At 31.8% G+C, this 144,179-nt stretch overlaps 8 protein-coding genes, 1 long non-coding RNA gene and 1 pseudogene across 15 annotated transcripts in view; 3 read left to right on the top strand and 7 right to left on the bottom strand.

Moving 5' to 3' along the window:
* LOC130809020 (uncharacterized) overlaps nucleotides 1-2,660 on the bottom strand; it is a 9,890-nt gene extending 7,230 nt beyond the window's left edge. The window contains exons 1-6 of one of the 5 annotated variants that reach the window (XR_009040763.1): nucleotides 2,279-2,660; nucleotides 2,025-2,192; nucleotides 1,819-1,935; nucleotides 1,480-1,572; nucleotides 1,258-1,364; nucleotides 706-916 (exon numbers count right to left, since the gene is read on the bottom strand). Coding sequence is in view for 2 of the 5 variants with exons in the window: in XM_057674617.1 (XP_057530600.1) it covers nucleotides 771-916; nucleotides 1,258-1,364; nucleotides 1,480-1,572; nucleotides 1,819-1,935; nucleotides 2,025-2,192; nucleotides 2,279-2,370 (723 nt within the window). In the remaining 3 variants the exon portion in view is untranslated. Of the gene's footprint in view, nucleotides 1-640; nucleotides 917-1,257; nucleotides 1,365-1,479; nucleotides 1,573-1,818; nucleotides 1,936-2,024; nucleotides 2,193-2,278 lie in introns of those variants that run through there. The other 4 variants (XR_009040762.1, XM_057674617.1, XR_009040764.1 and 1 more) reach the window with 4 other exon arrangements.
* Nucleotides 2,661-7,631: 4,971 nt separating this feature from the next.
* Nucleotides 7,632-13,175, top strand: LOC130808688 (protein NEOXANTHIN-DEFICIENT 1). 3 transcript variants are annotated; one of them, XM_057674142.1, is made up of 11 exons: nucleotides 7,632-7,904; nucleotides 8,282-8,414; nucleotides 9,081-9,164; nucleotides 9,281-9,344; nucleotides 10,012-10,058; nucleotides 10,707-10,761; nucleotides 10,890-10,928; nucleotides 11,212-11,383; nucleotides 11,806-11,869; nucleotides 12,048-12,104; nucleotides 12,345-13,175. In XM_057674142.1, the coding sequence occupies exons 2-11, from the start codon at nucleotides 8,347-8,349 to the stop codon at nucleotides 12,577-12,579; spliced, it is 885 nt and encodes a 294-aa protein (XP_057530125.1). In that variant the 5' UTR covers nucleotides 7,632-7,904; nucleotides 8,282-8,346; the 3' UTR covers nucleotides 12,580-13,175. The 3 variants fall into 3 exon arrangements, with proteins under 3 accessions (XP_057530125.1, XP_057530126.1, XP_057530124.1); XM_057674143.1 differs by having other exon boundaries at nucleotides 7,633-7,904; nucleotides 8,196-8,414; nucleotides 12,345-13,174; XM_057674141.1 differs by having other exon boundaries at nucleotides 7,633-8,414; nucleotides 12,345-13,174.
* Nucleotides 12,798-22,373, bottom strand: LOC130808687 (serine carboxypeptidase-like 45; annotated as a pseudogene).
* A 2,202-nt stretch (nucleotides 22,374-24,575) lies between these two features.
* Nucleotides 24,576-42,059, bottom strand: LOC130808685 (coiled-coil domain-containing protein SCD2). The gene is made up of 17 exons (XM_057674140.1): nucleotides 41,271-42,059; nucleotides 40,895-41,157; nucleotides 38,798-38,873; nucleotides 38,640-38,681; nucleotides 38,478-38,540; nucleotides 35,287-35,336; nucleotides 35,168-35,195; nucleotides 34,858-34,932; nucleotides 34,640-34,750; nucleotides 34,497-34,557; nucleotides 29,934-30,050; nucleotides 29,682-29,803; nucleotides 29,505-29,574; nucleotides 28,654-28,695; nucleotides 27,663-27,703; nucleotides 26,851-26,977; nucleotides 24,576-24,941 (listed from the first exon to the last, which is right to left on the bottom strand). Exons 1-17 carry the CDS (start codon nucleotides 41,688-41,690, stop codon nucleotides 24,859-24,861), a joined length of 1,791 nt encoding a protein of 596 aa, XP_057530123.1. The 5' UTR covers nucleotides 41,691-42,059; the 3' UTR covers nucleotides 24,576-24,858.
* A 9,390-nt stretch (nucleotides 42,060-51,449) lies between these two features.
* On the bottom strand, nucleotides 51,450-58,646 carry LOC130807842 (RNA polymerase II C-terminal domain phosphatase-like 3). Its single transcript, XM_057673201.1, has 12 exons — nucleotides 57,560-58,646; nucleotides 57,343-57,475; nucleotides 57,202-57,257; nucleotides 57,024-57,084; nucleotides 55,549-56,937; nucleotides 54,344-54,940; nucleotides 54,105-54,251; nucleotides 53,742-54,010; nucleotides 53,517-53,628; nucleotides 52,956-53,213; nucleotides 52,752-52,798; nucleotides 51,450-52,657 (listed from the first exon to the last, which is right to left on the bottom strand). The coding sequence occupies exons 1-12, from the start codon at nucleotides 58,231-58,233 to the stop codon at nucleotides 52,594-52,596; spliced, it is 3,807 nt and encodes a 1,268-aa protein (XP_057529184.1). The 5' UTR covers nucleotides 58,234-58,646; the 3' UTR covers nucleotides 51,450-52,593.
* A 2,000-nt stretch (nucleotides 58,647-60,646) lies between these two features.
* On the bottom strand, nucleotides 60,647-69,289 carry LOC130807943 (uncharacterized). Its single transcript, XM_057673351.1, has 14 exons — nucleotides 68,911-69,289; nucleotides 68,750-68,807; nucleotides 68,274-68,387; nucleotides 66,284-66,381; nucleotides 65,740-65,823; nucleotides 65,477-65,610; nucleotides 64,013-64,085; nucleotides 63,895-63,940; nucleotides 63,633-63,742; nucleotides 63,449-63,556; nucleotides 63,295-63,354; nucleotides 62,579-62,640; nucleotides 61,271-61,586; nucleotides 60,647-60,959 (listed from the first exon to the last, which is right to left on the bottom strand). The coding sequence occupies exons 1-14, from the start codon at nucleotides 69,007-69,009 to the stop codon at nucleotides 60,750-60,752; spliced, it is 1,572 nt and encodes a 523-aa protein (XP_057529334.1). The 5' UTR covers nucleotides 69,010-69,289; the 3' UTR covers nucleotides 60,647-60,749.
* Nucleotides 69,290-74,123: 4,834 nt separating this feature from the next.
* On the top strand, nucleotides 74,124-76,944 carry LOC130808916 (transcription factor bHLH74-like). Its single transcript, XM_057674480.1, has 6 exons — nucleotides 74,124-74,482; nucleotides 75,064-75,264; nucleotides 75,409-75,474; nucleotides 75,600-75,668; nucleotides 75,888-75,971; nucleotides 76,437-76,944. Exons 1-6 carry the CDS (start codon nucleotides 74,210-74,212, stop codon nucleotides 76,599-76,601), a joined length of 858 nt encoding a protein of 285 aa, XP_057530463.1. The 5' UTR covers nucleotides 74,124-74,209; the 3' UTR covers nucleotides 76,602-76,944.
* Nucleotides 76,945-77,313: 369 nt separating this feature from the next.
* LOC130808917 (uncharacterized) lies at nucleotides 77,314-79,539 on the bottom strand. Its single transcript, XR_009040749.1, has 4 exons — nucleotides 79,267-79,539; nucleotides 78,398-78,444; nucleotides 78,210-78,286; nucleotides 77,314-77,799 (listed from the first exon to the last, which is right to left on the bottom strand). It is a non-coding gene; the product is annotated as an uncharacterized LOC130808917 (long non-coding RNA).
* A 13,808-nt stretch (nucleotides 79,540-93,347) lies between these two features.
* LOC130808805 (uncharacterized) lies at nucleotides 93,348-97,194 on the top strand. The gene has a single exon (XM_057674313.1). It carries the CDS (start codon nucleotides 93,710-93,712, stop codon nucleotides 94,625-94,627), a length of 918 nt encoding a protein of 305 aa, XP_057530296.1. The 5' UTR covers nucleotides 93,348-93,709; the 3' UTR covers nucleotides 94,628-97,194.
* A 5,729-nt stretch (nucleotides 97,195-102,923) lies between these two features.
* Nucleotides 102,924-122,827, bottom strand: LOC130808866 (protein LAX PANICLE 2-like). The gene is made up of 4 exons (XM_057674400.1): nucleotides 121,307-122,827; nucleotides 121,065-121,115; nucleotides 120,617-120,689; nucleotides 102,924-103,387 (listed from the first exon to the last, which is right to left on the bottom strand). Exons 1-4 carry the CDS (start codon nucleotides 122,284-122,286, stop codon nucleotides 103,205-103,207), a joined length of 1,287 nt encoding a protein of 428 aa, XP_057530383.1. The 5' UTR covers nucleotides 122,287-122,827; the 3' UTR covers nucleotides 102,924-103,204.
* Between the last annotated feature and the right edge of the window lie 21,352 nt (nucleotides 122,828-144,179).

The raw sequence follows: 144,179 nt of genomic DNA, 5'->3' as shown, positions 1-144,179 counted from the left end.
AATCACGTGGCCAATATATTTAAATAATTAGTCGATCATCATCATACCCGATATATCACGCTCAAGTGAAATTGCAGTTTTATGTGTATCAAATTCTCTGATTAAAAACCGTCCATCTGGACTCCAGTGATTAGCTCGTCCCGAGGCTTTTTTATCTCAATAGTTTTTGAAGGTGATCTGAGCGACTTCTTGTAAATTATCTGCCTTGTTTAAGCTCAAATATTGCAAGTTGTCCTCCATGGATGGACACTCACGTCGACGTCTTAAGCATTAATAAAACTATACTAAATTTAAGGGAAGAACGACATAGAAGAGCTGAAAGTGATAATCTAGCTAATATATTGATTCGTTCCTTCTTAAGATGTACTACTAAAACTAGCTCTATACAAACTATAAAATTAATAGTGTCAATGTCAAAAACTTAATCTCAAAAGATTGGGGCCAGCAACATGAACCGATTGATCAGTTCCAGACCAGTAATCATTAATTGTCAATTCTAAGTTAGGATAAAGGAGGAGGATGAGTAGTAGTTTGTGACAACCAGCTCAGTAAAACCTAGTCACATCTCATTACAGTTACACAACATATAGAAAATACATCGAAGAAAACGGATAATGGGAGAGTCATGGAGCATTCTAGCTAATCACAACAACATAATGCAGCTAAATTGAAGTAATAATTAAGAATATAATTTCATATACTTGCCTCATTTACAGGGCTACAAGTTGGAAAGCCACCCAAAATGTTAGATTTACCGAGCATCAGAGATATCACAAATGAGCATCATCTTCTACAATTCCCTCCAAAACCAGGTACTGAAGAGCTATAGAGTACTTTGCACTCATTTTTCTGCTATCACTCCCTGCTGCGTGCACCCTGTGCTTCAGATAAAACGAGCCTGATCCCTGACTTTCACCTTCAAACAAAAGCATGATTTGCAATCCTAATATTAGACTCATATTGTCTATTTTCCATTGAGACAAAATCATAATGGAATATAATAAAACACTCATTCAATCACTTGCATTTCTTTCTCATGAAAGTTGTTAATGCTATTTGCTATTGGTGATCAATCGAAAAATCCTCTATTTATTAGATAAGGTAGAGTACCGACTCTTTGAATCCTGCCTAAGAAGAAGCCGGGTAGTCATTTCATAGGTAATGGATTGTTGTTCTTATACTGGATTTATTCTCTTGGAATCACATATATAGATAAAATTTGATAATTGATGACTTCCATATTATCTAAACACCAACCTTGGATGGTAAAAATAGACGAAACCCATCTCTTGTAAAGAAAAAGGAGCCTCGGAGAATCGCCATGGTGCGTATCAGACAGCAAAAGTTGACAAGATGCTGTTTTACTAGTCAATTCAAGTGTTGCAACAATACAGTTTGTGAGTCCATTATTTGAAGTAAGCCAGTACAGTAATTAATAAAAAACTGAAAAGGAATACTAGTAATCAGCAAAGAACTAACTTGGCATGAAAAATAGCACTATGTGACAGGGCTAAAACTCGAACCATGGCTAAGTCCCTTCCACGAGGATTATTATACCTCTGTTGACACTTGCTTAATTCATCCAGTTTCAAACAAGATCAGTACTAAATTACCAGCACGCAATTCATCGGAAATACTTAACCCTCGTATTTTGTAGTATGAGTCCAATCAAATAAAATTAGGTTATGACTATGTTTTTTTTTTTTATTTTGTTAAGAAATGCAACACATGTTGTTTGATAAAAGGTAACTAACAACTATAAAATATCAGAGCTAGTAAAATACATGAACCATTTATTTCTTCAAAAATAAAATATACCTATCAAGAAAAAAGTCACCAAAATCATCAATAATAACAGCAAGAGGAAAAGGATTAAGAAGATGAAAGGCAGAAAAGTATTTCTTAAGGCCTTCGTCATCATAATCATCTAAGTACCTGCAAATCAACCATAAAAATATATGCAAAATGAGGCAAATTTTCAATTGCGAGAGTAACAAATCAGAGAACAGGAATAGGTAACAAACTTGATTTGAATTCGTTCAAAAATAGGAGATGAATCATCAATTCCCTGAGAAAGGAATGGAGGTTTGGTTTGAAAACGACGTCGGTTGCAGATGAAGACTACGTATCCCTGTGACTCTGATTGAACTACGACATTGAAGGCGAATTGAAATAGCAGTGACGTTTTCCCGCTGGACAATTAAAAATTACTTACATTTTACACTGATGAAATAGGAGTGAAAATAATTATACCATTGGTTTAGAGAAGAAAGAGTACCAAGATGGAGGACCAGAAAGAAGCGTAATTAGAGCATCATTGACAATAGAATTGGAAGGAGTACTACCGCCATTGAAGAACCTCTTCACCATTTTTGTGCAACCTCGACCAATTGGATTTCGGAGGTATAGCCGTAATCCATATTAGTCGAGAATGAGATACGGGCACGGTTCGGCAACTGCCAATTTACAACAATTAGTAATGGTAACAAGTAGGCCGTATACGGTCCGGGCCGGGTTCTAATAGAAACGGGCCGGACTGGGTCAGGCTTACAAAATTAAAACTGGACTTTAGATGGGCTGGGCTCATCAAACCCATCCCTCCGACCCATATATCTTATATCTACAAAATTTCTAGGACAAAGTTATATTTACATTTCACAATTCATAATCACTAATATTTTTGATAGTTCCTCAAATGCTTCTTCACTTTATTTTATATAATAAATTCCACATATAGAGTCAAATTTAACCAAATTTACATTAATATATTTTAAATTTTAAATATTTATGAAAACTCATATTGAAATTTCTCTCTCCATATATTTAATATATCAAAATTAACGCTCAAAACGAGTGGAGTAAAAAGTACTTTAATGGAACTTGATAATAATCAATTTGCTACTTACAAGTTTCTATGGATCTGTGTGCATTTTAATAAATAAGCGTTAATTCTTTCGTTTCTTTGAATATGCAATAGTCAATACCTATTTTTTTAACAAGCATTAAAAATTATAAGGCTAAATAAATTGTGAGAATATAACTAAAAGTGAAAAAAATATGTAAAAATCTAAAAAAAAAAATTAAAATAAAAATATTAACAAAGTCATAAGAATAAAGTGACTAGTATAGGATGAGTATCTCGAATGTGCTTTTATGGGGTCCGTTGTTCAAGGAACCTTCCTGCACATTGAGTTTAGGACTCCAAAAGCTAGTGGTTTAGGAGTATTCAATAAAGTGAGTAGTGTAGTATTATCAAATGGAAGCACTTCTAGACTAGTTCCAGTATTGTCTAAAACCAAGTGCTCATATGACCACCATGTCTCCTTAGAGTCAATAATAGTATACTCAACTCCTCTTTATTTCAATACTTTTTAAAGATAATGAAAGTAATTATATATTATGCAAATGCTAATTAAATACTTCTACATTTCTATGTGTTTGATAAAGCATACAGATACAATGTATCTTGTAAGGTAATTTTATAATGATTTAATTTTCAGAGAGAACCATCACAATTATGTAATCTTAATCGTTTATAAATTTTTTGATAAAATCAGAGCCATTAGAATTTTTTATTGATTAAAGTATGATTAAAATGCTAATAATTATAAAAAATAACAAATGGAATATATTTATTGACATAAATTAGTAAAGTTTTAAACTTAATGTTAAAGTCAATCACTATAAGAAGTACCACATTACCATTTTTTGTGAAACTCAACCTCCTAATTTTTGTGTGAATTTGATGCATAATATTGATTATAATAGATCTAAATTTATTTTCTCAATTTAAAGTTCGGTTTTAAAACGTTCACTTACTTTTAAATTGAAGCTCCTCATGTTTCTTTTATTTTATTAAAACAAAAGAAATTGTTGTGATTAGTGTGACTTGAGTGCACATTTGATGAGGTGTATTCATGTATGACCTTTGGGATGGAATCCCATGAATGTGTTAATGTGGATGTATTAAGTTAAGTTTTGATGATTGATTTATGATGGTGATTAAGTATGGATTAATAAGGTAATGAAGTGTGAGAGTTATGGGACTAAATGAAGAAGTGGAAAGGTTGATTCAAGATGCTCTACTAGGCAAGTCGAGCAATACTGTCAGAAGCCTCTGAAGAGCCGCTCGACCGACCGAGCAGACAGAATGCAACCAGAAACTTCCTGAAGTCCACTCGACCAGGCCGCTCGACCGAGCGAGCCTCTGCTTTGGTCGAGCGAAGTCTCTAATACTCTAGAATGTTGATTTTGACTCTTCATATACTTAGGGATGTTTCATTATCATTTAATCATAGCTTTAATGTACTTAATGTTACTTAGTATGATCTCTCCTATAAATAGAGAGCTCTCATTCACTTTGTAATTGGTGAAAACATCCACAAAATACACCCCAAGCCAAACACTAGCCTATATCTCTTCTCTATTGTAATTCTCCATATTTGAGAGTTCTTTGAACTCCTTTTGATAATATAAGAGATACTACACGCCGGAGGACGTAGCCTTAGTTGGGTGAACCTCGTTAAATCTTTGTGTCATTTTATTGCTTTATTTTTCTCCTACAGACATCGATATTATTGATAGCGTAATTTGTTTGTCACAAAACCTCATACACTCGATCTTGGCAATATTGGAGTTTGAAACACTTTGTTCGAACTCTAATACACCGTCGTTTTCAGAAATAATTTATAGTTTGAGAATATGACTAGAAAATAAGAAGATAGAAAATAACACTACTATGTTAAACAAGATCAAAAGAAAGAATAAGTACGAATGAAATTAGAAGGAAGAAAATATGAAATAAAGTTAAAATAAAAATATAACAAAATTAAAGAGATAATAATTTCAAATAAAAATGTCACAAATTGGACAGTTCTCTCTGTTTAATTAGTCTTTAATTAATAGAATTATTCATTCTTAGTATACTAACTCGATAATGCCTGTGCAAAATACGGCTTTATTAAATTTTTTGACATATTTATATAAACAAAAAAATTAAACATTTACGACCTTATGTTTTATCCCTTCTCAAAATATCATATACTCTTTTAATAAAATACATTCTAAAGATTTTATAAAGAATTGAAAAAAATTAAATAAAATGATGTGACCTTAAAAATAAAAAATCAATCAATATATTATAGTCATAAATAGAATAAAAAAAAGTCAAAGATATAAACATTAACCATAATAATAATGACATAATTAATAAGTTTTAGAGGAAAAATTTTATTAAGAAAGTGACACGTAAATAATTTTAAAAAAATAATTTACCACTGTTTTGTTTTAGTAATAGTCATAGTTATCAGAATCCCGATTCTGATCTATGATTCTACGATCTTACGATCCAAAATTAGGCGATCGATCCGGATCGTAGGTAGGATCTTAATACAGTAGAATCGTGCGATCCTACTTAGTTCAAGAATTTAGGTGGTGAAATCATAACACGATTCAACGATCCTACAATCTGAAGCTCCGATCTTACATGGGTAATTTCATTTGTAAAACATTTTTATACAATACAGATTTCACTTAAGTATAAATACATATATTTAAAATAATTATATCAATACCTAAATAAAATTCAAGTTTTTCTTGATTTATAGTTTAAAAATGATTATTAAAAGTATTTTTTTTTATCAAAACTTAATAGATTAAGTCAAATAAGTTTTTATTTACACCTTAAAACTTAAAAAGAGAACAAATATGAATGATAATCAGTAATCCAAAGCACATTAATGCATATTTGTAGGATCACACGATCCGATTCTTCCGATTTCGATCCTACCCCTCGACGATCCTAGGTAGAATCCCGACCTTAATAACCTTAGTAATAGTTATAGATAGATTATAAGTTGTGCATCAAAAGCATACTAAGCACTATGACCAATAGAAAGACCTATATGTGGATATGAAGAAGCTGCTTTTAATTAGTGTGATTGTTGATTCGAGGACATCCGTATCCTATCCATGTGTAATTAGCACGCATAATTAAAATAAATAATAATACATACAAGTGTAATAAGTATAAACAAACAAACAAGTGACGCAATTAGATAAAGCATAATAGACCAATTAATGATTTGGCGTAATGTCGCTTAACCAAACAAAACCCTAATATTATCAGTTGGCGCCGAAATAAAAATGGTGATCTGCTAGTGTTTGTGCAATTTTTGAGATGTTTAGTAAATGATTGTTAATTGGCAAAGTTAATTACTACTGTTAGAATATATAACATATCTTGGGGCCTTAACCATTAGCTTAAGCTTTTGGTTGAGTTGGTTCCTTGACATGGTATCAGAAGCCAACATGAGAGGTCACGAGTTTGAATCTCAACCACCCCTCATTTCGAATATTCAGCGTCTATGTGCATCCACACTTCTAGCCCAATGGGGTCTCGTGTGAGGGGGCATGTTAGAATATATAACATATCTTGGGGCCTCAACCATCAGCTTAAGCTTTTGGTTGAGTTGGTTCCTTGACAACTACTACTAGTTATCAATAAAAAATAAGTTAATTATCCAAAAGCTAATAAAAAATATCCTAAAATAATTTTTATTTTGATTATCAATCATTTAATAACACATTCTTTATTCATAAAAAAAAAGTTCTTTATTTATTTGAGTAACAAGTTTAAATCTTAATTATGAAACAAGGTCTTGAAGACTTTATTAGTCCTCAGAATAAGAATATCATTATCCAAAGTCTTGAAGAGAGTATTAAGTGAAGACTAACCAATCATGTGGAGTTATATGATAACAAGAGTCTTATATGGAGTCTATAAAATTGAAGATTTTAGTTACTATTCAAGTGTGCTCTTTATAAATTGTTAATAATAAATTAATATATGTTTGATCCACTTAAAATAAATTCATCTATTATTTATTTTTAAATAAACCTACTTATTAAGTATGTTTGCTAAGAATAAACCGAACTATTGTTTATAATAATCTTTAAAACTTCTTTGTAAGTCAAGAATTAAAAATAAACAATAGTTGAGTTTAGTTTCAGCTATTATACCGAATATGTGAATTTATTAAAATAAACAATAATTGTGTTTATTTTTAGTAGATCGAGTAAAGATTAATTTTTTTTGTAATTTTCCCTTATAAATTGAGTCAAAATCATATTAATATTAATACACTTGTAAATTCAGAGTATGAAGTGAGTATGCAAATAAAATGTAAAATTACAAAAAAATCGTATATGAGTCTAAATAATGAACTATAGATAAAAATTGGTAAAAATCTAATATGATAAAATTTAAAGATTGAAATTTGAGTTTAACAATATTGATGCTCTAATAGTAAAGAACTCCCTCCATCCCATTGAATTTGCATTAATTTTGTTTTTTTGGTCCATTCTACTTAATTTGCACCATTTTTATTTTTGGACAAATGCTCACCACTTTCTTTTAATCTCGTCCATATATTTTAACTATATTTTAATTTCATCTACACAATTCATTCTTGTTTTTCGGTTACTATCACTTTCTTAAAAATAACTCGACTTCTTTTTAATGCAAGGAAAAAAAACAGGGTAGTATATCCACATGACATATTGAAGAAAGCAAGAGCGGACCAATGAAGCAGTGATAATAATATTAGAGATATCCTCATCAGATAACAATAATTCTCATAATCTTAATACTCCTAGAAGATAAATTATAAAAAGGAAATACCACGTATCTGACCCTTCATTCCAATCTCAGTTCAGCTGTGCTCATGTCACTCTTCACTCTACCCTTTTAATTTCTAGTTTCTCTTCAACTCTTTCTACCATTTTTCCTGTTTCTTCTCTACCCAACCAAATCTTACTGGAATTAGCATCTACCCATCTTAGAAAAATGCCCAATTAAGTAATTAACCCATTTCATCAGTCTTCTATCTGATTCGAATTTCGAGGTACTACTATTCTATTCTTGTAATTCTTTTATTTCTTTCTTCATTTATGGTCAACAATTTACTCACATTTCACATTCATCTCATATATTTTTGTAGTTCCTACTTTTCACATTAGAAACTTCTAGATTCAGTTCATTCTTTCAGTTTTTACTGTTCACCGCCGCAATTCTTTTCATATTAATTATTAACCAACTTGCTACTATTTTATACTTATCAACAAATCTAGCTAATTATTAAAGTTTCCATTTTTGAATACTTCAAAGCTACCCATTTGGTTTTGTTTATGGTAAGGTTGGAGAATCTCCGAAATTTAATACTACAATAGAGGGAAAACCTTCGAGACCAATTCGATCCTCCATTTGGGTTTTAATTTTCAGGGAAATTAACGATCTCTATAAAAGCAATTCAAATAGGATTTGATTCTTTAGTCGGTTGAGTAAAAATGGAAGTTGCGGCAGAAACAAAAACCACTACAGGTTATGGAAAACCTCCTTGGAGGTTCACAGGCAGGCTAGTTTCTTCAACTTTTTTTTTCGTTTTTCTTTGGTTCATATAGCGCACTCTATTTTTTTTGATTGAAATCAAAGTGTTTGGCAAACGACTAATAGTTAGTAGCAGATAAAGTGGCTAATTTAATCAGCTGATTTTATTAATTGGTGAGCTAATTTTAAATCACTACTGTGAGCAGCTTGTTCAATAACATTAATTGTATCAATATGTTGTTCAACCAGCTAGTTTAACAAACGTTAGTATTGGCTTATTTAATTACTCAATCCTTTATTTGTACCAAAATAAGCTAAAGGGTTGTTTGGTTCATAGTTTTTTGCTTAGCTTTTTGTTTGGTTTTTAACTTTTGGCTTGTTGGTTGGTCAAACGGCCAAAAACAATGTTTGATTGCCAAAAAATGCTACTCGAGTTATTTTTTTCTGTTGGTTTTTGGCTTGTCGACTCTTTTTTTCTCTAATAAACAACCAAAAACTGATACCTAAATTTATCAAATATCTTCATTCAATTAGCTTAAAAACCAACAAAAATAATCAACATTTCCAACTGGTCAAACAAGCCACGAATTACCAAACATCCTAAAATTATAAATTATTCAATAAGCTATTAGCAATTTTGGCAAACACCCACAATTGTTTTAATTAAAAGTTTGTGTGGGTTTATGTTTTACAGGGCAGTGTATCAATTACATCTAGTTAAATCTGAAGTGGCTCGAGCACTTATTCCTAAAGACTTCAGATTAGTTGAAGCTTTTGGGTATTTCTCATTTTTTTCTGTTTAATTATTTTTGATGCATGAACATAAATTTCTTTCTATTCCTTGCTAAATTCTATCACTGTAGGAAATAACAAAGTATTGATTGGAAAATACAGATATACACTTGGTGGGTTCTTTTTAGCTAACTATGATCATAGCCCTGCTGGAGTCTTTGACGAGGTTCCTTCTTTTCTTTTTTCAATTTCACCTTCTTGCTTACTCAAATTCTAGTTTACTTATCCATACCCTTACAAATAGTACATAAACTTGGATTAAACAAAACTTTTGAGATTTGTAAATAAAATGGTATTTTTTCAATTACAAAGATAAGTCTATGTGCCATTAGATTAAAATAATTGATTCATATACATAAAAAGTAGAATATATATATTTTCTCCGTTCATTATACTTGCTACTGATAGTGATATTTTTCCGTACAACATGTCATTATTTTAGAACCAAAGAAGTTATATATACATGTGATTTGCAAATTGATATTTTTATCTACTCCTAACTCTTATTTTTTATATTATCTTTACATTACACAAAATGGTTGTAAAATGTTTTTAGTATAAGCAATTTTTTTAATTTTTATTACATAGTAAACCGGTGAAAAAAATTATGTGAGATTTAAATTTATAATCTTTTATAAAAAATGATACTTATTTTTCAACCGAAATAAAACTGATTCTTAATTTAATCGGTTTAAGATTAGATAGTTAGCAGAAAAATAGTGAAAAGATGCCACCTAGACAAGTTTGTGCATATTTAAAAACTAGTCCGTTTGGAAAAGTGCACTTAACGTGGTACTGTGTTGATTTTTTTTGTCCTTGTTGGCTTCTTCTAGTTAGTGGTGATTGCGGGTATTGTTTGGAATCCACCGACATCTTGCGCGTATGTTCTTCCCACCCAACTTTTTTTCTGGTTTATCTTTACTTTTTCTTGTTCTTTTAACTAATCAAACCAAAACAAAAGAAAAGAAGATACTAAGGAGTTGTTGGTTATTACATAACAACTTTAAGCTACCCAATAACACTTCCAAGTCATTATTGAGCTTTTGAATATATATTGAGTCTACAATCATCGGCTTAAACAAGAGAATATAGCATATTTAGAAGTTATAATTATAAACTTAAGCTGATGGTTATAGCCATATAATATGTATATATTCTACCATATTCATAAAATGTTGGCATTTGTGATTACAGTCTGGCGGAATATTCATAAAGTATGTGAATACAATTGCTTTGATCATCTTTAGTGTTCTTAGCAATGAAAAATTGGTTGAAAGAAAAAAAAATATAATCGAGAGTAAATTATAGAGTATATATATATATTATATTTTAAAGTTTTAATCATTGATTGAGTTGGTTCCTTAATATGGTATCAGACGTCAATGCTTGTCACAGATTATAATCACATTCACAAGTGAAAATTTAGTTCGGGCTTGAACCATCAACTTAAGATTTTTGGTTGAATGTGAATCAGTGTGCTTTGAATTTGAGGCTCTCAATCATTCTATTGTGGATTTTTCTTAAACAGATGGGCGTCTAAGGTTCTTGTGAACAGCAACGAGGCATGTTTCCATGGACGAAGGGTAAGAGACTAAGAGTTAGCCCATCTTGATATCAAGAATACACCTTGTTGTTTCAACGAGTGTGATTGTTACGATATTTGTCGTTTCATTTATGGGTGCTGTTGATCTCATTATGTTCAACTTTGTAGGAAGTCGGGCTTCCAAGCCATGTCGCACGGTTCACCAAGGTGACTTCAACTAAAACTTCAGTCTTGTGTTTTCGAAAACCGACAAAAGTTAATTGCTGCATATCCTTCCTGGATAGCCCATTCAAGCTGCTGGCTGCTGGGCAGTGTTTTGAATTGGTTCAGAATGTAATTAGCTGTGGATTCTGTGTTTTCGAGTGATGTTCGGGAGCCTAATAAACAGTAGGAAACGAGACACCAACCTAGGAGATATAAACTCGATGATGATTTCTAGTTTTAAATCTATGAGTGTTATCTTATATAACTCCCGTTCTGTCCAGAGCAGAGACTCGCAGCAGATACAGGACGCAGGGAAAGCAGAGTTAATCGCTTCCTGAACATGATTGGTTTCGGTCCAGCCACAGCTGGTTTGAGATTTCGTATGGATACCCAAGTGACTAAAATAACTGTGCCCACACCTGTAACTGAGGAATTCAGTATCAATCTTTTGAGTCCTGGTAAGCTTATCTCCTTATCATTGGAATCTCTATAGGCATGCAGCTGATGTAATACCAGTACTAATATCTCCGAAAAAGAAAAATCTAGGCCCGAGCCTATTTAGGTCATATCTACGGTCATTTGATTAAAAAAACCCTTTTAGATTGAATTGTGTATCATATAACATGGAAAAACGACAACAAAGATACTTGATTGGTCCACCTTATACTAATATTCTGAATTCGCTTCTGATATACATGATACCATTTCATGCTCCTAATAATGATCTTACATACGTGGTTTCAAGACTTACAAATCATGAAGAACGATTTCGGGAAGATTGTTTAGAGCTTGTTGTTTAAACAGTTTGTTCCTGCTTCTTTTATTCCTGATTATCATGGTTTTAATTCAACGTTTATTGTTTGTGTTTTGGCCTATTTAGCCCCCGAAGAGAATTCCAAAATGTGGTTAGGTCCACGTATCAAATTGTCACTTCCAAGCTTTAGGTAAATCATCTGATTTCATAATGTAATTATTAGAGTATATAACATATTTTGGTGCCTCAACCATCAACTTAAGCTTTTGGTTGAGTTGGTTCCTTGACACAGCATCAGAACGTAGCGTGACAAAAATAAAATGTTCCTTCTTCATAGATCTAAAGGTTTTCATCTGCTGATATTGTAGTGGACGGACAGAGTATAATCCCAATCTTTTAAAATACTCTTGCCAAATGGAGTGCAGGTATGCTTTTCCTACAATCCTTGTCTCTCCATCTTATGATTTGCATACATTAACAAGCTCCATGGACCAACTAAACTTGGTAACCAAAGAACTTCATTTACGTTATTGATTGTCTTCTCGAGTCAACCATTATAGAATTATCCGACAGAAAAGGAGATTTTTTAACCGTGAGAAACTCTGACACATAAAGTGTTTCAACAACGTTTTGCGTTTCTCTAAGAAAGGAGCTTCTAATTACAGGGTACGAGTCATTCGACCACTAAAGATATTTAGGTCGTCTCCTACAACAGATATCGGTGCTGAAGAACAGGCTGTTGAAAACCAGAATTCAAGTTCTACAAATCAAGCTATGGAAAAGACTAAAGATTACAGAAGACGGTTGAGTCTCTCCGTGATGCTATCAAATCCTATATTGGCTTTGGAATTCAATTGCATGAACATGAATGTTGAAAATCCTCTTATTATTTCCCAATGAAATAATTATTGAACTTTATTTTGATATGTGACACCTTAGATCTCGATTTGTTCTTGAAAAAACGGTTACTAGCACAATTTTGATCGGAATGACAGATAAAACAATGATCTAACTTTTCTTACAGGGTACATAATTCACAAGTAGCCTTAAATTGAAATGTCCTACTTACAGTTATATTTGTCGTCTCCGTCGGATTGATGACTGATTGAAGTAGTAGATCAAAATACTTCAGGCAGAGACTTGGCCTCCAAAAAGGATTTAAACAGCACAAGGGATCTCTCAGGCTGTGAAAATGGAGCTTCATGAGATGCACCCCTTGTTGTGGCAAATGATAGGATATCTCCGTGCACCTCCGTCCAACCGCCAACCTGCACATGACGACAGTATAGCCAAATTTTACTTTTTTTAGTCGAGAGTAGAAGTGTTCAACGGGTTGGGGTGGGGCGTGTTGAAATACTGTGACTTGAACACTACTTCGCGGGGCGCGTAATTCTCCGCGGGGCGCGGAGTTGCTTCTGATCTCACTCTGCGGCTCGCGTAATGACGGTTTCTTGGCACGTTTTTGGCCGGTTACTCTTAGTTTTTGACGGTTTTTTGTATTTTCTTAACCTAATTTCTTTTTATTATGAGGTATACTATATAAAGGCCTCATGTAATTAGAATTAAGGAGAGATGCAACGCAAAACACAAAATGAGGAAAACTAAGAGAGAGTTTGGAGAGCCATTGTTGTGGTTTCTCATGTTCATTTTGTAATCTCCCTGTTTATAGTGAAAAGTTTATTCTCGGTGCCGGTGGATGTAGCTATCACGTTGATAGTGAACCACGTTAATTTCTCGGTGTGATTTTCTTTATTGTTTGTTTGAATCTTTATTGTTTCATTATTGTTTTTCGATCTTTGCTTCCGCTGTCGCACAACAATTGGCATCAAGAGCTCAGGTTTAATCCTAGGAAGAGTTTTTGAAGGAAACTATGGTAGGAGATTCTACAATAAGGATTGAGAAATTTAATGGGAAGAATAGCTTTGGGCTATGGCAGATTAAGATGAAGGCGTTATTAAAACAGTTGCAGATTTGGCGTCCGTTGATCCCAAAGAGTGCGGCGTCTACGTCGGGATCTGGAAACGGATGGACTGATGAACAGTTAGTAGTGATGGAAGAGAAGGCTCATTCTACCATCTTACTATGTCTTGATGATCATATCATCACGGAGGTTGCTGATCAGGAGACGGCCGCAGAATTATGGTTAAAATTGGAGTCACTATACATGACAAAATCTTTAACCAACAAATTACTACTGAAACAGCGGTTGTTTAGCCTCAGGATGCAGTCAGGTACGCCATTAAGGGATCATCTAGAAAATCTTAATTCTATTTTACTAGATTTGCGTGATTTAGAAGTTAAGATTGATGATGAGGATGCAGCGTTAATATTGCTTGTTTCTCTACCGAATAGTTATGAGAACTTTGTGGAGTCTTTTGTAGTTGGCAAAGACTCGTTGACTCTAGAAGAAGTGAAGGCAATACTTTATACTAGGGAGTTGCGTCAAAAGGCAACAGGTGATAATGAGAATTATGGCAGTGGGTTAGTTGTTAGGTCGGGTAGAAATTCTAGAAAGAATAAGGGATTTAACAATAGTAACGGTGCTAGGTCGGATACTTGTAATAGTAGAGATGGGTCTAGCAACACTAAGACCATAATATGTTATCACTGTCAGGAACCAGGACATTTTAAGTCTAAATGTCCAGAATTAAAGAATAAATCTCAGGCCACAGTAGTCGAAAGTAAACAGAACAAGAGCTATGATTCGGAGGAAGATTTAGCATTGATTAGTTGTGTTGAGTCTAGTGATTGGTTGATAGCTGGATTCTTGATTCTGGTAGTTCGTTCCATATGAGTCCTCGTCGGGATTGGTTTGATACTTATGAGTCTTGTTTTTTGGCTTCAGTTACGATTGCTAACGGTACTCCATGTGAAGTAGTAGGTATTGGTTCCATGAGACTTCGGACTAGTGATGGGAGAAGGGTTACTTTGACTAAGGTGAGGCATGTTCCTGCATTGGAGAAGAACTTGATATCGCTTGGGACCTTAGATGATTTGGGCCTCAAGGGTGAGTTTAGCAATGGGGAAGTGAGTGTCTTTAAGGGTTCGGATTTGATACTTAAGGGTGTCAAGGTGAAATCCCTGTATGTCTTTCAGGGTGTTACGCTGCCTAGTTCTGCTGTTAGTGCTTCTACTTGTCACCAGGAGATGACAATTTATGATAGGTATGGTCATATGGGTGAAAGTAGAGGGCTGGAATTGTCCATTGAGAATCGTCTTACAAGTGTCAAGGATGCCTACCTTGAGGAAGACAAGCATTGTGTGTTTGGGTTTAAACACGGGTGTGAGCTTAGCATTGAAGCTCATGATCACTTGTATGGTAAGATGGTTAGTTGGCTACATTTGGATAGTTCGTTTTGTGAATTTGTTATGTTCTGTGTTTTAGGTATTTTGTGGCATCATACCTATGGGATAACACCATTGCAGAACGGTGTTACAGGAATAGCAAATTGAACCTTGTTAGGGGGAGTCTTATGCATGCTCTCTGATACTTGGTTGTTGAGTAGATACTGGATTAGTTTGTTCGATCGGGGTTTACACACGGGATTAGAGGTGCCTAGTATGTGTGTGGTGTGGCTCAGTAGGGTATCGTGCTATCTATATTTGGAGTCTTGTTAGGGCTTTGGTGTGTTGTTGTGTATTTTGCAGCAGCCGGTTATGGTGATAGTGGTACCGAGTTTGAGGTGGGGTATGAGGTTAACTCCTCATCCATCTCTGTTCCACCCCAGATTGATGGTGTTGATGCTACCCCAGGTATCTCTCTGACTGTGATTTCTGGTGCTATCTTTATCTCTGTGGATAGTTTAAAGGAGTCAGTACAGGGAACATTCTGCCGATCTAAAGGGTTTCAAGAAAAGCCTATATGTGTTATCGAGAAGTCTAATAGGTTGGTTGTAGGGAGTGTTGTTTTGGTTGCTATAAGTGTGGAAGGTTATGCATTGAACCTTGTGGGATTGGCAAGGTTGGTAGCCATTTTTGTGGAGTCACTTGGACCTCCAACTTATGAGCACATTGTAGAGTATAGTGAGCGGGCGCAGTGGCTTGCTATGACTTTACGTATGAGCAGAGTGTGGGAACTGTTGTATGGACTGGTAGTGTTACTTAGCTCAATTACATCACCTCATTTTGAGACTAAGTCGGTCTACATGTCTAGAGTAATGGTTCGGTGTTTGAAGTATGCTGTGATGTGTACTTGTTTTGCGCATGCCAGAAGTGTCATTTGCAGGTTTGTGACTCAACCTGAGTGGGGGCACTGGCAGGTAGAGATTTGTTCTCTCTACGGTTTGCTTGGATCAGCTGTTGTGTTTCTTATGTACGGGAATGATACTAAGTGTTTGTTACATTGGTTGAAGCTTGGGTTGTGTTCGCTGAGTTTGATTATGTCTTGATCTCGGTGATGGTTCTTTGTGATCAACCTTGGTTGGCTTTTGTGTACTACGATTGTGTGTTTAGTGATCAGGTACTTGATGTTCGGGAGAAGCACAGTGTGGTCAGATTTCATTCGGAATGCACGTACATGAAGATAGAGGTAAAGAAGGTAGGATAGTCTGACAGTCCTAGTAGATTCTTTACTATGCTGGATTCATTAGCATAGGCCCTTAGGGGCGGTGTGAGGGAGCTCACAGGTGGAGGTGTGCACAACCTCAAGGTGGAGCTTGCCTCGTGTACTCGTGATGCAGGTGGAGCATTATGAGTGAACTTGTGATGCTAGTTGAGCGTTATGAGTTGTTATACTTGGAAACGAGTATGTGATGGGTCTTAGTTGAAGACTTATCGGGATGGGTCTTGGTTGGAGACTTGTCAGGATGTATGGCTTATGCTTGAGCTTTGCATCGGGTTTTGGCTTGAGAATGGTTTTGCTTCACTATGGTTTGATGAGGTAGTGGTTGGCTACGTGTTCTCGTCAAGGTGGAGATTGTTGAAATACTGTGACTTGAACACTACTCCGCGGGGCGCGGAGCTTGGTCAGATTGTGCTTCGCGGGGCGCGGAGTTGCTTCTGATCTCACTCTGCGGCTCGCGTAATGGCGGTTTCTTGGCACGTTTTTGGCCGGTTACTCTTAGTTTTTGACGGTTTTTTGTATTTTCTTAACCTAATTCCTTTTTATTATGAAGTATACTATATAAAGGCCTCAAGTAATTAGAATTAAGGAGAGATGCAACGCAAAACACAAAGTGAGGAAAACTAAGAGAGAAAAAGCTTGGAGAGCCATTGTTGTGGTTTCTCATGTTCATCTTGTAATCTCCCTGTTTATAGTGAAAAGTTTATTCTCGGTGCCGGTGGATGTAGCTATCACGTTGATAGTGAACCACGTTAATTTCTCGGTGTGATTTTCTTTATTGTTTGTTTGAATCTTTATTGTTTCATTATTGTTTTTCGATCTTTGCTTCCGCTGTCGCACAACAGGGCGGGTCGAGTCAAAGCCGGTTTATACTCGACCCATTTTGACCGTTTTTTGGAAGTTCATATAATAGTTTTTTTTATTCTACTTTATGGCTCATTGGGTCGACCCACCTATGTATATAATAATATTATAAAAAAATACATAAAAAAAAAGCACAAATTCTTTATTGAGACTGTTTCATCGTGAGACGGTCAAGGGGAGGGGGATTCGATCCTTTCTGTAGGTTGTGAAAATCGGACTCTTGTCACAAGGGTGAAAGATAAAGCTTGATTCTCGGCAAAAGTAATTTATTCGGATAACAAACTGACCTGCATCCCCACAAACCAAACTCTGTAAGGAACAGATGTGTTAAGTTTTAGCTCATCGGCTAGCCGTTTAACCTGTGTTCAACTTCCAGTCAAAGGTATAACTGAATCTTGATCCCCACTGTCATTGCAATGAAAAAGGGGAAACAAATAATCACACAGACATCAAACATGAAAAAAAGGACTATGAGAATATGATTCAGAGGACTAATACCTGCAAATCAGTACAGGAATTCCTGCCTTTATTAGATCACCTATTATATGTATTGTTGGTTGCTCTAGGTCAAGAAGCTCATAATCAAGAATTCTGTTAAGCATGAAAAAAAAACATGCATATCAATATCCTACATCAATTTACACCAATTTGACACAAAGGGCGTGTTTGATGAATAACTTTTTGGTTTTTCGTCTTTTTGGTTGGTGAAACGACCAAAAGAGTTTGGCTTTTTGACGCTTTTTTTTTTCTTATAAACATCCAACAACCAACAATTAATTTTTACTAGACATCTCCATAATAGCCAGCTTAAACAACTAATTTTTAGCCGTTCAAACCAGGCAATGGCTCCATCTAACAGTTATTTGCCAAACAGACTCAAAATGTGGTAGAAACAAAAGATAGAAACTTTTTTAGTTAACAAGATGTCAGTCAAGCTACTAGTGTAAATGATGAGAAAACAATACTTGCTACAAACCGTCCATGAATCAACCTTTACAAGACGAGCATTCAAAGCGTGTTGGACATCTTTCCGATTCAAATATCTCGTTGTTTCATCCTCCACACAAACATCTATCGGTTCCCCAACTTGCTGTCGCACACACAAAATACCAAGCTTGAAAAGATTCAAAATACAATTCAGCAGATAAGGAGATAACGAGCTCGAAACAATGATAGTACGACTATGGGGAGTAAGGAATTTAGATTGCGAGAATATAGAGGGCAAGCAAACGTCCAAGGTAACATCATATTTGTCAACAAATCTGCTGGTTTCTCGGCTCACCAAGCTCATAACTTTGGAGCACATTGGTGAAACGAATCCTCAGTAGAATTCCCCAACATAACGAGAGTAGTTACAAGCAGACGTAAACACATTGTAGGTGGAATCAGATATAAATCCGTGCGACCAGAAATACTCTGCCCGCGAATTAAAATCAGTAGTAAACTCTAGAACTGGATTGCCTAACTGCACTTATCAATGCAGATAAACTTAATATAGGCAGGCATCATATCCATTGCAAAAGAAGATAGATGATGTAGGTTGTTACTTACTGCAATTCCTTTCAAGTTGAATAATTTTTCCTTTTGGTTGAATTGGAGCATGAGTTCAGCTAGTTGGGGAACATAATGACCTGTTTAATTGTGGCCATACAGATTATTCAGATTGTAGATTAATCTTGTTTGATCTAGGGGTGGATTTAGAAAATTTGTTAAGTGGGGTCACACTACAATTGTCAAAAACAATTAGGTCATTTTGCACATTTCGGTAGTAAATTTGGCATATTTATCAATTTTATGAAGCAAAAATCTTAATTTTGAAAATTAAAGTGGGGTCAAGTGACATCATTGTTCACTATTAAGCAATTCCACAAGTAAAAAAATAGAATTTCAGTTCATTTATCATATCACAATGCCCGGTGAATCTGATTGTCTCTTGGTACCAAACACCATCTGCAACTTCATGAAGCACACAAGTTTTAATAAATTATTATAATACAGTCTATTATAAACAAAAATCAAATAATTATGAATCTTTGGCTCCTTAATAAAGGACCTAAGTAAAAAAATGGAATTCTTTACATAAAATTAAGGGACAAAAGCACAGAAGTTAAGCTCATCACACACGCACAACAGTAGGCAAAATCATCTTCATACCAGCATTAAGCTATGATGCAAGTTTAAGGATATTTTTTCTGTTAAATTAGGCTGGACTTATTGTGAATGCCAGCATATTAACGGGGGAACACAAGTGCACACACTTCATAAGCCAAGGAGATATATACCATCCCAAAACCATATGGCAATGGGAAGAAGGTCTCTAATAGCTTATAAAGCGTGCACACTATTTTTAATTTATCGATGTGAGATAACTCATCCCAACACCCCCCCTCACATGCGAACCCCCGTCAAGTTCGCATGTGGGAGTAATCAATTAGGGTAGAAACGCCATTCTTTTCGAACCTACCATTTTTTAAAATTATTGATCGAACCATCGGCTCGGATACCATGTCAAGGAACCAACTCAACCAAAAGCTTAAGCTTATGGTTGAAGCCCCAGGATATGTTATATACTCTAACACGCCCCCTCACACGAGAGCCCTTTGGGCTAGAAGTGTGGATGCAACACATGTTCTCCTCATACATGGTGCTCAATATTCCACTTTGAATGAGGGGTGGTTGAGATTCGAACCCGTGACCTTTTGTCACATTGGCTTCTGATACCATGTCAAGGAACCAACTCAACCAAAAGCTTAAGCTTATAATTGAGGTTTTCATTCAGTGTTACTTATGTTTAAATTAAAACTCCCCTTGGACGATGTAATGATCAGGTCACATGCTTCGCTAATATCCTCGCAAATGGCAAAATTAAAAAAAGCGACTATGGTCAATTTTTGGGCTATACTTGGGCAAATTTAAAACAAATGACGAATTTAAACGGCAAATTAACTAGCGAATTATGTTTACAGAATGATTAACCAAATAAAAGGGGTGCAATGAACTTGAGTATGAATGATTTGTTTCTTTTTCCTTACAACACTTCTTGCAACACACATTATGAATACAATTTTTAACGGATGATGATATCTCTACTTATACAACAACAACAATGTCTGAGCGTTAACATCCCTACAACTTACTATATACCGAGACGACTATATTTTTTGTTCAAGTTAAACTTATAAATAATGTAAAAGTCAAAGAAATTTGTGTATAAAAAACACATATGACATATATAATAGGAGTATTACTGTTATTACTGCTAATTAAAAGGAAAGAAAGTTACCAGCATAGCTTTCCCCAGTAATAAACAAGCTTTTGTTCTGGTACTGTGGGAACTTGATGAGCCATTTTTGCAGAAACTCAAGATTGTCCCTGGCTATTTTTATTTTTTACATTTTTTTTGGGAGACCAAGAAACCAAAGGTAGAAATAAAAATCTGTCAATATGGAAGCTTTCCTTGTAATTAGAAAAAATAAACGCATATTAAAAAAATTAAAAGACAATAAAGGATCAAAAGACAAAGAAATTGAAAAAGGTAAAGAAGAAGAAAAAAGAAACCAAAAATTATTGAAGTTGACACAACTTGAAAAAGGCATAAAATAACATAGGTCTTGCAGATAAGATTCCACATTTAGTAGTGTGAGAAAGTTAAATATAGGTCTTGCAGGTAATATTGTTAATGATCACGGCCGTCTTGAAAAATTTTAAAATTTAGGCGCGCTATCTAAACTTTTAATTTGTACTTTTTATTTATAATAAATATATTTATTTTATTAATAAATTTAACATATTTTTTTTTATTAACTTTTTCGTATACGGGAGGAAAAGGGAGTCATGTGCAGTCGATCATCTCGCAGACCCTCAGAGACTCTTCTGTTAACGAACATCTTAACAGTTATAATTGTCCAATGATATGTTATATGCTTTATTTGTATCGTCCCCTTAAGAAATTTGAACTTGTGACATGGGGTTTTGACACAACAAAAAAATGACAGTTTGAAACATATAAAATGAATGATGAAAATACCTGTGGTATGATCATTTGCAGTTTGATAGTCAGAAAGATTAGTTGAATAAGAGAAACCGACTCCAGCTGGGGTTTCCAAATACAGCATATTTGCTTCTGCAAAAACAGTCCACTACTTAAAACAACAGAATCATGAGAAATTTTTTTACAACTTTTTATGGATTACTTAATATAGTATCAAAGCTAATATAATAAAAGTTTTATGTATTTGAATTTCATCCGCCCTATTTCAAGTGTAATATCTAGTATCATATGCTGGGAGGGCATGTATTCCATTTAGGAATCTACTCTAAAGGGAACTCTTGCTTGAAGAGATATGATAATGGATATATAATTGTTAGAGTATATAACATATCTTGGAGTCTCAACCATCAGCTTAAGCTTTTGGTTGAGTTGGTCTCTTGACATGGTATCAGAAGCCAACGTGAGAGGTCACGGGTTCGAATCTCAACCACCCCTCATTTAAAGTGGAATATTCAGCGCCTATGCGCATCCACACTTCTAGCCCAATGGGGTTTCGTGTGAGGGCGCGTGTTAGAGTATATAACATATCTTGGAGTCTTAACCATCAGCTTAAGCTTTTGGTTGAGACTCCAAGATATGTTATATACTCTAACAATAATATATTGTGAAATTACAATCGCCAGCTTAAGCATTTGGTTGGTTCTCGACAAAATACACTATGAACCCAACAATATGTTCCAAACAGAGCATGTAATTCATGCAGAAAACACAGAATTAATAGAGAAAACAAAATTAAAAACCTTTATTCCAGCTAAAGTGATTAGTGGTAAGGGCATTTTGGGTAGGGCGAAAAGGACCATTTTCAGAGAATGCACCAACTCCAAGGGAAGAACAACCAGGTCCACCATTAAGCCAAAGAACAAGGGGTTTAGACAAAGGGTGAGATTCAGCCTCTACAAAGTAATAGAAAAGAGATTTGTGGTTGTTAGTTTCAACATATCCTGAAAATTGCTGGAATTTTACTGAAGGTTGCCCTGGTAAACTTGTTATTTTATCATTATTATTTACTACCATTAAACTTCCAACTTTGAATACTTGTAGTACAAGGACTAGTATTGCTATTACTTCTTTTGCCATTGTTTTGTTTGGTAGGAAATTCATGCTTCTTCCACTTGGTGACTTGGGTTTTTTTCAAAAGATTTGTGTTTAGAGAAAGAGAATAGAGACGTTGGCCTGGATTGAATAATTGAGAAGTGGAGTATATAGCATGTACCAGTGTTGCTTCTTATGGGCACTCTCTGACCCACAATACAGTTATATACTATACTCCATGCTCCCTTCTTTTCTTAAGATTTTGGAATTTTTTGTCTTAAGTAATGTTTGAAAAATCTCAAGTGAAAACTCTCAGGCACGTGGGTCATTTTTTTATTATCAGAGATTCTATAAAAATAATAATAAAATAAAATAGTTAATAGAATCGTCAATAATGTTAGTAATTGTACTTGTTTTATACAAAATTTTATAATAGCTAATAGCTAATAGAATAACTAATATAGACATATATAGTCAACAAAATCGTTGTCATTCTAAATGCTTTATTGTTGCCCGCTAAAATCTAATACTAGAATGGAAATTATAATTTTTTTGAGACAATTAAACTTTTTACTTTTTTTTTGGAACAACTAAATTCATTTTTATTCTCTCACTATCTGCTCTATCTCCTTGTGGAATAGAAAAGAAAAAAAAGGGTTTTTTTTAAGAGGGAAAAAAAAAGGGTGTTTCCAGAAATTAAAATTGTCAACCTAATTTAGAGGGAGCATATGAAAAGGAATTGGAGTATCATATGTGAAAAAAGTATGCGTCACTACGCTGTATGCAAAAGTGCATATACCAAAAAAGATACTCCGTATACGTCTATAGGAGTACATAATCTACTTCCATGATATCGCTCAATATCTTCATTAAATTTAAAGAAAGCCCGTCTTTTACTATTTATTAATTACTTTAATTTATAATTTAGAGTAGTATGTATCATTAGTCATTAGTAATGAAATACTCATATTTTTTATTTTACTCTTATTCTGCTCCTTTGAATTTGCTACTGAAAGTGATATTTTTTTTATAACATTAATAGCATTTGAGTCGCAAACTTCAAGGGGAAGAGTTGTTTATTTTTCAGTTTGATGAACAAAATAAGTGTGTTTACCCATGTTTTACACACTTATTTTTAAAATTTTTCATTTACTTTTAAAAAATTGGAAAAAAGTTTTAAAAAGCAAAATATAGTTATCTTTGTGGACAAAGGAGTATTTACTATTGTAAAATTGAAAAACTTCTCTTAAATCCATCTTGTGTGAGTTTAATAAAATAATTAACCTACAAATTTATAAACATATCCCCATTTTACATTTAAAATTAATCATAGTATTACTAATAATAAAAATAATAACAATAAATAATACGGCTCATAGTCTACACATCTTCGCACTAACTTCTTTAATAAAAATTAAAAAGAGAACACTTTATTATTTGTTAAATTATTTTGAAATGATTAGTCCTTTTCTCACTTTACTAGTTTTTGAACTGATGTGCCAATCTCCAATACTGTCCATAATAGGCAAATTTTATGTGTATTTGATTTATTATAACCATTTTAACAAAAAATATATATATAAAAGCAAGATTCTTTTCTGCCCTCGCAAATCTACCTCCTTTCAATTTTCAGTTTATATAAAATTTACAAAATCTTATACCATTAATTAACTTTAAATATGTCAGACATTACAAAGTCGATAATCTAAACCGGACCATCGTTTGGCCACATATTATCAGATACTAGCAGACGCCCATTTAACAAGATAATCAGCAATCTCATTTAATGCTTATATTTAAATGTGAGTTAATTAACTGGATCAAAGTCTTGATCTCATCTCACTTTAATATATTTTTTTGAGTTAAAATGCTAATATTTTAAAAATTCGTAGTAATTAGTAATATTTTAAAATATTAATCCGTCCCTTTAATTTGCTGTATTATGTAGTTAAAAGGTTCTCACATATAAAACTACAATGTAGTAAAATTCTAAGAGACATAGGAGTAGGCCATTACAACATCAAACCCTTACTCTCAACCAAAGGTGTACATATAAAGCAAGTGTTCAGATTCACGTCTGCACGATAATTCAAGGTCAACTACATAAAAAAAAATAATAAAATTGACCGGCACTGTCTGATATGTACCTCATCTCTTCAGGAAACTTCAACTCAAGTTTTTTTTAAGTGTCAGAGGTACAATTTACTGACATTGCACTCTTAGTTCTAGGTCAGTTACTATCATTACAGTTGTAGAAGCTCCAGTACCTTAAAGTTTGTTTGGTCTCAAAAAGAATTTAAAACTTAACTAGTCCCCAGCTTCATTTTGGAAAAGCTAAAGCTTCTGGTGCTTCATCAGAGGAGGGCCTAAGCATGAACAGGGTTGGTCTAGACAACAAAAAGTATTGATTATGGTTTATAAGCTCAGTTTTGCTATCACTGATCTATACATAGCAAAAGGTAATAGAAATTAGTAGAAACTAGGAAGGTAAATAGATGAATCAACATATTGATGCCAGAAAACCCAATGTTCAGGACAGGGATGGTCCAGCAAAGAGGATATAACTAAGCTATGTACATATATAAGAGAATTACACACACTAAATGACTGCAAGAACGAAAGCTGAGCTCTCAATTAGTAAAAGAAAATATGTGTAATTTATCTAGTGGCATCAGAGATCATTTTCTTTGCGAGATGCTTCCCATAGTCGACGTTCAATCCCTAATTTCCTCAGCTCCGTCAAACCTTGATCAACTAAGCAAAGGCATCAATCATAGGAAATTAGAAATCATATGATGCATTAGATAAGCAATTAATCTGAAAATTATAGGGTTCTGATAACAATAAAAAAAAAAGGCATATTTTGAACAGCCGTGAAATACGAGCATAAATATGAGAGAATATAGCAGGTCTCCGACATTCATCAAAAAAAACATGGCAAAAAGCACACAAATGTATGTGGTATGCATACACACACTCACACAGAGAGATCCGGTTTACCGGTATAATGCGTATTCAGTAATAGGCATTGGCTGTGTACATAAAATATTAGAAGCGTATGACCACGCAACTAAGATTTTTTCATATGTTTACAAACCAAACGTCCACTTAGTAATAACTGAGTGTATTACTATTTTTTATCATCTTCTTAAACATACGCATGATGATACTAACCCATATTTAAAGCCGATTCTTGCAGATATGATGGATAAGTGGAAGACATATTTTATAGATTTTCCTTTTATTTATGGAATTGCAACCATTTTAGACCCATGTTTTAAGACAGAAGTCCTTACTAAAGTAATTGGATTTTACTACCAATCGTTAGATCGCCCACCTAGTTATGTACAATTATGTTGGAACTTGTAAAAAACTTTTAGCAGAACTTTATGATTACTATGCTAGTGTATATAACCCAAAACGCGATACGTCTAGGCGTGCTATCGTCTCGGCACGTCCCTCTTATTATAATTCTGTAATAGCTAATATAATGAGCCAAGATGATAGCTTTGTAGGATCATCTTCTTCTTCACCCTCCACTGCATATTTAGAATTAGATAATTATCTTAAACATCACTTTGAAATTGACCAAGGTAGCTATAATATTTTAGAGTGGTGGAAAGAAAAATCTATAAAATTTCCCATATTATCGAGAATTGCAAAGGATATCCTTGTAATTCCTGCTTCTACGATTGCGTCGGAGTCTGCTTTAGTGCAAGTAGAAGAGTTTTAGACGAAAAAAAGAGATCTCGTCTTGCTCCACGTAATATTCAAATATGTGTTTGCAAGAAAGATTGGGATCAAGCGGAGATTCGAACACAAGGACTAAGGAATGATGATGATCAAGGCGATGATGATGATCCATGGATGATGATGGATACTTCAGCATCATCGTCAGGAGGAGAGTCAGCGGAAGCATCTAACCAACCAGATGATGATGACGAAGACGAATAGGATAAATCGGACAACGATAAATCAACATTCAACAACTACAAATAAAAGGTATGACAAAGAACTACGTGGGCTTTGATTCCTTCGGATTACGTAGGCAGCTTAGTATTCCTTTGGGTACTAGGTTCAAGTCCATTTTCTCCCTCTTTTTTTATTAATCATCTTTATCGACATTGTCGTTGATTTCTAATTAATTTATTTTTTTCATTCTTTTTAGTAAATATTTTAATAACGATGACAACTTGACAAGCAATGAATTTCGCTAATAATCAAGTAATCATCAAAGGTACGTCTGCAATATTATAGTATTTTTATATTATATAAATATTTAAAGGAAAATAAAAATGGAACCGATGGTCCGACCCGCCCGTCCCGCGAGTTGGAACCGCCGAAACCGCCTCATGAACCGTTTGGAACCGCCCGGAACTGGAACCGGAACCGTTCGCGACAGGTTCCAAATGGAACCGAAACCGGGTGGAACCGGAACCTGATGGAACCGGAACGGAACCGGCCCAACCCGGACCGTGGCCATGCGATTGGCATAAGTTCCAAGACTATGAGTCACATAATTTTCAAGTATAGTATTTGGAAAATATCAGTTAGAAGAATACCCGACAAGGGTTCAAAATTTTAAACCCACGTGAAGCTTATTCATACTTTTAAAAAATTCAAAAAGCTCAGAAAAGTACTACAGGACCAGAAAAGCCATTACCGTCAACCGCATCATGTGAAGTTGGTGAATGTTTGCTTCGACCAATCCAAAATTGAAGCCTTTGTTTAGCTATGTCCTTCTCTATACCAAGATTCAGAGATCTTCTCCAAAAGTAAGTTAGCCAAGCCTATTCATACAATAGTCAAAAAGGGTAAACCCTTCTGCTGACATCAGAATAAAGTGAATAACCAAGCAGTAGCACTTGAAGTTAAAAAGGTCACAACTCCGACTTAAAACCTAGTTTTTAAAGATTGATTGCTACTATAAAATAGATCGTTGAGCACTGTTTGCAAGTTTAATTTAATAGTGACACTCAAATTATTACCACCTTTCAAAATCTTTGACAACAAATCATAGGGAATCTCTGTTACATTAACAGTTGACCCAAAAGACTAAATATATTGTCGAAATGTTGAAGGCCACTAAGTTTTTGTCGATGTGACAACAAGAAGCAAAACCAGAAGAATTGAGGATGCAAGCAAGAACAAGAGGGTTACAGAAGTAAGGCATTCAGCTCTATTTAGCTGATTATGAAAAAATGGACAATTAAGATACACTAAAACAAGACAGTTATAACTAAAAATACTTCTAGATTGATGTGGCACCCTTTTAAAGTTTATGTATGTCATCACTAAACATGTATATAGACTATTTTAACAAACAGTTTTCGGGCAAGAATAATAGATATTATAAGTGTTAACAGTAATCACTGAAAATGTACATGGCAGTTTAGGAGAACTTTGAAATACAGATAACACCCAACTTAAAAACTTTTCAGAAAAGTAATCAAGAGTGAAGATTTGGGGCCAAACCTCTTTGAAAAGAACATCTTCAGACTCCTCAGGACTAAGATCTGCCAACAACGAAGAAATATATTAAGATCATATCTATGACGTTCACAGTTCACACAGACAGGTCAAATTCTCGTTTTAAAAAAATAAGATCTCTATGATTTAGGAGCAATGAACTACTTCAGACTCAGTAGAGACTATTGGCATTGGCGCATAGCTAGGTCATCAAACTTGATTCAACAGCATGTAATTATAGAGCAGAAACGCAACAGAAAAAGAATGCAAAATTTTAAAGCTTTCTTTTCTAATATACAAATTACTTGAACATCAGTACATCACAGGGTACTATTATGTCAAGTGTGTACTTACAAGTTGTACAATAAAGAGTCTGAAAACAGTCAAGAGTTTCAATGGCGGAACATCATCAAGGAGGGAGGGGGGACACTTCACCAATTTTTATTATAGTATAAGTATAATGACACCTTTATAACTACCACTCCACAAAATTGTGGGCATAGTGATAAAATCAGTGTTTTCTTAACTAAAAGATCAAGAGTACCTTCATTTTTAATCCAAGTTTAGAGTCCAATATTTTCCTCACCCCCACCCCCACCCCCCGCCCCCCTAATTTTCCGCCAAGTTTCCCCATTACACCTTGCTTTCAAAATTTTCAACCAACAATGTGGAAGCAAAATATCCATACTATATCTAATTTAAAAGTAATCGTGTAGCATCATATCATACATCTTGGTTGAGCTTAACTCTTTACTGAAAAACTTTCTGAAGATGTGGATATCATAGAAGTTCTCTATGGAGCCAGACATCAGAGGTCTTCGGGAAAAAAAGAAGCTAGAACAAAAAACAAACAAACAAAAAAAAACACGAAACAGCACAGAGAAAATATTGAACCTAGAGAAAGGTGGTTTAATCCACCAGTCCCTCAATCTGATCTGGTGCTCAATGCTCTAATGCCAGTTCTAGTAACATGTTCATGACAAAAGAAAACAATTACCAAATGCTTCCATATATTTCGCGTCTCCTGGAGACTTGAAATCTGAAAGGAAATAAAAAGACACATTAGCATAACAACAAATTTACAAAGTCCACTTGTGCGCAGAAGATTTTGTCAACCCCCAAAACCGCATATAGTTCCCATGCATACAAACAAGAAATTTCAGTACAGCAACCAACAACACCATAATCACAGCCACAAGCCCACCACACAGCAGGGATGCCCAAAATAAGTGGTCACGAGTGAGTGGAGACCCATATTTGAGCAACCTTACCCCTAAACTGGGTTAGGGTTTATATTAATTGCTAACAAACGAGAAAATAGTTGATTTGGAATGCATGGCTATGCTTAGTTAATCATCGCACTAATTTTGCACTAAAATGAGAGAGTGACGAATTGATTATTATGATGATGGATTAGGGTTTTACTGTGGGGATGGGTAGGTGAAAACTGATGGAGAAGTGAATTGAACAGAGTGAAGACTTAGTATATAGTTGTACCATGGTAATATGCAATCGTTTTGTCATGTCACCTTGGAATTTGGCTTAATTGCAAAAGATAGGCCAGAGGATGGATGCCAGGTGGAAAATGTTCAAAAACATCAATTGTTAGTATTAAGGTAACATAATTAATGTTTCAGGTACTCCAACTTTTTAAAAGGTTGATTAAATGCATTTCAAAAAATTGGATTAGGTAAAAAAAATCAAAAAAGTTCTCAACAATCTTTTGTGTAAGAAATATTTACATGGTTTGGAATATAAAATTCAGTAACAAAGATGATCATCAGGCCAAATCATGATAATCGTCAAGCAGCAGATACAAGAAAGTTCCAACATCCAAAATTTTGTCACCTGAGTTAGACAATCTTGTAGAACTTGGCCGGCGTTGTTGGGCAAATGCATATGCAATGGATTCTTCCACCTGCAGTTAGTAGTGTTGTCAAAACTTTGGAAGAAAGAAGACAAAGATGGGGCATGACTGTCATGGCAGTTTGAGGAGTCATGGAAAACTATATAAGCCAGGAGAACCTTCAATGATGCAAGCTCCTTTAAGCCCATTTCAACTGAAAGCATGCTCTCTATGTTACCCTCTCCAGTGAAATCATTCAAGTCTTGGTTAGCTCTGCTTTTACTCTCAGAATCTTCACCGCCTGCACAAGAACAAGAATGACAGAAAAAGCAATGAGAAAAGAAATCATGAGAACTTTCTCATCTAATCAGGAGAACTTCAAAAATCCCAGACATGATGCTGCTAGGGAACAAACAGATTTTACACAGAACCTTTTTCCCAGCTTTCCTCTTTAGCTTTTTGCCCAGCAGAGACAACTACTTCAAAAGGAAGGGGAGCCAGTGAAGACCAGTGTTCATACTTGGATGTAGCAATATCCACACATATACCTGCCAAAGGGCATAAAAGCATAGTCAGAAAGTAGAACTATTAAACGGAACTCCTAAAAAGTATACAATGACATGCTACAAGGAGCGCAGTAAAAACACAGGAAAGTGGCTTCAGGTCGCATCTGAGATTTTGCACTATTGGTCCTAACTCCTAACACTCCACAGTATTGAGCTGAGCAAAGCGTCTGTCAAGAAGAAACTTTGTGGTGTGCAAGATTAGCAGGTTGCAAAAAAGCACTTACCCTTGTCAGTTGTCACTAGTGCAGACCTAGAATTTCGAATTTTGTGGTGTCATTTATTAAAAGCTGCAAGTACTCCTTTAAACCCTCAAAATTTGCTCAACTTTTCTTTTTTAGTCTACCCCACCAAATTTGCCCAAATTCTATTTTTGTTTATGACCCACACTTTTTAAATTTTCATCCACATAATTAACTTACTTTTTCTTCTCATTCACACTTCTTCCACTTTCCCATAAAAAACCAATTTACCCACTTTCCTTGGTTTCTCCACCAAATGCCTATGGGGAAATTTTGACGGGATAGAGGGAGTATACTGTTTTAAACAAAACCACGCATATTTCAGGCAGTAATAAGACAGCTACAAAATGTAATTGCATCAGCAAGAGGGGCTGCCTCCTCTGGAAACTACCCCTTATGAGACCAAGATACAGACAGGCATAATCTCTCAAAACTGCCAGATATGTAACAATCCAAAGTATGCATCCAACGGCTTCCCAAGCAGAACTAATAATTAAACAAGTGGACAGAGCTCATCTATTGCTTAGCAGCAGCATGAAGCAAGTTTATCTAATATCTCTTAGAAGTTGTGTTGTACCCCCAAATCTTGAAGTTCATTTTGGTTAAAATCAAAATATCTTGGCACATTCAAACTTAAGTGGAATTTCAGATAGCTGAACAACAAATTTATGTGCTATGTGACTAAACCTCAAGGTCATGATAATGTCTAAATCCACAAGGAGGTTGAATGACTATGTTAGTTAGTATAGCCAAACAAGTGGACAGACTCTCCCTTTGTTGCCCACATCTTGTAGTTCGTCTGGGTCAAAATAAAAATATCTTGGCTCTTTCAAATTTAAGCGGGGTTGCAGAGAGGCTGAGCAACAAAGTTATGTGATAATGCCTGAATCCATAAGAAGGTTGAAGGATCTATGTTTCTTATTCTTGTAGGAAAATAAAGAACAAAATAAACCTTGATATTATTTTATCTTCTTATTTTAGGAAATATTGTTAGAATATTTTCTCTTATTTTAGGAAATTAAGATATTTTGTTATTTTATTTTCTATATTTAAGTCATTGATCTTTTGTATAAATAGGGGTGTTTTTCCTCTAATTATGAATAAGAAAAACCGAATATTCTAACCCAAACCCTAATCTACTTTATTTTTCGCATTATATATTTTATCATGGTATCAGAGCCGTAAGGTTCATTTCGGGGTCGGTAAAACCTTTTTTCAGACTTGATCATTTACCATACCCAACTTTCCTAAAAATTAAATGGCCGACCAAGAATCCAAAAACACTGAAACTCAAATGGTATCCATGACCCAGTTGGAACAAATGTTCTAGATTTTTCAACAAATGAATAAAAATAATAAACCCAGTAAACCAGTATCTACAGATCTCAAAGTGGCCGAAAAACTCACATATAATAACTACACAACCTAGTGTAGAATGATGCATATTGAAATCAAAAGTCGAGGGATGCTCGACCACTTTACAACCTGTCCTCCATCTAATACAGAATGATCCTATCAACAATGGAATCAAAGAGATTCCAAAGTTATAGCTTGGATTGTGGCAAATATCGTTAAGGGAATTGTCAATCAATTTCTAGACTACCCTACTGCTCGGGACTTGCGGAAAGGGATCGAAAATCTGTTAAGCCATGAAGCCTTTTATAGCAAACTACAAGATATTTGGAAAGAGATTGATCGTCGGATGCCTGACCCAATGAAACATGCGGAGGACATCACGATTTTCAATACTTTTATTCAAACTCAAACGTTGTTTCAATTTTTAGCCGGAGTTAACGATTCTCTTGATAAAGAGCGTCGAGACCTCCTTAATCAAGATCCATTACCAACCCTTGACAAGGCTTATGCAACCATTCGCCGAGAAATTGCTAGGCGCGTTATTATGATCGGCGCATCATCATCGGGAGCAAGTCCCTTAGAAATAGGGAGTGGGCTCATAGCCAAACACTGGTCAGATTTCACTTCATTCCGGCGAGAGACTTTAGACAAATCTCAACTAACATGTGACCATTGTGGTGGTTCTCGGCACAAAAAAGAAGGAGGCTTTAAACTCATCGGTTACCCTGAATGGTTGGAGGATTTACAGCAACGAAAGGCCGCCGCCAAGGCACCGGTCACCCAGGCCGGTGACAAGGCACAGTTCGTCACTACCGTCCCACCGTCGGCAACAATACCACAAACAGAAGAGACACATGAAGAAACGGGTCCAGGTACGATTTCATGGGCATGCATGGGGGTGACTCACTTAGATATGTCACCCTCACAAACAACACCGAAAACATACTTATCACAAACTCAAAAAACAAAAACCCACCCCCTTTATCAGACTCAAAAACGAAGCAACCCAAGTCCAAACATCATCCACAAAATGTTGAATCCAGGAAAACAAAACCAAAAAAAAAAAAATCCAGACATCAATCACCATAGCTACCATGCTTTGAGAACAAAACCAGTAAACCAAAAAGGAAGAAGAGATTGTTATATAGAAAATTCCAATCACAAAATTACAGTGCAAAAAATACCACAAAAACCCCCAAATTCGACAACCCAACTTAAGGTGTCCGCCACCATGGCTCCGGTACACCAGACCGGCGATGTGGCCACATGAGGTGGGAGTATCGCAGCAAGTTCAAAAAAGGAAGAAAAGAATTGGGAATGGGGAGCAGCAAGTTCAGTGAAGGAAGGAGATAATTAGGGAAGGGGAAGTAAAAACATTCTATAAATACATCTATCTATAGAGAGGCACTAATTAAAAAACCTAATGACCTAAAACACTCCTCTCAACCCCATCTCTGCTTTCGGGCAACCCAGGACCCATTTCATCCTCCCCAAACCTTTTATCCTCAAATGAACACGCCAATGTTGCAAATGACTTAAACCCACGACCCAAATTAAATAAAACCCATCAAAATTTGTTTAAAATCTTGGATTTTTTATTGTGGGGCAACCCATACTATGACCTATGATTCTCGTGATATTTTATCCATTTATCCCACCACCCATACTCATATTTAAATTGCTAATGGAGATTGCATCCGTGTGGATCGTGAAGGCCCAATTGCTATTTCATCGTGTCTTAATTTAAAAAAGGGTCATTTGATTCCTAATTTTCCGTATAAATTATTATCCATTATCCGACTCACCAAGGAACTAAATTGTACTGTTCTCATGACTGCTCATGGTTGTGTTGTGCAGGATACCCAGACCCAGAAGATCATATGTTATGGTACCGAAAGTGGCGGATTGTACTACTTGGATAATGTTGGCTTGGCTCTCAAGGGTGAGTTAGCAAAGTATGAAGGAGTTTTCAAGGCAAGTTTGGTTCGGTCATCCCGAGACCAAACTTGAGGGGGAATGTAGAAAAATAAAGAATAAAATAAACCTTGATATTATTTTATCTTCTTATTTTAGGAAATATTGTTAGAATATTTTCTCTTATTTAAGGAAATTAAGATATTTTGTTATTCTATTTTCTATATTTAAGTCATTGATCTATTGTATAAATAGGGGTGATTTTCCTCTAGTTATGAATAAGAAAAAACCAAATTTTCAAACCCAAACCCTAATCTACTTTATTTTCCGCATTATAATTTTTATCAATTATAACCAAGTTGGAATGTCAATACCATAATACAACGCAAGACAAAGCAAACAAAAGAATAAAATAATTCAATAAGCAAGGGCATATATAAAAAAATTTCACAAGTACTCCCTCCATCCCACTCATTTAGCATTATTTGCTATTTTGGTCTGTCCTACTCATTTTACATCATTTTTATTTTTGGACAATGCCTCACCACTTTCTTTTAAATTCATCAATACATTTTAAATCTCTTTTAATTTCATCCATACTATTTAATTTCATCCACTATTGCTTATAAAAACACTTGATTTCTCTTTGCTACTAATTCAAAGAGACGGAGTAGTGTGTTAATAATATTTCCAAGATAATAACCATATATAGGTTAACAAATCAAGTAATAAGATGGAAAGACTGCACAGCACTCAAGATTTCTATACCCAAAAATGAAGAACAATCCTCAAGATCCATGAAAGCAAGTTAAAAAGTAAAGCAGCAAAACACAAGTAAAGAATACATCATGCACTAACAATAAACATGTAACAACCAAACAAAAAATGAAAAAGTTAATATATGTATATGGTATATTACCCAGATGCGCAGCTAATCCCCAGTAAAATGCAAGCCAACATCTCTTCAGAACTACTTCTTCCTGTCAAGATAACTTGAATAGTCAGATAATTTCCAAGTGAGAATGATTAAATATGAAGTACATAACTGAGGTTGGAACATACCATTTCTTCCTGGGTTAAAATCATCCTTTCAGTCATTGAACGAAGAGATTTGACTTCAGATTCAGCACTCTGAAGTCGTGCTGCAGCTGCTTCAACTTCATGTTTAGCGTTCTTCAAGCAGAGAAAAAAAGAATAAGTTCACTTTAAGTAGCAATAATGACACCAAATTAAATAATTGTTGGAGTTGAGAAAATAACTCAGCCACAAGCCCAAGGTACCTTGGCTTCAGTGCGAAGGTTAACAATATCCTTATTGATCATGTCTTTTGATATCTTGTCATCTTTTAAAGCAGCCTGTAGGTGTAGATCCTTTCATAAATATCCATGTAGTCAAAGAAATCGAAAGGTACAAAATAAAATTCATAAAGTGCAGAAACGGAGAAGAGAAAACTGCTTTGTTTAGATCTGGGGATGTGATAATTATAATAAACATATTTTTGAGACTATTATTGTTCAGGGACAAGTAATTCATCAAGAATGCTCATGGAATAAGAGGTAAAAGGGTAACAAAACCATGCTTTTTACCAACCTCTCTTTGACGTAATGCTGCTTCTTTTCTGCATAGAATAAAAAAAGCAAGATTACCAGAAGGCTGGACATAAAAATAATAGTAAAACCACAATAAGGAAATTCGAAGTGGCATAATACCTGCTCAAAAACTTAGCTTCTAAAGAGACTCCCTCCCCAAGTGATGCAACCTGCCGAAACATAGAAATACGATCAAATATCAATATCATCTCTGGATCAGGATGAAAAAATAGTAGTTAACATAGTTAAGAGGCATGAAGATGGCTGTTAAATACACTCCCTCCTGTGGGACATGTTTGCCTATTAATCTCTTTACAAATGTCCCTGAATTTTTGCGGGCTTTCTAAGTTTATATTTGAAAAAGTTGTATTTAATACAAGTGATAATTCTCCTCTTTAGGCAAATCAATTTTTTCTGTCAGACTTTTTTTAATCAAACTCTTGAAGTCTTCAAGACTCCAGAATGCTTTGATGGGATTTCTAACTAAATTATGCCAGGATAAACTGTACAATCAAATGTCATAGGAAACAACAGCTACCCGTATGAGCCACACAATCAAGCTCCAGGACTCTTAGATTGACGAAAAATTAAACTCAAGTAGAAAAAGCTGGATTTCATTATATGTTAGCCTGGATTCAGAAGTAGACTAACCATAATGTTGATCAAAATGTCATATTGATGAGGGAAATTATCAATGGTGCCCTTGTACTATTGAAAAATTACAATGGTACCCAACTGCATTTCAGTGGTACCCCCCAATTATATGGTAATTACAACCGTGACCTTAATGATGAATTTTCCGTTAAATGTCCGTTAAATTTGGAATTTAACCTAACCATGGTTAGTTTCTTCATCTTCTTCCCTTTTCTCTTTCATGGCTGCTCTTCTTCCATCCTTATTATTTATTTAAGTTTCATCTTCTTCCATGGTTACAACCCAATTTATTATTTATTTTTTTAAGTTTCATCTCCTCTGCTTCAATCCTTTCCTCGCTCAGTGTTTCCTTCTGTCCACTACCTTCAAGCTTCATCAATGGCGACACAATCTAAACCTCACGCTCAAACAAATTCTCTAATCCTCTTCTCTGATCCTTCCTCTTTCCAACCTCAACCACCTGCACCTCCTCCTCCACCGTCTACAGATAATCCTTCATCTGCTCCACAAACGACGTCATTTGGACTATTTTCTTTCCAGAAAAGGCCGCCTTTGAGAGTTACTACTGAGTTCGACAGTGACAGTTCAATATTCTTCCACAAAATTTCATCGAAACTTTTCAATGGCTTCGCTAAGCTTAAATTATCTTTCCAGAATAATCCAAAAGGAGAAATTGCTGATCCTCAGGTCGCCATTATTACCAAACATCTTGCTTTTCATTATGACATTGAGGAGCAGAATGCTCTGGTCAAAGGTTTTTTAGATGTTGGTCCTAATCTTAAACTCAAAGCTTTCCATGATGTCAAGGTCTCCCTCTCTTTAGTCTTTTCTGTTTACATTTTGTTTTGGAATGTGATAAAGTTAAATTATAGCCTCAATTGTTTATTTTTTAGGAAATATATCGATTTTGATTTTGGATAATTTTAGTTGCATGTGCTTTTGTTTATCTGCCTTATGAAATTTCTTCCCTTTATGTTATGATATTTCTCATAATTTGGTAGTTGATCATTGTATATTCTATTTTTTATTTATTTTATATTATTTATTTATTCATTTGTATTGTATTGGTATCAAACTTATTCATCCGTCATTGACACAAGGGAACTTCATCATCCGGCACAAGGAGAGGAGAGCAGCCATGGAAGAAGAGCAGCCATGAAAGAGAAAAGGGAAGAAGATGAAGAAACTAACCATGGTTAGGTTAAATTCCAAATTTAACGGACATTTAACGGAAAATTCATCATTAAGGTCACGGTTGTAATTACCATATAATTGGGGGTACCACTGAAATGCAGTTGGGCACCATTGTAATTTTTCAATAGTACAAGGGCACCATTGATAATTTCCCTATTGATGATGAATGAGAGCAGATTCAAGAAAAGTACATTTAGCTTTCTATGACACTTTTTAATGTTTATGCATTCTATCTAAATACTCATAAAAGATTCCGAAATCAAACGTCACTTTACAATCCAATATAGCAATCATTTAAATTGATTGACTTACATCCTTATCCAATTGAAGCACTAGATTTCATGTCCAAATTTTCTGCCCTTCACATTTGGCCCTAAATTATAGGAAGAATAATGGGTGAATTGGGAATCTGGGATAGTGGACGGTGGTGGGACATGTCAATCTTCCTATGTAAAATCACGCTTTTTATTAGTATGCTGCAATTAACATGATCTTTGAAAGGGAAGTCACAGTGTCAAATAACACCCATATCACCGATCGTGACCGTGTTTGGGAAGGTTTTTGAGTTTACCATGATGGAAATATAGGATGAGAGGAACATGAAGCCACCAACATAAACAGAGAAAACCGTTTTGCAACCGTAAATGCAATTGCGTCTGCATTCAAGATTCGGCATTATGATGATAGGTTTACTTTGGGATACATTGTGAGGGCTCGTCTCAAAGGAAGTGTGAAATGTCTTTTCCCATCAACATGACAAGTAATCACATCTCACCGGTATGAGCATAAACATGAATAAATCTAAATGGGGCTTTCAATGAGGACTTTTGTGTCCATAATTGAAATAGTTAACTCCAAACACTTCTTGAACCAAATCACCTTTCAATGATGTTGTACCAAAAAATCTTAACCATCGACTTAAAATAGAATTAGACACATCTTAGTCACCAACAAGAGAGCAGGTATTAGGTCTTCTATGCTAGTTATCAGCTTGCATCACTCTCCATAATAATTGTCTTAAGTTTAGGAAAACCGATCTTTACTTTTTTTCATAGCTATGATATAGTTAAAATACATCATACAAAAAAAAATATCCATATAACATTTATGTATGATTCAAGAGTTCACAAGTAAGGCGTGAAGCATTATGAGCATATGAAACTAAGGTCCCAAAATGCAATACAAAAAATTGACTCCACGTTCAACATTCTCGCTAACAGATCCCCATGAAAGGGCATAGAGAAAGGGTAAAAATATCAGCTTGTATGCCAATATGGCAACACAAGAAGTATAACACTCCTTTGATTAAGGATGAAACAAGTGTCAGATATACCCTTTTTAGGGGTACCAGATAAACAATAGATGACTGCTTTAAGGAGAACAACCAAGACAGGGAAATATTAGCTACAAACAATCACAGATATAAATTTCTCAAAAAAAAATATAACAAAATACGGAAAAACCTGTTTTTCAAGCTCTTTAACTCTAGCCTCCACTTGTTTGCATTGCTCTTCCTCTGCTCTAAGCTGCAGAAGATGTGACTATTAGAATCTAAAAAAACAAATAAAAATAAAATGAATATGATCAAAATGAACCGAGCAAGAAAAGCAGTAGAAAGCATCAACCTTAGCGAGCACATTGTTGTTCTCCTCTTGTAGCATATCTAGCTGCAAAACATAGATGCATCAATCGTACCAAATATGAAACTTTTGGAACTCATATTACCTATTTCGTGGATCTAGAGCCATGATTAACAAATGTCAGCACATATATCAAAACATACTTCATCACGTAGAGCAGAAGAATCTTGCTGAAGTCTGGCGTCTTTTAAATTATTTGCCCCTTTATCTGCAAAGAATCTGCAAGTGGCAATAGCTAATCAAGGTCAAGTTATTAAAAATTACGATGAACATTTATCCCAAGTTTTAGCAGATACATGATTCTGCTCAAGTAAAAAACAGGCCTCAAAGAGCAGTAAATTAATCAAGGACCACCACATAGAAACATATCAAGTAGTAGAAGGGAAGGGAATATGCTGTGCTTTACAGGTATGTCGTAACACAAGCAATCAGTAAAAAGTAGTGTTAAAATGACCTAGCGATGACATAAATTGTATGAAAATTTACTTTACTAGTATGTCGTAACACTAGCAATCAATCAATAAAAAGTTGTATTGCATCATCATGACACATGCTTCAATTTTTTTGACCACATTTACTTGTCTCAAGCCCTTTATTGTCCATATCATTTACAAAATATTAAGAAATCCACATCATTTTTAGATGCACAAAAGCTCATCTTAAACTGTACTCCCCTTTGAAGCAGATCTGCACTTCTCAAATATGCAATACAGAATGGCAAGATATAACGGTATATAAAGTCTAAAACTAAAATTAGCATCACCAAGAGGCAATACAAACAAATGAACCGAAATGGCAGGGCGCCATGTCATTATTCACGATTGCAGACATTGGCAGTAAACTTTATCTCTTAATGACCACAGGACATGGCAATATAAACCGTGATATCAGCTCCATCATATGTATTCATTCCGTTTCTAGAGGGCCAACTAAGTATATGAACCATGGGCCTCATCATCATCATTAAGCTTTAACAATTAACTGTCCTGCTGAGGTACAATAAAGTACATCTACCCCACTACATGTCATGATTGAGTGGAGTAGCATTATAACTTAGTTTCATCATGCAACGTTATGCATTCTGAGATACAAATTGTAGGTTCTCCAAGAGAAGGCTAAAAGATTTCTTTGCTGGTACGAACCGATTGATTGGTGTGAGAGTGTCAGACATCCCAATTATCACTTCCGGAACACAAACGTTAAATTTAAACATCATACCCTATGTTACTCAAATGTTTCCTTCCACCTCAAATACTCTGTGATATGACTCTTACACACTTTATTTAGGCCAAACTAATAATAATTTTTCACAAAAGATTTGATTCGAACACTTACACACGTACCCAAGTCCTACATAAGTACACTATGTCAAGTAACATAGAACCCAGGACATTTTAACAATCATGATCATTGTTGAGTGAATTTACAAATTTAAAACTTCGACTTCAAAAGTATACTTTGAATGCAATTCAAACATGTTTTGTAAAAATAATTGAGATATAACCTTCAGCAAAAAAAATTAGGTCAACATGTGTTTGGCTCTCTATAACCATCACAATGTTATTAATTGAAACTTATTATTTTCAACCAAAAAATATGGCTAATATATACTCCTTCAATATTGATCTTAATTTGACATACTATTGGGTTCACGTGCAACAAAATTAGGATAGTTATATTTCTATAACTATAACGGCATGTTTGGTAATCGATATTAAATGGTGGGAACAGTAATGGAAATTTAGTGTAATTTTGATGCAAAATTTCATGAAAAATTTAATGATCAAGATTGTTCTCCTTAAATCTCATTTACTTCGTAAAATTCATTCTAATGCATCATCATTTAAAAACATTGTGGACAAAAATGATATTTTATAATCAATGTTTCATTACCGTGTTCTTGATGATGTTAAGTGCAGTTCAGAGCGGATAAACCAAATATAACAAGATTATGCAAGCAAGAACAGATGGCAAAAACATTTCGTCGCCCTTCCTTACAAAATAAGTTGTATGCGGATTTAACTAGGCGAAACTTAAATTTGTTGTGTCTAGATTCATTGCATCATTGGCAATTTCACAATTTTCAAATTCAATAATAACATTACAAATGTACAGAAATATTTGACTTCAAGTACCAACAGTTGAACAAATGTCCGTGTTAACAAACTACAAACACAATTCAAAACCATCATCATTACCAAAATACTTAAAGATCAAATCCAAAAATGAATAATCAATACCTCTTACTATTATCTTTCTGAGACCTAGCAGAAGGCGAATCCAACAATGGAAGAGAAGCTTGACTTTTCAATGTATTAACAACAGAAGGCGAATCCAACGACGGGAGCGAACCTTGGCTTTTCAATGCAGTAACATTCATTTGCGGCACTGGTGATGGAACCGGCATCGAAGCCGGGATCGCAGGTTTCCGAACAGAACCGACTGATCTTCCATTTGATTTCGGCCGAATCAACGGCATTTCATCCAATGATTTCCTCGCAGCCTACTCAATCCATTCAATTTTTTAAAAATTCCATCAAAAGCAAAACGAATTCAACAATGCCTCAAAGAACAACACCAGATCAACATCAATTCCAAAATATACAAAAAACTTACAACACCAGGAGAAGAAGATCTAGTAGTTGTCGACTTCGGAACATCAGGAACATTCAGTTTTCCAAAACCATTAGCAATATTTCTAGACAATGCAGGAGCAGCAAATCGTAGATCAACATCATCATCATCATCCTCATCATCCTCATCAGTAGTCTGAGAAGCCATAACTTGAGCAAGCCGTTGAGCAGCAGCTCTAGCAGCAATATTCTGAGTTCGTTTAACATTCGACATTGAAGTAGCTGAAGCAGTGCGAGCATGGTGTGCACGCGTCGGCGAAGCGGTCGGTGATTCTACGGAGGCGACTGAAGAAGTTCGGACATGGTGAGGTCGACCAGAAAGTAAAGATGAGGCGGTGATATTGCCTGGTTCGGAAGTCCATCGGCGGGTGTAGATCGGACTTTCTGTTCGTTTGGTTTCCATTTCTGGAAGGTAGTTGTATTTATAGTAGTTGGGTTTCGGGGTTTACGAAATTGTAGGGATAGATTAGAGTGGAAGTTGACGAGGAATGTCGTCAAAGTGGGAATGAAAAGGAAGAGACGAAAGGGAGAAAGACGGCAAAAATGTCAGCTATGGTGTTGGTTTCATCTGCGTTAGAGCCGGCGAAGGAGTGGGATAATGGTCGCTTTTTTTCACCTCACTCTTCTTTAGTTTTACTAGACTCGAACATCTTTTTTTGGCTGGAGTTGAAACCCGAATCTAGGAAGAATTAAACTTGGCAAATATCAATATCCATTTTAATGTTTTGCGTCAATCCAATGTTTAATTTGAGATTATTTTGGTAAATAATTGTTGGTTGTTGTCTTGTTGATTATTAAATTTTGGTCCTTGGTTGTTATTTTTCTACATATTTGATTTGTTTAACTAATTGAAAGTATTAGCTGTTTTCATTTGTTTTTAACGTTTTTGAAATAAGCCGATTGTTCATCATGTTTAAAAGGAAAATTTGGTGAAAAAATCTAAAATTTAAGAAAATATATTCACTGTGATCTTTCATTGAAAAAAATGTCATTAATAATAAATTTATTCACAATTCACTAAAAATAAAATCACTTATTAGCAAAAACTCCAAATTTTTTCATCAGAGTATCAGGCAGCGAAGGATCACTAATACCATCAACTCTTTGCTCATTGATGGTTGCCTGGTGAGCAATCCTACTATTATCCATGATACTTTTTTGTCTTTCTACTCTGATCTTTTATGCAAGCTTATGGAGAATAGGAAGAAAATCAATATGCAGGTGGTTCATTCTGGCCCAGTTTTATCCATGGAACACAAGGATATCTTGAATTTGAAGTTTTCTTCGGAGGAGATTAAGGCTGCTCTTTGGAGTATTCCTGAGGATAAGGCCCCTGGTCTAAATAGGTATAATAGCAAGTTCTATAAAGCAGCTTGTTCTGTTGTTGGTGATGATTTTGTTGAAGATGTTCAGACTTTTTTTATCTCTAGGAAGCTTTTAAAGCAATGAAACTGTACGGCTATCACGTTGGTTCCCATGGTATCTAACCCTACCTCTCCAGGAGACTACAAACCCATTGCTTGTTGTCATACCATATATAAATGTATCTCAAAACTCATTTGCTCGAGACCTTCTTTGGTGCTCGACTCTATTATCAGCCCTAATCAAGGGGCTTTTGTTAGGGTCGCAGTATTATTTGTGATATTCTTCTGTGTCAGGAGATTGTTCGTCATTATTCTAGGAAAAACTGCTCCCCTAGTTGTCTGATGAAGGTTGATTTAAGGAACGCGTACGATACTATGGACTGGCACTTACTCAAGGATATTGTAACACCCCGGCCCCTCGGACCGCTGGTGACTACTCTTGGAGACTGTAGACTAGCCCCACAAACCAACACAAGTCTTTCCAGCGCACTTTGGCCTCACTCGTGCGCACCCGGGAAAACTTCCCAGGAGGTCACTCATCCTAAGATTTCTCTCCACCAAGTACGCTTAACTGTGGAGTTCTTAGCAAATCGGCTCCCTAGAAAAGAAGATGCACCTTGTTGATATGAGTAGTCTATCAATCCTTTTTCAAGCTAAATCTGGGGTATTACAGATATACTAGTGGCTTTTGAATTTTCCTCTCATTTTTTGAAGATCGTTTATACTTGTATGTCCACATGCCTCTTTTTCCTTGGTCAGCAATGGTCACCCTTTGAAATATTTGAAGGCTCAACGTGGTCTGCGACAGGGAGATCCAATGTCCCCTCTTCTTTTTGTTCTAGGTATGGAGTATCTCACACGATTGATTCACTGTGCTAGTGGTGCAGGGGCTTTCATATTTCATCCTAGATGCAGATTTACTAAGCTTAATCACTTATGTTTTGCTGATGACTTAATGCCTATTTTGTAAGGGTGAGCTCTCTTCAATCCAGACTCTTTGCCATTGTTTACAAGTCTTTTCTTAATCCTCAGGTCTCCGAGCAAACTTTTCTAAGTTTTCTATCTACCTTGCTGGGATTGGTACGATTGAACAGCAGATCTAAAACAGCCCAAACCAGCGTAAATAATATAATAATATTGTCTACAAAGCACAGCGGAAGACTTATAGAAGTCTGGGCTGAATCCGACTCGTGGCTCGATAGCCACAGCAACCAATATCAGAATATTTAAAAACTTTACATAACTGTAATACAATTAATTACAAATCAGTTATAAACTAAGTTATTTTACAACACATGATTTGTCAAAATATCATGATAAGTTAACTTTCCAAAAACGATGTTCTCGCTATCGTAACACATGACACATAAAGAAGCAGCACATCCATCCACACTAAAGTTGACAACCTGAAAGTGGATCTATCCCCCGTAAGAGATAGGCCCCATCAAAAATTGTCAACAATTGAATTGTTGAGTAATTCAACAAATTATTACATTTATATACAAGTCATTAACAAACATCTCCAATCAAATTCCTTGTTTGGTAACCATTTATAAACATTATTTTATCCAAGTCCAAACTCTTTTAAAAGATCGTTTGGTATCGACATAAATACGGCTATAAACCTTAAGTTCACAACGAATCAAAATACGGCTATAACTTTACAAGTTAATAGCGAATAATACGGCAAATGAAACATATGCTTCCATTGCAAAACAAACAAAACTTTATATACCAAACATATTTATTCAAAACTCATTAAAAACAATAATGTAATAACAGTTTAAAACATGGGAATATAATAGACCGTCAGGAAGTATGCTTGATCTAAATCCTGAGAACACGGGTGATCGTCATCACCGAAAATACGGTTCTTGCAAGAACGAAACGGGATCGGGGCTCGAGAACGATCCGAATAACCATTACCTATTATCAAGCTATAAGATTTCACAATAATCCGGATATAATATCCCTTGCCAATTCCCAAAAACGGACATTTTTCAATGTCAAATATTTTATTATAAAACAAAACAAGTATTCACTAAATTTTCTTTTGAATTCACAATCATTTCTTAAAATATAAATCAATTCCTCATCATTTAAAATGCCAATCAATAAAGGGAGAATAATAACCCTAAATTAATCTCAAATACCCAATAAATAACCTTAAACATCAAATTCATTTTATAGTTCCTAATCCCACCTAATAAATTCCATTTTAGTAACATATCAGGACACCTGTTAATAATTCGGTCATAACTTCCTCATAAGAACTCGTATAGAGGCGATTCAAGTGGTTAAGTGACCATGACTCTGAGCTCTACTATTCTTATGCAGACACTAAAACCTAGAAACAATCAGAACGGCTCCGAAAATGGCAAAACAGAAAGCTTATATTGATTTTCATGACAGCCTGTTTGTATTTCACTATTTTGAATATAACTCTCTCATACGAACTCATTTAAGAGCGATTCAAGTACCTACGCGACCGCGACTTGAAGCTCTATAAGTCTCATGAAGACACCAGAACCCCAAAACGACTCTAACTATCTAAAAAACAGCAACACAGGTTCAGACAGAACAAAACAAAAACCTCATTGTCGATTTTCATGATAGTCTACTAGTATTTTGGACATAACTCCCTCATACGAACTCATTTTGTTGCGATTTAAGTGCCCATGCGACTATGACTTGAAGATCTACAAATCTCATGAAGATACCAGAACCCCAAAACGACTCTAACTGTCTCAAAAACAGCAACACAGGTTCGGACAGAATAAAACAGAAACCTCATTGTCGATTTTCATGACAACCTACTAGTATTTTGGACATAACTCCCTCATACGAACTCATTTTGGGGCGATTCAAGTGCCCACGCGACCGTGATTCGAAGCTCTACAAATGTCATAACACACTAGAACCCAAAAACAATCAGAACCACCCTAAAATGCCAAAACAGAAAGTTTAGTTTCAAACTGAAATTTCAAAATCCAAAATACCAAGTTTTATACTAGAAATCAAATAACCCAAATAACCAATACTAATCAACACTAGCAAGAACCCAATTACCAATTGAACTCATATACTCCAATTACACTCAAGTTGATGCTTAAATTTGAACTAAAGACCCAAATTAAACCATGAATACTAAACTACTACCTAAAATCAACAATCATTGTTTATACTTAAGAACATAAAACTACTTTAAAACATTCAATTTATACTTAAATAAAATAGTTTGTGGATCACCTTGATGAGCAATTCTTCAATCAAAATTCAAAATCCAACTTCAAACACCAAAAAAAGATGGAGATGGTGATAGTACTAAATGTGTTCTCCTTCTTCTACAATGGAAAAGCAAACATCAAATTTTCAGATTTTAAGTTTATGCTTTGAAAGATGATAAATTTTCAGAATTTTACTCTAATTGAAAGTGAAGGAGTAAGGGGAAGGGAGTGTACAGGTTTATAAATAAGGAGTTAGCTTGATGAATCATAAATTACGTGGCAAAATTACAGGTGACTCAACTTCATACTCATACTCATTAAAGTATGAGATGGATAATACACCCATATTTTCCGTTGTATAATTTATTTGATCCCCACAAATAATGAAACTAATATCTAAAAATCGTAGTAAAATTTTACTTTTAAAATGACAAACTCATTGTATTTATTAAAATAGTAATTTTTAACAAAGACGTTTTTATAACTGTTTCAAGATCATTTTGGATTCTACTCAATTCCCTTTGGGTAAACTCCCGTTTCATTATTTGGGTATTCCTCTCAACTCTAAGAGGCTCTCCATTGCTGACTGTGATCAACTGGTAGACAAAATGGCCTTTAGAATTAGAGGATGGAAGGTGAAAAATCTTTCTTATGCTGCTAGACTTCAATTAGTCAATGTTGTTCTGATGAGTATAACAACTTATTGGTGTCAGATCTTCATTTCACCTAAAATGGTGATTAAGAAGGTTAATTCTGTTTGTAGAGCCATATTTGTGGCATGTTGATTATTGCAATACTAAACCTGGTTTAGTTTATTGTAACACATTTGTAGACCTAAAAAAAAGGGCGGCTTGGGTATTAGAAACCTTGAAGTTTGGAATGTGGTTGCTATTAGGAAACGGCTTGGCATATTAGTAAGTTGAGCGAATCTCTGTGGGTTCGTTGGGTCTATGGTGTATACACCAAAGGTGTCGACTGGCGGCTATTAACCCTCCTCCAACAGCTAGCTGGGCACTTAGGAAATTGTGTAAGGTTAAGGAACAGTTGCACATGTTTCTTAACAAAGATAGTTATGTGATCAGGGATGTGTACAAGGAGTTTATTGGCACAGCTCAATCAGTTAAATGGAGTAGAATGGTCTGGTCGTGTGCTTCAATCCCAAAGCATAGATACATATTTTAGTTAGCTATGCTTGATAAGTTGAAGACCAGAGATAGATTAAAGATTATGGGTGTTCTTGATGATGAGTCTTGTCGTATGTGCCATGCTAATAAAGAATCCATTGAGCACTTATTCTTTGAATGTAAGTTTAGCTCTTATTGCTTGTCTCTTCTTTCGGCATGGTTGGGAATTCGACTTTGTATGAGGAAACTTTCTACCATATACCCTGGCTCTTAGAAAGTTTTAAAACCCAAGAAGCAGTTAGCTATCGCCTCCATTTGTAGCCTGGTTTATCTGATTTGGAAGGTTAGGAATACTTGTGTTTGGCAGTCTTTTGTTCCTACACCGAATGCTGTCGTTAAAGAGTTCAAGCATAGTATTTGTTCCCGTATTAAAAGTCTCTTCCCAATGACTACTAGATTATACCAAGATTTGTTAGTAGTCCATTAATTTTCTCTTGAGGCTATCCTTGGCTTTCTTTTGATTGTATTTGTCTTGGTTTTTGGAATTAATGGAATTTTCTTTCTTCCAAAAAAAAATAAATTCACTTATTATTTATTATTAAATAAATTTAATTATTATTTATTTTTCAATAAGCCCAAGAGATTTTTTGCTCATAGCAATCATGTTAGGTTATCAACGGTAACATTGGGCTACCCACCCCCAGCACTCCACCGCAGACAATCCCACCACTTAATCCCACCACCCATTGCACTATTGCCCTTCCAAGCACCACTCACTACCTCTACCGACCACCGTCAGCATACTTCGTCCATAACCACCATGTCGATGGTCATCACAAACCACCATCGTGTTTCCCCTTATGAACCACCACCCTTACAAGGCTACAACTATACCCCACACCCTTACGCGACCACCGACCAACCTCTCTAACTTTATCCCTACCATCAGATCGATGTAACCAAAAATCCAACCTAGTTTTAAAGGAAAGCAGTAGGGGGTCATCGTGATGGAGGACATGTAAAACCCAACCTCTCTGAGTCCCTGACTCCATCTTACCATCTGACCTAAAATTCGATCTAATAACTCAAACGAAACCCTCTATTAGTAACAATGAACAAGTTCATACATAATTGTATTTTATTTTCATGTTTTACTGAGAAATAATTATTTGATACGCCTAAGTTGTTGAAAAAAAAATTGTTTTTCCCTTTTTGACAATTATTAAGTGAATAAAATTTTAAAAATAAAAAAAATAAAAACTAACTACTAATTCTCTTTCATAAGCCCAAATTGTCGATAAATATTTTTTAATTTATAAAATTAAATAAATAAAATAAAAACTAAGGAACTGATTCATCTTATAAGCATAAGATGTAAATTTAATAATTTTATTTTTTTCTTACTAAATTTTTTAATATATAATTATATTCAATTGCCTTTTTCCATTTATAAAATAAGGTAAAATAAAACTTAAGCAACCAATTCATGTTATAAGCATAAATTGTTGACTAAATGTTTGGTCAAACTTTTGGAAATCAACTTTTATTTGCTAAAAGCAATTCTTTAGAAACTGTTTTTAGAGAAACACTTTTTAGAAACAGATGTGTTTAGCCTCATATTTTTAAAAAGAATTTTTGGGAAACAAAAACAATTTATGTGTTTAGCCTTTTTTTTTTTCCTATGTTTACTTAAAGTTAGTGTTGTTATATGATGAAAAAACATAAAACATATAGCATACACTAAAAAATAGTCGAGTTAAGTCACAAAGCATTGATTTTAAGAGAAATACCCAAAAACATATAACATACACTAAAAAATAATCACTATAATGTTACAAAAAAAAAATTCAAATACACTAAAGTAATTGAAAATAAAAATAAATCTCAAATTTGACAATTTATTATACAGAGAAGCATATTTAATTGTGTTAATAAATTTAAAGATAAAACATATATGAAATTTTGGTAATTTGATCGCATAATATTCAATAAACGTAGAATTACTCAAATTAATTGGGATGTTGGTTGTGATAACAAATAAATAATTATGCAATAAAGTAGAAAATTTTGAATTTAGGAGGAAAATGTGGGGAAAGAAAAAAAAGTAATAAAAAAGATTTTCAGTTAGTTGCAGAAAATATAAGAATTTTTTTGATATAAAATAAGAAAAATATGAAGCTCTTTGAGAAGTTGGGAGGAGAAGTTACAATTTGTAGCTTCTCCTCATAATCCTTGTAGAAGTTGTTAATAGCTTTATTTAAAATTGTTCTAACTTCTCACAAATACAGTGTTTAGCCAAATTTTTTGGTTTTTTCTATTGCAGAAGTTGTTATAAAAGCTTGGCCAAACACTAAATAGTTTTTTTTTTTTTCCTTTTGACATTTCTTAAGTGAATCATACTATAATAAAATAAGACAAAATAAAAACTAACCAACTAATTTCTTTTTATATTCATATGTAATTGAATAAATAATTAAATCCAACTCTTTTAATCTATATTTCCAAATTTGTCAATTTTTTTACCAGGTACAACATTTACAATTAAATTTTATATTATGTCTTGGCTGAAGTCATAAAAGCCATAAATTTGGATTTTTTTTTTATGAGAAATTATTTTAATAAAAAAAATTATTACATAAATTGTATATACTCCTCTTTTTGTTTAAAAATTTGGATGATATGGTTTTTTTAAAAGAAACGTGGCTTGTAAGCCGATTTGTGAACATCTTGATAGATCTTTGTTGGGATGGTCTAAACTTATCAACTACTAATCCAATATTTTTTTTTATCAAACCACAACATGATCTTGATTCTCGACCCATCATGTTAAAAAATAACACCTAGCTGTTAAAAAGGTCTAATCTAGATTTAAAAATGTATTAATAGGTAATATATTTGAATTGAATCAAGTCTATACGTCGACCTTGACTTTATATATCATATTTATTCTCAAAAAAACTATATCCATACAAATGCTTTTTATTGGTCAAAATTTATTTTTAATTCGTTAGGATTCAACAAATAATATCTATACCCTTAAATTAAAATCAAATTTAATCGTCTGATAAATTTAACTATATTTTTAACCAATGACCATCTTTTGTTGTTGTGATATAAATAAACTTTTTGAAACTTTATCTGATTTATACTATTTTGCGGATATGATAAAAGATTTGTTCATAAAAACTTATTTGGCAAACAAGTTTTATTTTTTTTATTTTAAAAATACAACGATACCTGGCAATACCTTAGATTGTAATTTCTCACGTTAATGGAATATTAAAATGTGGCACAAACTCTACAGAAGTAGTTAGATATCCAAGGACCAATTTTTAAATCTGATCATTTAAAAGCAATTACTATGTTAAAAGTTAGCTCTATGTGTCAAATATTTTTCAAATTCTATTATACTTTAAAATTTGAAAAAAATCATACATTCTTATTTTATTCTATTTTGTTAAATTAAATGTTTTTTAAATATTGATTTATTTACAACTTTAAAAAATTCAACAAAGAAAGATAATTCAATATATATAAATTGATTAAAAAACATTAAGCCCTAAACAAATTGTCACGATTTAATATAAAATATAAAAATACAGATGATGTGAATTTATTGTCAAATTTAAACTATTTGTTTGAAAGGATTTAAACTATCTTATATGTATATAAAATTGAATCAATAAAATTTTAAATCATAAATTCTAAACCATTAATTCCCAATCAATTTTTCAAGTCGATTTTAAGTCCAATAAATAATTAATAGGTCAAAAATATTACTCCCTCCATTATTTCATGAGTCCAATTTGATTTTTGTCATAATTTATCCATCAAGCTTAATTTATATTCTATTTTTAATATATAAACTAAAAATAATAAAAAATCTTATTTAATTCATCTTAATATTAATTTTATTGATAAAATCATAGTAATAATTTTTAAATATATAGAATTAAATTAATTTAAATTAGTACCCGTGCTTTAAATGGTATGCCAAGAAAAAATGGAGGGAGTATGGATTAAAGAATGAAGAATGTGCACGCCTGAAATGCACGCCACACCTCCAATTTGGATCATCACCAAGATACTCGACTTTCATAGTTTCCAGTCCCACAGCAATTACCAAGCTTCTTTCTTACACTTGTGAATTTTAATAATTTTTTCTCCAGCATAAATATTAAAAATATCAAATTATTAATTTTTATATTTCCCTAATCCTAATGTTTTTATTAACAATTCTATTTTAATTCACTCTTACTGCAAAATTTCTATTTTAAAATATACTCCCTAACCCTAACCATGTGTACTGCTAATTAGATGTATTAATGGTCATGTGGCAGGTGACCAAATCAGGAAAAGTGTAAATGAAGTAAACACCACACCGGTGTAAAGTGTTCTTTTTAGGGAATTAAAAGAAACCTAGATTTTTTGAGTACTTGGTGTCTGCTGACATGAAAATTTCAGAATGAGTTTCATAAACTAGAAACAATTCATTAAATTTTGTCCATTTAAATCACAAATGCAGATTTCTTCAATAACTAATACTACTTTTTCACGTCATAACCTAATATAATAAGAGGTCGAATTTGGGAGCCAAATTAAGAATACTTTTACTTGTAGTATTGTAGAATTTGTAGTAGTTCTATGAGGCGGATTTATGTGAAGTCACAGAAGCTATTGCTACATATTCTGGGTGATATAAAGGCTTCCAAGGAACAGACTGATCAACACGATCCTACTTGCCGATTTTCCTCTAATGAGGTTAATTAGATTGGGAGTTCAACAAGACCGACATATTTGCATATTGAAATTATATGACACACAACCTAACCAGTCGTCTAACTCGTAACTGGTTTAGACTACGGTAATCTGAATGGTATTTCTTCAATTTTGGTCAAAAAGTTCTTTTTAAGTCCACATTCCTCCCTCAATTTTTTCTCTTGTGTTAATGGTTAGTTATAAAGATTAATATTTTCGGCTTCCACACACAATTACTTTGTCCAGCCTTGGCGACTTTGCCTCTTGAATCTTTTAGGGCAAAGTTGCCAAAAAATCACGCTTTTTCTACGCAACCACGACTAATAAAAACGTCCCAGCTTATCCCTTAGCCCCGCAAGGGGACACCACATACCAGAAATGCTCGACATTGGTCCTAATCATCCTCTTTAGACCCATGACATTGGTTTCCCTCCAATTACCTTCTCAAAACTGTTGGAGCAACGACCATTATCCCATGCAACGCCAAGTATAATCCCAAAAATGGAATGACCTTTAGCTGTAGAATCCTTTCCAAACTATTAACACAACCACAAAACTTTTCCAGTGTACCTATAAGAATATACTTCCACAACCCAATTCTTGGAGCGACACACGACCACAAATGCATAGCGAAAGGTTAAGGGATGAAAGCTAGGCCTGATCCTCACCATCAAAACTACATTTGGACCATCACTAGCAAGGGTGGGTTTGAGATTAGATTTTCCCAGAAAATATGAAAGAAGTTTCTGGTTTCCCCAGCCCTGATTCCAGAAGTTTAAAACACCTGAACTTAATGGTGTTTGTATGACCAGGGCAGGACGGATTGTAATTGTTTAGGAACTGATGGAAAAATCTTGTTCATTTGCCCTTCTATAAAGTAATGCAGACGCTTCAACCCTGTTATGCAGTTAGAAGTATAGGAATTTACATTATAATCATAACAAAGGTTTATAATATGACTTAGGCAGGGTAGTAAGACAGGAATGCTCACCAGCCAGGATGCACAACAAATCTTCCAGTTGATAGAGCCCAATTAACCTGTTAAGTAATGAACCAATCAGGACTTACTAATTGAAATGGAAGTCAACTAGGGAAGAAACACATAATTTTGCTTGAATGAACCAAATACGCAAAAGAAAATCCTCTTAAGCAATCTGACAATCAAGCACTAGTTTTCAATGCAAAATAGATATACCTTGTCAGTCCCTGGAGAATTGGCAACTACATGGGTGACTTGTTCATCAATCTGATTGGTGCACACAGCACCAAATTGCTGTGCCGTCTTCCAAAGTGGGTGTAAATGAGGATTAGCTTCCTCAACAGGAAAAACCCTGCTGAATACAATACGGCAACCTGCCAAAATCTTTCGCTGTTCGGAAGCCAATATATTTCTCACATCCACATCATCTAGGGCCTTGTGAGCAAAAAAGTTTTGGTGTATTCTTTCGATAACCTGTTTCACATAAAGGCACATAAGAACATCTGAAAGCCTTTCCTGTCTCAAATACAAATACCAAGTGATGAGAGTGAGGGTTTTAGTTTCCATTTTCTGAATACAGAATGAAGAAGGAAAAGGAGTGAATGACAGGGAATCATTTTCAATACACCAAATCCTTCCACTTGAGAGATTTGGGAACAAACTGAAAGCCCAATCTTTCCTTACTTCCCCTTAACTCCCAGTGTCTTTCCTCTCTTACCTTTGCCAAATGCTAAAATACACACTAAAATCTCAAGATACTTCTAATTAAAAACTTACTGCCAACGATGATGCCAGTGTTCCTTCTTCTGGTCTCTCATCATGGTCAATCTCAAGAAGTGAAGGTCCTTGCAACCCAAATTGTCTCCTACTACAAGGAAAATATATATACCTGCATGCAAAAGGCTAAGTGAGGTTGATACATAGGAAAACACTATATCGAAGGCAAAAAAACAGATCTAGAAAGCACAACGGGACATTGAACAGCTTGTACTCCCTACTAACCTTTCCACAACTATCAAATTATGCTTGTTATGTGGCCAAACTCTGGCAGAATCATCTATTATTACAACAGAAGATTCCATACCCAAAACACCCTCTAAATCCTTGCTCTTGGGGACCCGTTCATCACCATCAAAAAGATCCCCATCATCACCCCGTGAGATAACTCGGCCAGCAAACAAACTTCCCTTTGGATCAAGCACTTTGGCCATCTCAGTGGCATACAACTTGTTACCCATTGTATAAAGATGTAATTCATAAAGCTTACTTGCCTGTAATATCAGGAAGAGTGATTCAGTCCATGAAGGAACTCAAATCCCAAACCACAAGGCAGATCTTAACTAATGATATTTGAAACATACATACCTTCTCTAAGAAAGTCCAAATACCGGGTCGCAATTTCGTCCACATCGCCATATGAGGAAAACGAAAGAGATGCCTCCGAGGCTTTTCACGATCTTGCTCCTCTTTCTTTCTCAAGATCTCATCATGCACAGGATCTACCTCAGTGAACTGTAAGGAATAAGTTCCAGAAAAATTCAGCATATATTCCAATAATATTACACTAGCTGAGTCTTAGAAATATAGCATCACATGAAACTCACCTTCGCTGAATTAAGAAGCGTGTGATCCAGGTCCAACACAAGACATAATTTACGAGAAGCAAACATTTTCTTCTGTTCGTCAAGCCTTCTAGTTCTCTCTTGCTGTATAGCTGCCTTCTGCTGATCATCATATCCTTCAAAAAGATGCTCAACATCTCCCCAACTGTTCTGCCATTGTGGACGACCAGTTGCAACTTCTTCAGGCTTCAATCCAGAGCCAGTACGCTGATCAGCAGTATTTACTAGCCCACCAGAACTAGCACTTACTCTATCCAAATTAGATTGCACAGATGCAGTACTTTTTGGAAGTGGAGACTGTACGCTGGATGTTTGAGGGGCAGAAATTATGTCAGCAATATTTCTCAAATTCTTTGTAAACTGCTTCGTAATATCAGGTAAAGCTGGCGTCTGAGCAGATGCCGCACTTAAGCTTGTCCCATTAGCATGCCTTTGGGAATTTAAATTGTCCTGGAGTCCCTGTGTTGTTGCACTGTGGACTCCATTCAACTTAGGCTGCTCTGCCACTGAAATTCCAGTCCTTTGATGCAGGGCACGGCGAGGATCTCTGGGTTTCATGCGAAGTTTTACAGATTCATCCTGTGGGTTTTGCAAGTACACCAATTTTACATGTGAGCATCTTACCAATATCTCTACCATTAAATATCTTTGACTAGCATTTATTTATAGTTAAATTGAGTAAATTAGAGAATATAATATAGTGCGTAATATGTTGCTGACAATTTCCAAAATTATAGAGTTAATTCATACATATAATTGTCAAAATTAAGTATTTTTACTACATAATATCTTTCGCTTTTGTTTTTTAAATATCATATGTTTATATATGTCGATGCTTAAAAAACCGTGAATTACACGGATTTCTACACTAGTGTTTAATGAAAGGCTAAGAACATAAGTTGTGAACACATTAGATAAACCCTAATGAACAAAAACCAAGAGAAACATGCAGAAAACATGCTTACTGAGAACAAACCATCTAAAACATGCTTACTGAGAACAAACCATTCAAAAAATGCTTACTACGAGTGTATAATCTTCTAGACCTCATTAATGTACATACATCCATGATCCACACAGAAAAAAACCAAGACTAGCATCTCATATGAGCAGAGCTCAAATACAAAAAATAAAAAGGCAAATTTATTAATTGAGAAATCACGCAACAAAAGAACATAAAAGCTCACCGTGACCGCTGGCTGAGAAGGAACCTGAAGCAATCCTGCACTCGTCTGCACCACCCCAGGTGAAACTGTGGCAGCAGTAGTAGGCAATGGTGCTGCTCCTAGTATTGACTTTAAGTTTCCTGAATGTAATACACTCTGCACAGGTTCACTGGATTTTTTCTGCTCGTTAATAATATTCATCCACGCTGCTGGATTTCCTGCAATGTCTTTCAACAGGGACTGCAATGAAGGCGTGCCACTAATACTCATTACAGGTTGTGTAGTTGAATTCACTGTGACACTGGGACTAATGTCAGTAATTCCGGTGGAAACAGTACTGCTTAATGATTTTCGAGGATCATTTGTTGACACCAAGAGCCCTCTACTTGCAAATTGCGACCCTGGAATATTACTAGTCTCAACTCCAGTACTTCCTAGCACTGTTTTTACAGGATTTGCATTTGTGACCTTAGCTTCATTTTCCTGGACAATCCGTGGCCTCTTGAGTGCAGGACCATCCAAGATAGGAACTTCAGCTGCCTTGACTTTCTTGGGATTCATCAACTCAGACAGAGGCTCCAATTTTGATGCTGAAAAAGGTACCAGAGGTGAGGGACAAAAACTAAGGTCTAACGAGCCAAAATTAGGATTAAGATGCCGAAGCCTAGGATCTCGGCTCTTCACAGGAACACGCAATGAAGGAGAAGACACAGCACACGGAATTCCAGCATTAGTACCACTGACTAAGCGTTGTACAGTTGAACTAGTTGTCTGAACGGCAGAAGAAGCAACTGATTGAAGCACGACTGAGGGATTTGTATTCCTATTGAGAGAATTATGGGCTATAGAACTCGAAATCTCCTCATTGTTATCATCAGCACCACCATCATTTCCATCTTCAGACGGAGTTGGACTAGGAAGTCTATCCATTGCTAAGAACGTACTCCGACCAAACCTTTGTTGGTAACTTGACACAGCCTTCACCGCATCAGTCTCATAAGGATGCACCCCAGGATTCTGCAAAGCATGCCCTACCTTAGGGGGGGCAGCTGATTCAAGGAAAGGCGAGGGGGGCATTGCTTTACTGGTAGGCGATGGAAGACTATCTTCATCATGAACTTTATGCAGATCAAGCAGAGGACCAAAACTGTTCCTATTCTTTGAATTAGACTGAAATTGTTTGATTGCATCTGATAGAATGTCATTGTTCTTTCTTTCAGCCTGGTAAACAGACGAATCAAATCCTTTTTTTTTCAAATTGTCCGAACCATAATCACCAGTATTCACAGTTAAAGTGTTCAAATCAGTGAGGATGGCCTTTTCTGTAACCGGCAACTCCTCTTGCCTGTTCCTGGATTTGGATTTAACAGAAACTACAGGTGGGTTAACAGCGGCAATCATGTCTTCCACCTAATCAAACCATATGGATATAAAAATATAAGATATTTCATAGCTACAATTAACAGGGGAGAACAATGCAACTGAGCAGAACCAACCTCTTTTCTCTGTTCTGGTGTAAAAAGAACAGAACTAAAACTCTTGACAAACGTAAGCAGCCTACACAAAAGATTTGTACACAGAAAAATGAATATCATTGAGAGGATAAAAAATGCCCTCATTTATTGAGTACAGTACACTTATGTAACAGAAGCAATTGAGACAACAAGACAATACCTTGACATCCTATCCTTGTTCTGATCTTTTATAGTATCACTCATAGAAGTGTAAACCTGACAAAAAAGATCGACACAATGACATTTCAAAACAACATTCATGTTAATTGATTCCTCAATTAAAAAATGAGCGTTTTCTTACAGAGTAAACACACAGAATAGCATCAAAAGATTGTTGAATGAGTGCATCCTTTGAAGGAAACCATGTATGCAATACCAACTGTCTCAAACTCTCCAACGAACTTTGCAATCGAGCGCACACAATATCAAATGATCTAAACATCACCAGAAACTTTAACTCATCATTCCTCCAATATGAGAAGATATACAAAAATATAAAGATCAAGATATAGACTTACTTATTAGCTTCAGCAATACTGACATTGTGAAGAACTTTACGAATAGAAGACACTTGATTTTCCAATTCTTCATCATCCATCTCAAATCCACTAAACCCAACTTCAACTTTATTACCATTATTGAACTGATTATTGTTATTATCAGTATCAGAATCAAAATCAATTTCACCTTCTTCCAATTCACCTTCTTCTTTTTCACTATCAACGACCTCAGCAACTTCATTACTACTAGCAACACCATTACTATTTACTAACATTGGTTGTTCATCTTGTTGTTGTTGTTGTTCTTTCACATCAGTGGTATTATCCACATCACTACTACTATTGGTGTTATTGTTCTTGTTCTTTTTTTCATCAATATCATCTTTCTTAAGCTCAACAAGAACCTCATTCAGAGGCTTATTCTGTACAGCTTGCGCCCATGCTAAATTATACAAACCAGAGGCAGCTCCATATCCTCTTGGATATGAATACTTATACAGATCCCTCATCCAATAACTGTTTTTGTGATTGTTATCTTTGTTATTCGATGAATCCGAAGTTACCGTTGTTGTTTCCGTCACCGCCGTCGCTGTCTTGTTGATGGATTGTTGTTTCCACAACTTAGATTCATTCTCTTCAGAAATTTCACCTTCTTCATTTGAACCCACTTTCATTTTAACATCACTTCCCATGCCAATAAAACCAAATCTAGGGTTTTTCGGAGTCTGAACCCGATCTAAGTTTTAATTCACCAAATTGTTTCTAAGACCACAGGAACACAAAGAAATCGATGTGTTTGTGATCAGATCTACGGATTAGCGTCGAATTTAGGCTTTCGAAATTCGAAAAAGTTGTTATATTTACTAAATAAGCAAATCGATTATTTATATTGCCAATAAATCAAAATAAATGGCAAAAAATTGTTATTTTTCAAATCGGATCTGAAAATTTGATGGTTGATTTCACGGTTGTTGATGAAGATTAACAATGAAACTACAGACCAAGAAATGAGAACACGAACTAATAGTAGAGAGAAAGGGGAAGAATATGACGTTGATGATGATTTTGTTATCGCCAATACACAATTTGACCATGTAAGAGAACGGAGAGCAAATGAATAGGAGTAAGAGGCTTAAATTAAGAAATATCAAAAGACATTAGATTTGTGACTTTAGATCGTGACCGTACATGTCAGCAATCCGGATTATAAAATTAATATTTCTGACAGTTTTTTGTATTTGTTGCTGACTGTCTGCGGCACTACTTATTGTCATTTCCTTTTAATTTTCCTCTAATTGATATTGTCTTGGTATTAATAACGTTAACTATTTATTTATTTCTATATTTTGTGAATAAGATATAAATTCGATTGTCATTGATCTCCTATCCTAATCTATTTTGTAATTAAAAGTTTAAAACAAAAATTTTAAACTATTATTATTCTGATCCCTTTTGAACTTAATTTTATAATTTAATTTTTGAAGAAATTTTTTTTATTTCCTTTATACTTGGTCAACAAATTATTATATCTTTAATAATACAAATATTAAATAAGCGATGATACAAATATTGAAAAGTTAAAAAAAAGTATCGAAAATATTTACATAAAATAAAAATGTTTTTAGAGTCAAATATTAAAGGTTTACAATTTTGCTTTAAAGTTTGAGTTAAAAATTAGAAAAAGAAATCAACTTTTTCTAACCTTATAATTTCATCTCAAGTCTGAATTAAATATCTGGAAATACTCATTTCTTTTGTGAGAACTAAAATAAAAACTAAGTGGAAAGTACTTTGCAAAAAATTTATAGAAAATTAAAAGGAAATTGATTTTCCTCATCCTTCCCTAACGCCCGGGTTAATACTCAGTATTAGCATCATACATATTAATATAAATATTAGAAAATAACAAATATTTTCTCCTATTCATCATAAGTATCCTATTTAGTTTTTGGATACTATTTATCTCTTGCTTTTAATTTGTATTTTATTACTAATTTATATATTGAAACATAGTCAAGCGGGATCTTGTTTGATTCGTCTTAATGTGAGGATTGTTCATATCAATGTTCCATAATTTTTAATTATACACAATTCAAAATATTAAGGATTGAATAAATGCATTTGATAGAGTGCATAAGCAAATAAGACAGTTGTGGTAAATAGAAGGGAGTATCATTCTTCGGGAGCTTTGACAAATGAAATTATGTTAATGGATCATAGTTGATTACATAACAATATTTATCTGATTTAGATTTTGATTTTTTTAAATTTTGAGCTAAATTGGATAGAGTATTTATATAAATTTATTATAGTAATTCTATAACCTAGAATTTGATACATTTAACTGATGTATTCGATAAATAATTAAAAATTTCAGCATTTTACCTTTTGCTTTTAAAAAATTTATTTGATAAATTTAATCATGATAATATATACTTGCATTATTCTTTAAAGTTATATTTTCATATATTTTATACTAATAAATTTGTACATGGCATGAGTTTCTATACTACTAATTAGTGATTAAAAATTAAGGTAATTATGATGAAAAATCTTCTGACAAGTCTAATGGTCATACTTAATCTACTTCAACCATATCATTTTCTTTATAATATTCATTTAAATACATTACAGATATTAAGTAAAAATAAAAAATTATAAACAAAAAATATTTTTATGATCAATTCATTACCATTAAAATGAGTCAATAACATAATAAATATTATGAAAATTTATACTACAAAGTACTTTAGATACAACAACCAAACATATGGTAAAAAATTTCCATAAACCTAAATGAAGAAAAATTAATTATCATGTTCCATTTAAATAAAAATGATTACCATGATTCTATCAGCAAACCATCTCAACCCGATACGTAGAATTCTTCTTAACATTTCAAGTTAATTTAATTTTATAAAATAAAAAAACGTCGTGAATTTAATTAGTTGTTTGGGATCCACTTTCCAGAATCTGCCATTTAATTAAATATTCAAAATAATATTACTTTATGTAAAGTGGTCAAACTTGAGACTAATGCACCTGCATGATGCATCATCACAATCATCAGTATATAATATTGTCAGTCACTTAGAGTCTACCCCATTTGATCAATAAAGTTTTCACATAAAATAATCAAAAGGCTATATTTTGATAGAGTTTCCTACCAACCAAAAAAATCTATTCTTCACGTGAGTTTTCAATTGATTTATTCAACATTTTTGTCCAAGTACGGAAGATAAATAGTGTCAAAAATAATTCTCGATAACAAATATCGAACTTCATGTAAGTTCCCAGTAGCCAACGACTCGTAGTTGATCTCAGCTCCAAGCTTTGGCACAAATCCTTTTCCCCTTCCCTTCACAATACAGCTGAATATACCGTCTGTCCTCAACTGTAATGCTAATGATATGAATACCTGTAAGACAGCAACAAATTCACATCATCATCATCATACCCGTTGTATCATCATCAGCATTTTTCCATATATAGGGGCTACCCCTAGTTTGTCCCTAAACTCTTGGTTCTTAATTCTATCCATCAACATGTGCCCACACATCCACCTCAACATATGCATTTCTGTAACTTTCATCTTGTGTTCAAAAATCTTCTTTACAGGCCAACATTCGGTACCATATAGCATAGCCGGTCTGATTGCCGCTCGGTAGAACTGTAATTGAAAATATTAACCGTTTTATGACATCGAGTAATTGAAAATAAAAGTCTTACCAAGTCTGAAAAAGGCGCCTTTGGATACTTTGCCATCGCTTTCGAGACAATAGTCTCGTCAGTCATTTGACACAATGCCGTTTTAACAGAAGCAGCAAGATCTTTTACGTCATTTGCCAAATCGTTGTCCATAGTTTGACTGTCGTGTTGAAGTAATTCGTGGAACGTTGAATCATATGGTCGAGTGATGCTCTTTGCAATGGCTATGGCTTCTAAAAGTGAACCGCCATTGTGGATGGCAAGGCAGAATGCAGCAATCACTAAAGGATGTCGTGGTTGGTCAGCCAATGCTTTGTGAAATGCTAATAAGCCTACCCTGAAATGTGATACTAAAATTCAGATACAGAATGGCCTCAAGTCGGATGAATACTCCTATAAAAAGAAGTGTTGATTGCATGAATCTTTCTTACAATTACCGAACTTTACAATACATTTTAAAAAACTCTTCAAACAAATGGTTTTGCCGTGTTGGTGGTATGATATGGCATATGGGTACTCCATACATTCCAACATACATTTGTATCTTACCGTAACCGCAATATAGGCCAAGACAACCGTGAAACCATCCACATTGATCACAAAAGTTGTTTTGTGCCTGTGCGTCAATCGAGATTTTGCACTAAAAAGAAAAGTGTCGAGATTTTGTAAATAATATGAACTTTTTCCTTTACAAATACTCCCTATAAGATAGTATGTAAACCTTTCGCCAAAATATGAATATCTTAGTCTGGTTTTCAGTTTTCCCCACTTGAGTTGTTTTCACCTGATCTTGCTATATATTATATATATATATATATATATATATATATATATATATATATATATATATAATCCCTGATCAGAAAACACAATATTTGCACCAAATCTGCAATCGTCCAGGAATTGCCAACTTGAAGGATTCCTCGCTGCCATCTTTTAAGAAACCTAATTTTTTTTTATCTTGTTGATCAAGGTCACCTTGATCACATATCACTTCTTAATTGACCATAATTCTTATTTGGCCCAACCCGAGGCAAGTTATAGGGTTTGCAAACGCAATCATAATTTCAACGTCTTGACTAAATCATTAAGAAAAGCTGATAACATAGTCAATAGCATCAATAGTAAATGTCCAGAATTTCACCGAAAGAAACTAAAATGACTAGAGCACAAGGGATCAAGTCACATGAGCATTTACCATTTCACTTACTGACAAATATTTAGCTAAAAAACACGCTTTAAGCATCAATACCAACAGTCACACTCACATGGTCCATGCCATAGAAAGGCAATAAAGCAACTGTTATTAAAGAACGTAAGTTTACTTACCACAAGCTGCTATGGCATGGTCGATCTGGTGCAAGGAGTTTGTCCAGATTTGAAAACAAAGACTGCAGGGAAGTCATTCTATTAGATAGGTCATGTGGTAAACTGTATGCTAAAAAAGAGACTAGTTGACTACCATTCATATATATCACCTAACTATCCTTGTGCAGATTGAATTAACTTCATAATATCAAATGAAATAATATTAATATGGTGGGAAGTTCATTTATATCTAAATGAAGCAGAACAAGTGAGCGAGTCCCAGGGGTGGGCAAGAGGGGCTGTCACCGAGGGCCCCATGTCAAAAAAAACAAAATTTAATGGTTGTAGAAGGGTCTATATAGGTGATAAATTAAAGAAAAAGGGTCCCCATGTGCTATTTCGCCCAGGGCCCCAAAATATCTAGGGCCGGCCCAAAGAAAACTAATTCCAAATAGTAGATGATAAATTTGTTATTGGGCTTTACACGACAAGACCTGCATAAGAGGACAGTTGGTTGCACACAAACTTGATGAGGTTTCATCCTAAAACCAATTGGTATTAGGAGGAGTAGCCCATCAAGCTTATATGTTAGTCAAGTTCTCTCTAATTTTTTAATGTGTGATCACATGTGGGTTATTTCTCTAAGTGTAGAAAAAATTGATTTTTACTGATTATTGCATTTCTACACTGTCAATTCTGAGAAAATCAGGTGAAAATTGATAAAGTTTTGCACTTACCAGTAACATGTTAGACCTTTTGTCTTTCCTGCGAAAACCTTGGGAGACAAAATAGGCCGCCTGTAGGCGAAAATAACAATCAATTGCAATAATTAAGACGTATACCACAAGAAAAGTCATAAAATTTGTGCTAATATGGAAATAGTATGCGTACTTGTAGGGGTAGGAGTATCTCTAAAAGACCATACTTCCATAGTAACCTTAAAGAAGCTTCAGCGGATCCATAAGCCAACATATAATTCATCTCCATAAGGATCCTTCCCTGCGGCATTTAGTGAAACTGTATGTGTGTAAAGCATGATAGAGCAAATACATAAAAGAATATGAAGTGTAAATACCTTGTCCAGTCTTAGAACTGAGAAGGATAATTCTTTCAAAGAAACGGCCAAATCTTTGGTAAACTTAAACTCTAAGCGTGCAGCAATTCTAACTCCGCGTAAAATACGGGCTGTGAAATCCGAATTGTATCTGTTAGATAGAATAGTGGACAAAAATATTATGGTGTTTCAGAAAAAGATGAAGGCTATACGATTCAGAATCTCAAACAAGTTTGACTTCCAAACTTCCCACATAGGAGGCATAAACGATTATGAAGCTCACCACAGTCTTCGGTGAAAGAAGAAAATGCAGGGATAACTGTCCGCACCTATAAAAGCACAAGAATTTGATAAGATCTTAGTAACTACAATAGGTGTGACAGAAAGAGAGAGATGCAAACCCTAGATTTTTTGATATCTTCAATTCCACCGATATAGTCATATACTATCTTTGCGTAAGGATCAAACATCAGCCTGCATTGATCAAAAGTAAGAGATTAGAAAAGTGTCAACAAAGACTGAGTTCAAAAAGCAAGTTACTGACAGAAATTTCAAATTTAAAAAGTTCAAATTTTGTGAGCAGCTGACTGCCTCTGCAAAAACTACAGTGTGGGAGAGAAAGGGAAAATTGAGGACAAAAAGATGTGGAAAGATGAAGAGACGAACAAAAAGACGTAAAAGGGTTCATGAGTCGGGATGGAAATAAGGATTGGCGGATGTGAGTCCCTCCTCCATACCCATACCCACAAAAAATATTCATGCTCGTCAGTGTCGTCACCCACCCAACATCTACGGTGGATACTGATTCATACCCACATCTACCCATATGATCCCTAAAATTATATCTATATCAACTATCTAATAAGGTATCCCTATCATGGCCATACATGCCTTAGACCTACCAAGTCTCCAACCTATACACACCCTTTTTCCAACCCATAACTGCCACATAATCACTCCATCACCAACATATACCCGCTTCATACCCACTAACGATGAAGAAAATGAAGATTATAATAAAAGAGCAACACAACAAAGAATGAAAATATATATAAAAAAATCAAGGTGGGTATGGGCCCAGGGTGCGCAAGTGAGTATGTGGCGGGTATGCCCTCATACCAATGACCTACCCACTACCCTGTCGTAGACTGAAAAATACATGACCGATGAAGGAATTGCACTACTTTAGTTCGTTAGAATAACAATGGCCGAAGAATGAAAATTTATCTTACTTATGTAAAATAGAGAGTAAAATGCAAATCTATATTGATATTAACTGTAACCTAAAAGATAGAATAGTTTTCAAGCAGTTCAAGAAGCCTGAGATCTCCGAAAAATGAGTATAAAACCCACTAACTGAATGACATAACTTCTGGATGCTTTCTTTGTTTCTCTTCTCCCTATCGACTTATTGCCTAAGAAAAACTACTAACTAGTAAATCTCTAAAATACCCCCAACTAAGGCGCATTACCTTAAATCCCTATGCATTACATACCTATGGCGGGTAAGACTTTTTATATCCATATCTACACCATAGTCGGTCCCTACCCTCAAAATTCATGCTCTTACAATCATACTTGCCCCAATTAGGGTGGATGCGGTGCAAAACGTGCTGAATTGCCTGTGATCCTCCCTAGTCCCTGGTTCATGTGCAGGTCACGCAGATTCTTTATCAAATCATCAAAATCTGATGAGAGGTATATCAACAAGGTAGTTTTTACTTTTAAGCCACTTTTTTCCTTAAGGTACTTTTATTGCAAAAAGTGTTTTTCTAATAGTGAATATATCTTGACAAAATTACCAAAAGATAAGCAAAGCAACTTGTTATTTCCAACATTTGATTTACAAGAGTCAGGCGCATAACCCGTTAATAGTGAAGTCCCGTTGAACACAGTTTTTCCAACGAATATAATCATGCTCATCACAACCTCGAGGCCTTTTCGAAAGATTCTTGAAGTTTCTCCTTGACTTCCTTGCAACAGTGCTAAAACTTGACACCTGTTCTCACAACAAAGTGCCTCAAGTTGGAATATGAATATATCTGACCGTAAAAATTAACACAGATTCCCTATCTTTCCCTTTTTCTTAATTTCAATGGAGGATTTATTACAATTTAGGATAACAAACCTCAATGACATAATCTGCTACATGCACGTGGCAGATAGGAAATCGCTTGCCAACTATTTCGCAACGAGGAAAGGTTCGGACAATCTGTAAGTAGTACAAAAGCGAACAGCAAGCTTACATTTTGTGGTCATGCAAATTCAATCGAAGGTAACATACAGGCCAATCACTGATTATAAAGCAGAATAGAAAATCACTTTTAGAAGAAAAAAATCAATCACTTTTCCCCACAGGAAGCAGACCAATTTTATCCTAAAAATACAGTATTATATTCCCATCTAGTCCTTAATATTTGCATGAGAAAGCACACAAAAAAAAAAAAATTCATTGCTTGAAAAAAAGCACTGTTCATAGGTAGCCCCAAGAGCTAATTTCAAGAGAAGGTGCATTGGACACTATTACAGTCACATCCTCCTTTGGTAATACTCGCATTTCTATATTTGGTTTTCTTGATTGGTTATTTAATTAACACGATGAACATATTCTATATAAAACAGGTTTATCATGCCAAGAAAAACAGTGAAAGGCTTAAGCCTCCAAGACTAACCTCTTTTAGCTCAGCTGTAGTGATGATGTCAAAATCTTTGGGAATTCTTTTCAAGATGAGATCCCGTACACATCCTCCAACAAGATATACCTCATATCCTGGGATAAGTTCAAAATAACAGTAAAACCTCTCGAAGACACCTTGTTTTATAATCATGTAATACGTTTTTATCCATTAAATTTGATTATTTATTCTTTGATAAGAAAAAGGGATCATCGTTAATAGATTGAAACATATTACATAATCATAAGACAAGGTGTCCCCACTCTTCCCAGTAAAGACCAACATCAAAAGTTATTTCGAATCAAAGAAACACGAAATCAAGAAGTGTAAATTTATGCCAACCACATACACCATAAAGCATTAGTCCAATAGCAACTTCTCCTTTTCTTTCCAAGTTCCGAAAGTGAACTTGCAACCAATTCAACACATCCATAGACAAAACCAATGTTCTTCATACAATGAAACAACTTCCAACAATAACTAGCCGCCTCACAATGAAGAAATACATGAGACAATATGATGTACCCACCCGTAGCCTATCTTCTTTTATTTAACATTATTTGTCACATTAATAATATCAACACATAGAGGCCATTAACAATATAATATTAACTAACTTAAACCTATGTGAGAAAATTTGCTTAATTACCCACATTGTGGACTAATAGGAGATTAACACAATCATATCAATGGACATTTGATGATTCAAACGGGAGAAACTTGTCAGCGTGGGTGCCCAGAAATTCATTTAGGCAACATACAAGAAACGGTATAGACTTTTGTTAAAGCAAGTGCCAATAATCTTAGTGATGACGTTCACTTTAAACATATAGTCGAACATGCTTTGTCTTGTACTTTAGAGAGGGTCGATAAAGATGTGTCGAATATGGGTGGTTTAAGGTTTGGAACGGTTGATGAGAGTTGTTTGATCAAAGCAACAAGAAGAGAGGCTGACTGTGAGTGGCTCGAACAACCGCTCGGTCGAGCAAAGAGTGGCTCGACCGGTCGAGCGGGGGTGGCTCGGTCGAGCAACATGTCGAGCAATATGTGCAGAATAAGTCAGTAGCTTCTCTGGAAGCTCGCTCGACCGAGCGAGGTAGTGGCTCGGGTCGAGCGGAAGATCAGAAGACTACATTGGATTCTGTTTTGGTCAGAATTCCTGTGTAGACATTGAATAAGAGCATTACTTCTTGGTTTAATGTAATGTTTATTGTGATGTTTATTACTATGGTTAATTGTCATAGTTAATTAGGATGTTAATTGTGAGTTTATGGTGATTTATGAGGGAATACAAAGAGTGATGAATACTTTGCCTATAAATAGGATTCATTACTCATAGTAACACACACCACAAACACACATATTGTTGAGAGGGCTATTGCATTGTTAGAAACTTGAGAGTGTTCTTACTTTGCTTTAGTATTTGTGATCTTGAGAGATTGTTCTCAAGATAAGGGTGGTTTATTATACTTGTAATTGTTGAATTCATTATAATAAACTATATTTGAGGGGGAGGTATTCAAGATACCTCATAAACACTTGTGTTCATTTGCATTATATTTTTCATTTGTTTTTCTTTGTTAAACCTGTTTGAGGCTTGCGCTTTCAACTTTGATTCTTCATAGAGCAACACACATGCAATCAAGAGCTTGAAAAATAAAAAATAGAAGAATAACTATACAAATGAAGAATGAAAGCTTAATGTTATGTTTTGATTACAATTTTGCAAGGAGAGGAAGGCGAAGAGAAGGGGAGGGATGATTTGTGAGTTTTCCTTCCAGATCTTTCCAATGTTGGAAGGATTTGTTTTGTCCTCCTTCCCATTCCCTTCTCTCGATTTCCCTCCCTTCACCTATAGGTATCCAAATGAGGGAAATGCAATCCCTTCCCTAAATCGTTTCCCTCCGTTTCCTCCTATCCAAACATAGCGTAAAAGATGATCAACAAAGAACTTAGCATTCTAAAGCATTAAAAAAAGATGACATACCCTTTTTCCTTAGGGTTTTGAGAACAAATCTAGTAGGCTTATCAATCATGGAATTAGTAATACCCAATTCTTTAGAGCTTAACTTCTTCCAATCTTGTGCATTCAATTTAGCACCTTCATTGAAAAAACACAAACATCACCAACACAACAAATTATCAAAAAAAAACTTCAATTTTTCGTTCACTAAGAGTGTGGTTGGTTTGTCAAAAACATTTTCCAATTTTCCTTATTTGGTTATAAGGGGATTAAAATGGAAAACTCAGTAAGAAAGCTTTTTCCATCACTTTGTAAACATTTTACTCAAAAAAAAAAAAAAAAACCTACTTTTCCTCCACCCTCCATTCCGAGAGTTTTCCAATTTCCACCAAACCAAACAAAAGAAAACTAATTATCATTTGCATTTTCCGTTGCAAACTTCCACAGTAAATGTTTTATGTCAAAACAAACACCCCCTAACAAAACAATGAGATAGAAACCTGGTGGATTAGAAGATTTAGGAGATTCAACAGCAGAAACAGAGCTAATACGCGGAAGCTGCAATGAAAGCAAAGAAATTTATACAACCCAGAAAAACTGAAAAATCGAAATTGCAAAAAGGTTAATAAAAATGGAGGAAATTGGAGCAAAAAAACAATACCTTTGTAACACAATAGATTAATGGAGGACAAATTGCAAGAGGTTTTGTTGAAGCCAATCCAATACCAATTCCAATTCCAATTGCAGCAGCCATTGCCATATTGGATGAGCCAACAGCCTTAACATTACAACATACCCACCATTTTTTTTCAAATTCAAGAGCAAAAGTACTAATATCTGGATTTAGTATGTAAGATATGGAGTTCCCACATCAAATTTTCAGGGTTGTAGTTGACAGAAAAGAAGATTGTTTAATGATTTTGTGTTGCTTGACTACTGCACTCTGATCCTTTCGGAAGATTGTTTTTGGTGGGTTGATAATGGGCTTTATTTTTTTATTTTGGGCCTATCGTGTTCCAACTTCCCAAGTGGTGTTGAAGTTGAAAAAATGAAATACATAAGCTAAATTATTAAAAAAAAAAGTACGAAATAAGATAAAAATCAATTTATATTCAAAAAATAAGTGTTTAATTTCCAAACCTGAGGTTTGATTCTGTTTAGAGTTACTGACTACGAACAACTTCTTTGCCTTTTTAAAAAACTAAGCAACTGTTCGCAGTTACTAAACTACGAATAGATCTAAACTTCGGATTTGGAAATTAGACGCTTATTTTTGAAAATAAGTTGATTTTCACCTTATTTCGTGCTTTTTTTTTAATAATTTAGCTTATCAATTTCATTTTTTCGTTAAAGTTTTGAATTTGCTGGACTTGCGTTCAACGCAAATTCTTCGCCGACACCATCACATTTGTGCGACCTCCAACCCAATTCATTACTCCTTCCTTTCTTAAAGAAATTTTCACTTTTCATTTTAGGTGTTTTATTTGTTTTCTCATAAAAAATCTTTCTATTTATATCACAAATTTTGAACAAAAATATCCGGTTTGAAAACCCGACCCGAATTATTCGATATCCAGTTTTAAAAACCGAATAATTTACCCAATTAACATAATACAAATAATCCGGATATACCCGGTTTCAAAACCGGGTATTCGAGTCGGATACGGATAACTCTCTATAAGTTTTTTTACTATATTATGTTATTTTAAGTTTTTTTTTTAAATATAGCTTAAGTTTTTTAATTTGGGTATTATTTATAGCTTAAGTTTTTTTAATATACGTCAATGAACTACCAATTTTGTAAGAGAATAAATTATGTTCATTTATATGTGATGATTAAGAGAGAAAAAACGCATGTTTAAGGAAATAAACAAAATCGGATATCCGTTTCTCGACTCGGTTTAAATCGGGTCATATTTTTAGGTATCCGAAAAACTGGGTACTCGGATTTCCGGATCTGGATCGACTTGGTATCCGGTTTTGAATACCCCTAATTTTAATATTTTAATAATGCTTATGGTCCACACATATTTTCCACTAATTTTATTTTTAATATTTTAATATTTTTATATTTTTTAAGGTCCCCACATGTTTCCCACTAAATTTATAAAAATAATTTTTTATTTGTTGTGATTCCCATATTTTTTCCACTAACTTTCTTTTAATATCATTTTTTAATATTTTTGGTTCCAACTTTTCCTTCATCAAATTTATCATTTAATAAAATAATATCTCAAGTATCTAAAAGGTTTTATTTTTCTTAATTCTCGTGAACATTATTTATGGGATCTTCTTTAAGAAACCAAAGGAGTATAAAAAAATAAAACAACAAATTTTGTACCGGACTATCTCATCGTGAGACGGGCCCATATAAACAGTCTCTTAGTAAAAAAATAAAAAAATAAATTTCATTCAAACCTGTACAAGAAGCAGTTTCTTATTTAAATAGTTTGGGTTGACCCAATTAAAGTCATCTCATAGTGAGACGATCTCAACAAAGAATTAGTAAAATTAAAATTATTATTTACTAACTCCTCATTTTAAGTTTTCTAAGGGTCATTTTTAAGGATTAAAAAAAATTCTACTTGTAAGTTTCAACTTTATTTTTTAATTAATTATCAACCATTAAAATGTTCATTTCAAGGGTTAAATTTCCTACTTTAAGGCTTAAATTCTCTACAACAAACCTTAATCTTTCTTCAACAATGACTTATATTGTCTATTCCAAGACTTAAAATGACTACTCTTTTATTTATTGATTTATTTTTGATATTAAATTTTTTAATTATAAGGTAAGTCGTGGGAAGGAAAACTTAGATGAAAATTAAACCTTTAATCTTACCTGAAAAATGTGATATTTAATCTAATTAAAACAAGACCAATTCTCATTATACCAACAAATAATCGATAATATTTTAAAACTGAAATTTATAGGAGAGGTTATTGGGATGTTGCAATTCATGTCTTTTGTTATTTGAAGATGTGTCTTGGATTGGGTATTTTACTATTTTGGTGCATCTTATAGGCGATTTGCCCTTACAATGCTGTTCTTTGTCTTGTTATCTAGTTATTCTAGGGAGGTCTATGATTTCTTAGATGACCAAAAAAAGAAAAGATTACAAACATTGAGTGCATACGAGCGTGTATAAGGTGAGTTATTGCCACCATTATGTATATGTATATCTTTAGTTATTTGTATATATTTTATTTATTAGCTTTTTAGTTATTTGATTATTATTTATGGTCAATGTAGATTGTAAGTTGTAGGTTTCTCTTTCTTTGAAAACCTTTTTGAGTCGAAGGACTTTTTGACCGTACTTTTCTTTATGGGTATGAATTGTCGTCTTTTTTCCCTCTCTAAACCCTGACCATAGTTTTCTATGAGCGGGATACACTATGTATGATGATGATGATGAAGATGCCCTTCACACGAGAGCCCTTTGAGCTATAAGTGTAGATGTAACACATACCCTCTTAATTCCAGACCGTTGGGGTATCCACTTTAATTGAGAGGTAATTGAGATTTAAATCCGTGATCTCTTATATCGCTAAGTTCTAAATATCATCTTAAAGAATTAACTCAATAAAAAGCTTAAACTACTAATTGAGATCCCAAGAAGTGTTTTATACCAAGTTAGGATATTATTATATAGTCTAACATTTTAAATACATATATAGGTGAACAAATATAATTATGAAAATTTTCACCCATCAAATAAAAATTTTAATAGAATATTATGATTAAAAAAAAGAGATATATCACACCCATCTGCCGATTTTAATTTCCCACATATTTTAGTACTACTAAGATAGAAGTAAAAATTAAATTTGGTAGCTACACATAGATAAGAACCGGTTGACGTCTTAATCTTAAAATGAACGTACAAAAGAAAAGACGAGTGAGAGTTATACGCAGACATTGATAACAAAGGCACGTGGTTGAAACATGGGCACCGACTACTAAAGCAACCTGTATGTATATCTTTACTTGACTAACTCACTAACCCCCCTTCTTACTCTCTAGTCTCCACTACTACTATTTTCATTCATTCTGGTCCCAAAGTAACTCTTTGTTTTCAAGTCCTTACCAATTTCTTTACAATATTTTAGTAAAATAGTTTATTTGAAAATTCTAACTTATATTGATATAATAAATATTAAATGGCGAGAAATAGTTAGAGGTCTTAAATCCGTGTACCAAGCTTTATTTTGATAGTTTCCTATTTATCACGTATTTTATTTTATTTTCTTATTTTGCTACCTATTTATTTAATATTTTTCTAATTGTCCAACCCTAGTTCGGCTTATTTTGTGTTTTGCATGTAACTATTCCCATGTTATCTTGGTGTTATTTATGTCTCTTTTTGCAGGACTCTCTCTACCATATAGGGTGTAAATTGATGGCATGTTTCCTTATGCACTCGTCGTCCAGCCTTGAACGTACACGAGTATATTCTGTCTGCCACCTCTGGCTCCGACCCTGACTCTATGCGGGAATCTAGGCTAATAATCATGACCATGATCACATCACCCGATAATTGGATGGCAAAATCATTTAAGACTAGTGTTTTGTATGTTAGTTAGTTGAAGCAATTATTATTAATCAATTAGTTTTGCATGTTCAAAGTCAACTATACAAATCAATACTCCAATCAGATATCAATCATTTATCAAACACGCATTAAAAGTATATTAGTTATTATTTATTCATTCATATCTTGCCATCCCCATTTTTATTTTGCTCTGCTTCATACTGACCTCTTCATCTCCTGACTCCTCATATAAGCCGTCCAAACACTATTACTGCAATGTTGAAGAGTCTAGATATCGCTGATATGAATTATGATGATGTTCACATTCACATACATTACTGTGTATACAGAGAATGGAGGTTAATTAATTCACATTCTTCTTGGCCATTTGGCTGTACCATTCCAAATTATGACCACTCAAATTTATCGATATTTTTTGACAATGACAGCCTTTATTATACCACCACTATTTGTTACTACTAGCTCTTACAATTTGGTCTTGTGCTATTTATTATTTATTGTTATGTTGTTTTTCTGTTGTTTCCGTTACAAGGCCGCCCAATACAAAATATTAGTAATCTCACCTATTCAATATACGTGTCTCATTTTTATATTTAATCAAGTGATTTAAATATTTTATTTTTATTTTGGTTACTTTTTTTTATCTATTCATCTTACACATGTGATCCCGTTTAACTATAAATTAGACTCTCTCTCTCTTACATATGTGTTAGATCCCATCCCACTATAAATTGGACTCTCTCCTACACATTTGGTCTCATTTCACTGGCTAAAAATTGGTGAAAAAATCAAATAGGACACATGTGGTGAATAGAAGGGAGTATAAGCTAAATAGAATTCACCTATCAATTTGACTATCATTTTGTGTGTTATATGTTATATTGTGACAAAATTTAATGTTAATGTGGTTCTTAATTTTAAGACCTAGGCAGCTGGTTACACCCTAGGCAAACTCAGACTTATATTTCCTATGTTTGTGTCATGACTGTTTGATTGATTTTTGGTTTTCTAGTTAGATAAATAGCCAAAAAAATATTAAATAAAATTTAATTGTAAAGTCGATTTAAAAGATAAATATATAAAAGTCATAATAAAAAAGCATACTATAAATATTTCATTTTATTGACTTTTAACATGCTTTTTTTTCTAATAAACAACCAACAATATTTCGACAAAGAATTTTTACCAAATATAAAGATAACAATGTACTTAAACATCTTTAACAAGTAGCAAAATGACCAACCTGTCAAATGAAATAATAACTTCAAACGCGGATTTGGCAAATGGACCCTTATAACGGACCCTTTAAACCCCACCTACACAATAGTCAGTTAACAGCGCATTAGGTAACGGTTTAAACGGAATGTTGGTGTGGTACAGTGTTGTTATCTATATATATACTCGAAGATGGCAGAAGTTGAGTTTAGTTGGATATCTTTATATAAGCTCAAAATGTTAGCTTCTTCAGAAGATGATGAACAATATCTTAATGTCCAAGCTGATAACTTGACTCCTACCATTTTTCACAACATGAATTCCAATTATTCATGTATTAGTGATTTCGAAGACTTTTCTCATTTTTATGATGATAATCAGCAGCCTAATCATTATCAGGTTGTTGCTAATGTGCTTACTACTGCCGTAGCAGAAAAGAAGAAGAAAACTACGTTCCTTCCTAAGGTAATCACACAGCACATTACACAATGGCGTGTAACGCGTGTTTGACGATTTTTATTTTTTATTTTTTTTTTCATTTTAGTTGGTCAAACAGTCAAAAAAATTAATAATTGTTTCCTCTCATAATACTTTCTATGTTTGAGTTTGTATGCATACCAAATTCGTAATTTTGCTCATACGCATAACAAAAACTTATAAAAAGCACCAAATTCGTAATTTTGCACATATGTGAAAATACTGACATATGAAATTATGTGGTTAGACGATCTAAAGAATATTCCGCTTAATTATATTTCTTTTGACATATTAACCGTAATATATAAAAAAAATTGAAAGATAAACGATAGCAATATAAGCCTAATATAACTAGTATTTCAAAATGTAGGAGGTAACGTTTAAGTGAGATGATAAACCAGCTTTTAAGCTATATTATATTAACATATAGTTTGTTTATCAAGTAATACTTTCAGCGTCATATCAACCAACAACTCCAACTAACAGCCATACATACTCATATATTATTAGACTTTTTTGTCGTAATTTGAGTGCAAACTAATTGCTTGCCTATTTTGGTTATATTACAGGATAAGAAAATGAGACAAAGAAATCGGAGGAATGATATTAAGGGAGAAAATATGGTCGACAAGATGAAGAAGAATGAAAATATTAACAAGTGTGTAGAAAAAATGACAGTAAACGATGAAGCTGGGAGAAGAGATGATGAATATGTGTATCTAAGGGCGAAGAGGGGTCAAACTATAAACAGTCATAGTCTTGCTGAAAGGGTATTTATTTTCTTTCCTAGGCGTATTTTTGTAATATATTTGGTAAAATATTATATAATATATATATGTTCTCCATATTTAGTATTCTTTATAATTTATATCAATACCATATATCACAATTGTTTTTATGTTATGCTATTTCAGGTAAGAAGACAGAGAATTAGTGACAAGATGAAGGTATTGCAATCTCTTGTTCCTGGTTGTGAGAAGGTGTGTGCATCCTTCACTATGCATGTATATTAATCTTATTGGTGTTTATATAAAGTAGCAGATGATTTTTACTATTAATGTTGTCGTTTTCTAACTTAACAAGATAACAACAATCATTTTATCAGATGACAGGGAAGGTTCTTATACTAGACAACATAATAAACTATGTCCACTCGCTTCAAGATCATGTTAAGGTAAATGACAAACTCAAAACAAGTAAATATCCTCATTTTCTCCCATTAAGTCTGCTATAATTGACCTAAAAGTTCTCAAATAAAAAGACAATTTATAGCAATTTTAATGAGACAAAAGAGTAGTCATTAACATCTTATTATACTTCTACTCTTTTTCGATGTCTCTGTTGGTTCATGTTTTATTGATCTACGTTTTGTTCATGTATGTCTCGATTGTAGACCCTAATGGAAGAGCTCGCTTTAATTGATCCAACATTTAACCTCAATTATCTTGCACAACGACCTATTGCAATACAAACAGAGGTACTTCTCTATTTGCTACTATTATGATATAATCACAAAACGTTTAGCCCTAGTTGTTAGAGTGTATAACTAGTTTTAACCATCAGCTTAAGTTTTTGGTTGAGTAGGTTCCTTGATATGGTATTAGAAGTCAACGTAATAAAAGGTTAGCAGTTCGAATATGAATCACCCCTCATTTGAATTGAAATATTTAGTGCCGGTATAAGAAGGGCTTATGTTGCATCTACACTTTTAGCTTAATGGGCTCTCCTATAAGAGAGTTTGTTAAAGTATATAACATATCATGGAGCTTCAACATCAACTTAAACTTTAAGTTAAATTAGTTTCTTGACACTAGTTTCCTCTCTAGTTACCAACAGAAATATAATTATTTTACAATAATCATTTTATAATAATATCTATTCTATCGGTTACTATTATATCGTTATGGTTTAGTTTACATTAAGGTACCTTTTATTGCACCAGGAATCACTTGCTACTTCGGCTGATTCTGAATGCTCAAGAATAGCAAGCCAATCATATGCTCGAGAATATGAGTCGATTCGTCTACAAGAAAGTAGTAATGCTTATATGTCTGCACCACTCTCACCATGGCTTGCTCTTCTAGAAGACCGCGAGTATACGATTTGATGAATTTATCAAAGATATGGCATGTCTTATGATTACTCAACCACCCCTTCATTCACTATTTTCCTTTAGTTGGGGGCAGAGTTGTATGTTGAATCATATATGTGACTTTTTAGTTGTAGTAAATATCGCTTTTTTTTTATGTAAGATTTTGGTTTGATTCTTACTCAAATCTTTCTTTTCCTCGCCTATCATGTAAAAAAAAATATGTTCTTGTTTTCCTCGTGTATTCAATCATGTCATGTTCATGTATGTTATGTAATTAGAGAGATTGTTAACTATAGGGTTTAGTTTTTTCTAATGAATTTCTCTCAACAAACTTTCTTATGATTTAATTAAATTTATGGGGAAAATTAATAACTAAATTCTCTGATTCTCTTAGCTTTTTTGTTGATTTTTGACGTTTGATTTTTATTTTTTAGATGGTCAAAGTCAAACAATAAATTTAAAAATGTTGTATTAAGCGTTTAAGCCAACTGAAAAGCTGAGCTCTAAGACAAAGTAATTTTGCATTAACTTTGGTTTTTTAATTTATTTTTTTCTCTAATAAACAGCTAACAAGCAAAAACTAACTTTTACCAAATATTCCTATAATTGTTGAATAATCTTGATCAAACTAGCCAACAAGTAAACACCCATTTCGCAAATATGAGATCAAGCTAGCTACCAACAACACAATGCTAAAGCCTTATTCCCACGAGATGGGATCATATACTAATCATTGAATATATAACATATTATAAACTTTAATATCGCCTTCATCTTTTTATTTGAGTTGGTTTCTTGGCATGAATTAAACCATTAGCTAAAGCCTCGAGAAATGTATAACCTCTATTAGACGATGACATTACAATCATTTATGGAAAATAAAACTCAGGAAAATCATATCTTTTTTCTGTTATTAGATCCAAAATATATAATCTAAGGGTAAATCAAAGAACTTAAAGGTCTTCAATGGGGCAAGCCTTTCAAGCTGACATGAAAGTACAGAACCACTCCAGGTTGCGTTGCCATAGGGATAAGGTGTGGGAGGTGCAGCTGCTTCCTCCATTTCATCAGCTATAGAATAGTCTGAAAGCTGGTTAAAGTAGACATAACTTGGACTGCTTTTGATATCTAAGTTAGGAATAAGCATACTATCAGCAGTAATTGTTGAGACTACATTTGAAACTTCTCTTCTTCCCTGTAACACTCCTATCACCTGCTCACAAATATTATTTTAACTCCATTGATCATACATACTAATTAATAAACATAGCACTTCATTGGTTTCCGCAAAACGGAGCAAATATTTTGGAGGCCCTATTTATTTCTGCGATGTCTTTTAAATGGATCATTCATTATATTAAAAGGTTTAGAAACAAATCATTTAAAAATCGTTGCTCATAATCGATCCTAAATAGCACCATATAATATTTGAGACCCCTTATTTCTGGGGCCGTAGGGGTCGGCTACTCCGGATAGCTTAAGAATTAGCCTCGGTTTGTTTTATTTGCTTTTTGCATAGTTTTTAAGTACATGTTCAAACCTTAATATTTACAAATATGTTTGTTAAAAAATATATACTAAAAGATCTCTACTTAAATGTGATACTTCTATAAAGGAACTTACAAATCGTCTTCTGTCATTATCTTTGTAAATGGCAATAAAATCCCCTGCTTTCAAATCATGGTCTAGGAGAAATTGTCCTAAGAGAAGAAAATAATCATTTCAATTATTGCAAATTGCAATATGTATCAAAATAAAGAATAATCTGTTAAAAAACTGAAACATGAAAGTCAAAGGAAGAAGGTACTTACTAGTTCCCTCAAGTGAATGGACTTTGGAGTTATTAGTAATTCTATATCTGCTCCATAAAAGGAAAGGAAAAAATCTCAATAGAGAACTTGGTTAACCCAATTTATAATATTCTAATTAGTATGTAGTTCATCGTGCAACAACAGAACGGTAATGCGGTTATCATAATGCCTGAATATCGGTCAAAAGAAATCTTTTGATACGGCCTAAAACATGATTTTTTACCCTTTTACAATGCGGAAATTATTGGTTTGTTTGTTTTAAAAACCTTTACAATACAACCAATACGATGCGACGTGCCTTATTTTAAGGGCAAGTACACAATGTCTAACAGGGACAAATCTAGAATGTATAGAGTAGGGTCAGGGGTAAATCCCGAATTTAGAGTTTCATGGGGTACCAACAAATTAACGAAGTTTTTAAGAAAATTTTCCAGCAATTTCAAAAGAGTTTCGTTTGTAAATTAACTAAAATTTTTTTATTCCAGTAAAATAACATGTGAAAACAAAGTAATCCCAAACTAAAGTCTAAGTAACCTCAACTATTATCCTAAACTTTTGTTTTAAGTTTTTTATATGATATGGTATCATAAATGCTCTATAATCACAAATTATTCTCTTGTTAAAGAAGAACAAATATAAATTAATAATTAATACCATAAACAGAGTGATAAGCAAGAAGTATGATATTATTATAAATAAAAATAAAACAAAAGAAATCTTTCATAGTGATTCTTCTTCCCCATTATCTTTAACTCAAAAACTATTTGTTCAGAACTTTTGCTAATCATTTGGAATCACTTGCTCAATCTTTGGTTTATTTGCTATTTGAACATAAAGATTATTAAGGTTAAGATTAATAGTGAAAATACCTTTAAAAAATCAGAATTCTGAATTTAGGGTTTTTGTTAAGAGTGAAACAGGAAGCGACAGCGAATCAGACCGACATAGCCGCTGGACAGGCAGCAGGGCCTGGACAACACGGCGGCAGGTGGAATTTGCAGTGGATGGGCAGGCGGCAGCGCTGTGGTGTGGCGGCAGTTTTAGCTTTTAGTTTTTTAGGGCTTTTTGTTGAGAGTTTTAGTTTTCTGAAATGAATGACGCGCGTTTTTCCCATGAATTCCGAATTTTTTTTTTTTTTTTTTTTAATTTTCCCAGCAGGTGCTCTTTTAAGCGAGCGTCTTTACTCTTAAAACTTCAGTCCAAAACTAATTTATGTTAATCTAAAAGAAATGATACGCACGTGTGAGGTGAAATGTGAAAAACCACATAATATAATTAGGTTATAATAACATTTATTTGAGGTTATAACATAATATATTTAATGCTATATCATCATATATTTGGGGATATAACATAATTTATTTAGTGTAATAATATAATATATTTGGGATTATAACAATATATATTTGTGGTTATAACATAATATATTTAGGGTTATAACATAAATCTATTTAGTTGGGTATATAATGGTCTGTATTTGAAGATATAGTATTTTCATAACACCAAATATAACATGTTATTATAGGAAAGTAGAATATTTTATTTTAGGAGTATTTTATATTATTTTGATTTTGTTTCTTTAATCTTAATATTACGTAATATTTAGATTCCTTATTAGATGGTCAAGTGATGTATAAATAGAGATGTTCCTCTCATTGAATAATTAATACAAATCTAGTATTCACCAAATTAAACCCAAATCAAATTCCGCACTATGAATTTCTTCATGGTATCAGAGCCAATGGTGTTTCCCGAGGACCAGTGATCGGCCACGACATTCATCATTAACAAGAAAAATCAAAACCAAACTAAACTCAAAAAAAACAAATCAAGAACAAAATCAAACCAAAAAAAAAGACCAAACTCGAAAAAAGATGATTTCCTTGGAACTAATTTTCCAAAGTATCCAAACATATACCCAAAAAATTCATACTTACCCAAATGTTTCTGAAAAATTAAATTTTACAAATTACACCAAGTGGTGTAATGAAATTAAACAAGAAATAACAGATCAGTGGCGGCTCAATCATATCATTGCCGGCCCTCCAGAAAACAAAATCCTCAATGGAAACAAAACGATGCACAAGTGATGTCATGAATACTTTACACCCTCAACACCACCATTGTCAATGATGTTATTGACCATACTACTAGTATCCATGAATTATGGACATGGATTTCCACCTTTCTTGGGCCCATCATTGACGAAAGGGGGAGCGTAAAAAGGAAGAAAGCCGGTCATAATCAGAGAATTCATCATTCTGGCGAAGTGATGAGTTCAAAAACGAAAAAGTCGCTTCCAAAGCTCTGGTGAGTCACCGGAACGATGGTCCTCATCAAGAAAACCGACAAATAAGCATTCCAAATCCAAGAACCCCAAAATCAGATTTCATCAAACAAACCAAAAATATTTCTTTTTATATGGACACTAACAAAAACAAAAACCTAGCCCTACCCCAGGCCAAACCTGCGTGCCCTCATTTGGGTCACCCAAGGATCTGCGTGGGTGGATCCATTTCCAAGCCAAGTACTTCACCCATTTTAAATCCCAATCTTGTTCATCCGACCATTTTAAATCATATACCCGTTTTCCTATCCAAACTTAAATATTTGAAAATCAATTATGACAAATTTACTGGAAAAATTATCAAAATGTCCTATGTAAAATCAAAAAATCAACTGACGGATTTTCTGATCAAGGCAATTGGCTCAAAAGCATTGCAGAATATATTTGGCAAGTTCGGTCTCGGTGATCCCAAGACCAAACTTGAGGGGGAGTGTAGAAAAGTAGAATATTAGTAGAATATTTTATTTTATATTATTCTGATTTAGTTTCCCTAATCTTAATATTCCATAATATTTAGATTCCTTATAAGATGGTCAAATGATGTATAAATAAGGTGTTCCTCTCATTGAATAATCAATACAAGTCTAGTATTCTTTGCATTTTTCATTATGACGCCTACTGCCTTCATGAACGGTCATTTCTTCCTTCTTCCTCTTAAACGGTCCATTCTCTCTCTTCATGAACGCCATTTTCATGGCTTTTCCCCCTGTTTCTTCTTCATTTTTAGTGCATTTTCACTGCATTAAAATGTAGATCGGTTTATTCTCATCATTTTGAGGTTCGTTTTGTTTGTTTTGGCAAAGGTTCGAAATTTAAGCCCCCTGTTCTTTCCCCCTGTTCTTGAATCCTCCATTAACTTCCTGTTGAATCTTTAAGTATTTTCGATGGAAACAATGAGTCTAAGAGTGACTCCACAATTCCTTCATATCTTTATGACAGCCTATGCGATTATGGTGAGTTGTGTTCTTGTTCCCTCAATGGTCGTTCCCATTCCTACTCCAATGAAATTTTGAGGTGGTCAAAAAAAGATCTTGAGGCATATCAAAAGGTACTTGAATATGATGCAACTTCTGTGTATAATGAATCTCCACCAACTTCTCCTATTGTTGAAAAGGTACTTGAAGAAGATGACATCAATTTGGTTGTCCGTGACACTCCTGAAGATGTTATTGCGTAACAGATTAAAGCCGGGTGTAATGGATTTGAATGAGCCTTTATCTTGCCTCTTTTTATCAACCTCCACACCGTTGACGGTGCCAAATCTAAACATGTTGCAACATCTCTAATGCAAGTGCGTTCGCCAATGGGTCTAGTCTCAAGTAAGTTTGGTGGTACGACCACTCTTTTTCTTCCACAATTTTTGAACTTGGATTCCACATCGTATGGTTTGTTTGCTTCCTTGGTTTGTATTGCTCGTTTCCATAAATCTCGGATGGTTCTATGTGTGTAGCCGTATTTTTGAGCTATGCGTTTGAATGTACCATGAGGAAGTGAGTCACTAACTTTTAGTGACAACAAGTCTTGCAAAATAAGTTGCCTTAACTCATTCGTGAGTCTTTGCTTATACTGAATTTGTTGCTGTGGTCCTATTTCTTCCACATTCTGTGGCTCTTCTTCGGATTCAGAACTACACTCAGGAACGTATGAATTCGATCCAAAGTACCAAGCCCCCTGTTGCTCATCTTCAATTCCTGAAGCCATTGAAGGCTAATGATGCGAATGAACAATTTTTGGCTATTGATTTGAGGCTGTGTGAATAAGTGTTGGCTACTGATTTTGGTTTACTGTTTGAAGAATTTTGGATACTGATTTGAGGCTGTGTGAATAAATGTTGGCTACTGATTTTGGTTTACTGTTTAAAGAATTTTGGGTACTGATTTGAGGCTGTGTGAATAAGTGTTGGCTACTGATTTTGGTTTACTGTTTGAAGAATTTTGGCTACTGATTTGAGACTGTGTGAACTGTGAACAAGTTTTGCTTCTGATTTTGGTTTATTGTTCTGTGAGCTGTTAATATAGTGTCATTAGGAATATGTAAAGTCATTTTTTTGGATTACAAACTTGTAATTTTAGATTTGATGAAAAACTAATGTCAATCCATGTAATTATAGAATGTCCAATATAAGGCTCTTTTGTTTTTTTTGGAATGGAGAGCTCATTTCTGGTTGCTGCTGTTGGAAGCTCCAAATTTTCCTAATTTGGAAAGTTTGTTAATTTCCCTCCAAAATGTAAAGTTCTCTCTCTTCATTAATAAATTAGATTTTTTTTTTCATTTAGTTTTATTTGTAATTATTTTATCTTTCATACTTTCAATACAATCATTACTTCACACTACTATTTAATTAAAATAATACCCACTACAACCAAAGATTCTATCTTCTTTAATTTGTGTGAAAAACACAAAGTGGAAGATCAAATAAGAACGGAGGGAGTATATATATATATATATATATATATATATATATATATATATATATATATATATATATATGTATATATATGTATGTATATGTATATATATATATGTATATGTATATATGTATATATATGTATATATATATATGTATATATATATATATATATATGTATATATGTATATATATGTATATATGTATATATATATATATATGTATATATATATATATATGTATATATATATATATATATATATATGTATATATATATATATATGTATATATATATATATATATATATATATATACATATATATATATATATATAGTATATATATATATATATATATATATATATATATATATATATATATATATATATATATATATATATATATATATATATATATATATATATATATATATATATATGTATATATACATATATATATATACATACATATATGTATATATATATATATATGTATATATATATATATATGTATATATATATATATATATATATATATATATATATATATATATATATATATATATATATATATATATATATATATATATATATATATGTATATATATATATATATATATATATATATATATATGTATATATATATATATATATACATATATATATATATATATATATATATATATATATATATATATATATATATATATATATTATAACCCCAAATAAATTGTGTTATAACCTCCAAATATGTGCTTGTGTGAAACCAAATATATTATGTTATAACCTCAAATAAATGTTGTTACAACCCCAGATATATTATGTGACTTTTCACATTCTATTTCACACGCGTGCGTCAGTTTTTTTTTTTTTAAATTAACATAAATTAGATTTTGGCTAGGCTTTTGAGAGTTGTCTTTACAATAGACGATCTCAAGTAAGAATTTATGTTTTCGTTGGGACACGTGTTAGCCTATTAGGGCTGCCCATGAGTATATCTGCCCCTAAATAGGGCAGAACGTTCACATTTACATGTGTGCTGAATCAATTCGTTTATAAAATGATTCGGTATGAGTAGGCACGAGCCTAAAGTCATTGTGGTACAGGGCAAGGGAGAAAAATCATACCTAAATCTGAAGCACCAAGTTTGATAGGTTTGCTTATCTTCCATGTATAATCGAATGCCATGTCTTGATTCTAAGTATGGGAAATGATTTTCAACATCTCTCTGTTTGGAACCATAATTACAAATCTAAGTCGTCTCAGTGAATTAATTAGTTTAAGGAAATAATTAAACCAATATATTGATAGAATTACAATAGTAAAAAGGCTTAACTGACCCTAGGAAGAATTATTTTGTTTCTCTTCTTGATGTCACTGTGTGTAAGTTCCTTACAAAACAGGAATCTCAATGGCGTTGGATTGTTTACCTATATATATGTTCTTCATATGATCAAGCAAAGGTTGTAGGAAAACAATGAATTTATAAAACAAATTATAAAATTAAATGATACGCGAGAAAATAAATGTATTTGATTCTTATATCGTATCACCGAATCCATTTCGGCAATAACAACATCATTTAAATTACCGACGATCAAAGTTTCCTTTTTGATTTTGTATGTAGGGGTGTAAGTAATTTGGTGAAAAATCAAACACCAAACGAAACCAATTCAAATAATTAATTTGGTTTGACTATTTTTTAAATTTGATTTGGTTTGGATTGAATTTTTATTATAATTTGGTGTTCGGTTTGGATTCGGTATAGGATCCAACAAAACCGAAAAAACCGAAATATTAAAGGCATGTTTTATCTTCCACTTAGTTTGTTTGAATTTTTGCCCTTAATTTTAGGTTTTTGTTAAAAGTTTTTTACTTGTTCAAATTAAGAATCCTAAAATTATTAATATCTATTTAGGAGCTTTATAAAGAATAATTTCGAAACAATACATGCAAATTTGATTTTCGGTGCAAAATATACAAATTGATGCAATTCGGTCTTTTCGGTTCAATTTGGATTGGTATTTTAAAATTCGATTCGATTCAATTTGAATTATAAATATTATGATTTGGATTTAGACTGAAAATATAAAACCGAATTTCATTCAATTTGATTTAGATCTGTATTGAATCTAAACCAAAAACCAAACTTTCCTCACTATTTGTATGTATTCGTTTTAGTGAATAAATGAGACATAGAATTAACAAATATAAGAAATTTACTATGCGTATCAATGATAAAAAAACTATAAATGAGAAGTTTCATAAATGAAATGACGGTATGCTTTACTTTGTAAAATTAAATTACATACGACAAAAATGTGAGATATTATCGTTACTTCATATAATTAAATTATATTCGATAAATTTTTTCTTTATTAATCGAGTTATTTCAAGAGTAACTAATACGAGTAATTGCAATAAATAAACAAATAAAAAAAAAGTTAAAGATCACTTTGATGATAAAAAACTTTGAGTTTAGAAATTAAAGTGTAAATTTAACACTAAAAATTGTTGACAATGCTACATTATATTCAAAAAATGAAATAACGAATTAATTCACAAAATTCGCATTGTTTGTCAAATCTCATTATTCTTAATTGTATGGCAAAAGATGTGAATTATTATTATTATTATTATTATTATCATTATTATTATTATTATTATTATTTCTTTTAGTTTAAACTTCTTCAATAAATCACAAGCTAAATGATTCAGGGGATGTCTTAGTAAATAGTAAATAATAGTGATTTTGTGAAGTTAACAAATCATCTTTTATGTAAAAGAATTTAATAGGATGAGAATTTTATAATTTTAATTTACCTTATTTTATTTTATTTATGGGAAATTCCACATGGTAACCCTGAGGTTTTGGGTTTTTCACGTGGTAACCAAAACTTTAAAAAAATCCACGCGGTAACCCTAAAGTTTACCAAATTGTTCCACCGTAACCTTTTTGCACATAAAACGTTAGCAAACGTTAATTTCGAAGCTTTTCAGGCTGCTGTACGTTTATTTATACGACTCATCATTTCAAATGTCATCAATTTCAACCTTTTCCTCCAAAACATAAACCTTAACTCTACCATCTTTCAACCAAATCATATTTTTTCCCTCAAATCCAAAAATGGTAGAGTTAGGGTTTATATGTTTTGGGGAAAAAGGTTAAAACCAATGGCATTTGAAATGATGAGTCGCATAAATAGGCATATAGCAACTCTAAAGCTTCGAAATTAGCGTTTGCTAACATTTTATGTGCAAAAAGGTCATGGTGAAACAATTTGGTAAACCTCAGGATTACCATGTGAATTTAAAACGTTTTGGTTACAACGTGAAAAACCCAAAACCTCAGAACTACCACGTAGAATTTCTCTTTATTTATTTTATTATAATTATTTTTATTTTTTTAGTGATTTACAAATTATAGTTATTAATTAGGAAATCTGAAAATGATTCATGTATTTACCAATAAATAACTAATTTCACAAAGTGCTTTGATGATGAGAAAACAACAAAAGTAAAGGTCAAATCTAGGTGTCTATATGTAGTCAAATATAGGTCTTTTTTTCACCAAATATAATGAATTATTATTATAGTAATAATTCAATGATTTATGAACACTTCTCAATTTCTCATGTATGTGAAATTGTTTATAGATGATATTTGTTATCAATAATTAGGAGCGATAAGTCAAATTAAATTTAAGGGGATAAAGCATTGATACACTAAATTTTTTTTCATCTTAAATTAAGTTATGAATCTACTTTTCTTTTTAATGCAAAAAAAACTTGTAGCTTATATGAAGATTCGAACCATAGACCTTAAGTTTCATTGCTACTGTTTAACCACTTAACTTTACTTAATCCATCCTTATCTTACATCGTACTCCCTCAGTTTGATATTGATGAAGGTTACGTTTATGAATTTTGTAAGGAGAGAAACTTAAACATAGTTTTCAGATATAAAACATAAATATAGATATTAAGACTTGAATTTTTTTTGAAAATTATGCAAAAAACAAATATAACTAAAAAATAGAACAGATATAGTATATAATAAATTAATAAGGGAGACTGAGTTAAACATGCACTAGATTATATATTTGGATGAGGGTGTCCCCTACTCTGGGTGTGCCTTTGCCCACGCTATTAATAATGATCAAATCAAATACAACTTATTTATTTTTAAAGGGTATAAGATTAAATATATGATAATCTGACCTTTAAATTCCAGTAGATGGAATTACGTATATGTGTGACTATGAGATTATGAGTCAATTAATCAACAGTATGGAAATAATGGATTATGGAATGTTGCATGCAACACATACAATAAAATTAGGGGCAGAAGGAAGCCATACACGTTACAATCCCATGTACAAGTACATAATTTGCATGGATTTTGTGCCGCATTTTTTACATAAAAAGCTACTCTGTCACTATATATTTTATTTCTTTTATAATCCTGCATGCATTTTTCTACAAAACACAACTAAATTTTTGTGTGATTAAGAAATGTCGCAAAATAATTAACTTAGTTTGAATTTGATCTTAATTAGTTTTTGTTTCTTGTTTGCATCTTCCATGTAATTTTTTACTGGAGAAAATATTTAAAAATGACAACAAATGTCAGAGATTTATTAATCTCAAAACATTGAGACCATGTGGACAAAAACAATTAAAAGATATCAATAAGAAAACAGTAACAAGAACAGACTTACGGTGACAGGTTTTGGAGAAGCAGATTGGTCGAAGACAGAAGAATTTCCTTGAGAAAAATCTGAACCTTGCATTATTCTTGAGACGTCGTTTGTGTACGAAATATCTTGTTGCGACTTTTGTTGCTCTAGTTGTTGATGTCGCTGAAGAATTTGAGAGGCACACGCACACGTGCACGCACACGCTCCCTCGTGATTGGCAACCAGCCCAGAATTCTTAGTTCTTGGAGGCGGCGGCCACACCCATTCATCAGTTGATCTTGACATGCTCCTCCTAGCTACCTCCACCTCTGTATGAACCAGGCTAAAACTCTTGTTCTTATATCTGATTTTGCAGTGTAACCATCAGTTTTTAACTCCCTAGCTAGTTTAAGTGTGTGTATAACAATTTCGGAGATTCCCCACATTTATATAAGGCATTTGGTCTCTTTTTCATTGACCAATTGAAAGCGCACATACATACAAAGATACAAGAAATGAGTTTTTGTGTTAATATTCGTTAAATATGTTACGTCATCCTCTTTCTAGCCATCGGGAAAGATTAAGGTTTGGGCTGTCTTGGCCGCTATGGTTCGAGATATTTGATTATAAATGAATTTTAGTGTTAATATTGAATTGTGTAGCATATAATACAAAAATTAGAGTCAAAATATTTTTAATATATGTACGTGAAAATTAATTTTCACTCATTCTATACTAGAATCCTAATTTGAAGCTGCTAGTTTTGGTAATTAAAATTTTCTCTTATAAACGTATTTTTTTACACTTTTTACATTACTTTACACTAAATTTTCAAATGGTAATACGTAGTAATAGTAAGTTGTTAAAAAGAAAAAAATTTCATTACTATTCTCCAAACGATTAAAAGAACCGTTACTGTATAGCATTGTATTACTTCTTAAAGAAGAACACTTGTCAAAAACATTTAATCCAGTAAACTAATCAAACAAAGAAATAGAAAAAGAGAGACCAATACATTCAAGTGAAGCAAGTTAAGTCAGGTACTGTTAGTCTATTGGGGGTTTACAAATTACAGATAAAGCAAGACTCATACATCCGTTGTAAAATTAGTTTGCATTATTTATTTTGTATTATTTCTATTTGTATAATAATTTATTATTTTTTTAATGTTATTTATATATTTTAATTTTTTAATTTTTTTTTACTTTTATGCACATAATTTATTATTTCTCTTTATTAATCACCAATATTTATTTTTTTTTGTTAAAAATCAAAATTTTTCTCTTTATTTTTATTCCAAGACTGAAGGAGTACATAATTTTGTAAAAATGTTATATATATGATCTAACCAACTTTGTTTTCTTTTGTATTGTTTATTATATTATTTCCTTGATTCACTTCTATATAGAAGTATTTAGCAAATTCAGGTTTTCTACGTTGTATACTAATCTGTGTGCTTTTTTTTGGACTTTTTATTTTTCTTATTTAATTATAGGATAGGTTGAGGAGAGGGAAAGAGAAGACTAAGTGAGAATTTAAGTCCAAAATAACTTAATTCTCTACTATTTTTTTTTGATCTTGCTTGATTTTCTTTCTTTCTCAATGATCTAGAAATTATTACACTCAAGCTAATAATTAATTGTTCAAAGAATTTGCATTGAACCGGCAAGAAAAAGGAGTTGCAGTTATTAATAATAAAAGCTGATGTATTTGGTTGATGATCCAATAGGATATATGATAGTCAACACTAGGGTCTTCAAAAATATCCGGTAAGAACGGATAATTTATTCGATTTTTGGAAATCAGATAATTCGGACCAATACCTAATTCGGATCTGGATAGAAATATTGGATAAATCGTATATTCGCTTTCATAAAATCGGATATCTAGATTTTCGAATTCGGATTGATTCGGTATTCAGTTTTGAACAACCCTAGTCAACGATAATACTTCTATTTCTATTACTCCTCCTCTCCAACCATTTAATTTAAATTTCTTTTCATGACAAAATTAAAAAAATTGAGTATAAAGAGTTAAAATAGTTGGGTATTTAGTAGAGTAATATCAAAATAAAATAAAATAAATATATTAAGATGAATTAAAATAAAAAAAAAATGAGGTAAATTGAGTGAGAAAAGAACTGATGGAGGAGTAAGCAGCAATGGCCTAGGAAGCTCCCTAGAAGCAACTACCCCCTCCACCTCAATTAATATTTTTTCTAGAAATCCCAAAATAAATTTATATTATAATTTTATAATATTAAAATATCTAATATGACAATAAATTTATAGCTTTTGCAAGAACTATCAAATAAATGATATTCTCTTAATTTTTGTATTAATTTTAAAAAAGTCTCACTCTATATGGAATGCTTAGGTAGTATTATTTATGAGACTGATTAGATATATTGTATACCATGGAGGCACGGAGGCTAAGGAATCCTAGGTTTTTTCTTTCAAAATTTTTATGTTTCAAAATTTTTTTTAAGGGCGTAAATGCGTTTATTTTTATGAAGGTAAAAATCATTATATGATGAATCATAATAAAATTAGTAATTAAGTTATATGTTTTTCATTTGTAGTTCCACATATATAATATTTGCAATCAATAATTAATTAAAAACAACTCTTGATATTGACGGATAATATTGCATATAGAGATGGACCCATGATTCTTAATATAGTAGGCCATTGTTGTTGACCTATATGTATAGGTTGGTTATTGAGTATTTATATTTTGTGTTTTAGGAGTTATTTATATTATACTAAAAGAGCTTGTGGCTTAATAAATAGAGCATCTGAATGTGAAGCAGAAGGTTTAGTGTGTGACCCTTACTGGGCGTAGGTATTATTTGAGTGCTTCTTGACTGCGTGCATCTCTTTTTACTCCCTTCTTGGGAGAATGGGTATGATTTATCCGCATCTTTCATGAAAAAGAAAAACCTCCCACTCGGACCTTGCCTTGTGCGGAATAGTGGAGTGTCCTTTACCTTTACCTTTTATAGCCTAAAAGGAAAAACAATATTCTATCTAAAAATAAGAATAGGCGTGTACTTGGCCTTCAACTCTCAAGTAAGCCTCACACGTTTTGGACTTAGTGTCCATGTCCAATTGGACTTCTAGTCTCACTAGCATTCCTCAATATGAGCATTTGCAAGAAATTTCAATTCTCCCATTATTCTATCTTCTACGTATCTCGGAGCAATTATAACCTTAAATCTTTCATTTTGGGAAAGAAAGAAACAACTTGATTTTATTTTCATTTAGTTCAGACGAGATAATCTTTATGAACTTGATCTTTGAATTTTGATGCCAAGCATGAGAATTGCGCCATTTACACATGTCTTTATGAACTTGGACTTGTCTTGACTGTTGATCATGAGCTCGAAGTGATATTGAACTTTAGTTATTGAACTCGAAACCATCATGCATGGTTTGGGTTGAAAGATCACCCATCAAACGAAACTATCATCGATTGCTAGGGTTGAACTCCTATTTGGCCTTTAATTCTTTCCTGTATCTTATTGAACTTAATCTAAAACTTGATCTTTTATCTCTTTACACTTTGATATTGTTGAAGCAAGAGCCAATTTCGACAACATTGTTGATGACTTTGAGCATCTCGTAGCTCATGCCATGTCTTGCACACTTGAGAGTGGTGCGGAGTGTGCCATGGGGAATGGAGTGCTAAGGTTTGGGTCCCTTGACCAAGTATTGAGTGATGATGACTTGATGAGGTTCATGGAAGGAATGATCAAGCATGAAAGCAAAGCTGCAGGTTGCTGAAGTGATTGCTCGACTAGGCGAGCATGGGTGGCTCGATCGAGCCAAAGAAGCAGCAATCAATGCTCTCTGAATAGCGGCTTGACCGATCGAGCGCATGCTGCTCGGGTCGAGTGCGATACAGCCACGAAACAGATTGCTTCTGTTTTTTATGTCCGGTTTTATGGGCTTTCTTAAGCCTTTGTCCTAGAGTCCCTAATATATAATGAGACTATATAAGGAGTCTTGAGAGACTATTAGGGTTGATGTGAGAGCCTAATCTTAAGAGTTAACTAGGGTTTTAGTCAAAAGAGTTTTCTCCCGTTGTATTAGGGCATTTGAGAGAGATTTACATCAAGGTTCAATCTTTTGCTTTGAGAGGGTGTTCTTGAAGCTTATAAGGTGAGTCATTAATGTATTCTTGCTTGTATTAATAATAAGATACTTTGTTTGAGGTGAAGGTATCATTAGATACCTCATATATTGTGTGTTTTGCTTCTTCCATTGTTGTGTTATATTTTTGTAGTTGTTCTTTGCATTAGTTTGTTGTTTATTTCTTCACTATTGCTATAGTCCATTCACAACCGATATACTTTGTCTTATAGTGTCTCTTTCTTCGAATCCCTTATGTTTTCACTATTATTACAATAATCTTTGAAGTTCTTAATAGCCCCAGCGAATTTACATTAACAACAAACAATCAAAAGCTCTTATGACTTTTCTTTGACAATTTAAACAAAAATCACATCACAAAATTTTAAATATCTAAACTCAATCTTACTAAAATAACAATCAAAAGAATCAATGAATGTTAAGAACATCATTCTCATCACTCTTAACTTGTATTTCATTCTTAATTTATAAATTATAACATATATAGTTTAGTAGGATCTTATTTGTTTCGTTTCAATTCAAAGATCATTAATATTAACCTTTTACAATTTTTAAATCTGCACAAACATATAACCTAATAAAAAAACTGTAAAATATCACATGACATTCTCATAGAGATTTGTCATATGAAATAATTCTTACCAAAATTCAACTCCAAAAATTCCTTAATATATAAGTAGCATATCATGATTAAATATATTATTGTAAATTTTCTTGGAACATATATTTGCTTTTTTATGTTAAAATATTTGCTATCTAATAATGTTTCTTCATTAAAATCTTAATTTCTAAAATATTTCATTAAGAAACAAAAGCTACATGACAATCAAAAAATTATTTTGAGAATGATAAAGAATCATTATGATAATGTTATTGGAAGAATACTCCAGTTTGTCTTAAAAAGCATGAGAACTTTAATTAATACTTATAGTAACAACAAGAATTTTTTTCATTAAAAGCATTATATATTTTAAAATTCTCTATCTATTTTATAAGAAATATTATAATTTTATAATGATAACAATATAGCATATAATTGCATCTCTATTTAAAATTTATATTTATATAGAGTTTTATACTAACAATTTTGTGCATTGTACGAGTTTTTATACTAGTTAAAGATATTAATGATAGAATTATTACATTGACAAATATGCCAAGTCAAATGAGACTATTGGAATGAATAGGGGGAAGTATTGTTTTTTAATACCCTCATTCTTTTTGGCTTTTGATTTTGTCAAACTTAATATTGTTCAATATATAATTTTTTATGTTATCTTCAGCCCATTTAAATATAAAATTAAATTCTCAAAATATGAATAATGATAGGGTGAAATCAATCATCCACACCTCACTTCCTTTTGCTCTTTCCTCAACCATCATTCATCCTTCACCATCCATATTCATGAACAATTGTTTTGGAAGTCACTAAAAGGAAAGACTAAGTTATGATCGAATATAAAATTTTATTCGGTAAAAAAAATACTTATTCCAAATTAAATAACCATTATTAGGTCAAGAATAAATGATTATTTTTGTGCAAAGTACTTTTTAGAATCGGGCCACAATAACATAAAGTCATCGGGTCGGGTCAAATTATGCAAATCCAATTCCATCTCATCTTGAATTCTTGATTGAACATTCCACAGTTCACTCAAATCCCAACTAACACTCTCTCTCCTCTCTCACCTTCCTCCATTGAATCAACTTCAACTTCCAACTCCATTAATGGAAGCAGAATTACAACCACCGAGTTCCGGAAGCCCAATCACAAACTCTCTCGCCGGAGCGGCAGCACCTCAGAATGCTCAACCTCTACAAACAGATAACCTAGGCCCAAATCTAGCCCCGAAACGCCACCGTCGGCCCAGTGTTCGATTGGGTGATATTGGAGGCCAACCCGCAACTTTCCGGACATCCAAACCCTGGAAACTTAACCCACACCGTGAAACACCCAACCCCCACAAACCCTCATCTAAAACCCGTCCGTTAACTAATCTGGTTACCTCCATTAACGGAAACTTCGATTACTCCTCCGCAGAAACCACCACAACAACCACCAACAACGGTCACAGGAAATTTCCAAAAGATTTTAAGTCAAAGAGAAGTAATAATTCCAAAAGGGCTCGCACCAATTTCAGGATTGACCCAGAAGAGGAGTACGATGAAGATAGAGAAAACGGGGGGAATATTAATGATAACGACAATCATGGTTTTCATGATGTTGTTGCTGTTGATGACGATGACAATAGAGAAGAAGGGTTTAGAGATTTCGACCCAGAAATTGACGAGTCTGGTCCAGATGTGCAAAGCCCAGCTAATTCGAGAGATGGTATTGGGTTACATCCAGATATGTGGCCTGCTCATAATCGAAGATCAATTAGAGCTAATACTAGGTTTTCCAATGACTTGGGAATGGAATCGGATTCCCGGAATCAAAGGATTGGGCTGGATGATGGGATTAAGAAATGGTTGGTTGAATTAGGGCTTGGGAGATATTCGCCTGTTTTTGAAATTCATGAGGTTGATGAAGAAGTTTTGCCTTATTTGACTTTGGAAGATCTTAAAGATATGGGAATTAATGCTGTTGGGTCTAGAAGGAAATTGTTTTCTGCAATTCAAAAACTTCGAAAAGGGTTATCTTGAGTGAGTTTTTGTGTTGAATTTTCTCTTTTTATATGATATGATATACTACTAGACTACTAGTTGAGTTGTTTATTCACTTTTACAGAGATGATGTATGTTGTAACATGATGTAATGTTTTTCATAGTAATAAAAGCAAAAATGATGATGAGAATAATGGTTGAATGGAATAACTGTTTTCTCTTATGTGAAATTGATGTTGGGTTGTTGTTGAAATGTCATGTCTTTTATGTCCGATCGAGATTGCTACATTACAGTATGTAAACGGGACGGGAAAGTTTTACTAGTCAAATGTAGCAATCTCGGTGGAATAAGAAAGTATTTAGTTTTGAGTTAAGTTGTTCCAGAAATGGAGTGTAACTGTGTAAGCTTATCCAAGAATTGGCACTTTCTTGAATTGGGAAACACAAAAGTCTTGTTTAGGATGATTACTTTCAGTTAACAAGTCAGATTTTGAATAAAATTGGTATGCTTACTTGTTTAGCGGAGTAATTGAAACTATCACCATCAGTGAGAATTGTTTATGGCTTACTAAATGTTTGTGACAGCTAAAATGTCTCGTATACTGTAACTCTATTTATACCTTCATTTGATAAAGTACTAGTAATGCTGACTTGCTGAGTAATGAAAATGATCTTACTTCTATCATTAGGGTCAGTACTCTGTACAAAAACAGGCTCTGAAGGAATACTAGTATGCTCAACCATAGTGTGAAAATATGGTTTCTGTTGTGGTTGCGGTGAAGTTTGAGATATGGATCTTGTGCTTAATACGGACGATCGGGGAGACATTTAGGATACTGTCGTGATACGATGTAAGCGTATTTACTTCTTTGAAGTAAAAGTATCTAGAACTGCTACTTAAATAGATGTGTATAACGTAAATGGATCTCTGGATCTCTTCTTGTTGTGGCAACAAATATAGAATTTCCTAGATCATCTCTGTTTCTCTTTCTCCTTGTTATATAACACACTGGAAACCGGAAAGGAAATTATTCAAATAGTAGAATCTTTCTGGAGCTTCAGTATTATGGACTGTCATTTTTTGTGTGGGAGAAAAGTTCTCTTCTTTTGGGATTGAAAATTTATTAATCCCTCTTAAAAAGTTTTCAAATTTCTATAGATTCTTGATCGAGATTAATGGGACAGTCAAATGTGTATGACCTGAGGATTGTTGCTCGTTTGAATGATGAAAATTACTGCCATCACAAAATGTTTATTCAGTGACAGACAAAACTTCCTGATAGGATAGGAGCTTTCTTTAGTAGTTACCTCGGATCACTTTTTTCTAATAAACAATCTCATTCATCGGATCACTGGCGAGTTATCGGTAAGTAGACTGTCTTTATCTTGCCAGTTACCTCGAACAGTTTAGGCTTGACAGATGATTTTAATGAAATTCATCAAGGGAACCTATGCTCTTTGATTTTTGTTGGAGATGTGCATGTTTGGGGTGAAGATGGAAAGTTAAAGTGCGAGATCCTTTGTCTGACTGAAAGAATTAATTTTCTCGATAACAGCTTCTGGGACAAGATGCTATGATATTATATTTTGATAGATTGTCTCGATGAAAGGAAGATAGGCTTCATTTTCGCGCTCATAGAAACTTTAATGGAGGCTTAATATAGAGCGCTCACCTGCAAATGCTCTGTTAGCTCTCCAAATTGGTGGTTAATTGCTATCCTTTCAAATTGATTTTCTTTGCAAGCTGCAGTCTGAATTAAGTCGATGAATGTTATTCTTTGCACAAACAAATACCAAAGAAAGCTGTCTGCATTAACTCAACCTGCTGCTTCCGAAGCTAGTTATGTCCATATACTTGTGTCGAAGACACCATAATTCTACGAATCTACGGTCAAGTCTCAGGGTGGTCACTGATAGGTTTGAAGTTGCTGATGCATTCAGTGTTGGCTGCTGTTTGGTGTCTGCTGTGATCCTGCAACTTTATCCTATTTTCTGTTGTTATATGTGGTACAGGAAATAATATTTCTATGTAACCATAAAAAGCTTCCTTTTCAATTTGCTGTGATTCTTGCAACTTGTGAGAACCTCTGCTGATATATCTACCATTGAATTTTCTCGATTGCTTCAAAACTCTTCCCGTTGTTGCTAAACAGTGTCATAAACACGACAGTAGTTACATTCCAACGAAGATTGACTGAGAACAGCATAAAGCTGTGCAATGTGGACACTGAAAGATAGAGCTCTACAAGAACATTTCATCTTCTAAGGTAATTGCTCCAGCAGTTTCCTGATTAATGCTGTTTAGAACCTACCTTGAAACGTTTTGTTTGTGCATTTAACCCCCATCCCCATTGATTTGGCGTTAACAGTGGAGTTTGTGTGCATTCACAAGGATGATCGACTCTTTATACTAACAAAAATGGAGCTTGGAGTAGTTTTACTACATGATGTAGCTATTGATTTGTAGATCCTGAAGTTGAAAGGAGGTAACCACAATCTTAAATTTTTGAGTTGCTGAAATTAGACTATGTTACATGAATGAGCTTCAGTAGAGCTATTCAAAATTAACCCAAGATTTAACTCGAAATAACCCTATAACTAATAAAATTAAAATTAGATACCTCCGACTTGAGGTTCATTTATGCAAACATTTGAATTAATTAACTTAATTTAGTAAAGTAATAATCTTAAAAAACTTGCCATTCAACCCGGTGGGTTAGGCCTTGTTCACTATTTGTAATGGTGAACTGTAGAAAAACTAGTCAAGAAGTCAAATTTATCGTGTTTGTTGTTATTTTTTTTGAAAGGAATCTAGTAATTCATCAATAAAAATGTCATTCGGTATCTACAACAAAGTAACAATCAAACACATATATAACAAATTTTAATCAAACAAATTTTTATATGGAAAAAGTCACGATTATTATAATGGAGATTTAACTCTGACGCTTTCCCTCTATCACATCGTTGTTTGATACAATAGGGGTCTTTAGATTTGGTGTGGCTTTAAAATATAAATAAGTTTGATACTATTGACTACTATTAGTAGATCTGACAGTTATGATGACGTCATATATCTTTTTACTATCAAATTGATAACAAAACTCCAAACTCTCATCATGAGAGACTTTAAAACCCAATATATGGGTAAATCAAATCTAATAAATAGATAGAATAACTCTATAATATAGAGAGAATGAATTTTATTTGTAACTAAAAATGAAAAAAGTAAAAACAAAAATATGGGATATTTTATATGGTAAGCACCAACTGTTGCAAAAAGCAAATGGTAGCAATTCTTAATTTTTTTTTCACAAAATAGAACTCAACTATTAAACAATTAACTACAATAACATTATGGAGGAAAAAATGTTAATTTTCTGTTAAGTATGAAATACCATCTTACACCTATTCTATTTCATTAAAACTCAGTAGCTGCTTCTTCTTCCTCCATTATTGTTCTTCCCATTCCCAAACATAACACAAACAAATTATAGAATCAAAAAATGCAAGTGTCATTCAACAGTCAAAAATTATCCGAGCAGTTAAATATTAATTGATTGAAGCATACTTGAATTTTGATATACGGGATAAAGGGTGTGGCCAAGTAACATGAGGATGGAGGGTGTCGCTGTCATACTTCCACTAGCAAATGTGATAGACGAGTTGTGTTCATCGCCGGGATATGCTGAACCATCGGCTTCATTATAATTCAAAGAAATTTGGAGTTTTTGTTGCCTCGAAAGATCTTCAGCCTTTGTACTACGTTTGTTTGGCCGAAGAATAGATAAATTGTGTTCATTTTCAAAGTAGTTTACAGGGTCAATTGAAGTAAGATTAATCAATAATGGTAGATCAAGCAGGCGTATAGATAGCATATGTAACCAACATATTTATGGACAAATAAGATCATATTGGACTATTAAAAACAGAATCCCGCCTATAGGGATGGACAAATGAGTGGTAATTGTTGTTGCTAGAGGCCCTGAGGGGAAAGAGACAATGGACGAATGGAAGGTGAGATTACAAATGATAAAAGATGATAAACACTACAACTAGGAGAAGGAGATGGGATTTATTAAGGGTATTTATGACTTTTTTCATACTTAACGGAAAATTAACGTTTTTGCCTTCATAATGTTACTGTATTTAATTGTTCAATAGTTGAGTGCTATTTTGTGGAAAAAATTTTAAATATTACTACTACTCACCTTTTGTAATAATTGGTGCTTACCATAAAAAATATCTCTAAAAAGATTAAGGGCTTACCATGATAATAGCCCTAAAATTAACATTGAAGGCTAAGATTTTTCTGAGAGAAAAAAGAAGTTCGTTAATACTAATAGTAATAGGCAATAGCAAACAAGTTTTATAAATAATTTTATTTCAAAAGTTCCAGTTGCCTGGTTTTTTTGGTCTTAGTTTATACAGCTACTTATTGGGCTGCGTTTCTTGACTCCACTTATCATATTATTAGTCACCCTTTGTGGTCCAACATAGTTTGTGAAATTGAAATTCAAAGATCACAAAACAAACGGCCCAAAACAGGTAATTATTGGGCCAAATTCTCATGGTTCAACGACTTCAATTATTTATCTATCGTTGTGTAGGTAAAGTTATAACTATAAACGCATGTTTATGAACTTAATTACATTCAAATCCTATTATAAAGAAAAAAAAAAATTTTAATTTATCTTAGTTAGAGAGCAAATATCACTTTTTAAAAAATGTCTTTAGTTTGATTCTTACTTAACTCTTCATTTCCCTGTGCTTATTATGTAATAAAAAAATCTTATTACATAGGATATTCCTTCTTTAATACTAGTGCTGGGCCTTTATCATATTTCATCCGATCTTTTCAGAAATACTTGCTATATTAGTCTTGTTATTACTATTTACCTTTTAAGCTTTTTTATATCGCAACAAACATGTAAAAAAAAGTATAGTTTAGTAGTATATTATTTGAATTGTCTAATCGCATACTTTTATATTTTTAAGTTTTTAAAATTTTTATTTATAAATAGTTTAAGATCTAATTTAGTGATCACAATTATGCCGTGAATTGCATAAAAAATAAAATTTAACTAGTATAATGAAACTGAAAATGTATTAGGAGTATATTAAAAGAGTTAATACAAAATAATATTTTTCACATAAGTCATACGAGATGTATAGTATATCTGAGCATATCACGGGAAATCAAGACTAATTGAGATTTACACTACAAAAAAAAACGAGACGGCTACATGTCCATTTTGCAACCATCACCCATATGGCGATGGGATGGAGACGGAATGGATTCGTAGCCATATTTAGCATCGACAAATGCAAATTCCGTAGCCATCCCGTCGTCATTTATTACGTAAGATTTTGATTCCATCGCCAAATACTAACCTTCCTTATCAGGGATAGGGGCAGTTGGCGGTGTCTTATCCACGTCTTAGATTACTAAACCCGTCCCTTTTACCCATTGTTTGTTATTGTTCATTGCCCTTAATTATCGCTCTTTACCTCCTTCTTTACTTTTATCTTTTTTAGTTATTTGTACGTATTCTATTTATTCTATTTGTAAGTTACAAGTTTTTCTCTCTTTGAAGATATTTCTCGAGCCGAGGGACTCTTTTCTCTCCAGACCCTGACCATAGTTTCTATAAGCGGGATACATTGGGTATGATGATGATGATGATAGCAACATACAAATCAAAAATTATCAAAAATAAAAATAACTAAAAAAAACCGAAAGAAAACATAAAGCACAAAATAAAATTTACCAACAACAACATAAAAATCGAAAAACAAATGTACATATAAACTATCATCAAATAACAATGAACTACAAAAAAAATCTAAAAAATGTTAGAAAACGAATTGAAAATGGATGATGCTAGTTGAATAAATATTGAAGGTTGAAGGTTGAAGGTCGATGGTTGAAGAATGAAGGTTGAAGAAGGTTGAAAGTTAAAGATTAATAAGTGTAAGAGATTGAAGATTATTGAAGGTATAAGTGAAAAAATAAAAGTGAAAGTGAAAAATTTATAAACCCAAATTTCCTCTTTCTGCAAATTTAAATTCTCACAGAATATTAATGGCAACGGGATGGAGAGAGAAAATACTCGTAGCCAACTTCGGAGACAGAATGGCGACGAAATGTAGACGAAAAATGCCGGTAACCAACTTTGGAGACAGAATGGCGACGGAATGGAGACGGTAGCCAACTTTGGAGACATAATGGCTACGAGATGGAGAACGAAAATGCCTGTAGCCAACCTTGGCGACGAGACTTTCTTGTCTCCATCCCGTAGTCAAGCTTGGCGACAAATTGTCTCCCTATGAGTTTTTTTTTGTAGTGTTAGACAATTATCACGTTGTCTACCGACACTATATTGAAGATCCTATCAACCATAGTTTAAAATTTTTTAAAAAAACATTGTCCAAGCGTGCCCGTTTGTCGAATTGAATAGGTCGAGGCTGACTGATAGCTTGTCTATGAACAACTCTAGTTTAAATTAGCTAATACTTAAAACTGCAAAATATAATATCATTTACTCTGATCATCAATAATCTTAAGTTTGACTTTTATTCAGATAGCTTATACAAGCCATTTTTGAGGCATAACTTCAATAATAAAGGTCAACCATTAGACCAGCCAAATTTTACAATATTTTAAACAGCATTTTTCTGTATAGTTGTCATGAACTGGTTTTAAGGTTATGATGACCATTCAAATTTAACATCAATTCAGGAGTATTCTGATTAATTCAATTGTAAGACAAAGAAGATAAGTCAAACATGTCAGGGAATGTACTCATCTCCGGTGATTAATGCGTTGAAGATACCATGAAATCTAACCTGAAAACGACTAATATAAGCGTTGAAATTTTGAGAAGCCAAAATCCATGCGATTCACCTCTTCTTAAATGTTTCGTAGATTAAGAATCGGATCTTGTTTAAACGAAGTACCATTTTTTAAAGTTAGATTTTAAATTTAATAGTGATCTAACTTATTTTTCTCGACCTACAATATAATTTCTAAAAAACATTTTGTCGATTAATATGATAATATGAATTATACTATAATTTATATGAATAATCATATATATTTGTATATGAAGGTGTTTGGTTGCCAGTCAACTATTATAATAACAATATTAATTATGCTATTATCGAATAAATTTAAATATATCCTTAAAGGATTAATTACAAAGAAATTTTGTATGTATTTTATGAGTTTTATTGCAAACAATTCTACAATTTCAAATAAATAAAACACAAAAATTAAGTATTTTAATTTCAGTTTGGTAATTATATTTGCTTTTGCATAGTTTTCAAACCATAACTCAAGTTTCATTATCTATAGTTACACTATAAAACATAGAGAATAGGTAATTCTTATATTAAGAGGAAATTATAAAAGGGATAAGTATGTTTAACCGTATTAATTTTTCTAATTAAGGGTTGATTTAACCGTACCCTTAGTTTTTGGCATATAACTTTTTTATTGAGTTTTAATTTAATTTCTTTAACCAATAATTACTTTTAACGTAATTTTATTTATGCTATATATTAATCATTAAGAAACATTATAGAAGGATAAACAATTGAAACAATTAAAAGAAACTCCAAGTATAAGAAATGGGATGTTAAAAGAAACTCTAATTAGACGTAGGATTGTTTATAATTCAAATGATCAAAATGCATTCGCAAATTTCTTATTGTCTTTATGTATAATTTTGAATTCCAAATACTTATACTTTTTTTTTTCCATCTTGAAAATAAAAAATTTGTATCTTAACATTCACACTAAAAAATTCTATAACTTTACAATCACATAACTCAATATTTTGGGACTTCAATCAACAATTTTTATGCTTTTTGTTAGAGTTATTCATTCCTTAACACGATATAAAATGCTAAGGTTATTAGTTAAATTTTATTATATATCAATCCACCCTTTATTCAGGTGGAATATATATTAAGGAAATAAAATATATATATTACATTTGTTTTTTTAGCTCATCAAGCTTTCATGTGAAAGGACAATGTAATTAAATGTATAATATATTATAAGCCTTCAATTATCATCTTAAATTTTCATAGATTTTTATCTTTTACATTTTGCACAATCAAATCAAAATAATATAATACTCGAATAAAGTAGTAGAGAAAAGGCAAGTTAGCATGATTCCAACAATTTTACTTACCAAAAAAAAAAAAGCAAAATCCCAACAAAATACTTAAAACTAAATTAAATCAATGACTAAAAAATATGAAAGTAAACATGTCCTATTAACGGACTATCAAGTTTGTTTTATATTACAATTACAAGGAACGCCAAAAGCTCAAAACAAATATCATTTTGGGTGCTTAATTAGGAGCTAATTCAACCTACAAATTAACTAATAGGGCAATTACAATTAAAAAGCCACAATTGTTAAGAGTTTTTTTTTTTTTTTTTTCTTTTTCTAAGTAACATAAATTTAATTAATCAACAAAATATTGATACAAGAAGTTGTACGTTAAAGGATTAATAAATAATCAGAGATTAAATAAACCTCCATAATAATTGTACGTTTTTAATTACTAATTTATTAATTAAAAGGGCATTAGCTAGCACAATTAGGTAGAGGTAGGAAGCAAGTACGTGGAACTTCTAGCATAATTTAAAACCATAAGATGATCAGAGGTTGAGGAATCAGGAAGCAAAGTGACAGCACCTTCCCTTGGACTCCAAATATTGTCTCTTACATGCTGCAACGTCAAGAATGGTAATAGTTCATGCCCTCTACATCTTATTTCTACCTGTAATATGATAAAAGTTAGTGAAAATATAAATTACTGATAATTAAAAATATCAAAAAATTATTATAAAAATATATGAGAATATACAATATATATTTATTATCATAAATAAAGAATATAACATTTTTACGACTCGGTGCTCTCATATCTAAACATATGAGGGCCCCTAAGTCCGCCTATAATTATTCTAACCACCATACTTATATAAAAAGTTCCATGCATTTTTTTAGTTAATCAAACTTTTTATTATAATTAAACAAAATTAATCATACTCTTCTAATTTTACATTTACTTTTTTACACTTATCGATATGCTATTTTAATTTTAAATATTTCTAATGTTTTAATTAAAGATTATAAGACATTAAATATCAATAAAATTTATATTAAGACAAACCAAATAATAAGATTCTACTTGACTATATTTGAGCTAATAAAATGAGAATAAAATACAAACTAAGAGGAGTTTGGTATGAGAAATAAAAATGTAATGGAAAGGGAATTCATAAACAGAGATAAAGATAATGAAAAATGTTATTATTATGAATTTTTTTGTATATTAGTACTTTATCATGGAAAGGGAAACAATTCTTGATTATGCATTTTTCTCTCTCCTTAGACCATAGCCATCAACCCATGAAAGCCACCAACCTCATGAAAACCACCTTCAAAATCATAGTACTACCTCATCAACCATTTCAGAGAATGATGGTGAAAGAAAGCAATAATGAAATTGAATTTTTCTTTAAAATTTTCTGCAAATTAATCACAAATTTTCAGATTTTAAACCCTTATTTCATTTCTACAAAATTTTTCTGCAAATTAACCACAAATTTTCTGCAAAAATGATGAAAATCAAGTTATGAGCACTTGAAGAAGAACAAAAATATCATGATTAAATATATGAATTGAAAGAGATGAGCAGATAAATATTAATTATTGAGTTTGAGGGAGAAAAAGAAAGGTAATGTACTGATTCCGCAAGAATATGAGTAGTAACAAAGTAATGAAAACAAAACAGTTTCTTTTTGGTAACGGTAAAGATTATCAAAAAACAATACCAAACAATTTATAAGGGTAATGATAAACTGAATCCATTACCTATCTTAAAATTTAGAATACCAGCCGACCTCTAAGAGTGATTGATTAATATTTGCAATAAAACAAATAAGACATTTAATTAGAATATGAAAGAATGTATAATAACTACTTAAATCTAGATGATACGTGCTTTCATTCATATTATTCCCTGCATATATATATATATATATATATATATATATATATATATATATATATATATATATATATATATGTGCTTATCTGAAAATGAATAATATATGGTTGAATATTATTTTTTAGACTGATTAAAAAACTTCATGTCAGTTTATTACAAATTAAAGATGAGCATATTTTAGAAATTGATCAACTGTCAACAACAAGATTATTCTCCTAACTCATTTTCTTAATTTTAATTAAATGGAATACTAGGCGTAAAGTTTTGTTGGTAGTACATAAATTATTCAGAAAATATTATTTTACTCTTTATTTCAAGTAATCAAGGTGAAACTGATTAATTAAATACTGTGATTAAGATATGAACACTATTTTTTAACTATAAGCCCGTATTCTCAAATCTCATCATTATATTCTTTAAATTTTGGTAAAATTAGTTTAACAAATAAAAGTTATGTAAAACTGAGAATCGAATAAGTTTTAACGTTCGCATCAATTGCACAAATCAAAATAAAAAATTTTGCACATGGTGATCGATTATATAGTGTCTAAATTAAAGTCTCGTATATTAATAAAGTGTAATAGTATATATAACTTATGTTTTAATTAGGTTAATTATTAATTTTTAGGTCTTAAAATACCGCAAACAGAAAATATTATAACCTCTAAAAATATTGTTGATTTTTAACCCATGGGAAAAAACGTAAATAATTAATTGTTGTTTCTAGTTCATGACACTGAGTATTGACCAATGAGCATTACATTCATATTCATGAATGGTACTCTTACTACTTTTATCTTGTAGTACTAAATAAAAATAAACAATAAACAATTAAACTCTCCCAATTTATACTTTGACTCATAATATCCTAGACAAGATCATAGTAATCATAAATAGGTTTTATTTTATGTGCATAAGTTACATTACTTCTTCAAAAAATACCCTCAATTCTATATATATATATATATATATATATATATATATATATATATATATATATATATATATATATATATATATGTGATCAAATAAAAAGAATTTTAAAATAAAAAGAATGAGAAGGATTTTTATTTGATTTGTTTTGTTACTATATATAAAAAAGATACTATGTTACAAAAGTAAGAACATTCTAAAAATTTATGTCATAGTTACTTTTCTGTAACATAGTTATTTTTAGTATACTCGAAATCATACTAAAACGATACTACTTTATAAAACAACTTATTAACTATTTATCGTTTTAGCTACGCTGATGGATTAAGTACGTAATTGGTTGTTTTTCTAAAATAATATGTTCTACATTTTTTTATTTTTTAAATCGTTCTTTTATATATTTTCTTTATCCTCACTTCTCATATCTACAATAAATATAAACATCAATCTAAATCAAAAGACAACACAGATATTATCTTTCTAGATTGTTGTGAATGGGCTATGGCAATGGTGAAGAAACAAGCACAAACAAATGCAAAGAAAAAACACCAAAAATAGAGCACAACAATGGAGAAGCAAAAACACAAGATATATGAGGTATCTAAAGATACCTCTCCCTCAAAACAAGTATCTTATCATTAGTATACTCAACAATACATTAATGACTCACCTTACAAGCTTCAAAAACAACCACTCAAAGCAAAGACCTCACCTTTAATGGTGGTCTCTCACAAACTCACTAATACAATGAAGAACTCTCTTGGAATAAACCCTAGTTGCTTCTAAAGTATTGGCTTCACTCACATAACCCTAATGATGCTTTAAGACTCCTTATATAATTATAAAACATATTAGAGAATCCTAGGACAAATGCCTTAAAGCCTACAAAGTTTCCCGCATAAAATAGAAATCCGTAAGTGAGTGGTCCTGTATCCCGCTCGACCAAACGAGCAAGCTCCTTGGACCTACTGACCAAAACTGGACAATCCGCTCGATCGACCCGCACATGCTCGATCGGTCGAGCAGCCTTCAACAGTGCCCCCCGGCCTTCGTGAGTGCTGCTGCCATGCTGAGCAATCTTTCCCTCTACACTTCCCTTGATCAATCCTCTTCAAGTCATTCTCATTAAAAACTTGATCAAGGGACCCAAACCTAAGTACCTCATTTCCCATGACACTTTCTACACAACTCTCAAGTGTGCAAGACATAGCATGAGCAACGAGGTGCTCAAATTCATCATCAATATTGTGGGAATTTGCTCTTGATTCAACAATCTCCCCCTTGAGACCAATTCCCTTACTATCATCAAATGTCATCTCCTTGGGTGACTTGCAATCATCATCAATGTGGCTTAGGCAACCACCATTAACTTGCAACACATACAAGTTGCTCTCACTCCCTCCCCCTCTCATGAGCACCATACTCCCCTTAATGACCTTCAATAACCCGCCACTAGCTTTGAAGGTGCATCCCTTGGACTCCAACCTACCAAGTGATATGAGGTTCCTCTCAAACTTTGGAACATACCTCACACCACCTAGCCTTCTCTTGACACCATCATGTGTCACAATATCAACTTCACTAATACCTTCCACCTTCACCCTTTCATCATTAGGAAAGGTGACAAGGCCTCCATCAATGTAGCTAAACTTAGCAAACTTTTCCTTCTCACAACAAATATGGAATAAGCAATCGGAGTCAATCACCCGTTCCTTACTACGAGTCACTCCCCCATCAACAAGAAGTGCACCATCATAGTCATCATCATCCACAAAGCCTAGAGCGGTACTCCCGCTACTTTCACCATCTCTTCTTCCAACCTTCAAGTCTTTCATCTTCTTGAGGTTTTCCTTCATTTCCTTGCACATCATTTGAATGTGCCCCTTCTTCTTGCAATAGTAACACTCCCTGTTACTATAGTCACTTCTCCCTTGAAACTTCCCCCTTGCTTGATAACCCTTATCCTTTGCTCTCCCTCTTGAGCCTTCACCAAATAGTGCCTCACTACTTCCCTTCTTGTCTTCCCCATCATGTCTCTTCATAAACCTATTATTCTCCCTTAACGCCGCCAATGCTTGATCGAGTGTGATAGATTCCCTCCCAAGGAGCAACGTTTGAACTATATTCTTATAGTCTTAGGAAGTAAAGCCAAGAGTAGTAGGGCCTTCTCCTCATCGAAAAGCTTCTCATCAGCATTCAATAATTGCCACGCTAATTGATTGAATGTGTTGATATGGTCTTGCATACTAGTATCATCCTCCTTCATGAGTTGTTACAACTCCCATCTCAAGCATAACTTCTTGGTAAGAGACTTCGAAGCATACACCTTTTGAAGTTTCTCCAACAACACATCGGGGTCGGTCTCCATCAAGTAGTTGTACTTGATCTTGGGTGCAATGGCAAGCCTAATGGTGCTCACCGCCTTCTTCGCCATGGTCACCCGCTTCCCTTCATCCATTGTTGTGGGCTTGCTCTTCTCAAGAGCATCCTCAATGCCTTGTTGCACCAACAAGTCTTCTACGGTGCTCCTCCACACCAAAAAATTCATTTTTCCATCAAACAATGGAATGTGAAACTTTGCACCATCACCCATCTCGTTTCTCCACCAAAGACCCTAACTTTCACCCACCAAACAACCCACAAATCTCACCAAAAACTCTGATACCAATTGTTATGAATGAATTATGGCAATGGTGAAGAAACAAACACAAACAAATGCAAAGAAAAAAGCACCAAAAATAGAGCATAACAATGGAGAAGCAAAAATACAAGATATATGAGGTATCTAAGGATACCTCCCCCTCAAAACAAGTATCTTATCATTAATATATTCAACAATACATTAATGACTCACCTTACAAGCTTCAAGAACAACCTCTCAAAGCAAAGACCTCACCTTTAATGGTGGTCTCTCAGAAACTCACTAATACAATGAAGAACTCTCTTGGAATAAACCCTAGTTGCTTCGAGTGTATTAGCTTCACTCACATAACCCTAATGATGCTCTAAGACTTCTTATATAGCCATACAACGTATTAGAGAATCCTAGGACAAATGGCTAAAAGCCCACAAAGTTTCCCACATAAAACAGAAACCCGTCAGTGAGTGGTCCTGTATCCCACTCGACCCGAGCTATAGTGCTCGACTAGTCAAGCAAGCTCCTTGGACCTAATGACCAAAACTGGACAATCCGCTCGATCGAGCCACACATGCTCGACCGAGCCACACATGCTCGACCGGTCGAGTGGCCTTCAACAGTGCCCCCTGGCCTTCATGAGTGATGCTGCCATGCTGAGCAATCTTTCCCTTACTCATCCCTTGATCAATCCTCTTCAAGTCATCCTCATTCAACACTTGATCAAGGGACCCAAACCTAAGTACCTCATTTCCCATAACACATTCTACACCACTCTCAAGTGTGCAAGATATAGTATGAACAACAAGGTGCTCAAAGTCATCATCAATATTATGGGAATTGGCTCTTGATTTAATATAGACTAATAATATTAGATGGTAGCATATCGCTGGATACAAAATAGTTGCAATTTCAATGTCAATATATAGACAGTTTGTGGTAGACAAATATTAGCAGTGCATACAACTATAATGATACTTGCTAGTTTATGCCAAAAAAATAAAAAAATTGGCATCCATGTGCATTTCCACATAATAAAATCAACAACAATTACTTTCAAATAGAAACACCAAATATTACAACGACCCCAAAATAATCAGGAACCCAGTACTACCCCTTCAACTACTAATAGTGAACACCACTTTCTTATTATTCTTTCTATTTTCTCTTATATTAAATAACGTAGAAAATAAATAATAGAAAATGATGTCATTCTTGTCACAGGCTGACGTAACTAAAATCATACAGTTAATTTCTCCTAATTAGCTTTTTATTGACGTCTACATCATAAAATTAAGAGTAAAATATTTAGTGTTCATTTCTTTAGAGTTTTTATTGGACATAAATTCCTCCCAAAAAGTCTTATTATCCCCCGACAAGACGACGCAAAGCAAATCGGGTAGCGGGCAGCCTTTTCAAAGTTACTTCATTTGCCTAAATTGCTAATAAAATTAGGAGAATTAAGCTGCCCGTTATCCCACGATCAAAAGCTTTGCCCGTTTTTAAATCATTACTGGCCCCACTCCATTCTTTGCTCGTAAGCCAAAATCATCATCTCTTAGACTTTTATTTGCAATGACCACTTTTATTTTTACACTACTATCCTTTTCTAGCTTGCTTATGAGAGTTTGCATTTAAATAACCTATTGTAATCAATTAGATACTTCTTTTTATAGAGGAATGTTTGGTAAATAATTGTTAGTTTGCCAAAAATCAGCTGTTTATAGAGATATTTAAAAATTTATGTATTAGTTATTACTGTTTATTTGAAAAAAAGGGAGCCAACAAGCCAAAAGTTAACAAAAAAAACTAGTTGGAGTTTTTTCATTTTGGCTTAAAATTTAGCTTTTTAGCTGCTTTAAAAGCAATTACCAAACACTTTTTTAGCTATTTGAACAACCGATAAGTCAAAAGCTAAAAACAAAAGTAAACTAAAAAGTTAAGCAAAAAGTCATGAACCAATCACCCCAGTGTATTATAGGTAAACTGAACGAAAGAAAAAGTTAGGAGAGAAGGGAATGAGATTGATCTGAAAACCTTACATAGGGAAAGAATTAAGATAAAGTTAAATTCTCTCAATTAAATAGTTTTGTACTTATTATAATAATATATGCTATCGAAGTTGTTATCGAATATATGTTAATAGAAAAACAAGTAAAAAGAAGAAAAATGAGAATAAGATGAAAAAATAGGTTGTGTTTGAGATAAAATTATGTCTAAGATAAAATTATAGTAAACTCATTAGAACAAATTAATAGTAAACTCAATCAAACAGAAATATATATATATATATATATATATATATATATATATATATATATATATATATATATATATATATATATATATATATATATATATATCTTGGCGGATCTAGAATTTGCATTCAGTGAAAGCACAATTGATACAAAATTTATCCAATTACAAATTAAAAAATATTTATAACATTTTCGATTGAACTCTAGAAAATATTATTCTATAACATATATTAATGGATTTCGTATCTTGAACCACATTGTAATAAGATACAAATTAAACAAACGAACAAGGTCTTATTTGTCCAAAAGAATTAATCCCTCAATATTTTCGGAAGCTGATCCTAAATTTTACGGACGAAATATATTGGTTATGATGATGATAATAATGAATGAATTCCCGGCAAACATAATAACTTAAAAACTTTAAAAATGAGTTATTTAATTACTTTGTATTTGTCCAATCAACTATTAAAACAAGAATTATTAGTACTAAATTAGAAGATTATATAGAATAATAAATGAAGTAATTTTAACCAATGAATTATGAGTTTAACTATAATAATTAATAAGGATACATGTAGAATTTAATTATGATATTAACAAAGAAAAAATACAGTATCAATAAATCTATATTGCCAACAACGAATTTTATTCAAAAAATAAAATAAAAATTTGCCAACAACAAAGTAGTAACAATGATTTATTATGGGTATGATGAGTTTCATTTCCAGCAAGTTGAAGAAGGAACAAAAAAAGATAATTTATAGCCTTCAATATATCAAGCATTTATAAGCAGCTCAGTTGGTTGCTTGGCGCATACTCAAAGTGTAGGTCTCATGTTGGATTTTTGTTAACTATAATTTTTTTTCCAAAATTTTAGTGGTCTTATGTGCGGCCCTAGGAGCCCTCTAAATCCGCCCATATATATATATATATATATATATATATATATATATATATAATTAAAGAAAGCTTATGGACACATTGTAAAGAATATATAATTATAATTAATATTTGTTTTCCCTACTTTAATAACATCTGAAATCATAATTTATATTTAATAAATAAATAAATTATAATCCAAATATGAATTTTGGTTGATGAAATCCTAAAGTAAAAGATGCACTCTAAATGAAAGGAAATGGTGTATAAAAGTGTATTAGGATCCACGAAGTACGGCGAAAAATCGGCAAAAGATTTTCTGCTGCTATTTTATTCATGAATTGATGTAGGATTAATTTCTTGTGGCTTTTCCAAACATCTTACAATACACAAAACCTAACTTTCATGTATATTCATCTATGATATATCATTATCTCATATTTAATAATATTAATTTCATGCACGTCGTATTCACGTCATGTTTTCTTCCACGAGAAACCCTAGCACTTTCCCAAGGGTCAATCTAATTCCACATACCAACTTGTCTTTTCTTCCTTTTTTTTTTAATTTAATAAATAATGTCTTTTTTCAAATACATCACCAACTACATTTAATTGGTCATATTACGTAAATTAACTATATCTTTCAATATAAATGAGAATTGAGATTTTATTTTAATATCAATAGGCTTAGAGAAAGAAAAAAATAAGAGATAAGCGGTAAAAACGTATAGAGAGTACACGTTTTAGTCGGAATAAAATTAATTATTTAATATTATGAGAAATAATTGTTAGTTAAATTTTAACCTTTATTATGAATGTCGTCTTCCTATGATTAAACAAAGTAATACTCCTCTCATTTCTTCATAAATATTTCATTTAATTTTACATGCTATTTAATATACGTACACACAAAGAGAATTGGTATTAGGAGTAATATTTTAATTAATTATTAGAATAGTCACTTAAAAAAATATATATATAAAATATAAGATTTTATAAACGAAGATCATATTTCAATCTGCTATATATTTTTATGTTGTTTCACACATGGTTTTTTTTTTTATGAAACAAATTAATTATTCAATTAACAATTTGTAAGAAAATTCAGAAAATATGTTTGAAAAAATTAATGAAAAAGTTCATTTTAATATATATATTCATATCCAAGGAAATTACTCAAGAAAAAAAATCTAACTTTCATGTTTTAAGCACAATTAGTGCGTATACTAGCTAGAATGAGCAAAACAAAGCGTCACATCTTATTCACTTTCTTTTACATTGTATTTACAATATGATTGATTAAAACTATATAATATATAAACAATTATTCTCCAAAATAATTCATTTAAAATGTGATTACTTTTTATTTATGTAAATTAACATATGATTTGGTTTATAAGAGGTCAATATAAAAAATCCTTATTCTAATAGGGATAAGTTATATCTAATATTATAAATTATTTCAAAATAGCTTAGGAGCACTTAATCTAAATTTTTTTTTTATCAAAACTGCTAATCACAATGAAAATATTGTGCAATTTTCTCACTTTCAAGTGAAATGTAGGATTTTTTTTTATTTGGAGTAATGATTTAGATTATATTGTGTGGATGCAATTAAAATAGAGTTCAAATATGTTCATGAGATTAAAATTATAATCATGAACTATTTCTGAAATAAAGTTATTAGTTGGTAAAATGAGTAAGACAAACAAAAAAGAAAAAAAAAAGAAAGAAAAAAAAAAAGTGAAACAGAGAGAAGAGTTTTATGTAAATATTATCCGCATTAAAATTGTGTATCATACCTTTATAAAATATAGACATTTTTAGAATAAGACAGGTTATTTTAATATTCACTTTTATTCATTTTAAGTGTCAAATTTTTATTGGGTCAAAACATACTTAATGTCTCATTTTTAATTTGGGCATATTAATGGTATTTTCACACCTTTATATTTACTATCCCCACTTTACCCTTATAAAAATTTAAAATATTATATTATTTCTCTTACATAAGTGATTTCATTTGACCACTTAAAAAATATTGAAAAAATGAAACACTTTAAATAAATAAGAGGGAGTAATGATGAAGTCAATCCAAGACATACTCCAGAAATAGAATAAAGTCCAATCTCTATCTAATACTCAGGCTCCTATTTAATGTATTAGTTCTATTTAGTTTTTCACACTTGACCATGCAACATTTTAACTCTTAATATCTTAAATTATTCTTAATCAAAAATTGTAAAAAGTTGATATTAATAATCCTTGTATTAAGACAAATCAAACAAGATCTCACATGACTATAAATTAAGAGTGAAATATAAATTAAGAGTGATAAATAAATAGTGATAAAAAATAGATGGGACAAGTAAGGTCAATAGGCGGGAGTAGACTATATGAAAGTTTTTTGGCGTTAATGTTGCAAATTTGAAAAGAGCCAGCTGAGTGTAAACAAGCGAAAGCATGACGAAGAGGGTGAGAACCAAAGAAATGGAAAGGCATGCAAATGGGCTGCTTAACGTGAAAGCGTCCACGTGTAGTATTTTTTAGGTGCTATCTATCTATATATAGGTTGCAATAATAATAATAATAATAATAAATACTCATAATAACAAAAAACAATTTATATATTTAATATTTGTTTTATTTGTTAGGATGATGATTGATGATAATGATGGATGCGATAGTACCACAACTATTACTAATAATAATCACCAACAATCTCTTTTTTGGTACATGACTTGTTAAATTGAGTGTCAACTAAACCCAAAAGATAATAATGCTATAAATTGATTGCTTTTACATACTTTTTATTCACACATTTTAATAAAAGTCAATGCATCCCATAAAAGAAGCTTTTAATAAAATAAAAAAATTACACACTTTTATAATATTACCTTCGTTTCACTGTACTTGCTACAATTGACTTTTTACATAATTTTATATGTTATTTTAATCATTTATATATTAAATATGCATATCTAAAATTAATAAAGAGTTAATTTTACGAAATTATACGATTAAATGATTCAAACAAGATCACACTTGTTTATATTTTTTCTTATATATAAGATAAATATAAAACAAACTTGATCGACAAATAATCAATAACTATAAGGTAGTGAGTATTTTAAAATGAAGGTGTTAAAAGAGTAAAAGTAAATAAAAAAATGAAAAGTGATAATTAGGGTAAGGCTAGGGATCAAAACATGCCCACTTTTTTTGGTACACTTTCCCGTGGCATATCCAACATTATTGTTATTAGGAGTTTAATAATTTGGTGAAAATTCGAATATTGAATCAAATTAAAATGAATAAGTAATTTGGTTTGACTATAATTTAAATTTGGTTTGGTTTGGACTTGGTCTTGGGTCTAATAAAATCGAAAAATTGAAAAAGTCGAAATGTTAAAGGCATGTTATATCTTCCATTTGATTTGTTTGAATTTTTGCTTTTATTTTTAGATTTTTGTTAAAAGTTTTTTACTTGTTTAAATTAAAAACCCTAAAATTAGTAATATCTATTTAGGAGCTTTAAAAAGAATAATATGAAACAATGCATGCAAATTTGATTTTCGGTGCAAAATATATAAATCGGTGCAAATCGGTCTATTCGGTTCAATTTGAATTAGTATTTTAAAATTCAGTTTGGTTCAATCTGAATTATAAATATTATGATTTGAATTTGGACTAAAAATATCAAAATAAAATTTTATTCAATCTAATTTGAATTTAAATCAAATCTAAACCAAAAAACCAAATTTTCATCGACTCTTTTTCATGTGTTGTTGATTAGAATTCTGAATGGCTTTAAATTATGGTAATATTTTAATGCATAAGCCTAATCAATAATCATTATGATTGATACTTCTATGATATATGCATAAAAGTACAACACGTTTGCGTGCGGAATATGAACAAAAACTATCATGCCTTCTATGAATTTTATTTCTGAGTACATTAGTAGCTACTCGTCTTTTCACTTTTTGTATTTAAGAATTTTATTTTCATCTTTCAAATATGATGCTATAAATAAAATTTTCCATCTATATAATTAAAAAAAAATGATTAAACGTACATTGAAGAATATTTTAAAAGTTACAAATGTAAATTTAACCACGTCATTGAGCTAAAAAAGAATAACAAGCTAAGTTTATTGTGAACAATTAAAATAAATTAGGTTTTATCGTGAAATTTTTTCTAGTTTTCTTACTATGCAGATTATATTTGTGATATCACAATAAAATCTAATTCAAATTAGATTGAGATCAAGCATACATGAGGAATTGCGGCAAATTCACATAAGGAAAACATGATGATTACTAGCTACTTTATTTGCAAAGTTTACTTAAGTAATCTTCTAGATCGAGGGTTAGTCCATTAGAAAAAAAACATAATGACTACTTATTCTTCTTATTTTTAGTGATTTTGAAAAAGTTTTGTTAAATAATCGTCTCAAATTTATAAATCAAGAGTTTGTGCATAAAAAAAACATTATGATTGGTACTACGTATCATCAATCTTTCCATGGTCTTTTGTACGTACTCGAGAACTTTGGACGTGAAAATTTGAAGTTGGTGCTAGCAGCTATTATCTTATCATGATCTTTTACGTCAAAAGTATGAAAGCTAGGCTTTTATGACTTGAGAAGCTAGCACGAAGTACAATATGGTTCAAATCCATTCAAATGGCAAAGAATGTATGACTAATTAAGGTCATGCATGTCAAGAAAAAAAAAAAGTTTGAAAAAAATATCCTTCAAGACACTAATATAGGGTGGACTGAAACCGACTTGTTATTCTTCTATATTAAGAGTATATCATAAAATTCATTGTCGATAGAATTTTTAGTTAAAGAAAGTTATACTCCTATAACTTTGTTACATTATATCATTATTGATATAACACTATTTGTTACTATCTAACAAAAATTAATAATCGAGTTCCTAATTTTAAAAAAAAAATTAGTCTTTTAACATGTTGGTTAAATTGTTAATTGCAATTCTTTTAAGAAAGAGGGATAATTGTCTGTGCAACTCTTTTGGGAAAATCCAAAGATTAACTAAGAAGGTTACCTAATCCTTATTTACCCTCAAGACAAGATGTACTATTAATCCATATATATTGTTAAGGTTGACTTAAATAACATGTAGAATTTTACAATATTTTGGAGAGGTCAATAAAAGGAAAAGAAAATATTAATATTGTCATTAATTTAATATTATTTTAGTAACATGATATTATTTTACGTGAGATGAGTTGATTACATCCTTGGTGAAGACGACAAGACAACCAAAATAATAAAATAAATATGATTAAGGAAGATACATTTATGATTCTTGATTGGTACATTTTAGTATTCATTTAATCACGTAAATTATCCTTAGCATTTAGAGGTTGACCAAATGATTAATATATTAAAAAAATAAAAATAAAATAAAAACAAAGCTTGAAATATTAGAAAGAAAAAGGAATGTTTGAGTTTATTCATGCAATCCTCATCGAAAGCTAAGTCAAGACAACAAAACACTTTACTTAATTAATTTGTTAGGTGAAGAAGAATAATTGACAACATGCTCTTGATGTTTTCTTGAACACATTGATCGTTACAATGTGTTTGTATGAAAGTATCTTAACATGACATCATTAGCAAGAATCTATTGGGTAACAACCCTAATTATGGTATTAATTATTAATTAAAATTCACCCATAATTGCATGAATAATCACTTTGCTTTTTCCATTTTTGTTTCAATTCATATTTTCTCCAAAATTAGTGTATAAATAGAAAACGTTTGTGTTCATATATAAGGCCAATAGTATCACTATACCTAAATTAATTCTTTAAATGTGTTCATAAATATCGAGTATAATATCACCTATATTCTAGATAATTGGGTTAATTTTGATTTGAGTTATTTTTTTGAAAAACTTTTCTAGAATAAATAAAAAGCTATTTTGCATATTTCTTTCTTGCAACACACAAAATATGCAAATGCTAAGTACTTTGCGTGATATGGATAATTATGTATTTATTTCCAATCTAGTCAAGTTTTATTAAGTCCTTTCAATTCTTCCTTTAATTTATATAAAATAAAAGGAAGTTGAATTAAATTTAAATAGTAGAAATGCATGTAAAAAAAGTTAAGTATTATAATTTTTTATGATCAGAATACACAAAATATAATGATGTGCATGCGACGCTAAAATCACATGACTCGCTTTTGCCGGCTAGAAATAGTCACTATTGGTTGGTAAGTCTAGGACGAATATAAGTGCCATAGCTTGCATGTAAATGAACAAAATGTAGTTACATAGGATTATTATTTTAAACCAGCAAAATGCATTAAGGCGTGGAATATATACTAGTGGTTGGTATGTGTTACTTTTATATAAATAAAGGTAGGTAGTATAAATTATTATTAAGATTTATAATGAATTAATTAAATATATTCAGGAATTTGAACCTAATAATGATTCTTGATCTAATTATTATTGGCTGGCTATAATTTTTGCATATGCAAAATGTAATACACCTTAAAAAAAAGGACATTCTGAATATTCCCGTAAGGTTGCTTAGCTTGTAATAATTATCTAAAAACTAGGCACTCATTATAAAAGTAATATACTTTCTCTATCCCTAATTACAAATATTGGTTATAATCTTAATGATCGAGTAAATATTCTAGTTAAAAACATTGTTAGTATTATTACTAATAAGAATAAGATTGCGTATATATTATTTCAAACCTCATCCTAATCAGGTGGGAGCCACTTAATAGTATTGAGAAATATAATGTATGTGTATAATAGCTTATCGGACCCTTATGGTCAACTCATGTATTCCTATACGTATTTAAAGTTATTATTAATACAAAAGACACCAGATATTTGGACAAAAATTTGGTTCTATATTTAATAGATGTACATAATTTTAATTTTATTTGTTATTAATAAATTGTTTCAATCTAAAGAAAAAATTCAAACAATGTGATCACAAATATCATTGGGATATTAAAGCTTTTGAAACATTAGGTTATAAATTAAACCAACAATAATCATGAATTATTGAATTGATAATTGAAAATAAGGATTTTATGTAGAGGACTTATGTTAAATTACTTTACTTTTTAAGCTCTCATGTGAGGAACATGCATTAATAGTTTGTTCTTTGATTATTCTATGATAATACAACAATAGTTTGGTCAAATTTTCCTACCTTCTTTTGATTGCATCTCCACTTAAATCATCATTCCTAAGATATGGAAAAACTAATAAGATTTTCCTCATGAAAAATTTGTAATCTAATCTTTAACCTTAACTTATGTTGGTAGTTGAGGAAGGGTTCCACTCTTAAGTTTCAATTAGTAATAATTAGCCTTTACAATTCTTGTTTTGCTTTTTTTATGAAGACTTAATTGGTTTTACTTATATATAAAAAGGTCTATCCCGTAGGCATTTAATCAAAAATTTTCATTTAATCAGTAACAATAACAATATAAAAATGTCAAGGAACCAACTCAACCAAAAGCTTAAGCTGATGGCGCTGAATATTCCACTTTAAATGAGGGGTGGTTGAGATTCGAACCCGTGATCTCTCACGTTGGCTTCTGATACCATGTCAAAGAACCAACTCAACCAAAAGCTTAAGCTGATGGTTGAGGCCCCATGATATGTTATATACTCTAACAAAAAACCATTTACATAACTCCTTAGGTTTTTGTGCATTAATAATTTAATATCACTATTATATATAGATAGGTAATCTACTTGGATAAATGGAATTTCTATACTTAATTATAATTAAGTATAAAAATTATTTTCTCTATTTCAATTTATTTATTACAAATTGACCGAAACTATTTTCTCTATTTCTTTTTAATTTTTGTTACAGATGAACTAAAATTTTATCAGCATTTTGGTCAAAGTATCAAAAAAACTACTACACTTAAAAAGTGTAAATGGGAAACAATATCTTCCTAACCAGTTTCTCTTTGGTTTTATTTTGTAGGTGGACTATAATAGCAAATCTTGTAAAAGAAATCAGTATTGATAAGCTCTATAGATGTTACCTTTCTTGCCAAAAATATAAGTGTAAGGTGGTGGACATAGACACACTTATATATCGGGATACCCTCCTTATACATAATAATGAATATTATGACTCACCAATGGAAGTTAAATTTAAGTTAACAATTATTTGAGGTATAAAGGCAAAGGATGGTGGTAGGTGACTTCCTCTAATACCACTAAAAAAATTGGCAACAAAAAAAGTCTTTATCGCCAACGTTACTGACAAACATAGCGACAAAAACGGTATGTCGTCAAACGGTTCTCTAATATAAAATTCTTAATAAATTAACATAAATGATTTTAACGTAATATATAAATCTTTCGTTTGTTTTTACTCTTTACAATTTAATTTTATGATTAATCTTAGTTACTTTTAACAAATATAATCTCCAATCATATGTTCGTTATAAAGTTTGGCTATAAAAATTTTAAAAAAAATTTAAAAAAACGCTTAAAAACATAGAAGCAATATAAACTCAAGAAGATCAATTCTCTAGAATATATTGATAAACAACAAATTAAAGGTTGCGTAGCTTAACTTCGTCACCATTAGTCCATATAAAAACAAAAACCTAGAAATATACTCACCACCTAAATCATAGCTATCACACTATCAATCAATGCATGTAAAATACTCATAGAAATATTATCATAAATGCTATACTATAATGAAAAATAGAAAATCTATGTAAATCTAGTCTTCATTTAATTTATTAATATTTGCGTTATTATCCTCCTATATAATGCTATAATAATTAATAAAATATATAATAAAAATAATGATCAGTTAGTAAGAATCATAAGCTAACCTAACAGTTAAAATTGTATCCTTATAATAAGAATTTGATTCTTATAGACGGGCGTAGCCTACAATGAGATTAAATCTCCCTCCCTATTTGCCTCTAAGGGATGATTAATTAGTTAGTTTGATATTAATTTGTATGATTAACACTATGTGTAGTTGTGTACCGACAGCGCCCAATACAAATATGTCATTATGTGCATGAAAATGATTAGTAGTATTCAATTTAGTTAACTGTTTGTACTTGATGAAAAAAATATGAGAACTAGGTTTCACATTTCAAAAAGGACTAAACAGTATGCTCCGACCCGTTTTCAGGAATATGTCACATTTTTTATATTACCCCTTAATTTTAATTAAGGATGTATAATTAATAGAGAATTAAATGGTTAATTAAATCGATGAACTAACCTCAGATTCGCTATCCAATCCAAGCTTGTTAGCCAAATATTTCTTCACTACTCCAATTGTCATTCTTCCATCTCTGATTAAGCATTAGTCAAACAAATTAAATACTCACATTAAACCTTGCTTTGGGAAAACATTAATTACTTACTCCTGCTGAAATAAGACTCAAAATTAGTAACTAAGCATGAGTCAAATTAAACATTAATCCTACTTTTCTTCCTAAATAATTAGAATTAGTCATTTACAAGACTTGTATTCATGCAAATCATCGAGTAGTGTCATAGATTGTAGCCTACATCGGGGCTACAACGATAAGATTTGAATCTGTAACTATTATTCTTCAGTAATTTTATGAACATAAATGGATCAAAAATTTAAATTAGTAGTTGTACAAATATTATTGTAGACGAGTTAATAAATAAATTAAAGAAGGCAGGAGAAAAAAAATTACTTAATCCTGAGAAAACTCTTGGATACTTGAGGCAAAAATGGCTCTCGTGATCTGTATTGAATACAAAATAACAAAAAATTAAACCCATTAGTATGGAGTATATTAAATATAGCTTAATCCAATGAAAATGAAGCCTTTTTGTGAGGGATGTGGTGAGGTAAAATATTACAAAAAAAAAAAAAAAAGTAGTTAAAAAAAAAAAAAAAGTGAGCTAATTGCAAAAAAAAAAAAAGAAAACTTACTGTGGAAAAGAAGCTTGAAGGGTAAACCAAATGCCAGAATGAGGTCTTCTTGGAGGAGGATAAATAAGTCTATATTCAGAATCTGCAGCATCAACCGATGACCCGGCTGGTGTAAATGGGCGGGTTAAAAAGGAACCACCATCAGTTTGACCCGGTTGTATAGAAGGCATAGAGGATGAAGAAGAAGGAGATAACGAAGAACAACCGCCGCCAACTGCTAATGTTCTCTGATTAACATATCCCCAACTTAATTGTTGATTATGATGATCATTTGATAATAATGGTTGAGGAACAAGAATTTGAGATTGTAAAAAAGATGGAAGTACAGGAATCATTGAATGTTGTGGATGACAAACAAAAGGATTACTACTAAAATCAAGTGGACGTTGGGGAATAACTGATCTAGACTCTAACGACGTCGTTTCATGTATACTTATCCCTCCGTGGGTCCCACTTCCTAGGTTTAACTCAAGCATCAACGACGACCCACTTCCTCCTCCACCGCCGCTTCCTCCGCCGTTTCCTCCACCAGTCTTTAAATGAGTCGTCGTCGCCCCTCCTAAACCTAACTGTAACCAGCTATCATGATTATCATGATGATCAGAATACGGCGAAAGATTTGATGTTTCATCTCGTGATGATCTGATTGGAGAAGAAGATGCAATAGCAGGAGTGATAGCAGCAGCAGCATCATTAACACTAGTATTAGATGTTCTAGAATGTTCTTCTTCTTCAGCCATAAATACTAAATTATTATTATTATTATTATTCTGGTTAGAATTCCCTAAATCAGATTCTAAAACACAGTTATTAATACCATTGATTTTGTTATTGTTGAAACCTTGATGAACAAACCCATCACCAGAAGTTTTAGTACCATCAGTGAATCGGGTCAAGATCATATCAGAAGAAGCACCACCACAACCACCATTAAAAAAATGAAGGGGTTTTGATAGCTTTGGAGCAGGAACCATAGTCATATCTTATTATTATTAATATAATTAGTATTAATATTAATAAAAATTATGAATAATAATAACAATAAGTACCAAAAGCTGGTTTTGTTGGATAGATCTAAATTAGTTGATGATGCTAATCTGCAGTTGCTAGTTGGAGTATGTTTTTCCATGAGCTAATTAGCACGCCGAGTTTAATTTCTGTAATACAAACAGATGATCAGATGTACTACTACCCATTTAAAATTAATCAAGATTATTGATTAATTAAGTTTTTTCTTTTTGGGATTACTTTTTTTTTTAATGATTTAGATATATTGGAGGTTGCTTGTCTGTAAATAAATGGGAGAGAGAAAGAAGAAAGAAAGGAAGAGAGAGAAAGAAGAAGTGGTGTTGTAGTTTGTAGGTAAGGTGCAGGAAAATCTGGTAAACTGGTATAATTCTCTTAGTTTGGAAGTTTGTGAGTTTTGTGATTTGGAGGTTTGCAATCAAATACTCCTATTAGTACTGCTTTGCTACAGGATTATAGAGAGATTTGTAGAGAGAGAATGGAGAAGATAATGAGAGATCTATGGATATGACCACTTCTATGTTTTTTTAATTAAATTTGAAAATTATTCTTTCTTGAGATGTCTCACTTTTTCATTAGAAAATTATTATTATTTTTTAATTTTGAGATAATGATATATCTCGTGTCTTCCTCCTTCTGAAATACTTGCTATATAATAATTTGTCATACTATTCATCATTCAAGCTTATTTTATATATTATGGCTAATAGTCAAGTGAGATTTTGTTTGAATCGTCTAATCACATATTTTAATAATGTAAGTTTTTATAATTTTTAAAGGTGTGTTGTTCAATATGTAAATGATCAAAATAATATATTGAATTGCGTAAAAAGTTAAATGTAGCAAGTAGAAGTATATTTCCTCTGTTCTATTTTACATATAAAACCTTCACATCATTATAATTAACCAGTCAAGAGATAGATGTAGGAAGTAATTTGAAATAATTTAATAAGCAAAGTATAACAATTATAATGAAATGGAGAAAATATAATTTACCGATGGCAATAGAAGAATTAATCTTTTTATTTGTATGTGGTCATAAGCATCGGCTGACCCAAGATTTTAAGATTTTAACTATGATGAGAGAATTGATCTATAATTAGTCAAAAGCAGCAAAACTAAAATGTTATGATATTTTTATTTAAGATCTTTCAATATTGTTAAGAAATTTCTTAAGAATTTATATGTATGTTTAAAAATTATGCTGTCTATGCCTTTTAATGGGTTTTTTAGTGGTTGTGAGAATTAAATTTTCATTCTCGAAATCTATATAATTTTTAAAAAAATTAAAGGAAAAATATTGTTGATTAAGGAAATTTTGAAGGGATTTTTTTGGGGTGATAGTAATACTAATCAAGTGTAAGGAAAAGAGGAGAATAAACAGTATGTAAGAGTACTTTCTTTGACTTTATTAAGACCAAGTATGTTCCATTTATTCGAAAAGAACATTAGTTTTTATTAGGGATGACCACAAATGTCGTTCCAAAAAAATTTACTATAAAGTGCCTTTCTTATACAAGATTTTTTAAAAAGCCCCTTTTCTTGCTTTTCATTTCCTTAATATTCTTACTATATGCTCCCTCCTATTCAGAGTAATTGTCCTATTTTTTTATTCGGTAAATTCATATTAATTGCCTCATTTTTTTTTGTCAATGTTTTTTTACCTAAATACCCTTAGTTTACACACGTAATTACGAAAATACCCCACTTACACTACTTACCCAAAGTGATTAATTACATAAACCTCATTAATACTCTTAATGCTTTCTTCCCTTTTAAAATCAATCCCCCCTCCTCCTAAACCCACTAACTGAAACCTTAACTTTGCTCTCCCATCATCATCTTCAACGTCCTCCTTCATCTTCCTCCTTCATCCCCATTGTTACAGATTATCGTCCTTCATCTTCATCTTCATTTTTTTTAACATCTTTCTTCCCTTCTCTTTCTTCTCTCTTTTCTGGTGTTCGATTGAAACCCTAATACGTTTGGGGTTTTTTCAAATCTTGTTTTTTTGTATATGCTTCTAGATTTTCGAATATGGAGTCACCAAGTTCTTATCTTTCTTGGTTGTCTTCATCCCAAGACAGTGACCTAGTTGGTCCTCTTAATCCTTGGTTTGACTTCTACAATCGAGCTCCTCCATCTCCTACGAGTTCTGTTGAAACAGATCCTAATTGGAAAAGAACTTTAACTTCTGAGGATGAAGAAATTGAAAGTTTGTTTGATTTACAACTAGATCTGCAAGATCTTTATATTGAGAACTTGTTCCCTTCCTCAGATGAAGAATCACTAGATGATGATGATTTGGTGTCTAATTTTGATGTTCGAGAACCGTTCTCTCGTATGGATACATCTTTCCTTTTTGACTTATGATGATTTTGTGTTCGTGTTTTTAATGGTATGCATGTCTGTGTTGATGTTCTGATTTTTTTGCCCTATGATTTTTTGGGGTAAACATTTGATTATAGCTACAAAAACCTTAAATCAACTTATTTTGCCACCAATTTAGGGTTTTCAATTCATAAGCCACTAAACATCATGTTTAGGAGGCTATGTTCTTACCAGATTCAGAAGGCAATTACTAGGATTTTTAGTGTATCTATGATGAGAACAATTTGTTCTCTGAGTTTATGTAATTTTTTCGATTTTATTTTTGAAGCCATCAGTAAATTGTTGAAGCTGCCATTTTCATTTAAATGTTTATGGTTAAACAAGTTGATGATTTTTTTTTGCTGTATCATGTTTACACCTAAACATTTACCTAACATAGTTCATCCAAAAGTGAGGATAAACATGTAACCCAAAAGTATACTCATATCTGTCATATGTACATGCTACTTGTGTTCATGCTAATGTTGTTGGTTCTATTGGTGTTGTTTCCTCTATTGTTGGTGTTGTTTCTGTTCTTGCTAGTGTTTCTGTTGGTGCTGTTGCTTTTGTTTTTAATGGTGTTGCTGTTGTTGCTGAAGTTTTTGTTAGTGCTGGTGTTTCTGTTGTTGTTGGAGTTTCTGTACTTAATAGTGTTGCTGGTGTTTTTGTTGTTGCTCGAGTTTCTGTTTCTGTTGGTGATGGCCATTCTATTGTTGCTGGTGTTTCTGTTTGTGCTGTTGGTAAATGATGTTGATGAAAAAATTGTTCATCTTTGATCCCCAAGTAAAATAAGACGACCTCAAACGTACTTTGACCCACCTTTTTGTCCAAATAACGAAGTGCCTCGTAAATAATTTCCTTTCAAACCCCCAAAAAATATGGGAATCTTCCTTCCCTTGCAAGCTTTGATTTGTTGATGTGTGGAATGTGATAATCTATACCACCTATGTTCATAATAACCTCAACTTTACATGCTTGTAAAGTAATACATACAAACTTCAATGCATTCGGTTGTAGACTCCCAAATGCTGCATTCACTACCAAAATAAACTGTGCATAATTGTATGCTGATTTTTGATGCTGCAATGGTTGTATTAACCTAAAAAATCCTAAGTCTAACACATTCATATCTGGTGAGTTAGGAGGTTGTTGAACTAAGTGGAAACTAAATCCATCAAGTGTTGCTGCCTCTCTAAACACTATGTCATCATCTAAAATGTGTGGCTTAGCATTGTCCTGTTGAATGTACATCGTTTTGCTTAAATGTGCTGGCCATTTACTTCTAATTGCTGAGATCGTATCTTGAGCACAATCATATCTCGCGTGTGTATTTTAGTAATTGATTGTATGGGTTTGGTCTCTGGCTCTCCTCTCTTCCTGTTTTTTGAACTTCTTTGTGCTACCCTTCGTTTGTAAAAGGGAATATGCCTATCTTTCCATCAAAAATCAGCTCACCTTCATTAGAAAAGATTGGTCTAGCAACAGCACACATAAACATGCATGATCTTAGGCATAAGTCGTTTTGGATTGGATTTCTCTATGTAGCTCTACCTCTCCGGGTGTGAGATAATATGTCTGTTGTGTCCTTGTAATGTAAAATAACTTTTCATCTATGTGCACTACATTTGACATGTCATTAAATGTGAAGTTGCTTGTGTGCTCATCTAAAATGCAACTTGTAAGACAAAAAATTAACCTGTCGAGTTTATTTTTGTCATTAAGCAATGGTTTGGTGTGCTTTCAAATGTACTTTTGTTTTTTCCATCTCCAAACTGTGCTTTGGCTAACTCCCATGGCCCTTGCAATTGCGGCTTGACTTGTCTTTCTCGCCTTTTCAAGTTCCTTGAACTTTGTGTCATCAAAGTGAACCTCATTCCCTGCCTTCTTGCCTTTCTTCTAACCGTTGACATTTATTGGATGTTTATTCTTCTGTCGTTGGTCCTTTATCTGTCCCCATATTCTTTCTTCTTACCATCATTGATGACCCCGTGTGCTGGCTTCCCTTTACTGTTGACTAATGATAAAAGTTCATGCATTATTTGATTCCTTGTCAAATTATCTACACTTTTGTTTTTACCATGGTTGTACTTTAATGTTGTTTATAAATTAATTAATGGTGATGAATTCTTTATTTAATGCTATCATTATATAGCTGCTGCCTCTGAATTTTGTTACTTGGCGCCTCTGAATTTTCTTACTTGGCGCTAATCTGAAAATTTTGGATTATTGTCTTTGATGTTACTGACTTGCTGTGTGGATCGGAGTTGTTGCCTTTTTGTCTTTGATGTTACTGACTTGTTGTCTTCCGGTTTATTTGATGGCTTCGTTTCAAAATCAAAATGTTCATATTTTTCGTAGCTAATTAATCAATTTTGAATGCTTAATGCATACCGTGTTTGTTTTTTTTTTATATCTGAAGTCAATGAAAGATTTAATATCCGCATGCGCATATGGCGAGAGGATTATTCGTTTTCGGTTGCCATTCAAAAAACAAATCAAGGAAGAATTGAAGACTTAGTTTATTTTATCAATTTGTAATGTGTAATTTAGTTATGTAAATTTTTTGTAATTTAAGTTAAGTACTTTTATGGTTTGTTAATTTAAAAACCCCGAAAATGTATTATTGTCAGTTAATTTTATTGTAAATGTGAAATCTAATTTCCCTCCAAAATTCAATTCTACCTACTTTATTTAACAAAAAAGAGAGAATCATTAACAATTAATCCAATCACATAAAAAATCTCAATTACCACCATTTTGGTGGACCCCATCCCACTCTTAATTTCCGTTTCCAACCAAATGGGATAATTACTCTAAATAGGAGAGATTATATTATTGGTTGATAGTTGGTTATTTTTTGATAAATCATTTATTATATTGTTTAACTATGTTCTAGAATTTGTAGCAAGACACATAAATTGTGTATTTGGAGTAGTTTAGAGTTGATAAGGTTCAAACGAGTACATACTGTTGTAAGGTGTATAATGAAATATTATCAGATTTGAGATAGGTCGTATTAGCTCTTGAACAAAATTATATGAGATAAATATTTTTTTTGTAATGTAATAATTTAAAATAGTATATTAAGATTAATGAATGCTACAATCTTAGTCATTTGTTTGTAAAGGTGTTATTTGGTGAGAACTGAACAAATAATTCTTATTTAATATAGCCACCAATCATATGAAATTATGTATTTGATAAACTATATTTTGTCGCGTTTATAATGAAATATAATTGGTTGGGAATATACACCAACTACCACATAATAAGAGAAAGTATTTGATAATACATATTATTGGTAGTTATCTATCAATGTTTCATTTTTTTAATGTTCTTCCCGTTAGAATATCTTATTTTGAAAAGAAAAATTTTATGAAGATTTTTAAGACATATATAGATAATAAAAAATATCCATATGAGATCTCGTTAGATTCATTTTAATGTATACTTTTTTATTATAGGGAAAATAGTGACAAAGTACCTAATAAATTTTTTTTTTTCAAAAAGTACTTAATAAAAAAAGTTTTGCCAAAAAATACCTAACAAAAATTTTTCTTTTTCAAAGAGTACCAATTAACGTTTTTTTAGTTGACCGTCAATTATAACTGTTGACTGGTCAAAATAAAAAATTCTTCTTTCTCATCTTCAATTTCTTTTCCAATTTAAATTCGATTTTGAGTAAAAAGTAGAGGAAGAAGATAGTGAGGAAATTAAATTGGAAAAAAAATTGAAGATGAGGAAGAAAAAATTTCAGTTTTAAATAGTCAACCGTTATATTTGAAAAGTTAATTGGTAATCTTTGGAAAAGATAAAATTTTATTAGGTTTTTTTGACAAAATTTTTTTAATAGTTATTAAAATATTAGGTACGTTCTGACACTTTTTCCTTTATTAATTTTTACAATTTTTATAATACGTATTTAAAGATAATAAGAGTCAAAATTTACTTTGAAAGCTATACATTGCTCAAAAATAAATTGCAAAAATTGGTTAAAATCAATTGCCAACTTATTAATAAGCGTTTTTTTGTTTGTTATAAATCATCCTTATGAAGTACTCCTATTACAATTGCTAGTTGTTTCATTTGAAAGAATACAATAAATATAAGACGAATACAATGTCATCTTTATTGTCCCTTTGTTTTCTAATAGTCTTAACATTTATTTGGTAACTAATACTTCCAATATACTCCCTCTATTTTAAAGAATTGGTACATCACAATTTTTTTATCTCATTCTATTGAATTAATCTGGTTTTTATTTTTTTGTCATTGTTTACGCAATTTCTTTAATTTTGATTCACTCATTCATAAAATACATTTTTTTTTCCATTTTTACATGCTTTTCTTGATTGTTTATGTAAAAAAATATCTTATAGTGTAATATTAAATTTATATTAGTTGAGTTAGTTCTTGACTTGATATTAGGGAACTAAACTTATGATTATAGCCCCTAGTATTTTATATACTTGAATAGTAACCAATCACAAGTAGAGGTAATGATAGTGTAAATTGTTGTGATTAATAAGGTGTCATTCTCGTGAAAATATTACTTCTATTAAAAACCTGTACTTTTGTTTATAAAATTTTCGTATCACATAATACTACTTTTATAAGTGGGGGTGTGCAAAATGAGACCGGATCGGACCGGTTGCTTTCGATCTGGGTTTCGGGTCTTAATTATTCTTTATTCCGGGGTTTCGGTTCGGTTCAGTTTAAACCCAAAAAAATTCGAGTTAGACCGGATGTATATAAAAGTAATTTTGAAGGGAAATAATATTTACAATTTTTATGTATATACTTATTTAAAGGGCTTTATATTTTTTATTTCTAACACAAAATAATTTTTAAACTCAAATATTTTAAATTTATAATAATTAATTTGCTAAATTATTTTAAAATCTTCAATTTCTTATTTTATTTTTGGTATCAAAAATTACTTTCGGTCTAACCGGTAGGAAACCGGGTTAGACCGGACCGGATAGAACCGGTCCGATCTCCGGTCTTAGCATATTCAAAATTCTGATCTTTTGATCCAATCGATTCCGGCCGATCCGATTCGGATTTAGACCGGTGAAGACCCCTATTTACAAGTGTTAGTAAATAAGTATAAATTTTGTTTTTATTTTTTTATTAATAAAATTTTACTTTTAAAAACCTTTCATTTGGCTGATTTTTTAAAAAATATTTACCTTCCATATATTTTTGAAAATATATGATATTTGCCCCCATTTTATTTTAAAGTTTTAAAATTAAAACCCATAACCTGATAAATAAGTTACTTTTGGTTTTTTTTTAAAATTTTAATGTTTTATGTGAATAAGTTGGAACTAAAAAGTAAACAAGCAAAAAAAAAACAACTAACCCTCCCTATTGCAAGCCACACACCACCAAGGGCACCAGCCCTTCACGGTGCCAATCACCAACATTGTGCACCACTTTCATAGTCGTTGTTGCACTACCACCAGTCAAAGTTAAAAAAGCATCAAAATTTCTTTTTGTTGTTTTATCATCTCATGATAAAAATAGTATCACTGTTCTTATGATAAAAATTATTATAGTTCACCTTTTAAAAGATAATATAGTGATTTTTGTAATAAATATATGCAAAATGATTATTTTTATATATAGCGGAAAGAAAATTAATTTAAGAATGAATGATATATATTATCATATATCATGTATAAATTTGAAAAAATCATAAAATAAAACGAAAAATTTGTGAAAAATTTAGGAGTAACCACTTTAAAGGTGGTTTTGGTAAAAAAAAAAGCTTGGCCATAGAATTTTTTTTATTTGACACTCTCATGGTCAGTTTTGACCACTAGTGGGATACATAATTAAAGTTTTAAATCAAATTAATAGTGACAATTTGAACGCTAACCTTGACAAATTATTTTCTATCAAAATTATACAAAAAATTCAAAATAATTAACATGTTAAACAAAGTGTACCAGATTAGTCGTAATTATCCTAAACAAATGAAATTAAAAATTAGACATGAACAGAGAATTTTAAGTATACTAAGTTACAATAGTTGCCTTACATGAAGAGGTTAAATAAATGCCTACTAGTCTTTTCTTTTTTGTTGTGTTATTGTGTATTTCTTTTGGCCTCTACGAAAGTAGACATGGTCATGGATAGTGTCAACTAAAATTTTTAAATTATTTGTGCGTAAGATTCATCAAATTTAATAGGTTTGTTGGGTCTAAAATGTATAATGAATGAGTGTTAAAATAATTGTTCATATTTTATTCTTTTTACATTTTAAAGGTAAAATTTATTCTAAATGATTTTATTGGTCGTATAAAAGTCATAAATGATCAGTTCAAATTAAAATATAATCTTAAGTTTAAATTGAGTTTGATATGGATTTTAAATTGTGCCATGAGTCCGATTGAGAACAAATTTAGGGCGGTGTGGGTCATAAATAAATTTAAAGAGTGGGTTTGGGTTAGGGTTAGACCTAAAAAATCAGTCTCAACCCTAAAATTAGAATTTGATTTAGGGCGAATCCAATATGATCTTGGCCGGATTCTTACTGAAGGGTGGAGGGAGGTAATTCAATATGGGTCATTTGATCTAACTTGTGTTTGAAAAAATATCAATAAATATTAAAATTTGAAAAATAAAAATTATTATTATTATTATTATTATTATTATTATTATTATTATTATTATTATTATTATTATTATTATTATTATATTTTAGCCTATTTTTTTTAATTTTAAAATTCTTAATCTAAAATTTTGTATTTAATAGTATTACTTTTTTCTAACAAAAATTCACAATAAATATGAGATATAACAACGTTTGTTTATAAAAAAACCATATCTTTTAACAAATGAATGAATTAGAGAATTTGAAACACCATCATAACGTTTCTTTCACCATCTTTAATTCATAGTGTTAGATCACTGAAATTTGTAATTTTAGGTTAGTGTTAAATAGTTATTTAATTTTTATATTATTATTTTTATAATAAATATACAAAATCCAAATCACATATATATTTAAAAAAATCAACAGTAAAAAGAAAAAAAAGAAAACATAAAAATTTAGAGAATTTTTGTTGTTTGATCAGCATGATGTTACAATTTGCATACTTTCAAAATCTTAAGTTGCTGTGGTTGATTTTTTGATGGGTTGTTAATGTAGTTATTAACTATGGTTGGTTAGGCATGGCTAGTTGGGGTCGACGCTTTGAACGTTTAACGGATTGGTATGGTTTTGATGGCCTAATGAAATTGAGGAAAATAGTTTTCTTTGATTATAGCGTATTCTTAGATTTAAAAAATTAATTTTATTACTCCCTCCAATTCACCATTAGTGTCTCATTTTCTTTATACAGTGTATTCAATATACTTATTTAATCCTTAATATCTCTAAATTTGCATAATTAAAATTATAAAAAGTTAATATAAATAATCATTGTGTTGAAACGAATCAAACTAGATCCTACTTGACTATGTTTTAACTTATAAATTAATAATAAAATACAAATTAAAAATAAGAGATCAATAATATTCAAAAAGTAAATAAGGCATTATTAATGAATTACTATCAAATTTTAAGTTAACTTTTGAACCAACTAAATGTAAATTAATGTTTTAACAACTACTACCTCAATGAAATATCGTACCGCCAGCAAGAACTGAAATATGGGAGTCGAGTTTTGAATGTTGCATAAGTAGTAGGAGCATGATTATGAAGATCAGCACTGTTGTTCTCCGACATTTTATGAGTCTTAGACAAACTGAAAAAAATAGGCCCTCTTTATGAAGTATCGATCCTGAACTTAAACGGGTGTTTAGAAAAATAACGGACCCTATATATTATAATTAGCATTAAAAACGTATACGTGTCATATAATTCTTAAATGATAAAAGAACTACTCATAAATTACAAATTTTTTAGTGTCTACTTTATTAACTAGCAATTTTTAATTTTAAAGCACTTTTTAATTGTAGATCCTAGACAAATACCTACTTTACCTAAGTAACGGCCCTAAAGGTGAGGAAGTAGTAGAAGTAGGAGTACCATAAAAACAGAAAAGGAAAGGCTTAATCACGTAACTTAGACGATCGGCAACCGCAGAATAAGTGGGATGTGGACTTAGCCAATAATCTGAGCCAATCAAATTACAAATCATCACAGCCTTTACTGCATGCACCTTTAATTACTCTTTTGATTATAGACAATGCATTATCAATCCCTACACCTTCATCTACTTATTATTTACTCCTATATCCACTGCAATCTTTATAATCATACTCTCTGGTATCATATTATTATGTCACTGCGAATATTTTAAAATAGAGTATTAGAGATATGGATTTTTTTTAAATGGAGTATTAGAGATATGGATTTTTTATAGTTATTCTAATTTATACTCTACTCTCTTCATCATTATTAATATTTTATTTTATTTTATTTAATAACCCATGTCATTTATTGAATTTATTAAGAAATACTTTGAGAATTTCATAAAATTAATTTATAATTCAGATTTTATTAATTTTAAGCATTATTGTCTTGGGATATGTCATAGGATTGAGTTGATAAATTTTATATGTCCTATTGTGTAACGCACATAATTAAATCTTTATTTTTATTCATCAATAATAAATTTTCACCTTTATTTAAAAACAATTTATTTGCAAATGATGCAAATTAAAAGAAATAGAGGAATATAGTATGATTTTCTGTTGTCTACTCTACTTTATTAAAGTTTCAATAGTTTTTAGAATGAGTATGTATGAAAATTTCTTAATCCAAAGACAAAAAAGTATGAAAATATAAAAAGAAAAATCAAGTATAATATTCTCTCTTATTCACTATGATTGTCTTATTTGAGTTTGGTATGTTTGCCAATGCACTTTCCATTTATAAATATCTCTAATTGCGTGTGAGTTTAAATTATAATAAGTTGATATTAATACAATTTACGTTATGATAATTAAACAAGATTTCATTTGAAAAGATTTTAACCTATAAATTAAGAACAAAACACGTACAAATTAAAAGTGATCGATAAATAGTATTCGAAAAACAAATAAAACAACAACAGTGACTAGGAGGATAAATTTCTTTGTCATAGAAAATATTTGTGTATTTTGAAATATTTTAAAATTACGCTTATTCAAGTTTTTTTTTTTACGGTTAATGTGCAAAAAAATATAGTCAAGTGAAATTTTATTTAAATCATCTAATTGTATATTTTAATAATATTGATTCTTATAATTTTTAATAATATATAATTTAATATATAAATTAACAACACAATACGTTAAATTGGAAAAAAAATATTAAATTTAAAGTACTTATGATGTAAAGTGCAATTAGTATACAAGATATTTCATATTTGTAATGAAAATAGAGGAGCACTAGTTGGGGACATATGGACCTGGCAATGCCATGAAGAAATGATTGTGCTAGCTGTGCATGTTAGTATTGTACGTCTACTTGTTACTAGTTGTACTAAACTAAAGTTAGTATACTTCTGTAGTATACTTCTGTCTTTTATAACATAATTATATAGAAGAAAAAAATGGTTCACCCCTCTTAATGGTGACCATTTTAAATTTATTTATGACTTCAGTTGCGGAAGTATATCATGTTAACGTATTATTTTCTTCGTTTTAAAATACTTATTACATTATATTTATGGATGCTATTTATTATTCAAATTTATTTTATATATTGCGGCTAATGTATAAGAAAAAATATATAATTATGTGATCTTGTTTAAATCATCAAATCACATACTTTTAAAATATTAATTTCTTATATTTTTAAATGTGTATAGTTCAATATATAAATAATCAAAATAATATATTAAATTGTGTTAAAAGTGAAATATAAAAAGTATAATGGAACAAAGAAAGTATATTTCTATAACATATATCTTTTGGATCTCAATTGTTTAAATTTAATTAATGATTGAGATGGTTTTTTTATATAGTATTAAAATTATGTCTTCATAGATTTAAAACTTCTAAATCTCAATATATTTATTTCTAGTGCAATGTTCAACATGTCTTTACCCGTTTGAGAACGTTATATATTATACTTGTATATAGTAATATATTTTAGTTTTGAGGATTTATGTGTGAATTTTTTTCTAGTTGATTGACTCTTTAACCGCATTTTCTTTATGAGTATAAGTTGTTAGCTTTTTTTTCTTTCTAGACTCTAACTATAATTTCTATGTATGGAATATACAGGATAATGATGATGATATACTAATATATTTGTGGATTTCAACCATATGATTAAGATTTTTGAATAATTTAATTAATTTGGTTTATTGACATTATACAATAAATTAATTGGACATAGGTTTAGGTAGCTAGAAAAAAATGTCACTTTAAAGATAATTAATGTTTTATATCGTGCATGACAAATATTGTTAAAAATTGCTTTTTAAGGAAACATTTGATATAGTATCTATCTTTAAAAGAATTAGGCTTATAAAAATTATAAGCAACTTCCTCTATTAAATATGAAAATTAAATGCCATAGACACTTTTTCTTATTTCATTTCTATGCTTCAAACAATGGAACAAAATTCTACTTCATCAAATTAAAGCTTGGCCAAATACCATATTAATAATGCATTAATTCCCTAAATGATATTCTAAGGAAGACTTATGGAAAGAATTAACCTAATAAAAGGTTAAACTTATGATTAAAATCAATTTTAATATAATATACTTTATCAGCATGATCATAATAATTAGCAAACAAGAGCAACATAAAACAACCAACTTAAGCGTACAGAGACGAATCATTATCTAGAAGGAAAAGACAATTGACCTTTTTATTTTTTCTATAATAATATATATACATAACCACATATTTAAATACCATATGATAATATTGACTTTTTGGCGAAGAGTTAAAATCTTTATTAGTGCTCAATTTTTAACTCGAATTTTGAAACTAAACCTAGCTAAGGCCACAAACGTGCACTCCTTCTCTTTTGTAGTATTGCTATGAGAAAAAGTAAGAAAAAGAAATTAAAACTAGAAACAAACATGTGCTTCCCACCCTCCAAACAATATTTTCTGTCCACCCTTAGCTTGCTACTCCTACCTGTTAACTTCTTCCTTCTTGTTTAATCTTGCCTCATTTTATTTAATTTGGTATTCTTTCTTAATTAATTACTCATAATAAAGATTTTAATATTTTAGTCGTTTAGTACTTCAGTCCATTTGATAGCCGCTATTAAATAGTATAAGAGTAATAATAGAAAACATATATTATGAACTTTAATTAGTTGTCTAAACTTTTTATTGAATTGGTTTTTTCACATGGTATCAAAAACAAGCGTAATAAGATATCACAGGTTCTAATCTCAATCACCTCACCTTTAAAGTAGAATATTCAACATTAGGTATAAAGAAGATATATAATGCATCCATACTTCCATCAAAAAAATATTTATGTGAATGAACATGTTAGATTATAGATAACATAACTTAAGCTTAATCAGATTAAACTTTTAATTTAATTAATTAATTGTTGGACAAATTTATAGTACTGGACAACTCGTTTTTTAAAACTAATTTCAATGGATTGGCAGCAGAGACGTGATAATTTTGTATTAACTTAATCGTTGATGACCTAAGGCTTGCTGTTTATTTCCCACTATTAAATATATGTAATTATATTTAGGAAATATATTAATAATTCCTGAAAAGCTGAAAAATCCCTTTCCAGCCCATGATCAACCTGTCTATCTTCACCCATTGAATAGAAATCCAGACACAGCATCAGTTGCAGGCACATTTATTCTTACTTTTATAAGACATGTCAATCAAACCCTATCTTCTCACTTACTAGTAGATTGGGATTTCCTCATTTTAACTGCTCTTGAATCAATAATCATGCAGGCAGCCTCATTTTCATACTCAAATTATTTTACCCGATTCTTATTTGTCGCCATCCTTTTCATTTTATCGCCACCCCCTTCTAATGAAATTACGAATTTGCCCATGATCTTTAAAAATTTACAAATTTGCCATTGAGTTAATAACTTTTCATTTTCATTTTTTTAATTATTTTTAATTATTTTTATTTATATTATTATTGTTATTATTATTATCATAGTTATTATTATTATTATTATTATTATTATTATTACAGTTATTATTATTATTATAACGGTTATTATTATTACGGTTATTAATAATAATAATAATAAAAATAATAATAATAATAAAAAATTAAAAAAAATACCAGTCGCACAAAGCAATCGCACATTTTGTGCGACTGGTATTTTTTTTTAATTTATTATTATTATTATTATTATTAATTTTATTATTATTGTTATTATTATTACAGTTTTTATTATTAATTTTATTATTATTATTATTATTGTTGTTAATATTATTATTAAATTATTATTTTTGTTTTAATTATTATTGTTATAACTGATGTAAAAAAGAAAGCGTAAAAAATTGACAAACACAAAACACACAGAATTTATGTGGTTCACCAACAATGTGTCGACTAAGTCCACAGGCAGAGGAGAGAAAAATTTTATTACTAGAGGAAACCCAAAATACAAATATTGGCTAGATTATAGAAAATAAGAGTTTATAAATTACTCCAATACATAAAACCTTAGCCAAAACAGATTTTTTTGGGATGATGCAAAACTAATGCCCAAGACTCCTTTTATAAGGAGAAGAATAACAAGCCTTTGTTATTCTTCCGATGTAGGATAATGATAAACATTAATCTTCCAATGTGGGATAATGAAAAACATTAATCTTCCAATGTGGGATAATGACAAACATCAATCTTCCAATGTAAGGTTATGTCGTGAATCCCACATTGGAAGATTGATGTTTGTTATTATCCCACATTGAAAGATTAATGTTTTTCATTATCCCACATTGGAAGATTAATGTTTATCATTATCCTACATCGGAAGAATAACAAAGGCTTGTTATTCTTCTCCTTATAAAAGGAGTCTTGGGCATTAGTTTTGCATCATCCCAAAAAAATTTTTTTTGGCTAAAGTTTTCTATATTGGAGTAATTTATAAACTCCTATTTTCTATAATCTAGCCAATATTTGTATTCTGGGTTTCCTCTAGTAATAAAATTTTACGCTTTCTTTCTTACATCAGTTATAACAATAATAATTAAAATAAAAATAATAATTTAATAATAATAATAATAACAACCACAATATTAATATTAATAATAATAATAATAATAATATCAACCACAATATTAATAATAATAATAATAATAATAATAATAATAATAATAAAATAAATTTTTTTAAAAATACAAGTCGCACAAAACGTGCGACTGTTTTGTGCGATTGGTATTTTTTTTTTAATTTTTTATTATTATTATTATTTTTATTATTAATTTTATTATTATTATTATTATTATTAGTATTATTATTATTAATAACCGTAATAATAATAACCGTAATAATAATAATAATAATAATAATAATAATAATAATAATAATAATAATAATAATAATAATAATAATAATAACTATGATAATAATAATAACAATAATAATATAAATAAAAATAATTTAAAAAAATTTAAAAAAAATGAAAATGAAAAGTTATTAACTCAATGGCAAATTTGTAAATTTTTAAAGATCAGGGGCAAATTCATAATTTCATTAGGAGGGGGGTGGCGATAAAATAAAAAGGGTGGCGACAAATAATAATACCCTTATTTTATTCACACGTCTAAATTACGAGTCCTTTTAATTTGTACTTCTACTTACATTTACATTTTTACTCTTGTCTAAATCTGTGATCAATGAAATTGCTTTTCAAGCGGTTTAAACACAAATCTATAAAAATGGATAAAGTGAGTTTTTAGTGGAACATATGAAATCTTTGTCATATTAAAATTAACTTTTCAAAAGCTTATAAGCTAATTATTTTTACTTAGAATTTATAATGTTAAATTATGTACTCCCATATATTATATTGTCAAAACACAAATTGTTGTGAGAGACGGTCTCTCCAAAAAACACATTAGATATCTGGGCTAAATAGCCCAATTAATACAAATTAAAGAGAAAATTAAGGATATGAAATTTTTATTTTGAGGTCATTTTTTTAAGAGACGATTTCCTACAAGAGTACCTATTGTCAAAAAAGCTAGGGGAGGCAACGTCCATCCCTCCATAGGTAAGTTTCGCTGTGTAGGTTGAGTCAAGTCTTTTAACGGAGTAAATATATGTTTTAATGTAGCTGAGATAAATAAGATGTACTTCAAAATGTTAATGGAAATTAAAAAATATATAATCTTTTAGATAATAGATATATTACTTTATCAAATAATAAATTAATTGGAAAAAAGTAAAGACCATAAACATTAAAAAATATTTAAAGAAGGTTAGTAGAAAAATATGAGGACCACAACTATTAAGAAATTATTTTATAAAACTAATGAGAAATATGTGGAGACCATAAGCAAAATGAAAATGTTAAAATAAAGTTAGTGAAAGACACGTGGAACTATAAACATTTAAATATTAAAATGAAAATTAATAATGTTGATTTTTGCGATATAAATAGAAATATTCTTTATAAGAACTACAAATGAAACAATTCAAAAAGACAAATAGGAACAACTTTATAAAACAACTCAAATTAAGTATGGATTAAATTAAGAAGGGGTTCCAAATGTGAGAATCTTATAAATGATGATACCCTATAATCGTCCCTTCATAATAATATTGAATTATTTTAATGGGCTGTAATAGAATGAGCTTCTAAATATTGAATTAAGCACATAAATTTTGTTTTAATATGTGAAATATGTTGTATCATTTATTTACTACAATTTGTAATACCGTTTATAGGTTCTTTTCCATTAGATAAAATGTTAAAAAAAATGGTTTTCTAACCTATGCGTTAATAAGTTGCATAAGTTTAAACAATAAAAATTAATAACTATTTAAATTTTATTTAGAATATTCTCTAAAATTTTATTATATTATCTATTTTTGAAGAATCTTTTATTAATTATATTTAAAATAATTTTAAAATTTATTATCTAAACTTATGCACTAGGTGAATAAACTAGAAAAATCAAAATTAAATATTATTAAATATTAATTTTACGCATTACTAATAACTATGCAGTAATCGTTTTGAAATATATTTGATGATATAATTGATTAATAATAATTACTTCTAGTTAGGAATAATTATTTAACCATATCATTAAGGGACAATTATTCCCTGAAAAACAGTTGTCAGATAAAGTACTTTATAGAAGTACTGGTGTAAAACTATTTCTATATTCTTATTTTATGCAATTTAAGCAAACCAAGCTTAGCCAAATTGGATAAATCGAATCAAATACTTCTCAATACATTGCTAAGAGCCCATCTCTACAAACTGAAAAATATGGTAGGAATAAATTTTACATGGAGAAAATTAAAAGTGACAGAAAATAAAAAATCAAATAATACATAAATCAAAACAAAAAAAATATGATAAAACTTTATTCAAAATAAAAATATAATAAAGTTAAAAAAACGTCTAAAGTGAAAAGTATTGTAATTTCTTATGGATGACCACACTAAGTGTGACGCATACATTTCTTTCAAGTTTATTCCATCCAATCTTATATGGTGCTTAGTTTTGAAATTACATCAATTAGAAGCTTTTTTCTAAATTTTAAAATGTTTTTAAACAGAGCTTAAAATTTGAATTATTCTAAATAATAATATGCTAATCCTAAGTTATATATTCTTTCATTAGAATAGTACCTGTTATTCCGACAGAAAAAAAGTCTAAATTTCACTCGATATAATTATGACATTGGTTGTTTCTTACACGTCAAAAGCATGTCATTTTTAAATGGAAAAGTAAGCATCAAAATAGGAGAAAAGATTTAGATTAAATCGGATTCTTTCTCTGATGGAAGAAACGTTTATGAGTATATGATTATAATAAAGAAAAGTATATTTATTCAATAAGTATTATCCCTCATAATGTCAAAGATATTGTAAAACATTAAATATATCCAAAAGCTATAAACACAAGTGCTACAACATTACCTTTAAAAAAAGGTTAAAGTAAAAAAAAAAAACAAATACTGATATGAATTTTTGTCATGATGTATTTTTAGACTTTTTATTTACTTCTGTAACCTTTCCTCCTCCATTTACTACGGAGATTTATGAGAACTGTTATTTCCCTTTGAATGTACCCTAACTATCTTTAACTTTATAATAAATTGCTTTATTTAAAAAAAAAAAAACCAAACAAAAATAGAAACTCCAAATTTTCATTTTTGAAACTCGTTATTATATCAACCGATGGAGTTGGATATACCTGCATTTTTGTTGTAATATAAATTTCTTTGTTTTCTAATTCGGTGTAGCTAGGCTAAAGAATCTATGTAGATAATGAGAATCGGATTGGAACTTTATCATAAGAATAAAAGGTTAATGACATTAACCTAATTTGTTCTTAATTCTTAAAATTACTCTTTTTTATCTAACCCGAAGTTGGCAAAACATGATTGAAAATTTAAAATCTTGCCATTGTATGACCTTAAATTTTGTATCCACACTTATAGCTACCTTATAAATCATTCAGTCACCGTCAACTAAACGACCTAAAACTCTTTAAATGTTGGATAAAAAAAAGACTTGATAGTTTAGCAATTGTAACGTAAACTTTTATATTTTTGATCCTTTAGAAATTGTTGCAAATATATAAATCAGAATTGTAACATATAAAAACAAGTTGGGAGATTCCAATTCGATCAATTCAATGGGAAGATTCCACAAATATATTCCTCCAATCCTATGAAAGTAGATTAGTTAAATAAATTTTAAATGCACGAAACAAGAAAAAAAAAAGTCAAAGAGCTTCAATATTAATTTTAAGGGCCGGCTAAATGTCAAATCTAAGTATAATTATGCAATAAAATCTTGTATTAGATACGTTATACGTTAGCTAATACTCCTGATAATAATAAGCTGCATGCAAGCATACAACATTGTCCTTTTCAATTGAAATTCAACCCCAAAACTAATTTGACATTTTTATATTTTAATTCTACATGATATGACTTGCATGTATTTGTAAGAGATTTTCTCAGATAATTGTAGTTGACATATTGCATTTTTTTTAATAACTGTAGATTATATTCGAGATATGTCAAAATTACGATGAATTGGTCGACATATATAAATTATTTAATTAACATTACTAATATTCTTTATATATTTGTTAGATGATGAAATGCTACAACCAATGAGTTTTACATACTTAAAGTAATTCCAAATACTACTTAACTAATATATATGTGCTATGTGCATGTTTTTTGAAATGCTCAAAAGTAAATTATTTATTTATTTATATTATCGATATTTTTTTATTTTTATCTAGATACGTCCTTGATTGTAAGTGATCACTTAAATATTGTAAGTGTAGATTAGTCAACCCAATAGAAAAGATCTCACTTTGAAATCACCTCAATAATTGAGAATTTACGTTATTATATTTAGATGAAAATCAAACCAATGACCATATAAAAAATTAATACTTGAAATATAAGACTCGTTATATCGTTAACGCTTATCCACATAAAAAGAGACATAATAATATTATCTTCAACATTCTACAAAGATTTTCAATCAAGCCAACTTATTAAAGATTTTGCCCAATTTGGGTTTGCTAATGGAGTACTAATGAATTTATTTTATCATTCTAATTCTTAGCTTTTCTTATAAGGATAATTATTGCATTAGACGACATTCAAAGCTTCAATTGGAAATGAAAATCAAACAATATAATCGGCTAGTCAAGAAATATTTTTAGTGCGCAGCCCCATCGAGAATCGCTGCATAATAATGCTACTAGAATGTATTACTATAAATATAACCAATCAATATAAACTCCACTATAACCAAAACAGCACAGACATGTGGAATTATATGATGCCATTGTCAACGTATATAAATCGTATAATGTACTAAAACCTAACCTAACCCGCTAATCTAACCTGAATCTAATCCGAAGCAAGTGGGTGTAGGTTAAGACTTTTGGTCCAATCAATTAAATAGATCGATTTGACATAATTTGTTTATTAAATGGATTATGTTCAGGTTAAAATTTTAAACCTTAACAAACTTGTATAACTCATTCAATTAAACGTGTTATTTTCAAGTTAAATTAATAAGTATAACCTAAACTTAATTTATTTAATATTTTCTTATTTTTCATAGTAAATAACAAAATAAACTACAATAAACATAAAATTTAAAATTAAGGCCTAAAGTTTGATGTAATCTATGTTAAAAACCTTAAAATAAAAACAAAAACTATAAATAGGCTAAGTGGGTCGAAATAGGTCGACTTGATCTGTTCCAAATTGGGTCAGGGTTATACTTTTGAGCCAATTAACTAAATGGGTTGAATTTGGATCAAAGGTTTTCTAACCTATTTATATATGATCCAAATCCAAACCTAACTCAATCTAATCTATTTGACAGCCTAAATTATATAGATAGGGCTGTATTAATTACATAGGTAAACTTACGGTAGGGATAGCAGTCAGATACTTTTTATTTCTCACATTCGTCTCATTTGGGGCGGATGGATAAATGTATTTTGAGGGTGGTTGTCGTGGATATATTTCAGTATGAAATTAAAGTCTTCTACTTTCTCCGTTTTAAATTACTTGTAAGAATTTTTTCTTTAGAATATTTTATAATACTTATAATATTACTATAGAGGTATATTTTAGAAGAATGGAGGAATAGTACACTAATACCTCTGTTTAAAAACAAAAGCGATGCGCAAGTATGTGGCAACTATAGAGGTATCAAACTTCTAAGCCACACAATGAAATTGTGGGAAAGAGTAATAGAGAGGAGAATTAGACAGAAAACGGTGATTAGAGAGAACCAATTCGGTTTTATGCCAGGAAGGTCAAACATGGAGGCAATTCATTTTTTGAGGAAACCGATGGAAAAATATAGGGAGCGAAAGAAAGATCTGCATATGGTATTCATTGACCGGGAGAAAGCATATGATAACATACCACGACGTGTCATATGGGATAGCCTCAAGGCTAGAGGTATTTCTTCAGTGTACATTGAAGCTATAGGGGATATGTATGACAGAGTTTCGACTAACATTCAAACACCGGTGGGGATAACAGAGCCTTTTCCGGTTAAAGTTTGACTTCATCAGGGATCGACTCTAAGCCCTTTCATTTTTACTTTCATTATAGAAGAGATTTCCAAATCTATTTGGGAGACGGTACCGTGGTGCATGCTATTCGCTGTTGACATAGTGCTGGTAGCAGATTCTAGAGAGGTGGTTAGTAACAAATTGGACGAGTGGAGGGAAACTTGAGAAGGTAAACGGTTGCGCATTAGTTGTACGAAGACCGAGTATTTGCGCTGTGACTTTAGTGGGACAGCACCGGTAGGTGAACCAAAGGTGTCTAT

The sequence above is a fragment of the Amaranthus tricolor genome, chromosome 3 (assembly GCF_026212465.1).
Source record: "Amaranthus tricolor cultivar Red isolate AtriRed21 chromosome 3, ASM2621246v1, whole genome shotgun sequence".
Taxonomy (NCBI): Eukaryota; Viridiplantae; Streptophyta; class Magnoliopsida; order Caryophyllales; family Amaranthaceae; genus Amaranthus; species Amaranthus tricolor.
This window is presented reverse-complemented; position numbering and strand designations above follow the sequence as displayed.

Excerpts from the sequence above, each read along its gene's own strand:
- LOC130808805 (XM_057674313.1), top strand. The coding sequence starts at position 93,710 with ATGGAAGCAGAATTACAACCACCGAGTTCCGGAAGCCCAATCACAAAC.
- LOC130808866 (XM_057674400.1), bottom strand. The coding sequence starts at position 122,286 with ATGACTATGGTTCCTGCTCCAAAGCTATCAAAACCCCTTCATTTTTTT. Across the intron at positions 120,690-121,064 it reads AAGAGTTTTCTCAGGATTAA|AGATGGAAGAATGACAATTG; the intron begins GTAATTTTTTTT and ends ATGCTTAATCAG. Across the intron at positions 103,388-120,616 it reads GATTGGATAGCGAATCTGAG|GTAGAAATAAGATGTAGAGG; the intron begins GTTAGTTCATCG and ends ATCATATTACAG.
- LOC130808688 (XM_057674142.1), top strand. The coding sequence starts at position 8,347 with ATGGAAGTTGCGGCAGAAACAAAAACCACTACAGGTTATGGAAAACCT. Across the intron at positions 11,384-11,805 it reads TATCAATCTTTTGAGTCCTG|CCCCCGAAGAGAATTCCAAA; the intron begins GTAAGCTTATCT and ends TGGCCTATTTAG. Across the intron at positions 12,105-12,344 it reads TCTTGCCAAATGGAGTGCAG|GGTACGAGTCATTCGACCAC; the intron begins GTATGCTTTTCC and ends TTCTAATTACAG.
- LOC130807842 (XM_057673201.1), bottom strand. The coding sequence starts at position 58,233 with ATGGGAAGTGATGTTAAAATGAAAGTGGGTTCAAATGAAGAAGGTGAA. Across the intron at positions 57,085-57,201 it reads AACAAGGATAGGATGTCAAG|GCTGCTTACGTTTGTCAAGA; the intron begins GTATTGTCTTGT and ends TCTTTTGTGTAG. Across the intron at positions 54,252-54,343 it reads CGCTTCTTAATTCAGCGAAG|TTCACTGAGGTAGATCCTGT; the intron begins GTGAGTTTCATG and ends TATTCCTTACAG.
- LOC130808685 (XM_057674140.1), bottom strand. The coding sequence starts at position 41,690 with ATGGAAACCAAACGAACAGAAAGTCCGATCTACACCCGCCGATGGACT. Across the intron at positions 38,874-40,894 it reads CAGAAAGATAATAGTAAGAG|ATTCTTTGCAGATAAAGGGG; the intron begins GTATTGATTATT and ends TGCCACTTGCAG. Across the intron at positions 38,682-38,797 it reads CTTCTGCTCTACGTGATGAA|CTAGATATGCTACAAGAGGA; the intron begins GTATGTTTTGAT and ends TATGTTTTGCAG.
- LOC130808916 (XM_057674480.1), top strand. The coding sequence starts at position 74,210 with ATGGCAGAAGTTGAGTTTAGTTGGATATCTTTATATAAGCTCAAAATG. Across the intron at positions 74,483-75,063 it reads AAACTACGTTCCTTCCTAAG|GATAAGAAAATGAGACAAAG; the intron begins GTAATCACACAG and ends GTTATATTACAG. Across the intron at positions 75,972-76,436 it reads CTATTGCAATACAAACAGAG|GAATCACTTGCTACTTCGGC; the intron begins GTACTTCTCTAT and ends TTATTGCACCAG.
- LOC130807943 (XM_057673351.1), bottom strand. The coding sequence starts at position 69,009 with ATGGCAATGGCTGCTGCAATTGGAATTGGAATTGGTATTGGATTGGCT. Across the intron at positions 64,086-65,476 it reads CGGGACTTCACTATTAACGG|GCTGATGTTTGATCCTTACG; the intron begins GTTATGCGCCTG and ends TGATCAATGCAG. Across the intron at positions 62,641-63,294 it reads AAAGGTCTAACATGTTACTG|TCTTTGTTTTCAAATCTGGA; the intron begins GTAAGTGCAAAA and ends ACTTCCCTGCAG.